Source organism: Oncorhynchus clarkii, chromosome 18, assembly GCF_045791955.1.
Source record: "Oncorhynchus clarkii lewisi isolate Uvic-CL-2024 chromosome 18, UVic_Ocla_1.0, whole genome shotgun sequence".
NCBI classification, from domain to species: Eukaryota; Metazoa; Chordata; class Actinopteri; order Salmoniformes; family Salmonidae; genus Oncorhynchus; species Oncorhynchus clarkii.
This window is the reverse complement of record NC_092164.1, coordinates 26,194,220-26,308,597: the sequence shown is the minus strand read 5'-3', so window position 1 is coordinate 26,308,597 and position 114,378 is coordinate 26,194,220. Positions and strand designations below refer to the sequence as shown.

Sequence of the window (114,378 nt, the reverse complement as noted above, 5' to 3'; positions counted from 1 at the left end):
ATGTGGGAAATGGTTGGTGGGGATCGAAACAATAATCATGTCATATCATTTAGCATTTTGTGATGTCAGTAGGGATGGTATGGCAAGATAACTATATCTTTAAGAGCTTTCACAATATAGATATCATATTTGCATCTAAATGTTGTAAAACGTATATGATTAAATATGAAACTAGTTGTGAAAAGTTAGAAATAGGATTTTAGCCTTCCAAATGAGTATTGCTTTCTTGCAAAACTTGTGGCAGTTAGTGTTCACAACTGAATGAGGTCAGAGTTCGTGTCCACATGATGGAACGCCCCTTTTTCCAGAGTGCATAAAAGGAGCTGACTGAGCTGAAATGTCACAAAATGGTTAGAAACTCTCAACACGAGTGAAGAAGAAAATCTCTAGAGACCAAAACATGCCGGGTTGCTGCCGGTGTGTAAAGTGGTCCTAGCTGTACCCTGAATAATCAACCATTGAGACCAGAAAATGGTAAGACCGTCACACTCTCGATGAGTGAAAGTGAAGACTGGACATTCACAGTCTGCAGCTGTATATGTAAAATAGTCTAGGAAACTCGACTGAAGACGAAAGAAGAACATTTCCCTATGATCACCATTGTGGTACGTCTGAAGGATCCATCCATTCTAACGGACACTCAGAGACAAAAAAGGCTACTACTACCACCAAGGACATTGTGACCTTGCTATTAGTTGAACTCTTGGGCTGTGAAAGCAATTGGTATATTGACTAGAAACAGTAATTCTGATAAATATTCTAAACTAGCCCCAGGAGCATAATAGCCGTCCTCTCACTTCTTTCACAAAGTATTACCCTTAAACATGAGTAGCACACAGCATGACAAGATGTCTAAGAAATTAAATCGCTGACTAAGAACAATGCAGAATAAATGGCTGTAGCCTACTGTGGAAAATCAACTAACTTTTTCAAAATAAATGAAGAAATTAGCCATTAGCTAAATTCATGTTTACCATTAGCAAAATGTATGTCTATCTCACACTGGGATAATGAGCAGCGAGAGAATAAGAAAATGGCAGCCACATTTTCACACCAGTAGCTCGGTATCCATCAGATTTCCATGCGAATGTTATAAATTCCGCATTAAGAAAAGATGCACATTTTCCCCACCAGTGGTGTGTTTCCACCAAACTCATTTCTTTTAAGTTCAATGTGTTTTCATCACATTTTCAACTCTACTGTCGGTTTTGTCACAAAACTGTTATTATTAGCAAGTGTGCCTACTCTGGTGTTGACAGTGCACTTTAGCCAACAGCTCTCAGATACAGTGCGGGTAAACTGTGCGTGTAGGCTAGTCTACATGATGAGATTATTATGGATGAGACAGGGAGGATATTTTTATTTGTCAAACGGCAGTCAAACATCCATCATCATGTACCAGAATAAGAACCTCTATATTTATTGGAAAGCAGTATTAACCTGTTCACAGTTCTTCAGGCACCCTGTAATTTATTTCATCTAGCCTAATAACCTGCATGGTTTCCTGAGTCAGTGGGAGGACCACACACACCACTTCCTCGTGTGAATCCAAGTTAACTTCGATATGATGGTTCTTAAATCAATATTTGTGTATTTCCACCACCATTTCTCTCATAATTAATTTTACAGACACAAAAAAAGATCCCACGATGTTGAACAAACAAATGATCTGTCGGCATTTATCACATTTTTCAGAAACTATCTGTTTTCATTTCATCATTAGGGTAATGTATGATTCCACTATATGCACAGTGTTATTGGAGTAGTTACACTGTGTGTGCCTCTGCATGATTAGCTCACAACTGAGAAACACTCAGGCCACTGGGCACAGAAATCAGCTCAATGTCTATACTATTCCAACGTTTATTTAATTGAAATGGCGTGGAAACAACGTTGATTCAACGAGTGTTTGCACAGTGGGCGGGGCTCTTCATCCTATACCTTCCTGATAATAGTACTCCACACAATCAATCACAAAATCATTGAAGTACCTGTATGGTAACAAGAAATGGAGCTAACTCTGCAAATAGCACTGCTAGGTGATTTTAAAAGTCATTGTCAATATAATAATACTTCTAGCACAAATGTTACAATCTGTAGAAACTATGAGAATAGAAAGATTCAGAACATTTGTGAAACATCACAGTACAGTTGGAAAATATATGGCAAATATAACTGAAAAATGGATAGTGTTAAAAGATAGATTTGAGGGTTTGAGTGGAGGTGAAGGGTGGGACTAAAAACAACAAGATAACTAATGTAAAATAGAATGTGTCCGTAAAATGTATACAGGCTCAGAACATTTGTGAAACAGCACAGTTAAAAATACATGGCAAATAGATGGATGGTGGATGGTCTTCAGAGATAGACGGGAGGGGTTGAGGGTAGCTAAAGGATGGGATTCAAAGCAAACAAAATATAACTATTGTAAAATATATTGTGTCCGTAAAATATTTATAGTAAGCTGGAAGTAGAAGTGTTGTTGTCCATTAGTTTACTCCAATTAGGGGAGGGGTGGTAGGGTTAGGGAAAACAATAAAGGAAAATATATAAGATCATTTATTTTAAATATTAATAATATACATATATACGGTGCATTTGGAAAGTATTCAGACCTCTTGACTTTCTACATTTTGTTACGTTACAGCCTTATTCTAAAATGTATTAAATACAATGTAAAACAGAAATGCCTTATTTACATACAGTACCAGTCATAAGTGCGGACACACCTACTCATTCAAGGGTTTTTCTTTATTTTTTACATTGTAGAATAATAGTGAAGACATCAAAACTATGAAATAACACATATGGAATCATGTATAACCAAAGAAGTGTCAAACAAATTAAAATATATGTTATATTTGAGATTCTTCAATGTTGCCACCCTTTGCCTTGATGACAGCTTTGCACACTCTTGGAATTCTCACAACCACCTTCATGAGGTGAGTCACCTGTCATGTATTTCAATTAACAGGTGTGCCTTTCTAAAAGTTTGTTTGTGGAATTTCTTTCCTTCTTAATGCGTTTGAGCCAATCGGTTGTGTTGTGACAAGGTAGTGGTGGTATACAGACGATAGCCCTATTTGGTAAAGACTAAGTCCATATTATGGCAAGAACAGCTCAGATAAGCAAAGAGAAACGACAGTTCATCATTACTTTAAGACATGAAGGTCAGTCAATCTGGAAAATGTAAAGAATTTTCTTCAAGTGCAGTCGCAAAAACCATCAAGCGCTATGATGAAACTGGCTCTCATGATGCCCACCACAGGAAAGGAAGACGCAGAGTTACCTCTGCTGGAAAAGTTGGAGTTAACTGCACCTCAGATTGCAGCCCAAATTAAGTAACAGACATCTCAACATCAACTGTTCAGAGGAAACTGCATGAATAAGGCCTTCATGGTCGAATTACTGCAAATAAACCATTAATTAAGGACACCAATAATAAGAGACTTGCTTGGGCCAAGAAACTCGAGCAATAGACTTTAGACCGGTGGAAATCTGTCCTTTGGTCTGATGAGTCCAAATTTGAGATTTTTGGTTCCAACCGCCATGTCTTTGTGAGACGTAGGTGGACGGATGATCTCCGCAAGCATGGTTCAAACTGTGAAGCATGGAGGAGGTGGTGTGATGGTGTGGGGGTGCTTTGCTGGTGACACTGTCAGTGATTTGTTTAGAATTCAAGGCACACTTAACCAGCATGTCTACCACAGCATTCTGCAGCGATACGCCATCCCATCTGGTTTGTGATTAGAAGGAGTATCATTTGTTTTTCAACAAGTCAATGACCCAACACACGCTGTGTAAGGGCTATTTGAACAAGAAGGAGAGTGATGAAGTACTGCATCAGATGACCCCCACAATCACCCAACCTCAAACCAATTGAGATGGTTTGGAATGAGTTGGACCGCAGAGTGGAGGAAAAGCAGCCAACAAGTGCTCAGCATATGTGGGAACTCCTTCAACACTGTTGGAATATCATTCCAGGTGAAGCTGATTGAGAGAATGCTAAGAGTGTGCAAAGCTGTCAAAGGCAATGGGTGGCTACTTTGAAGAATCTCAAATATAAAATATATTTTGATTTGTTTAACACTTTTTTGGTTACTACATTATTCCATGTGTTATTTCATAGTTTATGTTTTCACTATTATTCTACAATGTAGAAAATAGTAAAAAAAAAAAAAAAAAAAAAAATATATATATATATATATATATATATATATATATATATATATATATATATATACATACATATTCATTCAGTGGGGAGAACAAGTATTTGATACACTGCCGATTTTGCAGGTTTTCCTACTTACAAAGCATGTTTTTATCATAGGTACACTTCAACTGTGAGAGACGGAATCTAAAACAAAAAAACAGATGATTTTTAAGTAATTAATTAGCATTTTATTGCATGACATATGTATTTGATACATCAGAAAAGCAGAACTTAATATTTGGTACAGAAACCTTTGTTTGCAATTACAGAGATCATACGTTTCCTGTAGTTCTTGACCAGGTTTGCACACACTGCAGCAGGGATTTTGGCCCACTCCTCCATACAGACCTTCCTCAGATCCTTCAGGTTTCGGTGCTGTCGCTGGGCAATACGGACTTTCAGCTCCCTCCAAAGATTTTCTATTGGGTTCAGGTCTGGAGACTGGCTAGGCCACTCCAGGACCTTGAGATGCTTCTTACGGAGCCACTCCTTAGTTGCCCTGGCTGTGTGTTTCGGGTCATTGTCATGCTGGAAGACCCAGCCACGACCCATCTTCAATGCTCTTACTGAGGGAAGGAGGTTGTTGGCCAAGATCTCGCGATACATGGCCCCATACATCCTCCCCTCAATACGGTGCAGTCGTCCTGTCCCCTTTGCAGAAAAGCATCCCAAAGAATGATGTTTCCACCTCCATACTTCACGGTTGGCATGGTGTTCTTGGGGTTGTACTCATCCTTCTTCTTCCTCCAAACACGGCGAGTGGAGTTTAGACAAAAAGCTCTATCAGACCACATGACTTTCTCCCATTCCTCCTCTGGATCATCCAGATGGTCATTGGCAAACTTCAGACGGGCCTGGACATGCGCTGGCTTGAGCAGGGTGACCTTGCGTGCGCTGCAGGATTTTAATCCATGACGGCGTAGTGTGTTACTAATGGTTTTCTTTGAAACTGTGGTCGCAGCTCTCTTCAGGTCATTGACCAGGTCCTGCCGTGTAGTTCTGGGCTGATCCCTTACCTTCCTCATGATCATTGATGCCCCACAAGGTGAGATCTTGCATGGAGTCCCAGACAGAGGGTGATTGACCTTCATCTTGAACTTCTTCCATTTTCTAAATATTGCGCCAACAGTTGTTTCCTTCTCACCAAGCTGCTTGCCTATTGTCCTGTAGCCCATCCCAGCCTTGTGCAGGTCTACAATTTTATCCCTGATGTCCTTACACAGCTGGATAGGTTGGAGTCTGTTTGATTGAGTGTGTGGACAGGTGTCTTTTATACAGGTAACGAGTTCAAACAGATGCAGTTAATACAGGTAATGAGTGGAGAACAGGAGGGCTCCTTAAAGAAAAACTAACAGGTCTGTGAGAGCCGGAATTCTTACTGGTTGGTAGGTGATCTAATACTTATGTCATGCGATAAAATGCAAATTAATAACTTAAAAATCATACAATGTTATTTTCTGGATTTTTGTTTTAGATCCCGTCTCTCACAGTTGGAGTGTACTTATGATAAAAATTACAGACCTCTACATGCTGTGCAAATTCTCCCACATAAAAAGATGAGAGGCTTGTAATTTTCATCATACTTTTGTTATTGACCAAATACTTATTTTCCACCATAATTTGCAAATAAATTCATAAAAAAATCCTACAATGTGATTTTCTGGATTTTTTTTCCTCATTTTGTCTGTCATAGTTGAAGTGTACCTATGATGACAATTACAGGCCTCTCATCTTTTTAAGTGGGAGAACTTGCACAATTGGTGGCTGACTAAATACTATTTTGCCCCACTGTATATGGGGGATTGGAAATGATGCAGACAATTACAATGATGGAAGCTACAATCTATCTGCTATAAAAAAAAAAGCTGATATAAAAATGGGGCAAATTGTAATGAACTTGAACATTGCATCAAGATAACTGTTCTTAGTCAGTACAAGTTAATTGTTATGGTTATCCCTTTTCTCTGTCCGTCCAAACGAAAGGCATATGATGAAAGGGGAAAAATGACATGGCTGATTTACAGTATGTGCGTCGACAGACGGTTCAGTAAACGGTGAGTACAGAATTCCTGTGCTGTGGCACATTCAGTAGCAAATTAGTAACTGCACTTACTAATACTTAGTCCTCATTGAGCCACATTACTTGCAACAAAGCACAAATTGGGATTCTGTTAAAACTCCACACACAATATAGGAATAACCTGTGTTGATCTCAGCTGTTCCAATCTAGCACTGCATGGTCTATTAGACCATTCACACACAGCAGGTATTAAAATACATGTTACACAATAGTTTGTCTTATGATGTGCTAAAGCTATAGGGAATAGGGTGCAACTTGGAACACAACCATAGAATCCCAAGAAACTGCCAGACTTTTTAATGATAAGATCATCCTGGAACCTCTACCTCTCTGATCATACTGTGTGCAATAATGAGAGGAATATGTGGCATTATTTTCCATTTATAACAATGCAGATACAAAGTGAAACAATGACACAAAGGGAGTGTGAAAAGACGACTGTACATTTTTTGGGGGGGATATAATGACAAGAATGTGAATAATGGCGGTGGAGACCGATGGGGCACACAGTGGCCCAACATCTATACACTCTGATCCCAATCATCTGAGAGGCATTGTTGTTGGAACAAATAGTGCAGTAACGCATCGAGGGAACATTGAGGAAAACACTATTTTGGGGAAACTGAGCTCAATTGAAGACAGTAATGTCTCTGATAAGTGACAACACACACACACACACACACACACACACACACACAGAAATAATGAGCAATAATCTTCAGTAGCATACACCCCTTATCTGTAGTTATTTGCCTGTAGTGTTTCATTGTGAAATGTGGGAGTGTTGTTTGACTCCCGTGTCGTGCTGTGCAAGCATGTGGGCAACACAGAGATAGTGAGAAGATGTGCTGTTGGCCATTGATCTAATACTCTTTGAGTTAACATGACATTTAGTGAAACAAACTCCCTCCCAAATGGCACCCTATTCCATATATAGTGCACTACTTTTAACTAGAGCCCTATGGGTCCTGGTCAAAAGTAGTGCACTTTAATTTGGGATGCAGACATGGTTCATTTAAGCAATAAGGCCCGAGGTGTGGTATATGGTCAATATACCACGGTTAAGGGCTGTTCTTAGGCACGACGCAAAGTGGTATGCGGTCTGATATACCACGGCGTCAGCCAATCAGCATTCAGTGCTTGAACCACCCAGTTTATAATTTTCATTAATCCCTCTCATCTGTCGTGGAAATTTCCTCTATTTACCAAATCATGGGAGCAAACCACACACACAACTCAGAGTTAGTTATAAAAGTCTATCTTTAATTATATGAGCTCTATCACAACCCTGTGACTCTCAGATCGATTCAGTGTCTAACCATGAATTCTCTGAGAGCCCCTTCCACATTGTAAATGAGGTCCTTTATAGTAAAGACGCACACACAGGATAAGACAGCATAGACATAATAAATCATTCAGCTTTGTCTCCTTACTCAAACCCCAGAACCATAAACCAACCCTCCATATCAACAGGCATATATCAAATTGTCATTTAGATACAACCCACTCAAAATACAACCTCTTGGACAAACTCACGGAGAGGAGAGTGATTCCAGACACTGCCATCTCCGATGGGAAAACTAGGGAGTGAACTGGCACACACACAGTGGAGCAAAAGACATGTCTACACATGATGATACTTTGACCTCTCCCCTCTCTCCGGCCCATGCAACTTAGTTTTGACATAGAACAGATAACTGCAACCTCACCACAGAATTACACAAAAATACCATTCTGATGAGAAGTAACTTACACACATTTTATGAATATTAAACATCTTACAAATGTTACCAACAAATTCTGATTATCCCACGACACATCTCAGAGTGAGAAATATTAAGAATCACACATTTTGTTCTTCACAATTTTGTATAATATATATGAATGAATTAAGCATTAGAGGCTAAAATACATCTAGTACCCAGAATTTGTTTAAATGTACAGTCTCTGGCTGCACTGATTCAGGGTGACTAATCCTGAAGAACAGTGATGTGATGTTATCAATGGTAGAAAGTACTGGTTGTACTGGTTCAATCAAGGGAACTTGGATCTATTCTTTAGAATTTCTGGGTTTATCCAACAATGCCATCCCTTGGCAAGTATAAGATAGCTGAAGGGCTAAGCATCACATTAAAAGCTCTGAGGGACCATTCTTAAAGACCATACATTCACATCATATTTTATTACAGAGTTTAAAGCATTTTTCTCTATTAACTCTCAATCAACAGATAACCCCTCGCTCCTTTGGGAGACCTGTAAAGCGTATGCCAGGGGTCTGATTATGTCGTACACAGCTACTAAGAGACGGAAAAAGCGTGAAAAACAAAAAATGTTAGAGGGTGAATTAGGAACTAAAGAGAAGGACTACATTAAAACTCCCACTCCTGCCCTATTAAAGGAAATATCAGTCATTAGATCAACGTTAGACTCTCTTCTAACACAGGACGCTAAAAAGAAAACGAGATTTGTCAGGCAAAAGCTATATGAACATGGCGATAAGCCAGGAAAGTACCTCGCATACCTAGCTAAAAAGAGAGCTGACTCTCAGTCAATTGCTGCTATTACTGATTCTGGTGGTAATCATTTATATGAAAATAAATTGATAAGTGACTCATTTAAGAAGTTTTATACAAACCTTTATGCCTCAGAACTGCCAAAGGATGCACCCAAAATAATGGAGAACTTCTTTTGAGCTCCCTACTATCTCCGAAGAACAGAGGTCTCTCCTTAACGCCCCTATTACCAAGGAAGAGATAATGTTCGCAATTAAGAATCTGCAAAATGGTAAGGCCCTAGGACCAGACGGGTTTTGTAGTGAGTTCTATAAAGAGTTCCATGGCCTGATCCTTGAGCCATTGCGTGATATGTTTAACCACTCATTTTCAAATGACCAGCTCCCTCAAACGCTGAGAGAAGCCAACATTTCACTTATTCTCAAAAAGGGAAAATGTCCAGAGTCTTGTTCCTCGTACAGACCAATTTCCCTTCTGAATGTGGATAGAAAATTGCTTTCTAAAATTCTAGCCACAAGATTAGAGGACTCACTGCCACTAATTGTAAAATCAGACCAAACTGGCTTCATTAAGGGCCGTAAGTCATGCAACAATGTCAGGCGGCTTCTTAATGTAATTCAAGCCTACCAACAAAGTGTTATGGATGGTCTTGTGCTCTCCCTAGATGCTGAGAAAGCATTTGATCGTGTGGAGTGGTCTTACCTATTATTTGCTCTAAATAAATTTGGTCTAGGGGACAACTTTATAAAATGGGTGAAAGTTTTATACGATGATCCTCAGGCTGCTGTCCTTACTAATGGGCTAAGGTCAAATAGCTTCTCTATACACAGGTACCAGACAGGGCTGTCCTTTATCCCCTCTCCTCTTTGCACTTGTTATGGAACCACTGGCCGAGAACATCAGGGTAACGCCTGCTATACAGGGGCTGCTCATTGGTGATGTTCACCATAAAATAAGTTTGTATGCTGATGATGTCCTGATATTCATCTCTAGTCCCGAGACTTCAATTACATCTTATTAATATTATTGAATTATTCAGCAAATTCTCAGGTTACAAGATTAACCTAACTAAGTCAGAGGCTATGCCACTTGGTAGCCTACACTCTGTACCTAATACTTCTCCCCCCTTCCCTTTTAAATGGTCTCCCTCAGGTTTCATGTATCTGGGTATATTTGTAACTCCTAAATTCCAGCAAATGTACAAAGCCAATTTTGTTCCCTTGTTTGATACAATAAGACAGGATCTGGAGCGCTGGAACTCTCTCCCAATTTCTTGGTAGGGGTAGAATATCCCTCTTGAAAATGAACATTTTACCTAGACTACTTTACCCAATCCAAATGATCCCAGTATTATTCTCCAATAAGGTAATAAAGGATGTAAATGGATGGCTATGTTCCTTTATATGGAGTAAACGCAAGCCAAGACTTAAGATGGCAATATTGCAGCTGCCAAGTTCTATGGGCGGCTTGGACCTGCCCAATATCAGGTTCTATCAATGGTGCCTTTGTACCTTTGTTATATTTCTGACTGGATCACAAATGATGACTCCTCTATTTGGTTAGACATTGAGATTTCTCTTTCAAAATACCCCTTACAGGAACTTTTATTTTTCAGAAGTTTCAAGTCTGTAGAAGATCACTGCAATAATCCCGTTACACTTTACACACTCAACGTATGGAGGTCAGTTCAACGCTTCCTGGGAAGGTCCAAACTAACCTCTGCTCTTACCCCAATTCTTAACAACCCAGATTTCAGTCCAGGATTGCTGGATGCTGGCTTTAACTTTTGGCTTAATAAGGGCATACGCAGGCTAAATGACTTATTTGCTGATAAGATTTTATTGTCATTTGAGCAGATGGTCAAGAAATATCGACTCCCAAAGCAGGACTTTTTCCGCTTCCTACAAGTAAGACATTATATTCTGAAGAGCACCACCTTAATTGGTAACCCTGATGTGTCGGTCATTGAAATAATGCTTTTTTTCCCCACAAAGGAAAATGTCTGTAAGTCTGTTTTATGATACTTTAAGATCCCTTTCTGCTGTCAACACACAGAGGGTGAAACAAGTGTGGGAGAAAGAATTGTCTGTTACTATTGACGAAGAGATGTGGGAGGACATTTGGAGATATGCAAAAACAATATCTATATGTAATCGTACTAGAGCAATCCAATTAAGAATAATACACAGATTGCATATATCCCCAAATCGCAGACATGCTTTTAGCCCCACTTCCTCTTCCCTCAGTGTCTTAAATGCAAAACTGATACAGGCACCCTAACACATTGTTTATGGTCATGTACCAAAATACAAAGATACTGGTCTGGTGTTCTGCAAGAAATTGAAAAGATCCTAGGGGTTGATCTAGAATTGGACCCAGTTTCTTTACTGTTGGGTCTCCCTAGTAGGCATGTTACTTCTGTGGGTAAAAGGAGGCTTTACAACATCCTTACCTTCGCAGCGAGGAAAAACATCCTTTTACAGTGGATTAGTGATAAGGTTCCTTCTATTCAAGATTGGCATAAGATACTATTTGAATGGGTGCCTCTGGAATATCTGACATGTACATTGCATTCTAAAACAGACCAGTTCTACAAAGTATGGGAACCTTATCTAAATTACCTAGAACCTGAGGTATCAGCTAATATGCTGCAAGGATTCTCTTAGAATGGCGGGGATCTATGTATTTCAGAACTACACTGTACGTTCCATGTGTGGAACCTAACTTCTTGGTTTAAACTGAGCTTTTTTGTTTAATTTCTGTTTGTAAGTTTGTTTAAAATGTATGTATTGAGAGACGCAATGATGGGGAAATGGTGTGTGTATGTATGTGTGTACGCGTAATACACACACACACACACACACACACACACACACACACACACACACACACACACACACACACACACACACGGGTAAAAAAAGTATTTAGTCAGCCACCAATTGTGCAAGTTCTCCCACTTAAAAAGATGAGAGGCCTGTAATTTTCATCATAGGTACATTTCAACTATGACAGACAAAATGAGAAAAAAAATCCAGAAAATCACATTTTAGGATTTTTAATGAATTTATTTGCAAATTATGGTGGAAAATAAGTATTTGGTAAATAAAAGTTTCTCTCAATATTATATTCTCTCATTCCATTTTGGCCCACACCCATGCAGATCTCCTCTAGAGCAGTGATGTTTTGGGGCTGTTGCTGGGCAACACGGACTTTCAACTCCCTCCAAAGATTTTCTATGGGGTTGAGATCTGGAGACTGGCTAGGCCACTCCAGGACCTTGAAATGCTTCTTACACACACCTTAAACTAAGTTGAAATGTATTTGGTTTTCACAACTCCTGACATTGAATCCTAGTAAAAAATTCCCTGTCTTGGTCAGTTAGGATCACCACTTTATTTTAAGAAAGTGAAATGTCAGAATAATAGAAGGGAAAATGATTTATTTCAGTTTTATTTCTTTCATCACATTCCCAGTTGGTCAGAAGTTTACATACACTCAATTAGTATTTGGTAGCATTGCCTTTAAAATTGTTTAACTTGGGTCAAACATTTCAGGTAGCCTTCCAGAAGCTTCCCACAATAAGTTGGGTGAATTTTGTCCCATTCCTCCTGACAGAGCATGTGTAACTGAGTCAGGTTTGCAGGCCTCCTTGCTCGCACACCCTTTTTCAGTTCTGCCCACAAAGTTTCTATAGGATTGAGGTCAGGGCTTTGTGATGGCCACTACAATACCTTGACTTTGTTGTCCTTTAGCCATTTTGCCACAAAGTTGGAAGTATGCTTGGGTTTCATTGTCCATTTGGAAAACCCATTTGCGACCAAGCTTTAACTGATGTCTTGAGATGTTGCTTCAATATATCCACATAATTTTCCTACTTCATGATACCATCTATTTTGTGAAGTGCACCAGACCCTCCTGCAGCAAAGCACCCCCACAACATGAGGCTGCCACCCCCGTACTTCATGGTTGGGATGGTGTTCTTCAGCTTGCAAGCCTCCCCCGTTTTCCTCCAAACACAACGATGGTCATTATGACCAAAAAGTTATTTTTTTGTTTCATCAGACCAGAGGACATTTCTCAAAAAAGTACAAACTTTGTCCCAATGTGCAGTTGCAAACAGTAGTCTGACTTTTTATATGGCGGTTTTGAAGCAGTGGCTTCTTCCTTGCTGAGTAGCCTTTCAGGTTATGTCGATATAGGACTCATTTTACTGTGGATATAGATACTTTTGTACCTGTTTCCTCCAGCATCTTCACAAGGTCCTTTGCTGTTGTTCTGGGATTGATTTGCACTTTTTGCACCATAGTACGTTAATCTCCAGGAGACAGAACGCGTCTCCTTCCTGAGACGCGGTATGGCGGCTGCGTGGTCCCATGGTGTTTATACTTGCATACTATTGTTTATACAGATGAACGTGGTACCTTCAGGCGTTTGGAAATTGCTCCCAAGGATGAACCAGACGTGTGGAGGTTTAAATGTTTTTTTTCTGAGGTCTTGGCTGATCTCTTTAGATTTTCCCATGATATCAAGCAAAGTATGAAGGTAGGCCTTGAAATACAGCCACACGTACACCTCCAATTGACTCAAATGATGTCAATTAGCCTATCAGAAGCTTCTAAAACCATGACATCTTTCTGGAATTTTCCACGCTGTTAAGTACAGTGGGGAGAACAAGTATTTGATAACCTGCAAAATCGGCAGTGTTTCCTACTTACAAAGCATGTAGAGGTCTGTAATTTTTTATCATAGGTACACTTCAACTGTGAGAGACGGAATCTAAAACAAAAATCCAGAAAATCACATTGTATGATTTTTAAGTAATTCATTAGCATTAGGCTAAATAATCTGTCTGTAAACAATTGTTGGAAAGATTACTTGTTTCATGCACAAAGTAGATGTCCTAACCAACTTGCCAAAACTATAGCGTGTTAACAAGAAATTTGTGGAGGGTTGAAAAACGAGTTTTAATGACTCCACCCTAAGTGTATGTAAACTTCCGACTTCAACTGCTTGCATGCATCTAAAAACAAAATGTTGAGTTTGCCCCACCAAAATGTACATGCTAAAATCAACACTGGTAGACACAAATTGACAACCACTAAAACTACCATTATACATGTGAGATAAGACCAACACATTTCCACTATACAGATCTACAACATTCAAACAAGCCATTACTCTCGGACATACAGGGTTATTTATCCCTTTCTCTCACTATCTAAAATCCAATGAATGTGCTTACCTTGGTGTTGTCTTTTGGTATTTTGTGTACCAGTGTCTGTGAAGTTTAAAATACATTTCTACTTCATACAAGGTCTGAGGGTGACATATGGGCCAAACCAATATCTAGCAGTGCATCATCACCACTTTGTCATCACCACCACTTTGTCAACATCACTTTGTGGTTCTAAACTACCTTGACTGCATTGTTAGCGATTGCTACCATATGAAACCAGTAATTATATCCCCAACCTGTGCTTCCCTTCATCTAAAACATATTGCTAGTGTCAGGTTAGTGCATGACATTACCTTAGATTTTTATTTTGTTTGGGAGGGAAGCAACTGGTGAGCTGGAGTTAGCTTCAGACAAAAGAAAGGTTGCCTCCTCCTCCTAACATAATTGAAGCAAGAAGCAATGAAAAAAGTCTGAGTTAGTGGAAGTCCTAAATATCCCAGTCACTTTTTCCTAAATAATGTTTTAACACTCATCGGCAGTGTAGAGACTTATCTTTCTGTACACAGTTATTATACAATTGAACGGATGCCCGAGAGCTTACTTCAGCACAACAGTTGACTATTTTGTGGGGAATTTGTACATCCAACAGATATTTTGTAGACTTACTCTTTGGGGTTGGTGTTCTCGAGCAACATGGCACATCACCACTTTTCAATGCTGGCATGTCGGTTTAATAAAGGAGGTGAAAAAAGTGGATTGCCATTGACAGATGACAAAAATGAATATTTTTCAGTATTATGTGAAGACATTTCATTTCTGGGTGATAGTTATTTCCGCTATTTCAGCTGGGAGAAGTCGAACTGGACACCCATTGCCATGTCACGACTTCCGCCGAAGTCGGATCCTCTCCTTGTTCGGGCGGCGTTCGGCGATCGACGTCACCGGCTTTCTAGCCATCGCCGCTCCATTTTCATATATCTATTTGTCTTGTCTTGTTCCATACACACCTGGTTTTCATTTCCCCAATCAATCTAATTGTATTTAACCCTCTGTTTCCCATCATGTTTTGTGTGTAATTGTTTCATGTTATGGTGGTGTTTTATTACGCGCATTACTTTTGTTATGTTCAGTGTTTTGAGCGCGTTTGATTTATGTAGCGCTATCGTTTTTGGAACTAAAATAAATGTGCGCCTGTTTACATCACTCTACTCTCCTGCACCTGACTTCGCCTCTAATACACCCGTTGACATGCCATTTACAATGTGTACTGAAAAAATAATATGATGCTAAACAATTGTGCTACATCAAAATAAGGACACAATAAAACTATTGGTCTTACCATCAGCATAAATACTCCCAATGGTTCTCCTGTTGGGGAAGGCCCTAATTTAAAGAGGACAAAAATATTCCACACAAAGAAACATCAACACTTTGTGGACAGCGTGAGTTATTATGCAGTAATGTTTGAAACAATGTGAAGGCTGGTAAAAAAAAAAAAAACGTACAACGTCAAGTCCACCGGATGATGCACGCTGTGCATGTCGTTAGCTACTCATTACGTTTATAGCTTTCAAATAGGCATTCTCCTCTACCCTGCAACTCTTCCCCGTGTCCTTGGGGTACAAGATATTTGTTTTCTGTCAATATCCCTGGTAAAATAATGGTTAATAAACAGTATTTATCATGACAGACCCCATAAAATAATATTTCGTATTTTCCCGAATTCAGTTTTCTCAGATTTATTTTTCCGGGTATGGGATTTATTTTTATTTTTTACTCTCAATATTACAATTATTCACAGAAAAACAAACAAAAAATTGTTCTGAGTCCATATTTAGATTTTTACATTTAGAATTGTGAGTGTAATTCCTCTTTAATTGCCTTCTAGCAAGAGAGAAATGACGGTCGGCTACATCCAGCAAGAAGAGAAGGCGGGGGAACATTGAAGGAGCACATCGGAGAAGGAAGGCGGAGAGAGCTCTTGTTTGAAATTGAGAAGAGTCGCGGTAGCTTTTGATAAAGAATAACATCAAGACGAGGCAGCTGCATTATAAACTGAATGCACTGTTGAGCGCTACATCCCGAGGGGTTCGTGCTGATTGTACGGAGATAGTGACAGCCGTTTAAATGGCATCCATTGAGAAAGCAAGAACACGATATATGTCAGGAGAAGTGCAGTATTATCATAAATATACGTATACTTGGAATATAGAGGAGGAATGGAGGGGAAAAGAGAGGCAGAGGAGGTCTAAGACAGAGAGGGAGGAAGATGGTGAGCTTGAGCCCATTAAAAATGGTGGGAAAATGGTTTGTTAAAGAAGAATGGTAGAAGGTGTAAGCAGAATGAGCTGAAGACAGGAGGAGAAGTGGAAGTGAATGAGGGCGAAGTATCCGAAGTGGTAGGGGTGGTGAAGTTCTCGGGTCAATTGGGTCTAATCTCTGGCAGATGAATACACGGGCTCCTTTATATAATTGACATCTCATTATTTATTTTTTACATATTTTCTCATTGTTCCTGTGACCAAAAAATACAATTAACATTCAATTAATTTATTTAAGTGTCCTGTGTAGTATTTTAGTATTTTGATACTTTGTGCAAGGCAATTGATAAGCATGAACAACTTTGTGGATGGAGCCTCCCGAGTGGCGCAGCGGTCTAAGACACTGCATCGCAGTGCAAACTGCGTTGCTACAGATGCTGGTTTGAGAACCGTGCCGATCGCGATCAGGAGACCCATGAGACAACCCACAATTGCCCCAGCGTCCGAGTTAGGGGAGGGTTTGGCCTGCCGGGATATCCTTCTCCCATCGCTCTGTAGTGACACCCGTGGCGGGCCAGGCGCATGCACGTTCACCAGGAGGTGTATGATGTTTCCTCCGAAAACATTTTTTTTTTTTTTGTGGATGTGTATAATTTGTATGTATAAATTGTATAATAGTAATGTTTAAAATGACTAAATTGGGTAATTTTGTATAAATGTATTTCAATTTGCAGTGGGCCGCTTCTGGGGGGATTCTGGTAAGATGACGGCAAAGTCAGCTGAATTCCGATAGACAGAAATGACCCGATGTACTTGGGACGATTCTGGGCAGTTTTGATTCTGAGCCGAGTCTGACACTCGATTCTGGGGCGATTCAATCAGTTCGGGTCCCCCGGAAGAGGACCGTTTCTGGGCCGATTCCTCATTGCTAGCTGGGGAGCTACAATCCAGCACAAGTGACCTAGGTGCCTTCTAGGACGCCTGGGAGGAGCTGCTTCCTCACAGGCTGATGTTTAAGCAGCTCCACCCATTCTTCCCCATCAGCCAATCAAATTCAAACAGCAAACATGCCATTGAGAAAGAACAACTATTTTCCACTGTAGTGACCTTCACAGCTAGCTAACGTTAGCACATCAAAAAAAGGTAAGCACATTGCATCAAAAAACACAAAAATAAATAAATGGCAAGACTATTTTCATATTATACTGGCTAACCTTCTAAAACACTGAAATGGCAAGACTATTACCAAATTACACCGGTTGACATTTACAGTGCATTCGGAAAGTTTATGGACCCTTTGACTTTTTCCACATTTTGTACGTCACAGCCTTATTCTAAAATGGATTAAATTGCTTTTTTTCCTCACCAATCTACACACAATACCCCGTAATGACAGAGCAAAAACAGGTTTAGAGAATTTTTTGCAAATGCATTCAAAATAAATAATGGAAATATCACATTTACATAAGTATTCAGACTTTTTTCTCAGTACTTTGTTGAAGCACCTTTGACAGTGATTACTGCCTCAAGTCTTCTTGGGTATGATGCTGCAAGCTTGGCACACCTGTATTTGGGGAGTTTCTCCCATTCTTCTCTGCATATCCTCTCAAGCTTTGCGAGGTCGGATGGCGAGCGTTGCTGCACAGCTATTTTCAGGTCTCTCCAGAGATGTTTGATTGGGTTCAAGTCTGGGCTTTGGCTGGGCCACTCAAGGACATTCAGAGACTTGTCACAAAGCCATTCCTGCATTGTCTTGGCTGTGTGCTTAGGGTCTTTGTCCTGTTGGAAGGTGAACCTTCGCCCGGTCTGAGGTTCTGAGCGCTCCGGAGCAGGTTTTCATCAAGGATCTCTCTGTACCTTGCTCCGTTCATCTTTCCCTTGATCCTGACTAGTCTCCCAGTTCCTGCTGCTGAAAAACATCCCCACATGATGCTGCCACCACCGTAGGGGTGGTGCCAGGTTTCCTCCAGACTGTCACACCCTGATCTGTGGTCCTAATAGAAACCAGGACAAAACACCCCATAAACTTCCTCCCTGCACTATGTAGCCATAGAAAATATCCAGATTTCACCAAGCGGTCACATCGTACTTAAACTAAAACAAAGTGAGGCATTCTGGCGGTACTGCTTAGACACTGTGGATCCAAAGACGCTAAACAATGATATTTCACTGTCCTCGTTTCTATAGTGTTGTTGCATATATTTTTTTGGTCTCTGTGTCTCCTGATTCACACCCAAATATCACATACTGCATATATATTTTGACATGGCTTAATGATAGGCTAAATAGGGTGTCTCGCTTATTTGTGCTATAATTTGCCATTTACCTTTGAAACATATTATCATTATATTTGTTTACATTGTTGTCTCTCAATGGGCCACTAGGCTATAAATAGGATCTAAGTGCAATGATCAGGTCACTCTGAGGAAGACAGCTTGACATCAAAACGTCAGTCACTTCACATCCTGTACAAGTGATTCATTTTTGCTCACTTTAATCCATCTCTGCCTTTTTATTTGATTTTGCTTGGCCAGTCAGTTAAGAACAAATTGTTATTTACAATGACGGCCTACCCCGGCCCAACCCTAACGGCGCTGGGTCAATTGTGCGCCGCCCTATCACGGGTACAGTACAGTTCCGCTTACACCATCTCAGTTCACTGCAGCAATTGTATACAAATACTGGGCTTAGGAATTAGAACCAGCTAAAAAAAGGAATAACTTTTAGTGTATTTATGATTATTTTAATTCCATACTGTACATTGTTATCATAGATTCAATCACCAAATAATGACCAACTAAATTATTAAAATATCTTTCTGTGTCTCTCTTTTTTCTTCTGTTTGTCTTTCTCTTTCCAGGAGAGGCTCGGGAACTGTCCGCGAGTGTTGGGAGGCTGGCAGCCAGCATGGTTGATTTGAAGAAAATTCATGTGGTGGACACGGCGGCCTCCAAAGGGGCTTATGCAAACTCGTTGAATTTAAGTAAGTCTTTTTAAGGAGAAGAAAAACAACTAAAATGTAATTCACATCATGTGGTAGTTCTACTCGATTTCCTAAGGTGCCAACCATCACACATTTACAACAAGCGCTTGCGCACACACACACTTAGCACTGTGCAGGACTGAAGTCTCACTGGGATACTGTATGGGTAAACAGGTAAACAAATTTTGCACAAAATCCTGTTGAGTATATACAGGTTTTCTGCCACTTTGAGTTGCTTCAAGTACAGCTAAGTCCCATACTGTTGGAGTGTTTCTTACAATTGAACAACTATTGCAGACGTACAGCTCTGTAAACCTGGGTGTAAACCTTGCCTGGCATGTTTTTTTTTAATGTAATGCATTGACGATTATACATTATACATCTACAAAAGTAGACACAATCACAAAGATCCCAAGCTGTGTCACAGCCGGCCGTGACCTGGAGACCCATGAGGCAGCGCACAATTGGCCCAGCATCGTCCGGGTTAGGAGAGAGTTTGGCCGGCCGGGATTTCCTTGTCCCATCGTGCTCTAGTGACTCCTTGTTGTGAGCCCGGTGCCTACAAGCTGACTTCAGTCACCAGCTGGATGGTGTTTCCTCCGACACCTTGGTGCGGCTGGCTTCCGGATTAAGCGAGCAGTGTGTCAAGAAACAGTGCGGCTTGGCAGGGTTGTGTTTTGGAGGACTCATGGCTCTCAACCTTTGACCTCTCCCGAGCCTGTAGGGGAGTTGGAGCGATGGGACAAGACTGTAACTACCAGTTGGATATCACAAAATTGGGGAGAAAAAGGGGTAAAAATACACAAAAAATCTATTTAAAACGCCAGCTCAGGACCTCTACATCCGGCTTCTTCACCTGCAGGATCCTCTGTAACCAGCTGATGAAACTGTGGGTTTGCACAACCAAAGAATTTCTGAACATACTTTCAGAAACCATCTCAGGGAAGCTCATCTGCGTGCTCGTCGTCGTCACCAGGGTCTTGACCTGACTGCAGTTCGCCGTCGTAACTGACTTCAGTGGGAAAATGCCCACCTTCGATGGCCACTGGCACGCTGGAGAAGTGTGCTCTCAAGAATAAATCCCGGTTTCAACTGTCCTGGGCAGATGGCAGACAGCGTGTATGGTGTTGTGTGGGCTAGTGGTTTGCTGATGTCTACGTTGTGAACAGAGGGCTCCATGTTGGCGGGGTTATGGTATGGGAGGCATCATATCAAATTGTATTTGTCACATGCGCCGAATACAACCGTGAAATGCTTATCATTGACCAACAATGCTGTTGTAAGAAAATATACAGTTGGAGTCGGAAGTTTACATACACTTAGGTTGTAGTCATTAAAACTCGCTTTTCAACCACTCCACAAATTTCTTGTTCACAAACTATAGTTTTGGCAATTCGGTTAGGACATCTACTTTGTGCATGACACAAGTAATGTTTTCCAACAATTGTTTACAGACAGATTATTTCACTTATAATTCACTGTATCACAATTCCAGTGGGTCAGAAGTTTGCATACACTAAGTTGACTGTGGCTTTAAACAGCTTGGAAAATTCCAGAAAATTATGTAATGGCTTTAGAAGCTTCTGATACGCTAATTTACATCATTTGAGTCAATTGGAGGTGTACCTGTGGATGTATTTCAAGGCCTACCTTCAAATTCAGTGCCTCTTTGCTTGACATCATGGAAACATCAAAAGAAATCAGCCAAGACCTCAGAAAAGTCTGGTTCATCCTTGGGAGCAATTTCCAAATGTCTTAAGGTACCACGTTCATCTGTACAAACAATAGTACACAAGTATAAACACCATGGGACCACGCAGCCGTCATATTGCTCAGGTAGGAGACGCGCTCTCTCTCCTAGAGATGGACCTACTTTGGTGCGAAAAGTGGAAATCAATCCCAGAACAACAGCAAAGGACCTTGTCAAGATGCTGGAGGAAACCGGTACAAAAGTATCTATATCCACAGTAAAACGAGTCCTATATTGACATAACCTAAAAGGCCGTTCAGCAAGGAAGAAGCCACTGCTCCAAAACCGCCATAAAAAAAGCCAGACTACGGTTTGCAACTGCACATGGGGACAAAGATCGTACTTTTTTGAGAAATGTCCTCTGGTCTGATGAAACAAAAATAGAACTGTTTGGCCATAATGACCATCGCTATATTTGGAAGATAAAGGGGGAGGCTTGCAAGCCAAAGAACACCATCCCAACCATGAAGCATGGAGGTGGCAGCATCATGTTGTGAGGGTGCTTTGCTGCAGAAGATACTGGTGCACTTCACAAAATAGATGGCATCATGAGGTAGGAAAATTCAACTTCAGCAAAACGAAGGAGCTTCAGGAGACAGCAGAGAGAGCACGCCCCCACCCACATCGACAGGCCACAGTGGAATGGTCCATCTATGTAGACGGTTTGATGAAGAAGGTGCAAGTGCGCCTCTTCAAATTCAGGAGGTTGAAGAAATTTGTCTTGGCCCTTAAGAGCCACATGAACTTCTACAAAGAACTGAGAGCATCCTATCGGGCTCTCCAGAGGGTGGGGAGGTCACCCCAACACATCACCTGGGGCACACTGCCTGCCTCAAGGACATCTACAGCACCGTGTCACAGGATGGCCAAGAAAATGAATCAAGGGCCTCAGCCACCTGAGACACGACCTGTTCAAGTGGTATGGCCTAATATATACTGTTGCTATGGTTACACCCCTTGGGACTTTTCCAGAACATGGGTGTTCCTTTCAGAGGAGCTAGCAGGATGACATGTCTGGTTATTTTTTGTAAAGTGCTATGGACTGTTGCTATGGTTCTACATGCATGTACCTGTCTTAGTCGAGAACAAGCCTGTATTTTAGAACTATTAGTGTGGCTCTACAGTTTCCATGCCCTAATATGAAACCAAACTAAAATTAGTGAAAGACAATAAGATAATGGTGGCTAAATGCCAGAAGGGATGAGTCATTAAGAGGAGTTACTGTGTGTGAAGGAGGAACATTTTATAAAAGGTATGTGCCAAGACTGGAAAGTTAGTTGTTTTCATGAACCAGCTCTGCTTTTATTATGTCGTAATAAAAGTATATTTGAACTCACAGGCTCCGGTATTTATGAAATATTATTGACTGAATAATTCCACAAATTCTATTAACGTTTCAACTTTATTTATCTAGCCTATAGTTTATCATGACTTTGGCTTCATAGACTTGATTAAATAATCAACTTTGCTTACCATAATGCACTGAAAACGTATTTGGTATTGGTATTTTTGTGGACATTACTGTAGTATTTACTTGTTTTTTTTTTGGGGGGGGGGTGTAATACTGTATTTCCTGTTGTATTCTACAGTATACTACAACATTCTATAGTAAGTTCTACACATGATCGAGGGATACTATTGTGTAGTATAGTTTTGTACAGTATACTAAAGTAAACTGTAATATTTTTTAATATGGGTGTAAGGTGCATCCCTCTCGTTTCTAAAACGAAGCCTGTGCTGCTAAGGATTTGTTGGAAAGGGAAATAGCCTCCTCCAGTAGAGATATGTCCAACATTAATGGAGTTCATTGTACAGTAAACTCACAATTCACAACACACATGCCAGTGGTTAATTTGCCTTTTAATCATATGATTTACTTAGAGACCCTTGTCAAACATTACCCTCTGTGAAAACTAGAGGTAGGCAACAGATTTAGTGTTAACACTATGCTCAAGTAGTTTGAGCCAATCAGATGGTGGTCAGAATTGGAAGAAGTGGTGACAGGCCTTCGGAAGCAGCGTCAGCATGGAACCCATCTGCCATCTGGTGCCCATGCCTAGCAAGTCCTACCTGGCGCCAAACCTCTGTCACCTGGTGCCCCAATCCTACCTGGTCCCCGGGTTATCCACGTAACAGATGGAGCCCCTTTCCACCACTCTGGCATGATCAATGGACCCAGAGGCAAATACCATTGCCCACCACCCAGAGTACCCATGTGGCTTCCCATGCCCCTGCCCAAGCCAGAGCCCAACTCCACCCTGGGCTTCTGTCCTGCCTTCTGTGGCTGATCATGGACCAGCAGCTCCATCGTTTGGATATGCTGGTTCTGTTGACTCTGCTGATCCAAGCAGCAGCAGCAGAAGAAGCAGCAGTATGAGCAGCAGCAACACAGCAACAGCAGGAGCAGCAGAAACAGTAGTAAGAGCAGCAATAGCAGATGAATCAGTAGGCTGCTAACAGCTTTCCTTCCTCCACTGTCCAACTGCCCCATACTGGGCTCATCAATACATACCTGGCTAACTAGCAAGAAGATAATCTAATCTGATCTAATTATTAGACCAGTGGGGTATTAATGCATATGGTTAACCCCAAGCTTTAGCCATCTATATATAGCCACTATGCTTCATCAGTTTTATACACTGTAGGTGATCAATCTTTTTGCTAAAATAACACACCTGTCTGATAATATGGGCCATGTAGGCTTACTTTTTAATAATATGTTATTGGGATCATTTTAGGGGGTGGGAGGGGCATAGCATTTTAAAATGCCAATAACTGGCCATGTACAAAGTGTTATGCTTATTTTTCTTAAATGCTGTAAAATCCAATCATGGATATGGGAAAATCCACTCTGCAAATGGCCTGTGGTGCACTTCACCTGCTCTTTGTAAAAGCATGAATCTATTCTGCTGGCAGCTGAGTTGGATGGTAGAGACAGCCAGTGTTAGTGATGGTGTTGTCCTCAGCTCTTGGTCACTGGACGACTGCTAGCTTTGTGTCACCTTATGATGGGCCTAAAGGCATTCAAACTGTGGTTACATATTTTATATTGTATACACTAATGGGGTCGAATAGACGAGGGACCGGGGTGTGGTGGTAGGCCTAACTATTTTACAATTAATTTGTGTTAGATGTTGATCCACCATTGCCAAAAAAATGCTCTTCAAAACTCTCTGAACAATTCACTCCGGAGTACTGTAGGGAAATAAATGTAATCCCATCATTCAATCACTTTTGTATATTCAATGGAAACCAAATGATAATTTGTTTTATTGTTTATAAGAATCAGTATTTATGGGATCTACAAGCAATTCAGAAATCAACTCAGGTCCAAACCTGGCTTTAAATTAACATTAAATACTGCATTTTATTGGTGCGAGGTTGGCCATCACGTCTGTGCTTTTCTGGGAAGGACGGGAGGAGTAGCAGCATGCTTAATCTCGTTTGTGTCAGGATTCAGCACAAGTTTCATGAGGAGACGGACAAACAAATAACAGGATGTGCTCAGAGGTGTTCAGATTCCTTCACCTCCACACCCAACCTTCATGGGGCTAAGGGTGGGGAGCTAAAGCATGCTGGGAATCTGTATTTTCCAGACAGTAAAGCACCTTGCTAAAACTACAGAGGGACGTTGGGCTGGCCCAGTCAGAGATACTGAAGCAGAAAAGGTGAATATTTGATAGGTGGAGAGCACTTCTTTAGGGTGGGCTGCTGTGGCAGGAAGTGGGGTGCATGTTGGAGGAAGTGGTACCGCTGAAACAGGAAAGTTCTGGAGCATGTGGCTGAGGTTAACCACAAAGCTGTGCGGAGGAGACCGACAGGGGGCCTCGAGCTGGGGTGCAGGGAGCGTTTGGTGCTAGAGAGATACACCCTCTGGTATTTACCATTCAGTCCTGCTGTCTGTCACCCCCCTCTCACTGGAAGGATGCATTCACTGGGAGTCAAATGCAACAATTCCATTAAAAATGTTGTTCTGTGTCACAATCATCATAATTAATATTTTAACTTACGTCTAAAAAGTCTATTCAGTTATATCCCCCCCACCCTCCTGCTGAGTTTTAACTTATTTTTGAAGGAGGGTGGCTGCACAGGGTTTGTCTGTGCGGGGACCGCAACAACCGCTCAGACACCGAGCGTTGACAGTAGAGGGACCGTAACGTGACTGCCATAAAGAGTTCTAGTTTTCCTTTTTGCCCTCCATTTTGCCGTAAGTAGAGCCGGTTTTGTTCACCTCAGATACACTGATCAGGCGGCGCACTGCTATGGAGGCTGTGGAGTGAGGAGACAGAGAGAGATTTGTCAATAACAGTAGAAAGAAAGAAGACAACAAAAAAACAATACAAATAAACAAAGTGCAGATACAGGAGTAGGTAATCACATATACATACTATACAGGGCTCAACACTGCGACCAAAACACTCACATTTCAGTCATCATGCGCTGTTTGAATTAACATTTCTAAAGTATTTCCCAAAAAACTTCCCCAATTAAAATGTTGACTGCAAAGATATTCTGGAAAACAGATTTTACGAAAAGATAAAACAGATTTTAATAGGGCCCTACAACTGTAGAGTGACACTGTTCAAAATTGTTAACAATAGCACCTTTTTAGAGATTGCGCAAAGGATCGATTTTTTTCCCCCTCAACAAACAATCAATGTGAATATGATAGTCAAGTTAAAACCCCCTTAGGCCTGTAAGTATAACATTTTTCTTTTAAACTTATTTTTTGATGAAAAATTGAATTTGGTCTTACTGCTATTAGCCCTTATTAACGTATTGAATAACATATTCATACATGGCACAACAGACAGTCCAAAAATACATCAAAAGGAGATATGTTTAGAAGTGCCTGTCCAATATCTAAGAGACAAATTATAATAATTTTTACCTGTATTTAACCCCTTTTTTGGGCACTAAAGTACTTCCATATATTTTCCCATTCATTTTTTATTTCTTTTTACTCGTATCGGTCTGTCTACCTTCAGACAAGGCTTGTGGGATCCTGTATGTTTGTGAGAGTTATCTTTCCATAGAGGGGTCATATTAGTTTGTGCCTCAAACCGTTCCGACACTACAAAAGTTTTCGTGAGAAGACTGATTTTCAGGATGTCTCCTGGTCTGACAAACCCAGCTGTAGTTCTGCCACCTTCCACCCCAAATGCAGAAGGCCGACATTAGAGGATGCGGTGGATTGAGCAGCCCACGCAAAAACAACATAACTATCTTAAGGAGAGAGGGAATTTTTTTATGCTCATTTTATTTCCGCAGGGGCGCCTACATGATTTAAAAGATGGCTAGTCATTATCAGCCTTGTTCTGTATGGAATGCAAAACCACAGGTCAAGTCATTAACTGGCGCTCGGTTGCGAAAAAATTGGTGCGACCAAATCTTGTGCTGGTGCCATCAACTGAAAAAGTCCCACCAGTGGAAAAAGGCAGTATAGAGCAATGCTTTATAAAACTATACATTTAGAGCAGAATAATTAAATATTTATTTATTTAACCTTAATTTAACTAGGCAAGTCAGGTAAGAACAAATTCTTATTTACAATGACGGCCTTCCCCCGGCCAAACCCGGGCCAATTGTGCGCCGCCCTATGAGTCTCCTAATCACGGCCGGATGTTATACAGCCTGGATTCGAACCAGGGACTGTAGTGGCGCCTCTTGCACTGGGATGCAGTGCCTTCGACCACTGCGCCACTCGAGAGCCCTAGTCCTGGACTAAAATGCATGCTTAATGGAGAATCTCTATTGAAATAGCTTTTTAGTCTAGGACTAGGCTTATTCTGTGTTCGGGAAACCAGCCAAAATGAGATTATATAGTATAGGCAGGTCCTAACAGCATAAGAACTTGGAAAAAGCAGTAGGCTTAGCAGGCTAAATGGGTGGCATCCTCACCGATAATGCAGAAGATCAAGAAGACGACGATAAGGAGGGGAGAGCCGCTGACAAACACCCCACAGGCGAAGTTGAGGAGGGGGGTAAGAAGCAGGGTGGCCCAGAAGAGGAAGTTGAGCAGCGTCCACAGCCGACGGGGGGGCTTGATAGCGGGACCGGGGAAACTGCCCTCCTTCTCGTAGTGCTCCTGCAGTGCATCCTACAGAAAGAGAAAGGAAGAAAGAGAGAACGTTGTCAATATTTAATTAGTGGAGAGAGTCATTGACTTATGGCTAGAAAGGGTAAAGAAATGGGAGGGAAAGCTGAGTTTCCGGCACCTTCCGCTGGTAGAGCTTGTGAAGCCAGGTTGCACACTCCTTCTCGTCCTCTGGGATTTCCTCCACTGGGTACCGTCTATACAGGAAGGAGGGGAACTCAATTCAGTACAACGCTACTAAAGGGCAGCAAGTCTGGTCATACAGTAAGTCAGCAGGTCAAAGGACCCATAGGTCTCATTCAGGACCAGTGACCTGCCTTTGTCTGTGGGAGAGGGACAGGTGCCACCTACGTGATATTCATATCTGCCATGTACTTCTTTCCACTGACGATTCCCAGCAGTGTTGGGACCTTCTTGTCTCTGAAATTTAGTGTCACGTCGTACACAGCAGATACTGAGAAAGGAAAGAGTGCGACCATGAGTGTGATGCAGCAAATGTGTGTGTGCGCGTGCTTGTGTGTGCTTGTGTCCCACCTGTGCCTTTGAGACAGCTCAGTGTTGTGGTGAAGCCTTTGGTTCTGGGCAGTAGATGGTATTTGAGTTTTGGTAGACCTTTACTCTCTGCTACCTCCATACTGATCTCATGCTTCTTCGGTGTGAAACGGGTGCCTTCACAGTACAATAGGAACTGAAGAAAGAGAGAGAGAGACAAGTCGACACACACGCACAACCACTGTTGCGGTCTTTGGAGGTGACCCTGTTGATGTCTTTGGAGCGGTAAACACTTAACACACTAAGCTCATGACCTTGTAATCCCTACGTGTCCCACTGGAAACAGCAGAAGGTAGGAACGCCAACAGAGGTGAACTACCTCAGACACACCCTGATGTGCATTTCTGGCAACACTGTCCACAGTAACACGTACACATGCACAAACAACATACACACAGAATCTCAGTTGTATTTATTTGATTCATCCCCTTAAACCCGCTCTTCCCTTGCATTTTCCCCCATGAGAGTTTGTCAGATTGCTGGCTTAAATTGTGTGCACGTACCCGCCAACGAATCTGGGGCGTGTTAATTCGGGCACTCAGTGGAAAACATTATTCAACGGTAAACAGAAATGTGCATTTTTCATCTGTTTGATGCTTAATGAACACACCCCAGGGTACAACTCCATACAGACACACGCTGATGGTCAAAGGGAGATTGGCAAACGTCATTGTGTTTCGGTTTGTCGTCTTACTCACCCACATAAACTCAGGGTAATCCTTCAGCTGGGTCAGGCCTTTGAACACGGTATCTCTGTCCTCCTCCCACTTCCTCTTACAGAATACAATCTCCAGGAAGTACCATGTCCAGCCAATCAGAGGCACCTTCAGCAGTTCGTACTTGGCCAAGACCTTTGAAGCCTGAGAAGACGAAACGACTTTGTTCAGCCAACCTACCAAACATTATATTTTCATAAACAGTAGATATAGGCAGCTAAACTCATTCCCCCTCTATCACACACACATACTCACTCCAAGCACGCCGTAGCGTTCACACATGGTCCAGCCGCAGAGGAAGTCGATCTCGTAGTTGTGGTTGAGGATGATGATGACGTGCTCCTTGCCAAATTTGTCCACCGTGGCCTGGTCTGTGAATATGGTGCATTCTGTACTTGACCACCACTCCAGCAGCATCACCAGCTCTACAGGACAGAGAGGGCCAGCAGAGAGTTAACAACGAACCAGTGTAACTCTGTCACAATGAACCACCCAGTCGCAAAATGGTGTCAATTTTGTCGCCCCACACCAGACGCGATCAGGAAAGGCAGGTTGAAATATCAAAACCAACAATATTAATTTGGTGAGTTGTCGATAAGCAAACATTTATGGTAATTTAGCTAGCTAGCTAATTTGTCCTGGGATATAAACATTGGGTTGTTATTTTACCTGAAATGCACAAGGTTCTCCACAGACAATTAATCCACAGACAAAAGGGTAAAACGAGTTTGTTTCTAGTAATCTCTCCTCCTTCAGGTTTCTTCTTCTTCTGACTTCATATGGTGGTTGGCAACCAACTTTATGGCGCATTACCACCACCAACTGGACTGGATTGTGAACCTCAGTTCGTCTTTCAATCACCCACGTGGGTATATGCTCCTAAAAACCAATGAGGAGATGGGAGAGGTGGGACTTGCAGCACGTCAAGTGTCACAAATAGAACCAAGTTCCATTTTAGCACCTGGCTACGCAGATGTGCGTGGGCAGTGTGGGTGCAATGACAATAACGTGGATATTTATTTTGCAACGCAATTGCACACAATGGGAGCGGTCTGGTCAGCATGTAACCAATCGCAACGAACCGTTGCAATGAACTACATTACACTAGTCTCAATTCCTGTAAAAATCAGAGTGTAAACTCAGTCAACAACAACAGTGCAACCACCACACACACACACACTCCAAGCATGCCGTGGTCCAGCCAGAGTACTACCTGTCTGCTCATGATTAGTAAGTACACCATCAACGACTAACCAAATTATTTTGGTTCTCTGATTATTAAACAATAAACTGACCGAAGTTGGATCAATTACTCAAATTCCATTTGTTTTTTTTGTGAGCTCAAAGCGCGTTTTTCTAGAGAGAAATCCTATCAAGCACGAAAGAGAGTCTAAGTTTTCAATAGACAAATATTCAACCTAGTTCAGTGCAGAAAACGTGGTAAATAACTATAATGACCAAAATCCATTGCGGCCATTGTTCACCGGCCACCCCACACAGACTGCATGAGAGGAATGCACACAACACAGCAACTAGAGGGATAGAGGGAAACACCAAAACCAGTACACCATGTTTATTTATTTAACTTGTCAAGTCAGTTAAGAACAAATTTAAGACTGGGGACAACAGCCAGAATGTGCTGCTCGTTGCTGAGCCTACCCCCCCCCCCCCCCCCAGACACACAAACAAATACACACACACACGACTCAAGACTATGAGTGTGACTCACGGCTCCAGAGGGAGTAGGAGAGGCGGGTGTTGATCTTCCTGTAGAGTTGCTTGTTGATGGGCCATAGGGCGCAGGTGCAGAGCTGGATGAAGTTGATGATGAGGCCGCTGACCACAAACACAAAGCCAACGAGCAGCTGGAGGATGAACAGGCTCTTGATGTACGCTATCAGCCCCATGGCCAGGGCTGTCTGGGGGCTAGCAGGGCTACCAACACACTACGGCCGACCTGGGGGAGAACACCATAAAGAAACGATGCATTTCCATTTAATTCTGTGGAAAATGTCACCAGGTAGCACCGGTTCTCCATATGATGTTGAGAAATAGTGCATTGTGGGTAGTTATTAAGATATCCAAAATAAGTTAATAGATATGTAAAAAATAAAAAGCACTTTGATCGTGACTACAGTAACTACGTTACTAAGTATTTGACGACACTGTTGTTACTTCTGTGAGTAAAAATGAATGTTTCCTACCCTTTAAAAGAGGATGTTTATGAATATGATTAGGGCAAGGAGTTTCCCCTGACTAACTGATCTGACCAGGAATAAGTCTGAGCCTTATTGGCTATGACGAGGATTCCTAGTCAGGTCACACGGTCAGGGAAAACTCCTGACCCCTTCGATGAGGCTGGGTTAATAGTGGAGGAGTGATCATTTTCTGAAATTCCAGTGCAACTTACCACGGTGGAATCCCTTCACAAGCCCCGTTTGCACGGCCCGTCAGCCAACACCACAGACCTGTGGGACAGAGAAGAACCCCATTACAAACTATTCACAATCTGTTTTTTTTATTTATTTAACTAGTTAAGTCAGTTAAGAACAAATTCTTGTTTACAATGACGGCCTACCAGGGAACAGTGGGTTAACTGCCTTGTTCAGGGGCAGAACGACAGATTAACTTGTCAGCTCGGGGATCCGATCCAGTAACCTTTCGGTTACTGGCCCAATGCTCTAACCACTAGGCTACCTGCCGCCCCAGTTTAAAGGGGAAGATCTGAACAAACTCTTTCCCAAAACAGAATCTAACTTGCAACAAGAAAATAAAAAACTGCAAACAACATACAACTGTTGTTGTTAATTATTCAGAGTTAATTATTCAGAGAACTGTGACAAAAAAGAAAAGAAAGAGCAGGTTAATTCTGAGGAGTTTAGCAGACAACCAGTTATAGTGCCTTGCGAAAGTATTCGGCCCCCTTGAACTTTGCAACCTTTGCCACATTTCAGGCTTCAAACATAAAGATATAGAACTGTATTTTTTTGTGATGAATCAACAACAAGTGGGACACATTCATGAAGTGGAACGACATTTATTGGATATTTCAAACTTTTTTAACAAATCAAAAACTGAAAAATTGGGCGTGCAAAATTATTCAGCCCCCTTAAGTTAATACTTTGTAGCGCCACCTTTTGCTGCGATTACAGCTGTAAGTCGCTTGGGGTATGTCTCTATCAGTTTTGCACATCGAGAGACTGAAATTTTTTCCCATTCCTCCTTGCAAAACAGCTCGAGCTCAGTGATGTTGGATGGAGAGCATTTGTGAACAGCAGTTTTCAGTTCTTTCCACAGATTCTCAATTGGATTCAGGTCTGGACCTTGACTTGGCCATTCTAACACCTGGATATGTTTATTTTTGAACAATTCCATTGTAGATTTTGCTTTATGTTTTGGATCATTGTCTTGTTGGAAGACAAATCTCCGTCCCAGTCTCAGGTCTTTTGCAGACTCCATCAGGTTTTCTTCCAGAATGGTCCTGTATTTGGCTCCATCCATCTTCCCATCAATTTTAACCATCTTCCCTGTCCCTGCTGAAGAAAAGCAGGCCCAAACCATGATGCTGCCACCACCATGTTTGACAGTGGGGATGGTGTGTTCAGCTGTGTTGCTTTTACGCCAAACATAACGTTTTGCATTGTTGCCAAAAAGTTCAATTTTGGTTTCATCTGACCAGAGCACCTTCTTCCACATGTTTGGTGTGTCTCCCAGGTGGCTTGTGGCAAACTTTAAACGACACTTTTTATGGATATCTTTAAGAAATGGCTTTCTTCTTGCCACTCTTCAATAAAGGCCAGATTTGTGCAATATACGACTGATTGTTGTCCTATGGACAGAGTCTCCCACCTCAGCTGTAGATCTCTGCAGTTCATCCAGAGTGATCATGGGCCTCTTGGCTGCATCTCTGATCAGTCTTCTCCTTGTATGAGCTGAAAGTTTAGAGGGACGGCCAGGTCTTGGTAGATTTGCAGTGGTCTGATACTCCTTCCATTTCAATATTATCGCTTGCACAGTGCTCCTTGGGATGTTTAAAGCTTGGGAAATCTTTTTGTATCCAAATCCGGCTTTAAACTTCTTCACAACAGTATCTCGGACCTGCCTGGTGTGTTCCTTGTTCTTCATGATGCTCTCTGCGCTTTTAACGGACCTCTGAGACTATCACAGTGCAGGTGCATTTATACGGAGACTTGATTACACACAGGTGGATTGTATTTATCATCATTAGTCATTTAGGTCAACATTGGATCATTCAGAGATCCTCACTGAACTTCTGGAGAGAGTTTGCTGCACTGAAAGTAAAGGGGCTGAATAATTTTGCACGCCCAATTTTTCAGTTTTTGATTTGTTAAAAAAGTTTGAAATATCCAATAAATGTTGTTCCACTTCATGAATGTGTCCGACTTGTTGTTGATTCATCACAAAAAAATACAGTTTTATATCTTTATGTTTGAAGCCTGAAATGTGGCAAAAGGTCGCAAAGTTCAAGGGGGCCGAATACTTTCGCAAGGCACTGTAGTTCCTGTGATTCATTTCCATTTATATTTCCCCAATATAAAATAGGAAACTATCAGGCTAAAAACACAGCTTGCCCACAAAAATAAACTCCCTTCCAGCTAAATGGCGTTGCACATAACCTCCCTCTCACTGACATGTACATGTCCGCATACCTACACACACACGCCCTTTCACTTCCTTGGAACAAGGCCAGCAACTTGCTTACTCACTCCCTTTCTCACTCTCTTTTTTCACACAGACACCCACACCAGGTGTCCAACTCCTAAACTAGCCCAATTCAATGTTTTGACAACTTTTTTCTCTCAACGTCACAGCATAAACTTGCCTTGCTGCAGCATAGCTGCGATCCCCAAAAGTAGCGTTTTCGCCCCTTCTCCCGACGCACACCCTCTCCCCTGGCTTCTGTGCCTGTCAATCTATCAATCAAATATATTTTACATAGCCCTTTTTACATCAGCAGTTTGACAAAGTGTTAACTGCTTGTACACTCTTGCTGTGACCTCTGTCGCAGATATTTACTTCCAGAATTGAATGGGAAAAGTCGCCAAATGCTATCAAAACTCTCCAAGGCAGCCTGATAAGTAGCTGCATTTGTTGCTAGGGTCTTTTAACAGTAACAGTCTCTGGAGCAGTATCAAAACTTGCTAAATATAGCAACAGTGTCTCTAAATTGGCAACAATGGCCCCATTCAGCATCTCTGGGATTCTGATATTTCCTCTCTGCTAACTCTAGACCCCACACACACCCTCAAACAGCAGGCCTCAAGAATAAAACAGACTACTTTCCAAAGCTATACTTAACCCATCCTAAAACACTGATAACTACACAGTGGCCTAATACCAGAATGAGCATTAAGTCAGTCACACTATTTTTTGTCAAATCACATCCTAGAAACAAAGAGTCAAATCAATGGCTGTGTGTGTACTACAGGCCTGTAGTACCAACTACACAGGAGGTCCCACCCACAGAGCGTGGACTTGAGTGACCTCAAGCATCTGATCAGGGGTCCAGCTGTGTGGTCCCTCCAGCCCTGTGGTCCCTCAGTACCAACTGAACCAATTTCAATCAAAATTGGCACCAATGCTTATTGTTAGAAATGTAGAACATGCTGAGTATTTCAGCATCTACACAAATGTGAGAGTATATATATGGAACCTACTGAATTGTTTAAATCACTATGACTTTGACCTTTTGTCAATATTCCAGCAGCCCAAAAGGCATTTTCTGAGATGTATGTATCTCAGCATCTACTCAAGTAATTTGAACATATAGGGCTGTGGGAACTGAGGGAACAGGGGGCTGAGGGAACAAAGGGCTGTGGGAACTGAGGGAACATCGTTGCTGTGGGAACATAGGGATGTGGGAACTGAGGGAACATAGGGATGTGGGAACTGAGGGAACATAGCGCTGTGGGAACATAGGGCTGAGGGAACATAGGGCTGTGGGAACTGAGGCAACATAGGGCTGTGGGATCTGAGGCAACATAGGGCTGTGGGGACTGAGAGAACAGAGGGCTGTGGGAACAGGGGGCTGTGGGAACATAGGGCTGAGGGAACATAGGGCTGTGGGAACTGAGGCAACATAGGGCTGTGGGAACTGAGGCAACATAGGGCTGTGGGAACATAGGGCTGTGGGAACATAGGGCTGAGGATCTGAGGCAACATAGGGCTGTGGGAACTGAGGCAACATAGGGCTGTGGGAACTGAGGCAACATAGGGCTGTGGGAACTGAGGAAACATAGGGCTGTGGGAACTGAGGACTGAGAGAACAGAGGGCTGAGGGAACATAGGGCTGTGGGATCTGAGGCAACACAGGGCTGTGGGAACTGAGGCAACATAGGGCTGAGGGAACATAGGGAACCTAGGGCTGTGGGAACTGAGGCAACATAGGGATGTGGGAACTGAGGACTGAGAGAACATAGGGCTGAGGGAACATAGGGCTGAGGGAACATAGGGAACCTAGGGCTGTGGGAGCTGAGGGAACATAGGGCTGTGGGAACATAGGGCTGTGGGAACTGAGGGAGGATATAGCTATGGGAACTGAGGGAACATAGGGCTGAGAGAACATTAACTTGGTCCCGCTGAACAAACACTCACCATCCTCTGTGTGTGTGTAACGGAGTTGGATTCATAACCTCACTACTTAGCGTGGGTGGAGACATTTCAAGCTATTGAACTGCTAGGTTTTCTATAGTTGGCTAAGACACGGTCAAGAGGACAGTAGTGGTGCCGTGACCCGGATCTGCAGCTGCACTCTGCTCAACGACTGGGGTCACTGTGGAATGAGTTTAGAGGTGCGAGTGTAAACAAGTTGGTTTTGTAACCTCATTCCCCGGCTTGAAACGTCTCCACCTGTGCTATCGTACTGCTATCTTTTCAACAGTGTAGCCAACAGTGTAGTCAAGTGCAGGTCACTTGTGTTTGAAAAGCAGAGGATCCGAGATCACGGGTGGGTAAGGACGTGTGAGGAAGGAAGCTATACTGTTGAGCAAGCACAGTGACGCATGTGCATATTTTCTGTGGGCTGACTATGATTTCCCAATACACTTTCTTAATACTTCAAGATTCTGTTCTAATTTCACTGCCCTGAGGAGTTGTGATGGATGCCATAAAGTCAAGGCATAACAGGGTGTGGTGTATGTCTGTAGGACCCATGTTTTAAATGGCCCATTAAACTAAGGCCGTTTCCTGCAGATAGCACTGAAGAGGACCAGAAAACGACATTATCCGAAGCTCAAGAATCAAGCAGACATCCACAAGGGTGACATTCTCTACGGATACTGATCTTTGGCATAGGCTATCAAACTTCAGGTTTGTCCCACATTGACATCAGGTTGCAATGCCTTGGACTGCTTCCTTCACCAAACAACCACGGCAGTCAAACGTCAAAGCTGCAGCCGGCAAAGTCAACTATGCAAACATACATATAATACAAGCAGTTGCTACAGTGTCTGGCATCTGCAAGCAGATAATAGCATGCATGCTTAAAATGCAGTTGATCTCCATTGAAACTACCGGTATAGCCTCTCTCTCTCTCTACAGTAGGAGCATCAGTTCACAGTCAAACAGGTGTTTCTGGGTTTTAACACAGTATTACTAGTAAAATAAAATAAAAATTCTCCATCGTCTCAACGAGGTCAATAATCATTAATAACATCCAAATAACATCCCACTCACGCCAATAACCCCTGGGAAAGGAGCAGAAATACCACTAACCTTGTTCTGGAAGAGAGAGCAAGTAGTTTTGTCAAAGTGTGAAGTCCTAGCTTTGCCCACAGTCAGGAACAGAGTGAGAATTACAAGTAGTGGGAAAGAGAGCGCGAGAAACACCAGCGCTCCTCAGTAAACATGAGTTAACTTTGGAGTCTTGCCTAGGAGACAAATGACATCTCACAAGGCCATCCATTAGCAGAGTGGGAAACTTGTCCCCACACAGAAGAAAAAGGGAGAGAGAGACAAAAGAAGAGAGGGAGTGAGAGAGAGGGAGACGCTCCCCCTAGCCTGCCTAACAAAGCGCTGCCTGGTGGAGTGGGTGTGTTTGGGGGGAGAGGGAGGGGAGGGTCTGCAATCACCTGATCCCCTCAGACGAATGGCTGGCCGTCAATACTGGGCCAACGAACCGGGTGTGAGACACACACACACAAGGAGGTTAAAAAAGTTCAGCCATAATTTCCCCCCCAGGAACAAGGGGGTGGGGGAGACTGTGTCCTGCCTTCTCCTCCCCTCCACACACACACTATTCTAATTACCATTAACCATTAATCAAAACAGGAACATTCTACATTTGGCTAGAAATTCAAAAGGAAATTATCCTAACAGAGAAAAATTTCCTCCTGTGTGCTACCTATATCCCCCCACTAGAATCCCCATATTTTAATGAAGACAGCTTCTCCATCCTGGAGGGGGAAATCAATCATTTCCAGGCCCAGGGACATGTACTAGTCTATGGCGACCTAAATGCCAGAACCGGACAAGAACCTGACACCCTCAGCACACAGGGGGACAAACACCTGCCTGGAGGTGACAGCATTCCCTCCCACATATGCCGCCCTAGGAACAACTATGACAACATAATCAACAAAAACGGGTCACAACTCCTGCAGCTCTGTCGCACGCTGGGTATGTACATAGTCAATGGTAGGCTTCGAGGGGACTCCTATGGTAGGTACACCTATAGCTCATCTCTTGGCAGTAGTACTGTAGACTACTTTATCACTGACCTCAACCCAGAGTCTATCAGAGCGTTCACAGTCAGCCCACTGACAACCCTATCAGACCACAGCAAAATCACAGTCTACTTAAACAGAGCAATACTCAATCATGAGGCATCAAAGCCAAAGGAACTGAGTAACATTAAGAAATGCTATAGATGGAAGGAATGCAGTTTGGAAACCTACCAAAAAACAATTAGGCAACAACAAATTCAATCCCTTTTAGACAATTTCCTGGGTAAAACGTTCCACTGTAATAGTGAAGGTGTAAACTTGGCAGTAGAAAATCTTAACAGTATATTTGACCTCTCAGCTTCCCTATCAAATCTAAAAATCTCAAATAGAAAACCGAAGAAAATTAACAACAATGACAAATGGTTTGATGAAGAATGCAAAAATCTAAGAAAGAAATTGAGAAACCTGTCCAACCAAAAACATAGAGACCCGGAAAACCTGAGTCTACACCTTCACTATGGTGAATCACTAAAACAATACAGAAATACACTACGGAAAAAGAAGGAACAGCATGTCAGAAATCAGCTCAATGTAATTGAATAATCCATAGACTCTAACCACTTCTGGGAAAATTGGAAAACACTAAACAAACAACAACACGAAGAATTATCTATCCAAAATGGAGATGTATGGGTAAACCACTTCTCCAATCTTTTTGGCTCTATAACAAAGAATAAAGAGCAAAAACAAATACATGATCAAATACAGATCTTAGAATCAACTATTAAAGACTACCAGAACCCACTGGATTCTCCAATTACATTGAATGAGTTACAGGACAAAATAAAAACCCTCCAACCCAAAAAGGCCTGTGGTGTTGATGGTATCCTCAATGAAATGATCAAATATACAGACAACAAATTCCAATTGGCTATACTAAAACTCTTTAACATCATCCTTAGCTCTGGCATCTTCCCCAATATTTGGAACCAAGGACTGATCACCCCAATCCACAAAAGTGGAGACAAATTTGACCCCAATAACTACCGTGGAATATGCGTCAACAGTAACCTTGGGAAAATCCTCTGCATTATCATTAACAGCAGACTCGTACACTTCCTCAATGAAAACAATGTACTGAGCAAATGTCAAATTGGCTTTTTACCAAATTACCGTACAACAGACCATGTATTCACCCTGCACACCCTAATTGACCACCAAACAAACCAAAACAAAGGCAAAGTCTTCTCATGCTTTGTTGAATTCAAAAAAGCCTTCGACTCAATTTGGCATGAGGGTCTGCTATACAAACTGATGGAAAGTGGTGTTGGGGGTAAAACATTCGACATTATAAAATCCATGTACACAAACAACAAGTGTGCGGTTAAAATTGGCAAAAAACACACACATTTCTTCACACAGGGTCGTGGGGTTAGACAAGGATGCAGCTTAAGCCCCACCCTCTTCAACATATATATCAACGAATTGGCGCGGGCACTAGAAAAGTCTGCAGCACCCGGCCTCACCCTACTAGAATCCGAAGTCAAATGTCTGCTGTTTGCTGATGATCTGGTGCTTCTGTCACCAACCCAGGAGGGCCTACAGCAGCACCTAGATCTTATGCACAGATTCTGTCAGACCTGGGCCCTGACAGTAAATCTCAGTAAGACCAAAATAATGGTGTTCCATAAAAGGTCCAGTCACCAGGACCACAAATACAAATTCCATCTAAACACTGTTGCCCTAGAGCACACAAAACACTATACATACCTTGGCCTAAACATCAGCGCCACAGGTAACTTCCACAAAGCTGTGAACGGTCTGAGAGACAAGGCAAGAAGAGCATTCTATGCCATCAAAAGGAACATAAATTTCAACATACCAATTAGGATTTGGCTAAAAATACTTGAATCAGTCATAGAGCCCATTGCCCTTTATGGTTGTGAGGTCTGGGGTCTGCTCACCAACCAGGACTTCACAAAATGGGACAAACACCAAATTGAGACTCTGCACGCAGAATTCTGCAAAAATATCCTCTGTGTACAACGTAGAACACCAAATAATGCATGCAGAGCAGAATTAGGCCGATACCCACTAATGATCAAAATCCAGAAAAGAGACGTTAAATTCTATAACCACCTAAAAGGAAGCGATTCCCAAACCTTCCACAACAAAGCCATCGCCTACAGAGAGATGAACCTGGAGAAGAGTCCCCTAAGCAAGCTGGTCCTAGGGCTCTGTTCACAAACACACCCTACAGAGCCCCAGGACAGCAGCACAATTAGACCCAACCAAATCATGAGAAAACAAAAAGATAATTACTGGACACATTGGAAAGAATTAACAAAAAAGCAGAGCAAACTAGAAGGCTATTTGGCCCTACACAGAGAGTACACAGCGGCAGAATACCTGACCACTGTGACTGACCCAAAATTAAGGAAAGCTTTGACTATGTACAGACTCAGTGAGCATAGCCTTGCTATTGAGAAAGGCCGCCGTAGGCAGACATGGCTCTAAAGAGAAGACAGGCTATGTGCTCACTGCCCACAAAATGAGGTGGAAACTGAGCTGCACTTCCTAACCTCCTGCCCAATGTATGACCATATTAGAGAGACATATTTCCCTCAGATTACACAGATCCACAAAGAATTCGAAAACAAATCCAATTTTGAAAAACTCCCATATCTACTGGGTGAAATTCCACAGTGTGCCATCACAGCAGCAAGATTTGTGACCTGTTGCCACGAGAAAAGGGCAACCAGTGAAGAACACACACCATTGTAAATACAACCCATATCTATGCTTATTTATTTTATCTTGTGTCCTTTACCATTTGTACATTGTTAAAACACTGTATATATATATATAATATGACATTTGTAATGTCTTTATTGTTTTGAAACTTCTGTATGTGTGATGTTTACTGTTCATTTTTATTGTTGATTTCACTTTATATATTCACTTTATATATTATCTACCTCACTTGCTTTGGCAATGTTAACACGTTTCCCATGCCAATAAAGCCCTTGAATTGAATTGAAATAGAACACGTGTTAAAAAAAAAAACATTAAAAAAAAAAGAAGTCTATACCCAGGCCTAGAGATTTTTTTGGGATGTTCAGATGTCTCTCAACTCATATCTTGCTTTCTATGGGCATGGTGCTTGTATAGGCTGCTTGTCTATTAGTTTGAAACCAACTGGTGTGTCTGTGTTATTTGATGATAATTTACCCAAACATTTCCTAAGTCGTCCACTGTTCCTCAACTAGGGGGCCTCAGACAGTTTTCAATAGATAAAACTACAAATTGAAAATAACAGCAGTAAGGCTAAAACATCTCACATTTAGTATTTATGTATGCATTGACAGTTATAAAAATAACATTTCAAAATGTGATTTCTGGTGGAGGGGGTCCCCATATATTTGTTTAACTTCTTGATTCTACTTGAGACGCATATGTCTCAACTAGGCACCTGGAAATGCAAATGCGCTACGCTAAATGCTAAATGTACTCGTTAAAACTCAAACCTTGATCAAAATTCACAAGCAGGGTATTGAATTAAAGCTACACTCGTTGTGAACCTAGCCAACAAGTGAGATTTTTAAAATGCTTTTCGGCGAAAGCATGAGAAGCTATTATCTGATAGCATGCAACACCTCAAAATGCCTGAATGCGACGTAAACAAAGACTTTGCTTATCCGGCGCTGCACAAAACGCAGAAATAAAATATAAAACATTCATTACCTTTGACGAGCTTCTTTCTTGGCACTCCTATATGCCCCATAAACATCACTATTGGGTCTTTTTTTCGTTTAAATCGGTCCATATATACCCAAAATAGCTTTCTATGGAAGCTGTGTCATTCAGAAAAAAACATTGTTTTTAAACGCTGCGTCATTTTTTAAAATTAAAAAAGTCGACGATAAACTTTCACAAAACACTTCGAAATCCTTTTGTAATCCAACTTTAGGTATTAGTAAACGTTTATAATCTATCAAAATGATTACAGGGCGATGTATATTCAATAGCTCCTCGTCTGCAAATCAATGGCTGCCAATGTCCACATTCAAAGCATCCTGGTGGAGACCGGAAGAAACGGAATCCAGATAGTTGGATTTTCCAACAAAAAATTCAATTGAAAATGAAAAGGAATTTGTATGAATTGCATGCAGGTCGATATTAAATTTTGTCCCCTTTTAACAACCCATGAAAGTGACTTATGGAAATTATTTTTAGCTTTCAGAGAGCAGTTTTTCTTGCGTTTTTCAATGAAACACACGATCTGTTATAGTCACAGCCGTGATTTAACCAGTTTTAGAAACTTCAGAGTGTTTTCTATCCACACATACTAATCATATGCATATACTATATTCCTGGCATGAGTAGCAGGACGCTGAAAAGTTGCGCGATTTTTAACAGAATGTTCGAAAAAGGAAGGGGTAGACTTAAGAGGTTTTAAGCATTTGAGTGAGTCTTGAAACAGGAAAGATGTACAACCCCTGTCCTAGCCTACAAGGCATGCAAAGGATTTCAATTGCCATTGATTATGTACTAGGTTAAAGCCATTTAGCAGGCTACCAAGTATGCAAGGGTACACACACACACACAAGGCCTGATTGGACGTGGGACGTGGCAGAGATTAGCAATAGCCACTCAGGGCTAAACTGATTAACAGGGAGAAACAGCCTGGCCTCCATTGGCCTTCCAAAGGCCAAAACAGGCTAAACTTGGCCAAGATGTCCAGCAGCAGAAGGACCCGAGCCACTCCAGAACAAATAACAAGACAAACCCAAAGAAATCAACTTAATTTAAAGTGCTTCAGAGACAACAACCAACCAAGCCCAGTCTACACTCTCCCAAATAAACAGTGTCAGGTAGTTCAAGAGATTTTAGATTATAGTTTGTGTTTGCACACAGCCTCACGCAGTTGGAGTCACTGTGGAACCGGGACCAGTCATGTCTATAAAGTTCTTATAAAGTTCTGACGCGGTCCTCGACTGCTCCCTCAACAGGACTTACCAGTAGGTATAGTAGGCGATCGCCAGCACCACCAGTGCCCCACAGAGCCCTGTAAAGAGCATCACGGCCCCTTGGTTCAGCATCTTCGCCCCCCTCCTTGATTACCTTCCCCCCCAGGAGAAATTTCAAAAAAGATCACGGAAAAAAAGAGATAAAAATCTCCACAGCGTTTTAAGAGGAGGACAAAGGGGAGTCAGTGTCCACGGTGCCGGAGACTCATGCTAATGTTAATCCCCATAGGAGACAAGATAAATTATGATGATGACAGCATGAACACTAAGTCCCAAGGAAAAGAGGAGGATGAGGAGGGAGCGTCCATCGGCGCAACAGGAAAGCAACTCAGGTGAGAAACGAAAGAGCTAGTCGGCGACGGCTTCGTACCAGATCGCCGCGAGACGAGAACAAAAACCAAGACACACTGTTTTAAAAGTGTTAAAACAAACAGAACACAGAAGGAGCCTCTCCTTTGTACACAGAGAATAATGAGAGATGCTCTAATCTCTAACAAAGCTCTAATCCGGTCCAGAACAGATTAGCACTGATTAGTGCTCTTGCAGCAGCACCCTGGATAAGTCACCTCTCATTTCCATCCATCTGTATGGGGGGTTGGGTGGAGAAGTTCAGCTGCTGTGATGGGTCCAGCCATGACGAAAGGCCTGGGTCGCATTCATTAGTCACCAAATGGAAGAAAACAGATGGAAACAGGGAGTGCCTGAATTGGACTGATAAGATGCACATTTTAACCTTCCGTTGCTAAACGTTTTAAAACACTTTGTTACAGTGCTTTCACGGAGGTGATCAGGCCCCACACCACTGTCCTATCTTGGACTCAAAACTGGTGGTCCACTTCAGGCTTGCCTTTACCAGCTCGCATTATCGTTCCAGAAGCGGTTTCGCTGATTGTCCCAATACCTAAAAACAACTGGCCAAAAGAAAATAACGATTTACGCCCGAAATAGATCAAAGTTTGTATCAATTTAACCTTGTTTTTTTAAAATTGATTTCTCGCTGATATGAAAGATAAGGTCATTATGGTTTCTGAAACCATACCACAAGCGCTCCGTGTTAATGTTCAGATTGAGCTTCGAGGCTCTTAACAAAACTCCCCCTACAGAAGATGCATTTACTCTTATGTGACTCTTATGTGTAATGTAATGGAACTGAGTCATGGTCAAGGGCTAGTGGTTGACTGACATTAGCTAGTCTAATTCATTCACACATGGGAGCGTATTATAAACATAAATACTTGTTGGTTAATTCCACATGCATATTTAAACTGACTTTAGTTAGCAAAATAGTTAGTTAGCTAACACAGTCCAATTTTCATGTGAATGACAGCTTCAACTGAAAGTCACAGCTAGCTAGGCTAACCTCTGCTAGCTATCTAGTTTCCCTCTAACGTCAACTCGAACTTGGTCATTACCATAATATGTGAATGGAGTTGAGCCTATTATTTCAATTATTTCAAGGCTATAGCCTACAAATAAATCAATTGTGAAGCATTTGCGAGTGCGACACACTAAGCCCCCATTAACATCGATGGGGCTGTAGTGGAGCCGGTCGAGAGTTTTAAGTTCCTTGGTGTCCACATCACCAACAAACTATCATGGTCCAGACATACCAAGACAGTCGTGAAGAGGGCACGGTAACACCTTTTCCCCCTCAGGAGACTGAAAACATTTGGAATGAGTCCCCAGATCCTCAAAAAGTTCTATAGCTGCACCATCGAGAGCATCTTGACCGGTTGCATCACCGCCTGGTATGGCAACTACTCGGCATCTGATCATAAGGCGCTACAGAGAGTAGTGTGTACAGCCCAGTACATTACTGGGGCCAAGCTTCCTGCCATCCAGGACCTATATAATAGGCAGTGTCAGAGGTAGTACCTAAAAAAAATGTCAGAGACTCCAGTCACCAAGTCATAGACTGTTTTCTCTGCTACCACATGGCAAGCAGTACCAGAGCGCCAAGTCTACGACCAAAAGTCTCCTTAACAGCTTCTACCCACAAGCCATAAGACTGCTGAACAATTAATCAAATGTCTACCGGACTATTTACATTGACACCCCCCTCCATTTGTTTTGTACACTGCTGCTACTCTGTGTTTATTATCTATGCATAGTCACTTCATCACTACCTACCTACATGTACAAATTACCTTGACTAACCTGCACATTGACTCAGTATTGGGACCCCCTATATATAGCCATGTTATTGTATTGTGTTATTTTTTACTTTTGTTTATTTGGTAAATATTTTCTTAACTCTTCAGGGGGTTAACTGCCTTACTCAGAGGCAGAACGACAGATTTTTACCTTGTCAGCTCGGGGATTCGATCCAGCAACCTTTCGGTTACTGGCCCAACACTAACCACTAGGCTATTTTATATTATGTAAGAACTATGGTGCAACACTAATAAAAATGATATTATTTTATAACAAATGCACATTCTCCCGCATTGGATAACGGTCACTGTCCGCGGTTCTGAAACATCAGTGATGAATTGAATTGGCGCCTTTTCCTTGACCATGTTGCTATGTGCATAATAGCAAAGTTAACCAGCATTTTGGTGTTGAGAACAATGCGGCGGAGGCAGTAGCGTGTTTAGGAGATGAGAACTGTCTTGTGCAAAACATCACGCCAAGGTAAGCCTACACAAAACAGTCTTTAAGTGTTTCTAAAATCCCTTATGTGGAAAATGAATGGTGGAAAAATGATTGGAACCATTTCCTGTTTGACCACTAGGTTTTATGGGTATTATGACTCATGCTGTGGTACTCTATAGAAGCACACAAGTAGCCTACAATTTTTTTTTATTAAATAAAAATACAAAATTAACAGAAAATCATACAAAAAAACAAATACAAATAATATATATATATATTTTTTAAAGTAGCCTACAAATGCATGATGGGCAGGCACACCGCCAGTGTTATTGCGCAAAATGGTATGCACTATCATCTGGATGTGGTGCACTATCATCTGGATGTGGTGCACTATCATCTGGATGTGGTGCACTATCATCTGGATGTGGTGCACTATCATCTGGATGTGGTGCAACAAAAGAACATTCAGCTTCTACTACCATTTCTGTCAAGCTGTCTACTGCATACAGTTTGATGCATATGTTCAATAAATCCAATGTATGCGCCACACTGGACGTACTACAGCTGCCTCTGCAACGCAATGCTGCAAGGCAAACGCAGCGTTCCATTTGAAATTAATGTACTTCTGCTACCAAAATGCAAAACACTGTCAGTGTGATCGAGGCGTGAGCTCATGAAGTGAACGCTACTGGAGAAGGCCGAAGTTCCAGCCTTGGGGAAACTCGTTCTGCGCTCCAGTCAAGTTCACATACTGTGGTCACAACTCCCAACCCACGAAGGCTGTCTGTGCCAATACATTATGTCTGAGTCCAGACTGTTAAATTAGGTGGCATGTTAGATGGCTACTGCAGTGGTTTCAGCTATCTAGTTAACCAGGGGTGTATTCATTACGAAAACCGTTTACCGTTTAACAACCAAACGGAAACAAACTGAATGAAACGAGGAGGGACCTACCATAATTTGTCCAATAGAAACTCTGGTTTACATTTTCCGTCTGAGTAAACGTTTTGCAACAGAATCGACGTAAAGATGATTTTACACCCCTGCTAACTTGGATAGCATTTTAGCTAGCTAAAGTTACCTGATTTCTGGATCCTGACGACGATTAACGTTACCAAACAGATCCGACGCGTTGGTTTTCAACTCAACACTGAAACAACATTGGTGTCTTTGCACCCCAGAGCCATAGAAGTATTTATTTTTCAACATAAAGGTTTATCTTTGAGCTAACTAACTTCTAGCTAGCTACATCCTTCTGTGAAACATGCAACTTCCTGTCTATCCAACCACAAAATTTGCCCCCTGGAAACAACGCATAACAATAAAGATTATCTATTATATTTTCAAGATAATCGAGTGACCGATCTAACAATGGAAATACATGTCCTCGAAGATGGAAGGCATGCGGGAGGTGGCGAGATCAGGTGGGACCATTCTACCCAATGAGAGGCCAGATACGCGTGTGCACAACGGTCACAACTCGATAGTCACAACTCGCATATAACGTTGTTGTTTATTTCTGCCGAAATGCTACGCGCACCCATAAGCCTCACGTAGCAAATTCATTGTTTTTGTTGTTGACCAAATTCGACTCTCATCGACCTCGTTGGCAGAGAGTAAACACTCTCGCTCTGCCTCTTCCTCTCTGATAACAAGCCAGAATTCTCATTATGTCCCCTTTCTCTCCCAACACCTGTGACTGAATTGTAATGCAGGTAGATGTCCCTGTGCCTCTTTTCATCCTGAATATGTTAGGGGTTATTCCTACTGTACCTTGAACTTGTGAATTCCTTCAGATCATACATACTTTTAGCCAGTTCAGTCAAGGGTGACCACAGAGTTATGTCATTTTATGGGTTTCCATGGCAACACTTTCAGATTTTAAATGTTCTCCACAAGCTGTTTATGCGTTTTGTGTCTTATAATAACTGAGGTATACACTCATGAAACATTTATAATCATTAATTGACAGCCCCATGCAGTGAGAGGGGATGCAGCTTTCGGCAGAGTGTATTGATGACCCTCCAGAAAGTAGGTGTATAAACAATGCTTGACTTGGGCAGGACCTCACCGGAGCTAAGGAGCTCACCTGCCTGAGCTCATGTTCCTCTTATATAATATTAGCTCAAAAGTGTTGTGGAGCTCCTGCACATAAATATAAACAGTACCGGCACCCAAAATGAGTACCGGCACCTATTTAAGCCCAAGTCAAGCACTGGCTATAGGTATCCTCTTAGGTATTCTAACTCTGTGCAAACTGGTATACCTGTGTTCAGTTGAGTATAGGTAGACAGCATATGTGAGTATGATCATTCATTGACCATGCCATACAGATGTACGGAATACGGTTTTTGGCAAGCACCCTACCAGTGTCATGTTCATGAATTCAATGAAATTGTCAACCTTTGTTTGTCTGCTGTATTGGAGGAAACTAATATACATATTAGTTGCTTGTAGCAAAGTGTCCCCTGATAGGCATGCATTGACTTACGTACATGACAAGCATCGTATGGGATATGTTACCAGGAAAGATAGTTACCCGACATTGCAGGTAGATATTGAATGTACAAAATTCAAACACGTGTCTATTTCAAATATATATATTTTTGAATGTAATTTTTATATGCCACATTTTTTACGTACTTTCAGTTTCAGCCAATTATGGACTTCCATGACCAGCCCCTTCCTTTGGCTGTCACGACTTCCGACGAAGTCGGCTCCTCTCCTTGTTCGGGCGGCGTTCGGCGATCGACGTCACAGGCTTTCTAGCCATCGCCGCTCCATTTCTCATATATCCATTTGTTTTGTCTTGTTTCATACACACCTGGTTTTCATTCCATAATCACACTGCGTGTATTTAGTCCTCTGTTCCCCTCCATGTCTTTGTGTGTAATTGTTTATTGTTAAGTGGATATTTGTCAGGCGCTGCACTTTTGTTATGTACCGTGTTTTTGGCACTAGTATGTTTTATGTGCTGTCATTGTTGACCGGTATTAAAGTGTGCCTGTTTACTATAATCCGCTCTCCTGCACTTGACTTCGCCTCCCATATACACGCCTAACATTGGCAGTGTGTTGATACTAATTTACTTACAGAAAAAAAGCAGGTGGATATAATATAATCATTACTTTATTTTTTATTGCATCATAACATACATATTATATATTATAAATGTGGATTTGTACACTACAATCTTCATTGTAACATGTTATAAAATATTCAGGCTCAAAAAACGAAGCACTAAAAACTTTACCAAACAGTTAATACATTTCATTGTTTGCCCATTGAGAAAAGAAAATGTAAAAAGAAAATCTTCAACATAAGAACAAAAAGAAGAGCCAAGCATAGACTGGTCACTGTTAAAACCACTAAGGGACAGATACAGTTACAAAGGCAGGGGGTAGTAGGGGGCACTCAGTTACGCTTAATGCTTTGTTCGTAACCAAGTGAGAAGTGGTAATTTACCACATACAACTGGGAAAAATCCACTTGAACGGGCCTCCAACTGGTAATTACTTGTGGGAAACTCATTCACCATCCTGAGCTCCCCTTTCTCCTACATGCTGACATCATCTACTAAGGACATAACCTCAAAACTGCATTTCCGGCAGTTAAATGCAACAAACATTATTTATAAAAAATCTATTAATATAGTTTTTGAACACTATAATTTGTTTACAAGTGTGACAGCTGTACTTTTAGTTTATGGTTTTCGCAGCTTGTTGGCCATTAGTCAATCAGCGTTTCTCGACGAGTTCAAAGCAGGTAATTGCAACCAACTAGTATTTACGACTTCACAACTTGTAAATTCCCACCTCCCACTTGGTTCCGAATGCTGCATTAGTCAAAGATCTCCCTTTCTGTACTGACATCATGGTTAATGTTCTAGTGTTGCCTACTGTTTCTTGTATACATATGGCAAGAGTACATGTTATGATACTTTGCCAAGGGACTATTTTAGGAGAGAGTCAACACTACAGCAAACACAGTGGTCCAAACAAAGAAACATGTAGGGGTGGGCATTTTTTCTCACTTTTTCTAAGACCTAAGACACAAAATGTTGCACACCATGTCAACAATCATCCTTAACCTAATTTTTTTCATCACTACTGCAATCGAGCCACGTGCTATTGGCTGAATATTAGGGAAGAAGAGATTCCGGAATGTCCCATCTGATTCAAGGCAGTGCCCTCAAATATGTTTCAGAAATTGGCCATATCTTTAGCACAGATTCATGATCCACAGTACATACATATTCCACTGTCCACGACATATTTATACATATACTATATATATATATATATGTATAAATAACATATATTTTGTAATCCACTGTAAACTATCCCACTACGTTTCCCCCAGGGAATGTGCTAAAACATTGCTGCAACAACAGTCAATATGTTCAAACTGTTTCCATAGTTTCCCACAGAATACTGGGAGAGCTGAAGATTTGGTTATGACCAGACTCCATTTTGCAGGCAACCCACAACATATATATCTTGCCAGAAGACACAGACAGCCTCGACCATCCAACTCCCCAAAGCTCCTACTCAAAGTACACACTCGGACAACTCAATGGCAGTTTTAGGTGCTTCCGTTTTGGAGTTCAATGCCCACATACAGTATTTGGGTTCAAAAGCTGGCACAGCCAACAAACCTCACCACCACTGACTTAGTCAGCAGCTGGGCTATTCCTACGAGAGCACCGGAAAGGCTAGTTTCTGGATGATAAGTCATTGCTTCTCTTCTTCTTCTTTTTTTTTTTACTAGTTTCCCCCCACCCCACCCCACCCCATGCCCTCCCATAAAACCCCCAAACCCCATTACAGGAAATATACACTTACATACATGTACATACTCTCACACACACACGCAAACACACAAATGTACAGTAACGCACAGTTGGAACATATATTAAACAGTTCACTGGTTTCATGAAAAGCTGAGGAGTAAGTACATGTCAGTCAGAGCAGAACTAACCCCTGATTGGTCCTGCACACGGACACCCCCCCTGTCTGATGAGAAATGGTTGGTTCCTCAACTTTGAGTCCCTGTAACAGAGCATCTCCAGAAAGATCAAATCGGCTTTCTCCACATTGTTAATTTTTCAGAACAGAGGGTAAGATATGGAGAATTCCCTACAAAGCAGGGGCAGACAGAAAACTTACAGCAAGTTGGCTAAATAACAGGATTCATATTAACTTTATTGCAATTTCATGTCTGTATCAGGAAACAGCCAGTTCGGCACTCTCTAACATAATTTGATTTCACAAGTTTGGCACAGACAGAGAAACCATATCAATATTATATCTGCCCAAGATATGTAAATATAAAAATACACAAAAAAGTATCACGTATAAAACGAACAGTGTAGATTATCCTTGCTAGACCTTACATCCAATTCAGACCAAAATAAAAGACATACGCATGGTAATTCCAATAACATTGAAATTTGAACACACAAGGATCATATATCAACAAATGTTGAAATGATAGATCTCCAGCATTTCACACATTGTAAATAACAAACAACAAACAACACAAAAACATACAACCACAAAGTTAGTGACGTGCTTACAATGATCATACACTGATCATGATCTAAGCACCAAACATGGACAATTGATTTAAGAATCAACATACCCAAAACCATTGTCCTGTTGTGACGTATGAGGTAAAACGTGTCTAAACCACCACTCCTCCACTGAAATAAGTGCCTCAGGTTCTATCCTATCCCTGATCAGTATTCTGCCCTCAGCTGTGCATGTATTTCACAAGGCTTGATTGATTGACAGATTGTTGGTTGGTTGATTTTTGCAGGCCAGATATTAGAGTTCGACCGATTAATCGGCATGGCCGATTAATTAAGGTCGATTTCCAGTTTTCATAACAATCGGTAATCGTCATTTTTGGACACCGTTTATGGCCGATTACATTGCACGTCACGAGGAGACTTCGTGGCAGGCTGACCACCTGTTACGCGAGTGCAGCAAGGAGCCAAGGTAAGTTGCTAGCTAGCATTAAACTTATCTTATAAAAAAACAATCAATCTTAACATAATCACTAGTTAACTACACATGGTTGATGATATTACTAGTTTAACCAGCTTGTCCTGCATTGCAAATAATCAATGCGGTGCCTGTTAATTTATCATCGAATCACAGCCTACTTCGCCAAACGGGTGATGATTTAACAAGCAAATTCGCGAAAAAAGCACTGTCGTTGCACCAATGTACCTAACCATAAACATCAATGCCTTTCTTAAAATCAATACACAAGAATATTTTTTTAAACCTGCATACTTAGTTTAAAGAAATTCATGTTAGCAGGCAATATTAACAAGGGAAATTGGGTCACTTCTCTTGCGTTCAGTGCAAGCAGAGTCAGGGTATATGCAGCAGTTTGGGCCGCCTGGCTTGTTGCAAACTGTGTGAAGACCATTTCTTCCTAACAAATACCGTAATTAATTTTCCAGAATTTTACATAATTATGACATAACATTGAAGATTGTGCAATGTCACAGCAATATTTAGATTTATGGATCCCACCCATTCGATAAAATATAGAATGGTTCCGTATTTCACTGAAAGAATAAATGTTTTGTTTTCGAAATGATAGTTTCTGGATTTGACCATATTAATGACATAAGGCTCATATTTCTGTGTGTTTATTATATTATAATTAAGTCTATGATTTTTGATAGAGCAGTCTGACTGAGCGGTGGTAGGCAGAAGCAGGCTCGTAAGCATTTATTCAAACAGCACTTTCCTGCGTTTTCCAGCAGCTCTTCGCAATGCTTGAATCACAGCGCTGTTTATGACTTCAAGCCTATCAAGTCCCGAGATTAGGCTGGCAATACTATAGTGCCTATAAGAACATCCAATAGTCAAAGGTATATGAAATACAAATAGCCCTATAATTCCTATAACAACTACAACCTAAAACTTCTTAACTGCGAATATTGAAGACTCATGTTAAAAGGAACCACCAGCTTTCATATGTTCTCATGTTCTGAGCAAGGAACTTAAACGTTAGCTTTTTTACATGACACATATTGCACTTTTACTTTCTTCTCTAACACTGTGTTTTTGCATTATTTAAACCAAACTGAACATGTTTCATTATTTATTTGAGACTAAATAGATTTTTATTTATGTATTATATTAAGTTAAAATAAAAGTGTTCATTCATTATTGTTGTAATTGTCCTTATTACAAATATATATATAAAAATTGGCCGATTAATCGGTATCGGCTTTTTTTGGTCCTCCAATAATCGGTATTGGCGTTGAAAAATCATAATCGATCAACCTCTACCAGATATAACCTCGGCCTTAGCTAGCCTGGGCCACCACATTGCCACCGTAGTTAGCTAGTGCTGCAACTCCAATAGGCCTAAGCCTTGTGATGCCTGGCCTTGGAATAGTCTAGGCCTGGGCTGGGCTGTGAAGCTGTGTGTGCAGGACAAACCAAGAGGTTAGGCGAGCTCATAGAGGGAGTGGGAGAGATGAAGAGAGACCGAGAGAGACCAGGTTGTCAAAGAGAGGTGCGCGAGGTGCAGTAGCCCCCACCCTAGTCCCTCCTCTGCTCACCCCCCAGTCTGTCCATCCATACCCTGCTAAGTCTCCTCATATGGAAATGTTGTGCTCTGTAAGAGATTTCTAAGGCAATGTCACATTACAGATAAAAATGTACAACACCTATACATTGTGCGGTTGTGGAGCGGGTGGAGGGGTGGGTGGTGGAGGGGGATGGGATGTGGGGGCTCTATAGGGTTAGGACAGTAGCCTCCATCACGATGGCGGGGTCCTCGATGTCCGCTTTGCTCTGAACCATTCTCAGCTCCAGTTGAGGTGGGCTGGGTTTTCGGCCAGGCCCTGCTAACTCTGAAAGAGAGAAAAAGAGAGAAAGATGGAGGGGGGAAAAGAGGAGAGAGAGAATCACCCAGAGAAAGAGAAAAACAAAGACAGAAGGAGCAAAGGAACGCTCAAGAATCTTTAACACGAGCACATGTACACACAAACACTTCTTAGAGTGCGTAAAATGATGCTTGATTGTCTTACCGTGAGCATAGGAGATGGTCCTCTTGATAACGTGATGCATGACTGAGAAAGTCTTCTCACATGCAGTCTAACAGAGAGAGAGAGAAAGACAGAGACTTGTTTGTCAAAGCAATATTGAAACTTTCAAAGGAAATTAAGCCGCCATCCTGATCCTTCTTTTACAATTGCAGTTTTAAAATCCTAGGACTGAGCACCCCGTCAGTGGTCCAGACAACTTTTGTTACCTTGAGAATTGTTCGGGGAAGTTCGAATGGTGGGAACGTAGCTGACTGATTGATATCACTATTATTCTAAGTATGATGCAGACAGTATCAGTGGTGAGATTTAGCTGTAAGAGAGAGAGAGCTATAAAACTTAGACGGTGCCCCTCCAATCTATTCTATTGATTGCTTCTGTGACAGCAGGGACAGCGCCACGGAGGGCCATTACTATCACACTCCGGGGTGAAGTTTCCCCTAGATCTCGGATCATCTTCCCCTTCCCCAATCTTCACCATTAGTGGGGGAAATGCAAAACTGACTCAAGATCAGCATGTAGGGCAGTGGTCCCCAACCGGTCGATCGCGATTGGTCCATCTCCAAGCCATTCCTACTCAATCACCAAAACATTTCTGTAAAAAAAATGAATAATAAAGCCTTGCGTTCCTCTTTAAAAAAAATGGTTTTATGCTGTGGAGGCAAAGGATTCCTAACTAGAGTCCTTATAAAAATCAATGTAAAAAAAAAAAGAGTTCACGTTAAAATCTGAACAGTAGGTGCACTTGATTCAGCAGCCCTAGTGCCAGGAAGGCAAAGTGTTAACATTTTAAACGATTTCATGTGTCTGAAGGTAGAACACCGCCTACCCGGCAGGCCCAGAGAGCAGATCAAGTGCACCTAAAGGTCTACCGCTAGCCAATCACATAGCTCAGATCATCGTGTCTAGTTTCCTTTGACCATATGTTGTAAAAAGAAGCCTCAAACGCACAGCAAAGTTGGTAATGTGAGATTTCAAAACGTTTAAAACCCCGACTAGAGAGAGACTCAACGAATAGAGCAAAGTGCTGATGTTTTTATGAGTAAGTTCCTGTTTAAGTTGTTATTCAGCACTGTCAACACTTTGTTCAACAGTTTTATAAGTCATACAATGTGCGTTCTCCCTACTTCCACTCACACTACAACCAGCACTGCAGCTGCAATGAATGAGTATAGCAAAGTGTTTCGATAAGTTTGCATAGTTATTATTAGTGGCTTGTGTCTTTTTTAATATCAAAGAATATTTCACTTCTCTGGTCATTGGAGTAACAACATGAATTGGTGCATAAAGCAGACATAATGCAGTGCGACTTAAGTTTCGCCATCAGCTGGAAGACTGTGTCCCCTTTTCCGAGCTGAGGGAGAGAGAGAGAGAGGGATGGTGAGTCGGATAAGAGGCAGCCTCAACGCTGCTCCCTCCCCTCAGATTGATCATCAGACGCAGGCCATCAGTCTAGTAAAAAAAAAGAAGCTAATTATTATGCTCACTCAGCTATGCCTCACAAGGAATATAACAAATGATCTATTACCAGTCTGATCATATACCAAACTGTCACGCCCTTGATCTGTTTCACCTGTCCTTGTTGATTGTCTCCACCCATCTCCAGGTGTCGCCCGTTTCACCATTACGCCCTGTGTATTTATACCGGTGTTTTCTGTCTGTCTGTTGCCAGTTCATCTTGTTTTGTCAAGCTTACCAGCGTTAGTCCTGTCAGCGCCTGTCTTTTCCCAGCTTCTCTTTTTCTCTTCTTCCTGGTTTTTGACCCTCGTCTGTCCTGACCCTGTAACCGCCCGCCTGATCATTCTGCCCGTCCCTGAGCCTGCCTGCCGTCATGTACCTTTGCTCCTACTCTGGATTATCGACCCCTGCCTGCCTTGACCTGTCGTTTCCCTGCCCCTGTGGTTACATTAAACATTGTTACTTCACACAGTCTGCACTTGGGTCTTACCTTCGTACCAATATGCAGTGATACTATATTGGGCCTATAACCTATTGAACAAACCTCATTGCTACAGAACTGTTTTTAATTGGTTAATGTTGCATAGGCCTAATGTTTTTTTAAGTCGTGTTTAAAAAAAAAAAATCTGAGCAGTAGATCTCGACTTGCATTTTGACTCAGAAATGGTTAGTGACCAATGATCTATGGGCAACTTCACCTCAGTCTTTGGTGCCAAATCAGTCCTCTAGGTTTTATAACTGGCTTTAGTGTACACTGCAGACCTTGAGGTCGTTGGGGTAGTGGTGAGTCCAGGCCAGCAGCATCGCAGCAAACAGGTCCCCTGTCCCCACAAACACAGCGTCCACCTTGGGGATCTCCATACGGACCCTCTGGGTGGACTTGGTACCATCAGGCATCACTGGAGATGCAAGAAGAGGAAATGTTACACCAATGACCAATGATTCACAGATGGGATATAAAACCATGACAGTTACATCAATTACTAATGGTCATTGTTAGTTTGCCCACTCTTGACCACACACACTTACACGTCCTCTGGCTGCCCAGGGACACAAGGAAGCGGTCACCCAGACGCGAGGGCAGGTCAGAGCTGGTGATGACCACCGTGTCAGGACCCATCTTATGGAGCAGGTCCATCACCTGGGAAAAGAGGCAGCAGCCAGGGGAAAAGGGTCAAAGGTCAACTACCTGCTACATCTAATGGTGCCACGTCCCTATTCAAATACTTAAAAAATGCACCCTTCTGTGTAGAGCCATGGTTGAGCTGGTAACACCCAGCACATATTCATGCCTCCCCAGCAGAGACAGGGCTTCAATCCCCGTCTCCACCCTTCTTGGGAATACAGATATGCATCTGTTGGTCACAGATACCTTTAAAAAAAAAAGTAGGGGCATGGATCAGAAAACCAGTCAGTATTGGCGGGAATTGGAACACGCTGTCGTACACATAGATCCAGATCATCCCAAACATGCTCAAAGGGTGACATGTCTGGTGAGTATGCAGGCCATGGAAGAACTGGGAAATGTTCAGCTTCCAGGAGTTGTGTACAGATCCTTGCGACATGGGACTGTGTATTATCATGCTGAAACATGAGGTGATGGTGGCAGATGAACGGCACGACAATGGCACGTCACAGTATATCTGTGCATTGAAATTACCATCAATAAAATGCAATTGTGTTCGATGTCCAAAGCTTATGCCTGCCCATACCATAACCCCACCGCCACCATGGGGCACTCTGTTCACAATGTTGACATCAGCAAACTGCTCGCCCACACAACGGCATATACACTGTCTGCTTTCTGCCCGGTACAGATGAAACCGGGATTCATCCATGAAAAGTACTCCTATCCAGCATGCCAGCGACTATCGTAGGTGCGCATTTGCCCACTGAAGTCAGTTACGACGCCGAACTGCAGTCAGGTCAACACCATGGTGAGGATGACGAGGACACAGATGAGCTTCCCTGAGAAGGTTTCTGACAGTTTCTCTTCGGTTGTGCAAACCCAGTTTCATCAGCTGTCCCGGGGGCTGGTCTCAGACGATCCCGCAGGTGAAGAAGCTGGATGTGGAGGTCCTGGACTGGTGTGATTACACGTGGTCTGCGGTTGTGAGGCCGGTTGGACAAAGTGCCAAATTCTCTAAAACAACGTTGGAGGCGGCTTATGGTAGAGAAATGAACATTCAAATATCTGGCAACATCTCTAGTCGACATTCCTGCAGCCAGCATGCTAATTGCACACTCCCTCAAAACTTGAGACATTATTTTTTTTAAATACACCATTTATTTTTGCCTTGAGGAAATCACAACTGTCATGGAAGGCTTGGTGAAAACAATGGTGTGGATGCCATCTGCTTGTTTACATGTCAGTGAATACCTCCAGGAAGGAAGAATCCATTTTATTGGTGTTTAAACATGGCCCATGGATTATGTACAAGGTTTGACATGATTTGATGACAACTTTGCAACATAATATATCTGTTGCATGTTCTATGGCATCTAAGACTCACCTCCACTGCATCTTTCTCTGTGCTAATGTTCTTCCCTGTCAGGAGCCTGGAGGACAAACATGTGCACATTAATAAGGTCACACACACACACACACACACAAACACGCCCACGGTAATTTAACCTTGACACCAGAGGAGGCTGGTGGGGGGAGCTTTAGGAGGACGGGTACATTGTAATTGCTGGAATGGAATAAATGGAACAAACACATCTGTTCCATTCATAACATTCCAGTCATTAGAATGAGCCCGTACTCCTATATCTCCCCCCACCAGCCTCTTCTGCTTGACACTAACACCACATTCATTGTAAACAGCAACCAACAAACAGTCTAAGGAAGAGTCTGTTTAGTGTTCTTCTATAGTGTTCTAGTGCCATAGTGAGAGACAGTGAGCAACATTTACGCCATCATCTCCAAGTTAAACGAGTGAGACTATCATTAGGCTGTGGAAACACTTCAGACACAACGGACAGTATATTATTATTCATCTGTAATTCCATGGGTATCCACCAGAGGGACCCTGTGCACCACTAGAACTGGGATTGCAGTGACGAGCGAGAGGTGATTCAGAAGTAGGGTTGAAAGGAGGGAGGGTAGAAGCAGTGGAGCAGACACACACAAACCGACACAGCACACACAAACCGACACAGCACACACAAACCAACACAGCACACACAAACCAACACAGGAACAATGATGGAAGAATACAGACAAAAACACAAGCAAACAAACACAGAGAGGAGTGACTGGGTATCAAGAACCATCAACTCAGTGTAGCAACCACCTTACTGACATGCTACACACCATACATAGGCCTTTAGTGTATCTGTATATCATTTGATGGGATATTGAGTAAAATGACATCAATGTAGTTGATTAGGATGTGGGTGAGGCTTCGTGATACTGATAGTAACAGATACGACACAGTCCCTGGGGTGCTTTAACGCTCCGTGTCTCTCTCTCTCTCTCTCTCACACACACACACACACACACACACACACACACATACAAACACACACACACACACACACACACACACACACACACACACACACACACACACACACACACACACACACACACACACACACACACACACACACACAATCGCACGCACGCACGCACACACACACACACACACACACACACACACACAGCAGGAGCAGCCTTATAGGTTCACTATTACTCACTCTGCTTCAAACTGATTGGGTGTGATGATGTCGGCCACTGGCACTACCTTGTTCTTGTAGACCGGGTGCAGGTTCTCAGGAACGTACTGGAGACAGGAAGAAACACATCAGTACCGGTGAGCAGGTACACACACTCGCGCACACACACACAGGGTGCATCTCAATCACCTGAAGTGGCTGCCTCTCCTCATCAGCCCTTATCTACACCGAGCTGAAATTGCTGCCTAGCTCAGATCAGAGCAGACGAAGGAAAGGGGACAAGGAAAGGGGACGAGGAAAGGAAGCAACTTTAGACTACTGAGATGCTTAGCAAGGAAAGGATGGATGCATTGAGCCAATCTAAATGATGAGCACATCTTGTCCAAACAAACAAGTATACACACCATTTTTCTCAATGTCACTATATACATCAACAAACAGTATGCATGTAGGCCCTTGTGCTCTCTCTACCTATCAAACACACACACAAACTCTAGTGTACGCACACACACACACACACACACACACACTGTAACACGTACGCACTATGAGTCACAATCGAGCAAATTATTCCGCATTATTCTCTCCGTACAAACAGCGAGGGCATACAGCGAGGCTCATGTTAATTTCATCTGTCACTGTGAAATGAGATGTGGTCTAACCTTCCCCAATCCACCCTCTGCAATACTCACACGTCACACACACACCCACACCTTGATGCAACAATGACATAATGTCAACTGATCCCTGATGCTCGGCCCATAAAGGTAAAGAAGAGATTCCAGTAAGTGGGGGGGGGGGGGGGGGGGTGAGAGAGGGAGAAAGACAGGGACAGGAAGAGACAGACAGAGAAAGGACAAAGGACAGCAGAAAGTGAAAGTGGGTCTCTAAGGCCACGGCCACATTGTGACTTTGTGTCTGAAAAACTTGCCAGTGGTTTTTCTTTTTTCTTTATTTTTTGTTGTTGAATTTTGACCCCTTTTTCTCCCCAATTTCGTGGTATCCAATTGTTTAGTAGCTACTATCTTGTCTCATCGCTACAACTCCCGTACGGGTGCCAGTGGTTTTTCAACGGACAATGGAGATCATTATCCATCAAAAAAATTTCAACATGCCCTTTTACCTATGCAGCTCATCCAAAAAGAGTTGTCTTGAACAGACAACTGATGAGTGCATATAAGATTTCCGTTTATGTGTCTCAGTGTGGCTGCGGTCTTAGGCTTAACTCATTGGTTCAGGTAAAGCTGAAGGTCAGCGTTGCCCCATTGAATGAGATTGAGCAGGAGTAGTGACATCACTTAATAGTACCATCTGATCCCTCATTAAAGGCACAGTACTCTCTGGTGACCTGGATTGTGTAGGATACATTCCTACCACTGTCAGTGTGGGTTCAAATCCGACCCACTGTCTATGATGAACTCTTCCAATGAACTCTTCCCCACTATTCTCTTTTCATGATCTTTTCTGCTCTGTTCAATAAAAGGTACAAAATACAGGCAGCGTAACACAAAAGTACTCACCATGGAGCCATGGTCCCCCAGCACCGGGTCACACACTGAAAAGGCAAACGAGAACACACTCAATCCCTAACACAGATCTCTCAAGTTTAACACAGACATTACAGATGTTTTTGTATCGAAGTTAAGCTGACCCAAGACGTCTTCTGACTAGGTTCATCATCAGCTAATTACATCAAACACCTGGGTCGTATTCACTAGACACCACACAGAAGAGAACGGGACGAAATGGGGATGGACCACAAGAACAAAGAAATTCTCGTTTTCATTTTCCGTTGCAAAATGTTTTGCTGTGTTGTACACTAATGAATACGACACTGCCCTCAGAACAGACTGTAAACATGCGCTTACAGCCGTTTTATTCATCCTGCTCCTACATGTTGTTCAGCTAATTTACATGGAAATGCATGGGCGTTATTAAATTATGTCAACTTTAATCTTAGTTTGCAGCTTAATTGACAATTATTTACTTGGGACTCGCTGATACAGATACAACGGTCCTGTCAGCACTTTTCCTAAATGCAATAAGGGCTTTAGGCGTCCGCATACTTAGGTTCAGAATTAAAAAAATAGGCAGAATTAATCTAAAATAGAGGGCATTCAGAAAGTATTCAGACCCTTTCCCTTTTTCCACATTTTGTTATGTTATAGACTTATTCTAAAATGTATTCAATAAAAAAAATCCTCATCAATCTACACACAATACCCCATAATGATGAAGCAATTTTCTTTGGTAATTTATTGAAAAATATATTTAAAATAAATCTTATTTACATAAGTATTCAGACACCTTTGCTATGAGACTTGAAATTGAGTTCAGGTGCATCCTGTTTCATCTTTGAGATGTTTCTACAACTTGATTGGAGTTCACCTGTGGTAAATTCAATTGATTGGACATGATTTGGGATGGCACACACCTGTCGATATAAGGTCCCACAGTTGACAGTGTATGTCAGAAAAAAAACAAAGCCTTGAGGTAGAAGGAATTGTCCGTAGAGCTCCGAGACAGGATTGTGTCAAGGCACAGATCTGGGGAAGTGTACCAAAACATTTATGCAGCATTGAAGGTCTGCAAGAACACAGTGGCCTCCATCATTCTTAAATGGAAGAAGTTTGGAAGACTTAATAGAGATGGCCTCCCAGCCAGACTGAGCAATCGGGGGAGAAGGGCCTTGGTCAGGTAGGTGACCAAGAACCCAATGGTTCCTCTGTGGAGATGGGAGAACCTTCCAGAAGGACAACCATCTCTACAGCACTCCACCAATCAGGCCTTTTTGGTAGAGTGGCCAGACGGAAACCACTCCTCAGTAAAAGGCACATGACAGCCTGCTTGGAGTTTGCCAAAAGGCACTTAAATGACTCTCAAACCATGAGATGAAACCAATATTAATCTATTTTGCCTGAATGCCAAGCGTTACGTTTGGAGGAAACCTGGCACCATCCCTACGGTGAAGCATGGTGGTGGCAGCATCATGCTGTGGGGATGTTTTTCAGCGGCAGGGACTGGGAGACTAGTCAGGATCAAAGGAAAGATAAATGGAGCAAAATACAGAGAGATCCTTCATAAGGATCTGCAGAGAAGAATAGAAGACACTCCCCAAATACAGGTGTACCAGGCTTATAGCATCATACCCAATAAAACTGTAGGCTGTAATGGCTGCAAAAGGTGTTTCAACAAAGTACTGAGTAAAGTGTCTGAATACAGTTGAAGTCGGAAGTTTACATACACCTTAACCAAATACATTTAAACTCAGTTTTTCACAACTCCTGACATTTAATCCTAGTAAAAATTCCCTGTCTTAGGTCAGTTAGGGAAACCACTTTATTTTAAGAATGTGAAATATCAGAATAATAGTAGAGACAATTATTTATTTCAGCTTTTATTTCTTTCATCACATTCCCAGTGGGTCAGAAGTTAGTATCAATTAGTATTTGGTAGCATTGCCTTTAAATTGTTTAACTTGGGTCAAACGTTTCAGGTAGCCTTCCAACAGCTTCCCACAATAAGTTGGGTGAATTTTGGCCCATTCATCTTGACAGAGCTGGTGTAACTGAATCAGGTTTGTAGGTCTCCTTGCTCACACACGCTTTTTCCGTTCTGCCCACAAAGTTTCTATGGGATTTGAGGTCAGGGCTTTGTGATGGCCACTCCAATACCTTGACTTGTTAAGGACTGCTGTCCTTAAGCCATTTTGCCACAACTTTGGAAGTATGCTTGGGGTCATTGTCCATTTGGACAAACCATTTGCGACCAAGCTTTAACTTCCACATCATTTTCCTTCTCATGAAAAGAAGCAGCGGCTTGGTTGGTTGTGTATCGGAGGACGCATGACTTTCAACCTTCGTCTCTCCCGAGCCCGTACGGGAGTTGTAGCAATGAGACAAGATAGTAGCTACTACAACAATTGGATACTACGAAATTGGGGAGAAAAAGGGGTAAAAATTCAAAAAAATTCAAAAATACAAATAAAAAAAAAAGTATGATCTTTTGTCCCCATGTGCAGTTGCAAACCGTAGTCTGGCTTTTCTGTGGCGGTTTTGGAGCAGTGGCTTCTTCATTGCTGAGCGGCCTTTCAGGTTATGACGATATAGGACTCATTTTACTGTGGATATAGATACTTTTGTACCTGTTTCCTCCAGCATCTTCACAAGGTCCTTTGCTGTTGTTCTGAAATTGATTTGGACTTTTCTCACCAAAGTACGTTCATCTCTAGGAGACAGAATGCGTCTCCTTCCTGAGCGGTATGACGGCTGCGTGGTCCCATGGTGTTTATATTTGCATACTATTGTTTGTACAGATAAACGTGGTACATTCAGGCATTTGGAAATTTCTCCATAGGATGAACCAGACTTGTGGAGGACTACAATTTTTTTCTGAGGTCTTGGCTGATTTCTTTTGATTTTCCCATGATGTCAAGCAAAGAGGTACTGAGCTTGAAGGTAGGCCTTGAAATACATCCACAGGTACACCTCCAATTGACTCAAATGATGTCAATTAGCCTATTAGAAGCTTCTAAAGCCATGACATCATTTTCTGGAATTTTCGAAGCTGTTTAAAGCCACAGTCAACTTAATGTATTAAACTTCTGACCCACTGGAATTGTGATACAGTGAATTATAAGTGAAATAATCTGTCTGTAAACAATTGTAGAAAAAATTACTTGTGTCATGCATAAAGTAGATGTCCTAACCGACTTGCCAAAACTATAGTTTGTTAACAAGAAATTTGTGGAGTGGATGAAAAACAAGTTTTAATGACTCCAACCTAAGTGTATGTAAACTTCCTACTTCCTACTTCAACCTACTAACCCCAGTTTTTGCAGGGGGTTAGTCTTAATCACGCAATTTTACATGTGACTAAGATGTTTGGTGCAGTATTTCTCATGTGAAAAAATGTGCATGAAAACTAGTCGTCACTTGTCGACTGACAACACTTCATGTTCTCACTCCTACTAGGAGTAGTACTGTTGACCAATCACTGACAAAGGGGGCTAGACTTCGCCTACCGAACTTCGGCTTGCTTCAGGAAAAAAAATTGTGTGCACAAACAGCCCAAAAAGAACCTGCTGAAGACCAAAACAAACAAAATGTTGTCATAATATATGCATGACCTGTTTCAACTGGGAAGCATACGGCAAGCTATATTCTACATCAAGCTTGTCATTACCCTGAAACCCGGATGAAGGCAGCTTAGCTGTCGAATAACAGCTGTCAGCTGCTCTGACATCAGCTGTCAGAGCAGCTTACCGATCATTGCACCTGTACATAGCCCATCTGTAAATAGCCCACCCAACTGCCTCATCCCCATATTGTTTTTGTTTTTTTGCTCCTTTGCACCCCAGTATCTCTACTGGCACATTCATCTTCTGTACATCTATCACTGCAGTGTTTAATTGCTAAATTGTATTTTTTCCCCCACTATGGCCTATTTATTGCCTTACCTCCCTAATCTTACTACATTTGCACACACTGTACATAGATTTTTCTATTGTGTTATTGACTGTATGTTTGTTTATCCCATGTGTATCTCTGTGTTGTTTTTGTCGCACTGCTTTGCTCTATCTTGGCCAGGTCGCAGTTGTAAATGAGAACTTGTTCTCAACTGGCCTACCTGGTTAAATAAAGGTGAAATAAAAAATAAAATGTCAAATCTATTAAATGTATTGCTTCGGAGCCATGAGAGTGTGAGGATTTTCTTTTCTTTGTGTCCTTACCCTTCTGCCAACCCAAACCTGAAGAGGATGATACAATAGCTAGGGCCAGGAGTTTTTCCAGACCAGTTCTCCCTGGTCAGGTGGTCAGGAAAAACTCTTGGCCCTAACAATAACCCATACAGGCATCTTGAACTTGTGATCAGCAGTGGTCGAACACCACCCTGTTGATTTGAACAGATGTGCAAGACACACACACATAGGGGTGACAGCGAGGGATACACACCATACACAAGGTTAGGATTGGCCCTCTTCAGCTCTTGTACGATGTCCACAACCATCTCCAGAAAGGAAGTGTCTCGAGTGTACCCTGAAGGGAGAATATGATTCAGGGTCAAAACCAACTCCTCAATGTCTCAATAAAGTTTTATACCGTTCACTGCAGACAAAACCAACCCCTCACCCAGGGCTCTAATGAGAGGGTCAGGGATCATGGTGTGACAGTGAGTGTGTCAGTGCTTTCTCAGAGTGGACACAATTAATGCTTCTTCATGGACCATGTCACGCCTGAGATTCTCATTGTATTTGCATAGAGGCAGGTGGAGTCTTTTCTGCAGTGCTTGTGTGCATGAGAGCAGGACCTGCTGTCGCTGCAGTGCTGGCTGTACGTACAATAGGTAGGAGATAAGGGCCAGAAGAGAGGATGACAGAGAGGGAGAAGATTCAATGGAAATGCTGATGTAAGGCTTGTTTGTGTGGGTGCCTCACTTTTGTGCTCGGCCACCAGGCTCTCAGTGAGGGAAAGCCCATGTCCTCATGGCCAATTTAAACACACAGGGGCTAACTGTCTCAACACCAATTCCCTTCCTAGTCCCAAACCCTAGATTTTTGCCAATCTGAAGGGTCTGGATAGGTATGAGTGTAAATAAGGTCACACTGCTTGCTTAGCGACTAATGCTTCCTCCTAACTTGGCTCATACCGAGGGCTCGAACACAGGACCTCTGGCTTGCAAACATACATGACCGCCCTCCTGACGCTTGCTATTTGGCAGCGCAAGTGGGGACACTTCAGACTAAGGTGTGACTTTCACACATCTCTATGCACTACATGAGCAGTGTACTAGTTGAGCTTCCACCATATTTCTTACATTTTACCGATCTGTTAATTACAAAGATTTAGGGCCACGGGAAGAGTTGGGAATAGGGAGCAAATTGGCACGGCTAGATTCTAACTCAAACTACACTCATTCAGTTTATCCACTTATTGGATGATATACGCAGTGTACTTCATGCCATGTATGTGACCGCAGATACATCTGTAAGTCCCATTTGTGTTTCTTACAGACAAAGTTTCAACTGACAAATGCTGTCTGTCTCACACGCCAATAGTCTTGGTCACTCCTAAGAGTCTATTTAAGGTGAACCTTTTAATTGTTGGTGATATACAGTACGTAGCCTATGTTTTTAGCTGTGCTCTCCTCTTAAGTCTCAACTACTCTAGTGTGTCCGTAACAATGACTTCCAAATGTCTAGCAGTCTGTCTTAATAAAAGAGCTGACCAACCAATAGTCTGGTAACTAGAATGTAGCTGTTCCAACACATTCCAGTTTAGCTACATTTCACACCTTGACAGATTCACAAGGACTCGGGAAAGAATAAAACCATGACCTTCACTCTCTCCTCTCCTCTGCTTGTCTGCTCCCTCTTTCTCTCTCCCTCTCAAGGTGATAGGAGAGGAGACGTAATCCATCAGGGAGTGCCAGCGTTTCTGTTCCGTCCCTCTCTCTCTGGGCCAGGGCTAGCAGAGCACGACGGCTACCACAGAACAGTGGCTGTGGGCGAACATCTGACAGCCTGACTGACATCAGGTTCTGCAAACCCTGCAGCCGACACCATCTCTGTCTAGGTGACCTCATGAGGCTCATATCCATCTACTGCTTCCTGTGTTCTCCCTGGAAAGCTACAGGGGGAGCTGAGGACTGACGAGAACAACATCTGTCTGAAGAGAATGTACGCCTTGACCAGAAGCAGGCACTCTCTGAAGCTATTAGCTAGCTGCTCTCTGTAAAATGTTTATTCAGCTAGCTAACTGTTATCTCCTTTTTTTTCTAGTTTCTTTTTTGACTGTATACTGCAATTCCGCTTTTAGCAGTGAACGTGTACAAGGCAGTCTAACCAATCATAAATAAAGACTTGATGTAAACTAACAACCATCCCCAGTCTGCTAGCACTGCTACCGCTAGCCTTCACTTCTTTCTGTGTGTGCGTCTCACCTGTGAGAACATAGTCGTAGTGGTGGACGTTGTTGAGCTTGATCCCCTCGTAGAGGACGTGTAGCTCGTCAGCGGTCAGCACCTGGCCTTTCCAGTGGGAGTAGCCTAGGACAGAGGTCAGGGGTTAGAGGTGAGGGGTCAGGGAGACAACATGACAATTTCCACAACAGAGTGACAACACTTCCTCTGTAATGGATTTAACAATGGTGAAAGCTCCCTCCACCAATGCTTTTCAATCTATGACGGGGATTGAGCCAGTGCAACTTTGGGGAATCGGGACACAATCAGACCAACTGACAGTTCACAACATAGGTATCTTCATTCATTTCTATGGTTTAAATGATGAAAACTACAGTTGATGTTTCTTCTACACAGAGGAGGCCTAGAGAAGCCCCCAGCCACAGTGAGATGGTGCCGCAGGAATTGTGATGTCACACTTCAGGTGAGTCACCCAGCATATCACATGGTGTGGTGCTGGTTGCCTAGTAACAGGCCAGAAGAAAGCCTGAGGGGCTGAGAGCAATAAAGAGTTGCTGCTGCTCGTGTGTGTGTGTGTGTGTGTGTGTGTGTGTGTGTGTGTGTGTGTGTGTGTGTGTGTGAGGAGAGGAGAGGAGAGGAGAGGAAGGGCTGGCTCTATTCGTCATACTTTTCTGTTGTCGCAATTGCATAACTCGCTGCTGGGAAGAGCATTTTCAGCTCGTCACAATCCAAGACACACACACATACACAAACACACACACACGTTTTCTTCAGCACGTGCAGAGTGAAGAAGAGACAGAGATAGACACTGCGTATCCTTCCCCACTGGGAAGATAACCGCCACTGCGTTTTGAGCTGAATCTACCCATCAGGCCCTGCTTCTCTTTGCCCCCTAAAGCTAACACAGAGAGACACTTACACAGACACACACATTAAAAACACTGTTCTTTAAAATCTTGCAAGAATACTATTGGGCAAGGGAAAAGACAAAATGTTACATCCCAAATGGTACCCATTCCCAATATAGTGCACTACTTTTGACCAGAGCCCTTTTGCCACTATAGGAAATAGGGTGCCATTTGGTACACAATCAGAAATAAAACTGCAGTGGCAGGGGCACACCGTGCACCACTCCCTAGCATTCTTCTTGCCAATGTCCAGTCTCTTGACAACAAGGTTGATGAAATCCGAGCAAGGGTAGCATTCCAGAGGGACATCAGAGACTGTAACGTTCTTTGCTTCACGGAAACGTGGCTCACTGGAGAGACGCTATCCGAGGCGGTGCAGCCAACGGGTTTCTCCACGCATCGCGCAGACAGAAACAAACATCTTTCTGGTAAGAAGAGGGGCGGGGGCGTATGCCTTATGGCTAACGTGACATGGTGTGATGAAAGAAACATACAGGAACTCAAATCCTTCTGTTCACCTGATTTAGAATTCCTCACAATCAAATGTAGACCGCATTATCTACCAAGAGAATTCTCTTCGATTATAATCACAGCCGTATATATCCCCCCCCCAAGCAGACACATCGATGGCTCTGAATGAACTTTATTTGACTCTTTGCAAACTGGAAACCATTTATCCGGAGGCTGCATTCATTGTAGCTGGGGATTTTAACAAGGCTAATCTGAAAACAAGACTCCCTAAATTTTATCAGCATATCGACTGCGCAACCAGGGGTGGAAAGACCTTGGATCATTGTTACTCTAACTTCCGCGACGCATATAAGGCCCTGCCCCGCCCCCCTTTCGGAAAAGCTGACCACGACTCCATTTTGTTGATCCCTGCCTACAGACAGAAACTAAAACAAGAGGCTCCCACGCTGAGGTCTGTCCAACGCTGGTCCAACCAAGCTGACTCCACACTCCAAGACTGCTTCCATCACGTGGACTGGGACATGTTTCGTATTGCGTCAGACAACAACATTGACAAATACGCTGATTCGGTGTGCGAGTTCATTAGAACGTGCGTTGAAGATGTCGTTCCCATAGCAACGATTAAAACATTCCCTAACCAGAAACCGTGGATTGATGGCAGCATTCGCGTGAAACTTAAAGCGCGAACCACTGCTTTTAATCAGGGCAAGGTGTCTGGTAACATGACCGAATACAAACAGTGCAGCTATTCCCTCCGCAGGGCTATCAAACAAGCTAAGCGTCAGTACAGAGACAAAGTAGAATCTCAATTCAACGGCTCAGACACAAGAGGCATGTGGCAGGGTCTACAGTCAATCACGGATTACAGGAAGAAATCCAGCCCAGTCACGGACCAGGATGTCCTGCTCCCAGGCAGACTAAATAACTTTTTTGCCCGCTTTGAAGACAATACAGTGCCACTGACACGGCCTGCAACGAAAACATGCGGTCTCTCCTTCACTGCAGCCGAGGTGAGTAAGACATTTAAACGTGTTAACCCTCGCAAGGCTGCAGGCCCAGACGGCATCCCCAGCCGCGCCCTCAGAGCATGCGCAGACCAGCTGGCCGGTGTGTTTACGGACATATTCAATCAATCCCTATACCAGTCTGCTGTTCCCACATGCTTCAAGAGGGCCACCATTGTTCCTGTTCCCAAGAAAGCTAAGGTAACTGAGCTAAATGACTACCGCCCGTAGCACTCACTTCCGTCATCATGAAGTGCTTTGAGAGACTAGTCAAGGACCATATCACCTCCACCCTACCTGACACCCTAGACCCACTCCAATTTGCTTACCGCCCAAATAGGTCCACAGACGATGCAATCTCAACCACACTGCACACTGCCCTAACCCATCTGAACAAGAGGAATACCTATGTGAGAATGCTGTTCATTGACTACAGCTCAGCATTCAACACCATAGTACCCTCCAAGCTCGTCATCAAGCTCGAGACCCTGGGTCTCGACCCCGCCCTGTGCAACTGGGTACTGGACTTCCTGACGGGCCGCCCCCAGGTGGTGAGGGTAGGCAACAACATCTCCTCCCCGCTGATCCTCAACACTGGGGCCCCACAAGGGTGCGTTCTGAGCCCTCTGCTGTACTCCCTGTTCACCCACGACTGCGTGGCCACGCACGCCTCCAACTCAATCATCAAGTTTGCGGACGACACAACAGTGGTAGGCTTGATTACCAACAACGACGAGACGGCCTACAGGGAGGAGGTGAGGGCCCTCGGAGTGTGGTGTCAGGAAAATAACCTCACACTCAACGTCAACAAAACTAAGGAGATGATTGTGGACTTCAGGAAACAGCAGAGGGAACACCCCCCTATCCACATCGATGGAACAGTAGTGGAGAAGGTAGCAAGTTTTAAGTTCCTCGGCATACACGTCACAGACAAACTGAATTGGTCCACTCACACAGACAGCATTGTGAAGAAGGCGCAGCAGCGCCTCTTCAACCTCAGGAGGCTGAAGAAATTCGGCTTGTCACCAAAAGCACTCACAAACTTCTACAGATGCACAATCGAGAGCATCCTGGCGGGCTGTATCACCGCCTGGTACGGCAACTGCTCCGCCCTCAACCGTAAGGCTCTCCAGAGGGTAGTGAGGTCTGCACAACGCATCACCGGGGGCAAACTACCTGCCCTCCAGGACACCTACACCACCCGATGTCACAGGAAGGCCATAAAGATCATCAAGGACATCAACCACCCGAGCCACTGCCTGTTCACCCCGCTATCATCCAGAAGGCGAGGTCAGTACAGGTGCATCAAAGCTGGGACCGAGAGACTGAAAAACAGCTTCTATCTCAAGGCCATCAGACTGTTAAACAGCCACCACTAACATTGAGTAGCTGCTGCCAACACACTGACACTGACTCAACTCCAGCCACTTTAATAATGGGAATTGATGGGAAATGATGTAAATATATCACTAGCCACTTTAAACAATGCTACCTTATATAATGTTACTTACCCTACATTATTCATCTCATATGCATACGTATATACTGTACTCTATATCATCGACGGTATCCTTATGTAATACATGTATCACTAGCCACTTTAACTATGCCACTTTGTTTACATACTCATCTCATATGTATATACTGTACTCAATACCATCTACTGTATCTTGCCTATGCTGCTCTGTACCATCACTCATTCATATATCCTTATGTACATATTCTTTATCCCCTTACACTGTGTACAAGACAGAAGTTTTGGAATTGTTAGTTAGATTACTTGTTGGTTATTACTGCATTGTCGGAACTTGAAGCACAAGCATTTCGCTACACTCGCATTAACATCTGCTAACCATGTGTATGTGACAAATAAAATTTTATTTTATTTGATTTGATTTGAAGAGGTGGCATTCTCTCATCCTTAGCCAAAACGAAACTGCTTATAAAGGATAAGTCTGAGCCAAGTCTTTTCAAAAACTAGTTTCCATTAACCCAGTGCAGGGACATAAGAATGGCAGCTAACAACAAAAATAACCAGAGGAATGAGTCTGATTTAGGTGGCAACACCTTTTAAGGCATTCACAGATGGATAATTCATGAGCGACGTGTATGGGGTCTTTTAATTATTATGCACTTTTTGGGCATCATGTCCCAAAGAATCTGTATTTTTGAATTTATTTGTATCTTTATTTCGACAGAGAGTCATGCTGAGACCAAGGTCTCTTTTACAGATGAGCCTTGTATCAAATACACATCAATACACATTAACATAAACCAATACACAAAAAGCAAATGAAATCATAGAAAACAAACACATTCTTCAGTAAAAAGGTTCTTAATTAGCCGTTTGAATTGCCCTAGAGGCACCAACTCTTTTTTTCCCCCTCAGTGCATTCAAAATAACTTAAAACCTGAACATAATAACAAACTTAAGCTTAAATCACTCAGAGCACGTGGTCAAACTCATTCCACGGAGGGCCGAGTGTCTGCGGGTTTTCACTCTGCTCTAGTACTTGATTGATGAATTAAGGTCACTGATTAGTAAGGAAACCCCATCACCTGGTTGTCTAAGTCTTCCCCTGAGGTATCATGTAAACTTCAGGACTTAAAGCGGATTTAAACACGGTTGATTTGTACTGCTGGACTGTATGCAGTTGGTTAGGTGTGAACTCTGTATCAAAGCAAATGGGGGACGTTTACCCAATTACCCACAAGCTGTGGGAGCGTAGGGAGGCTGAGAGGACACAGGGAGCTGTGTGACAAGTGGACAGAGAGGGCTATGGGACTAGCATATAGCATGGTGAGGACTGAGGGGCCAGGGATTAGCTTGGGCCCCAAGCCCAGAGAGGAGAGCTCTAATAGGGGTGACGATAGCAGGACAGTGCCTCCCCTCGTTGAACAGTACAGACCCATCTAGATAAATGTTTACCGTTATTTAACCAGGAAAGATCTTTGAGGTTAAAACCTCTTTCGCAAGGGCGACCTGGATCATTCAAGCGGATGAGGTCAGCACAGCCAAGTTGGCTCTTTGACACGGTTGTGCTCTCCAGGACATCTGCCCATGAATGAACACTTAGCAAGAACACACCAGCGGGCAAACGAGGCTGGCTGATTCATATGTTGACTGACGCAGTGCAATAGATAGGGTCATTCCCCAAACCTACGTCAGATACGCAGTTTAATTTTCCCTCTGCTCCCTTTTAATCTCCCTCACAATCACTCACTTTTTCTCCCTCTTGCACACGCTGCTCATCAGGGTGAGGCAGGGATCCGTGGTTTTCCAGACGGAGCAATACATGAAGTGAGACGGAAACTGAGAGGAGCCTGACAGTGGTGTGATCTCAATTAGCACTCATTCACATGTTCCTTTCACAGACACACACGGACGTGCGCACACACAAACACACTGGTGTCTACCATGTCATTCACCTTCAGCTCGAAGACCAACAGCCCCCTCCCATCCTAGGCTATAACAGTATCCACAACAACAAAACGTTTGGCACAATTGTTACACAATAGCACTAGTGGCATCCATTGCATTCTGCTGTCACTATTGACATCACAACAGAGCTGGAGTTTCCTCTGTGGTGGATGTGATGGCTCATTGGGCCGCCGGCAGGTGACTCGTGCGGCAGTGAGGCGTGAACAGGCAGCGAAGTGATTGGGCTGTGATTGGCGGTGCCTGGAGGTTACGTCCAAAATGACGCCCTATTCCCTACATAGTGCACTACTTTTGACCAGCCCTGGTCAAAAGTAGCACACTATATAGGGAATAGGGGTCCATGGTTTGGGACACAGCCTGACAGTCTTCATAGAATCCCTGGATATCTGAGCGAGATTACTGTGAGTCTGACTGACTTCAAAACGGGGCTCCTGTAACAAGGGTGGTTCAGAGAACCTTGCTCGCATGTTGATTAGTAACCTTTCCTGAGACTAAGCCGGCTAACACAATCTTGTGACATACAAGAGACCCAGGTTCAAACTACAGTTGGTCACATTGGTGGTGTAACCTGGATGGGTTCATGTGAGGCGCAGGAGGAAGTCAAAGAGGAGTAAAGTGTAAAGGAGGTGGGTCATGTAAGCTTGCATCATGAGTAACCTTGTCTGAGACCTGATGATTTGTGTAGGCTTAGTGGGCTAACACAGTTTTGTAGGGCACAGAAGACCCAGGTTTGAACCCTGCTGGGAACACTTCTCAATGGAGGATACAAGACACACCAGTGGCACTGAAGATGGCCACAAACTTGCTATTCTATTTAGTAACGTCAAAGGCCTATTAAGCAGGGCAGGTGTGTGTGTGTGTGTGTGTGTGTGTGTGTGTGTGTGTGTGTTTTGTGTGTGTGTAAGAGTGAGAGAGTCAATAAGTGCAGTAGCCTATATTGTAGTGCGGCTCAAAAGCGGCCCATTTTTATTTATTTCACCTTTATTTAACCAGGTAGGCAAGTTGAGAACAAGTTCTCATTTACAATTGCGACCTGGCCAAGATAAAGCAAAGCAGTTCGACATATACAACGACACAGAGTTACACATGGAGTAAAACAAACATACAGTCAACAATACAGTATAAACAAGTCTATATACGATGTGAGCAAATGAGGTGAGATAAGGGAGGTAAAGGCAAAAAAAGGCCATGGTGGCAAAGTAAATACAATATAGCAAGTAAAACACTGGAATGGTAGATTTGCAGTGGAAGAATGTGCAAAGTAGAAATAAAAATAATGGGGTGCTAAATAAATAAATAAAATAAATACAGTAGGGAAAGAGGTAGTTGTTTGGGCAAAATGATAGGTGGGCTATGTACAGGTGCAGTAATCTGTGAGCTGCTCTGACAGTTGGTGCTTAAAGCTAGTGAGGGAGATAAGTGTTTCCAGTTTCAGAGATTTTTGTAGTTCGTTCCAGTCATTGGCAGCAGAGAACTGGAAGGAGAGGCGGCCAAATAATTGGTTTTGGGGGTGACCAGAGAGATATACCTGCTGGAGCGCGTGCTACAGGTGGGTGATGCTATGGTGACCAGCGAGCTGAGATAAGGGGGGACTTTACCTAGCAGGGTCTTGTAGATGTCATGGAGCCAGTGGGTTTGGCGACGAGTATGAAGCGAGGGCCAGCCAACAAGAGCGTACAGGTCGCAATGGTGGGTATATATGGGGCTTTGGTGACAAAACGGATTGCACTGATGGACTGCATCCAATTTGTTGAGTAGGGTATTGGAGGCTATTTTGTAAATGACATCGCCAAAGTCAAGGATTGGTAGGATGGTCAGTTTTACAAGGGTATGTTTGGCAGCATGAGTGAAGGATGCGTTGTTGCGAAATAGGAAGCCAATTCTAGATTTAACTTTGGATTGGAGATGTTTGATATGGGTCTGGAAGGAGAGTTTACAGTCTAACCAGACACCTAAGTAGTTGTAGTTGTCCACGTATTCTAAGTCAGAGCCGTCCAGAGTAGTGATGTTGGACAGGCGGGCAGGTGCAGGTAGCGATCGGTTAAAGAGCATGCATTTAGTTTTACTTGTATTTAAGAGCAATTGGAGGCCACGGAAGGAGAGTTGTATGGCATTGAAGCTTGCCTGGAGGGTTGTTAACACAGTGACCAAAGAAGGGCCAGAAGTATACAGAATGGTGTCGTCTGCGTAGAGGTGGATCAGAGACTCACCAGCAGCAAGAGCGACCTCATTGATGTATACAGAGAAGAGAGTCGGTCCAAGAATTGAACCCTGTGGCACCCCCATAGAGACTGCCAGACAGCAGACCCTCCGATTTGACACACTGAACTCTATCAGAGTAGTCAAGTAGTTGGTGAACCAGGCGAGGCAATCATTTGAGAAACCAAGGCTGTCGAGTCTGCCGATGAGGATGTGGTGATTGACAGAGTCGAAAGCCTTGGCCAGATCAATGAATACGGCTGCACAGTAATGTTTCTTATCGATGGCGGTTAAGATATCATTTAGGACCTTGAGCGTGGCTGAGGTGCACCCATGACCAGCTCTGAAACCAGATTGCATAGCAGAGAAGGTATGGTGAGATTCGAAATGGTCGGTAATCTGTTTGATGACTTGGCTTTCGAAGACCTTAGAAAGGCATGGTAGGATAGATATAGGTCTGTAGCAGTTTGGGTCAAGAGTGTCCCCCCCTTTGAAGAGGGGGATGACCGCAGCTGCTTTCCAATCTTTGGGAATCTCAGACACCACGAAAGAGAGGTTGAACAGGCTAGTAATAGGGGTGGCAACAATTTCGGCAGATAATTTTAGAAAGAAAGGGTCCAGATTGTCTAGCCAGGCTGATTTGTAGGGGTCCAGTTTTTGCAGCTCTTTCAGAACATCATCTGAACGGATTTGGGAGAAGGAGAAATGGGGAAGGCTTGGGCGAGTTGCTGTGGGGGGTGCAGTGCTGTTGACCGGGGTAGGAGTAGCCAGGTGGAAAGCATGGCCAGCCGTAGAAAAATGCTTATTGAAATTCTCAATTATGGTGGATTTATCAGTGGTGACAGTGTTTCCTATCTTCAGTGCAGTGGGCAGCTGGGAGGAGGTGTTCTTATTCTCCATGGACTTTACAGTGTCCCAGAACTTTTTTGAGTTAGTGTTGCAGGAAGCAAATTTCTGCTTGAAAAAGCTAGCCTTAGCTTTTCTAACTGCCTGTGTATAATGGTTTCTAGCTTCCCTGAACAGCTGCATATCACGGGGGCTGTTCGATGCTAATGCAGAACGCCATAGGATGTTTTTGTGTTGGTTAAGGGCAGTCAGGTCTGGGGAGAACCAAGGGCTATATCTGTTCCTGGTTCTAAATTTCTTGAATGGGGCGTGTTTATTTAAGATGGTTATGAAGGCATTTAAAAAAATATCCAGGCATCCTCTACTGACGGGATGAGATCAATATCCTTCCAGGATACCCCGGCCAGGTCGATTAGAAAGGCCTGCTCGCTGAAGTGTTTCAGGGAGCGTTTGACAGTGATGAGTGGAGGTCGTTTGACCGCTGACCCATTACGGATGCAGGCAATGAGGCAGTGATCGCTGAGATCTTGGTTGAAGACAGCAGAGGTGTATTTAGAGGGCAAATTGGTTAGGATGATATCTATGAGGGTGCCCATGTTTAAGGCTTTGGGGAGGTACCTGGTAGGTTCATTGATCATTTGTGTGAGATTGAGGGCATCAAGTTTAGATTGTAGAATGGCTGGGGTGTTAAGCATGTTCCAGTTTAGGTCGCCTAGCAGCACAAGCTCTGAAGATAGATGGGGGGCAATCAGTTCACATATGGTGTCCAGAACACAGCTGGGGACAGAGGGTGGTCTATAGCAGGCGGCAACGGTGAGAGACTTGTTTTTAGAGAGGTGGATTTTTAAAAGTAGAAGTTCAAATTGTTTAGGTACAGACCTGGATAGTAGGACAGAACTCTGCAGGCTATCTTTGCAGTAGATTGCAACACCACCCCCTTTGGCAGTTCTATCTTGTCTGAAAATGTTGTAGTTTGGGATTAAAATGTCAGAATTTTTGGTGGTCTTCCAGAGAGTAAAAGGAGGTTTCTGGGGGCGATAAAATAGCATCAAGGTATAATGTACAGACAAAGGTATGGTAGGATGTGAATACAGTGGAGGTAAACCTAGGTATTGAGTGATGAAAAGAGAAATATTGTCTCTAGAAACATCATTGAAACCAGGAGATGTCATTGCATGTGTGGGTGGTGGAACTAATAGGTTGGATAAGGTATAGTGAGCAGGACTAGAGGCTCTACAGTGAAATAAGCCAATAAACACTAACCAGAACAGCAATGGACAAGGCATATTGACATTAAGGAGAGGCATGCTTAGTCGAGTGATCAAAAGGGTCCAGTGAGTAGAGAGGTTGTTTGGGGGTCACGGCGATTTAGACAGCTAGCCAGGCCATCGGTAGCAAGTTAGCATAGGATGGAGGTCTGTTAGTAGATTAGTGGGGTTCCGTGTGGTAGAGGGGATTAATCCAAATCACACAACAACAAAAAAAACAATAGATATAGTTATAGAGGCCCAAGAAGAAAAAAAATTGGAATTCAAAATCAAATCAATTTTTATTGGTCATATATACAGTGCACATGGTTAGTAGATGTTAATGCGAGTGTAGCGAAATTCTTGTGCTTCTAGTTCCGACAGTGCAGTAATATCTAACAAGTAATCTAACAATTCCCCAACAACTACCTAAGACACACAAATCTAAAGGGGTGAATGAGAATATGTACATATAAGTAAATGAATGAGCGATGGCCGAGCGGCATAGGCAAGGTGCAGTAGATGGTTTAAAATACAGTATATACAGTGCCTTGCGAAAGTATTCGGCCCCCTTGAACTTTGCGACCTTTTGCCACATTTCAGGCTTCAAACATAAAGATATAAAACTGTATTTTTTTGTGAAGAATCAACAACAAGTGGGACACAATCATGAAGTGGAACGACATTTATTGGATATTTCAAACTTTTTTAACAAATCAAAAACTGAAAAATTGGGCATGCAAAATTATTCAGCCCCTTTACTTTCAGTGCAGCAAACTCTCTCCAGAAGTTCAGTGAGGATCTCTGAAAGATCCAATGTTCACCTAAATGACTAATGATGATAAATACAATCCACCTGTGTGTAATCAAGTCTCCGTATAAAAGCACCTGCACTGTGATAGTCTCAGAGGTCCGTCAAAAGCGCAGAGAGCATCATGAAGAACAAGGAACACACCAGGCAGGTCCGAGATACTGTTGTGAAGAAGTTTAAAGCCGGATTTGGATACAAAAAGATTTCCCAAGCTTTAAACATCCCAAGGAGCACTGTACAAGCAATAATATTGAAATGGAAGGAGTATCAGACCACTGCAAATCTACCAAGACCTGGCCGTCCCTCTAAACTTTCAGCTCATACAAGGAGAAGACTGATCAGAGATGCAGCCAAGAGGCCCATGATCACTCTGGATGAACTGCAGAGATCTACAGCTGAGGTGGGAGACTCTGTCCATAGGACAACAATCTTTATTGCACAAATCTGGCCTTTATGGAAGAGTGGCAAGAAGAAAGCCATTTCTTAAAGATATCCATAAAAAGTGTTGTTTAAAGTTTGCCACAAGCCACCTGGGAGACACACCAAACATGTGGAAGAAGGTGCTCTGGTCAGATGAAACCAAAATTGAACTTTTTGGCAACAATGCAAAACGTTATGTTTGGCGTAAAAGCAACACAGCTCATCACCCTGAACACACCATGCCCACTGTCAAACATGGTGGTGGCAGCATCATGGTTTGGGCCTGCTTTTCTTCAGCAGGGACAGGGAAGATGGTTAAAATTGATGGGAAGATGGATGGAGCCAAATACAGGACCATTCTGGAAGAAAACCTGATGGAGTCTGCAAAAGACCTGAGACTGGGACAGAGATTTGTCTTCCAACAAGACAATGATCCAAAACATAAAGCAAAATCTACAATGGAATGTTTCAAAAATAAACATATCCAGGTGTTAGAATGGCCAAGTCAAAGTCCAGACCTGAATCCAATCGAGAATCTGTGGAAAGAACTGAAAACTGCTGTTCACAAATGCTCTCCATCCAACCTCACTGAGCTCGAGCTGTTTTGCAAGGAGGAATGGGAAAAAAATTCAGTCTCTCGATGTGCAAAACTGATAGAGACATACCCCAAGCGACTTACAGCTGTAATCGTAGCAAAAGGTGGCGCTACAAAGTATTAACTTAAGGGGGCTGAATAATTTTGCACGCCCAATTTTTCAGTTTTTGATTTGTTAAAAAAGTTTGAAATATCCAATAAATGTCGTTCCACTTCATGATTGTGTCCCACTTATTGTTGATTCTTCACAAAAAATACAGTTTTATATCTTTATGTTTGAAGCCTGAAATGTGGCAAAAGGTCGCAAAGTTCAAGGGGGCCGAATACTTTCGCAAGGCACTGTACATGTGATATGAGTAATGTAGATATGTAAACATTATGAAAGTGGCATTATTTAAAGTGCCATTGTTTAAAGTGACTTGTGATCCGTTTATTAAAGTGTCCAGTCTGTCCCAGCTTTGATGCACATGTACTGACCTCGCCTTCTGGATGATAGCGGTGTGAACAGGTAGTGGCTCGGGTGGTTGATGTCCTTGATGATCTTTTTGTCCTTCCTGTGACATTGGGTGCTGTAGGTGTCCTGGAGGGCAGGTAGTTTGCCACCAGTGATGCATTGTACAGACCGCACCACCCTCTGGAGCGCCTTGCGGTTGAGGGCGGTGCAGTTGCCATACCAGGCTGTAATACAGCTCGACAGGATGCTCTCAATTGTGCATCTGTAAAAGTTTGTCAGGGTTTTGGGTGACAAGCCAAATTTCTTCAGCCTCCTGAGGTTGAAGAGGCGCTGTTGAACCTTCTTCACCACACTGTCTGTTTGGGTGGACCATTTCAGTCTGTCTGTGATGTGTACGCCCAGGAACTTAAAACTTTTCACCTTCTCCACTGCTGTCCCTTCGATGTGGATAGGGGTGTGCTCCCTCTGCTGTTTCCGGAAGTCCACGATCATCTCCTTTGTTTTGTTGACGTTGAGTGAGAGGTTGTTTTCCTGACACCACACTCCGAGTGCCCTCACCTCCTCCCTGTAGTCTGTCTCGTCGTTATTGGTGATCAAGCCCACTACTGTTGTGTCGTCTGCAAACTTGATGATTGAGTTGGAGGTGTGCATGGCCCCGCAGTCGTGGCTGAACAGGGAGTACAGGAGAGGGCTGAGCACACACCCTTGTGGGGCCCCTGTGTTGAGGGTCAGCGAAGTGGAGATGTTGTTTCCTACCTACACCACCTGGGTGCGGCCCTGTAGAAAGTCCAGGACCCAGTTGCACAGGGCGGGGTTGAGACCCAGGGCCTCCAGCTTGATGATGAGCTTGGGTGGTACTATGGTGTTGAATGCTGAGCTGTAGTCAATGAACAGCATTCTTACATAGGTATTATTTTTGTCCAGAGGGGGTAGTGCAGTGTGCACTGTGATAGCGAGAGCGTCATCTGTTGACCTGTTGGGGCACTATGCAAACTGAAGTGGGTCTAGTGTGGCCGGTAAGGTGGCGGTGACATGATCTTTGACTAGCCTCTCAAAGCACTTCATCATGACAGAAGTGAGTGCTATGGGGCGGTAGTCATTTAGTTCAGTTATCTTTGCTTTCTTGGGTACAGGAACCATCTTGAAGCTTGTGACGACAACAGACCAGGATTGGGAGCGGTAAACACACCAGCCAGCTGGTCTGCGCATGCTCTGAGGACGCAGCTAGGGATGCCGTCTGGGCCAGCAGCCTTACGAGGGTTAACAAGTTTAAATGTTTTTCTCACGTTGGCCACGGAAAAGGAGACGCAGTCTTTGTTAAAGAGCCGTGATGATGGCACTGTATTATCCTCAAAGCGGGCAAAGAACGTGTTTAGTTTGTCTGGAAGCGTGACGTCAGTGTCCGTGACATGGCTGTTTTTGTTTTTGTAGATTTCCTGTAGACCCTCCCACATACGTCTCGTGTCTGAGCCATTGTGACTCCACCTTGTCCCCGTACCGGCATTTCACTTGTTTGATTGCCTTGCGGAGGGAATAACTACACTGTTCATTTTCAGACATATTTCCAGACCTCTTTCCATGGTTAAATGTGGTGGATTGCGCTTTCAGTTTTGCGCAAATGCCACCATCCAGCCACAGTTTCTGGTTAGGGTAGGTTTTAATAGTCACAGTGGGTACAACATCTCCAATGCACTTCTTTATAAATGCACTCACGAGTCAGCGTATAGATCAACGTTGGTCTTCTGAGGCTGACCGGAACATATTTCAGTCCGCGTGATCAAAACAATCATGAAGTGTGGCTTCCGATTGGTCAGACCAGCGTTGAATGGTTCTCGTCACTGGTACATCCTGTTTGAGTTTCTGCCTATAAGACAGAACGAGCAAGATGGAGTCGTGGTCGGATTTGCCGAAGGGAGGGCGGGGAGGGCTTTGTATGCATCGCGGAAGTTAGAGTAGCAGTGGTCGAGAGTATTAGCCCTGCGTGTCGTGCAATCAATATGCTGATAGAATTTAGGTAGCCTTGTTCTCAAATTTGCTTTGTTAAAATCCCCAGCTACAATGAATGCAGCCTCCGGATACATAGTTTCCAGTTTACATAGAGTCCAGTGAAGTTCCTTGAGGGCCGTCTTGGTGTTCGCTTGAGGGGGAATGTACACAGCTGTGACTATAACTGACAGGAATTCTCTTGGTAGGTAAGATTTCAGTGTATTTCCTGAATTGACTAAAATGTAAATAGAATTAACCCCAACCCTGCTGTACATTATAAGTACCTGTATGATTGGAGAATTGTACCGAGTTGATTGAATCCACCTCAAACCCCAGCACCTGTGGAAGAGACAGACAGAGCATTAATCAAAGCATCGTGGTGAAGATGAACAATGTGGAATCGTATCAAATGCCATTCCATTTGATCCGTTCCAGCCATTATTATGAGCCGTCCTCCCCTCAGCAGCCTCCACTGGTGGGTAGGTTAATTACTTTAGGCCCCTCAAACTCAACTCTGGCCCTCGAAACCAGTTCCACTGCTTTTTTTCCATTGTTCCCCTCTAATCAAGGACTGATTTAGACCTGGGACACCAGGTGGTTGCAATTCATTATCAGGTTGAATAAAAAAACAGCAGGCTCCGGAGCTCGTAGGGTAAGAGTTGAACACTACTGATCTAGGCTATACAGAGGGCCAGATTTAGAGATTTGGTGGTCCATTTAAAAATGCCATTGAACCAGCCCCCAAAAAAGGGAAATTTCCCCCCCATACATTTGTATTATTCCACAACTAAAAATACATTTTTCGTAGTGTTTAATGCATGCAATTCTGAAATGTATTGTACCTATAAAGCTGTTGAGTCAGTGACTAACAGTGAGGATCCCCTGGGCTATTGGGGCCCATTTAATTTGTCTAAGTCCACATCATATGGTGGAAATAGTCCACAAAGCTAGTACAGCCCTACACGTTTTAAATGACCAGCCATTTTACTTATATTTGGACTAGCAGTTTCAGCTACCTGTACAATAGGGTTCCTAGTCTTCAACTAAAATGACATAATGTAACTGGTGGAAAGCCTCATGTTTACACTGACTCCTGCACTGTATTGAGTAGGCTATCCCATGTTTTTTTTGGTTGTTAGACATAACTTGACCTTTCTATAAATAGAAGGCAACGGTTTTGACTTAGAGTACCCACACTAATAGATTTTACTTACATGACTTCACTTGCAACAGATTGATATAACCAGTTTTGAGCCCCGCATTTAGCCTATAACCTGTTTTAGAAAAATGTCATCATCTAATATTTTAAGAGCTTTCAATGTCTGCTTATTTGCCCTCTTTATATATAGTACGGTTCTGACTTGGTGTCAGAAAGCAAAAAAGAGACCATGTTTGTATGCGGCTTTATTAACTCAATAATACTTTTTTACATTGTCTGCAAACTGATATGTGACATGTATGCAAAATGTTACATGGTCTCTTTTTTGCTTTCTTGAGTAAGGCAGCTCCAAAATGCCTAGTTCAGTGCTTTCTGTGTTGGTGGGGCAGCCAGAGGAAAATACAGAGCGTAGGGGTTGGTAATGTTTTCTAGTTGCGCCGTGATTGGCTCAGTGTTCTGTCACTCATTTGGGACCCTACGTCACCGCAAAATCTAAGGGGAGAGCTTGAAAATTCAAGCCCCTTGGGTGCTGCCATAGATTTACATTAGAAGTGTCCATTCAAGAAGGCTCAAGGTCATTGGACACAGAAAAAATTATGTTAAATCACGTTATACAGTACCAGTCAAAAGGACACACCTACTCATTACAGTTTTTTAAAAGTTTTTTTTACTATTTTATACATTGTAGAATAATAGTGAAGACATCCAAATGATGAAATAACACATATGGAATCATGTAGTAACCAAATCAAAATATATTTGATATTCTTCAAAGTAGCCACCCTTTGCCTTGATGACAGCTTTGCACACTCTTGGAATTCTCACAACCACCTTCACGAGGTCGTCACCTGGAATGCATTTCAATTAACAGGTGTGCCTTGCTAAAAGTTTGTTTGTGGAATTTCTTTCCTTCTTAATGCGTTTGAGCAAATCAGTTGTGTTGTGACAAGGTAGGGCAGGTATACAGAAGACAGCCCTATTTAGTAAAAGACCAAGTCCATTATGGCAAGAACAGCTCAAATAAGCAAAGAGAAACAACAGTCCATCATTACTTTAAGACATGAAGGTCAGTCAATCCGGAACATTTCAAGAAATTTGATGGTTTCTTCAAGTGCAGTCGCAAAAACCATCAAGAGCTATGATGAAACTGGCTCTCATGAGAACCGCAACAGGAAAGGAAGACCCAGAGTTAACTCTGCTGCAGAGGATAAGTTCATTCGAGTTAACTGCACCTCAGATTGCAGCCCAAATAAATGCTTCACAGAGTACAAGTAACAGACACATCTCAACATCAACTGTTTAGAGGTGAAAGCGTGAATCAGGCCATCGTGATCAAATTGCTGGAAAGAAACCACAACTAAAGGACACCAATAATAAGAAGAGACTTACTTGGGCCAAGAAACATGAGCAATGGACATTAGACCAGTGGAAATCTGTCTTTGGTCTGATGAGTCCAAATTTGAGATTTTTGGTCTTTGTGAGACACAGAGTAAATGATTATCTCCGCATGTGTGGTTCCCATTGTGAAGATTGGAAGAGGAGGTGTGATGGTGTGGGGGTGCTTTGCTGGTGACACTGTATAGTGATTTATTTAGAATTCAAGGCACATTTAACCAGCATGGCTACCACAGCATTCTGCAGCGATACGCCATCCCATCTATCATTTGTTTTTCAACAGGACAATGACCCAGCACACCTCCAGGCTGTGTAAGGGCTATTTGATCAAGGAGAGTGATGGAGTGCTGCATCAGAAGACCTGACCACAATCACCCGACCTCAACCCAATAGAGATGGTTTGGGATGTGTTGGACCACAGAGTGAAGGAAAAGCAGCCAACAAGTGCTCAGCATATGTGGGAACTCCTTCAAGACTGTTGGAAAAGCACTTCAAGTGAAGCTGGTTGAGAAAATGGCAAGAGTGTGCAAAGCTGTCATCAAGACAAAGGGTGGTTACTTTGAAGAATCTAAAATATATGTTTTTAACACTTGTTTAATTGCTACATGATTCCATGTGTTATTTCATAGTTTTGATGTCTTCACTATTATTCTACAATGTAAAACATAGTCAAAATACCTTGAATGAGTAGGTGTGTCCAAACTTTTGACTGCATCTACCGTAGCTTTGATAGGACTGATCATTTCAACATCATACTTTGAGGCTATGTGGACAAAATCTTAGCTAGCAAGCTAGACAAGCAGTCATAATCATGAATCAAGTGGACAATCTACTGGAAAATTATTTTTAATCCTTGTCATTATGAAGAGAAATTATAGATAAAACGTATCGGTGCTCATCGGCCATTGGACATAAACATTATACAACAAGTTGGAAATCGCATATTCAACAATGAGTGGTTTGGAAGGAATCAGTGGCTAACTGAAAGTGTTGCAAAACAATCACCAACCTACTATTCAGTGGAGAGGATATGTGGTCCAAGTCTGGGTTTAAGGGTCTATTTTCCAAGCTTAAAAGGATAAACATTCACATGCAACACCATGGGCCAGAAAAGGTTTATTACATTGGCCGTGCTGTCAATCCAGCCTGACTTCTGCCACATTCAAAACAACTTGATACTCGGAACTGGGAAATCTCAGACTTCAGTGAGTTCAAGACAACTGGGAACTCAGAAAAAAACGAGCTCTGACCGGGAAAATACGTTTTGAACAGTCATCTAACTCGGAATTCCAAGTCGGGAACTCTGGCCTCTTTCTAGAGCTGCAACCTGAAGATCACTGACGTCATGATTCAACCTTGTTTTTTGGGTTCCCAGTTGTCTTGAAAACACCATAAATCCAGAGAATGGCAGACTTTGATCACAAAGTTTGATGACAAAATTTGCCCACAAGAAGAATGGCCGTGCCACCTTCCTGTTCAACTGATTACAGCACAAAAAGGTGAGACGAAAAATGTATTGCATGCTGCTGAATAAATTATGTAATATGCCAGCGAGATATGTATACTGTAGCTAAGAAAGTAATACTAAGTGTATGTTGTGTAGTAAACTGTTAGTAGCCCATGTGCCTCTCCCTAATAATTTGGTACCTTCCCCCCCATAACTTAGCCTACTGTTCTGATTTGGTGGTGCACATGTAGCCTATAGCCTGTTTTAGAGAAATGTCATCATTGAATATTGAAAGAACTTTCATTGTCTGCTTATTTTCCCCCTTTTATTCATCCTATGGTTCTGACTTGGTGTACAGGGAGAATAGTGTAAGAACGGCCCATGCCCTGAATTCTGTCGCTGCACATTTCAAAAGTGCTGAACAAATAATTATATTGACTACGTCTGTCTAGACTCGCTCAATAATGTCTTAATCGAAATTACGGATTGCCTCTTATCCGCTTCTTGTCCCCTTATGCCATAGTTTGTACATCTCAATTGTCAGTAGAAGCCACATTTGTTTAAGCAAGTCAGCCATATCGGCTACGGGCAGTAAATGAGGCTAAATTAACTGTTAAGCTGCCAGACAAGGCTTCACTTATGTAGCCAGGTGTAGCGGTGGTAATGATTCACTCCATGGTGCTGAAAAGAAGGCTCTGCCCTTGGGACAGCTTTATGTAGGCCCTAACAGTCCATCATAGTACAATTAATGTATTGTTTAGTGTTGTGTAATGGCTTTGCTCGCATGCATCTGCCCCACCAAGATTTACATGCTAAAATCGCCACTTGATATAACCAATTGAAACAGGAGGTAAATCATTTTTGTGAATTATTTTTGGCCTAAGGGTTTAATCAAGATAATTATATTAAAAGCTCCTGTCTCCTCTTTAGTGACGTCAGTCAGAGGAATATACGCTAAATACGTCAGTCATTCATGCAGAAGCTCTCTGCTGTCTTTCTTGACTGATAGAATAGCAGAAACATCGGATTCCCAGCTAATTGAGGACAGCAGAAACTGAGGATTCCCAGCTAATTGAAACGCCTTTACGGTCATCATCTATGACGGACCTGTACATTTGGATGACAAACAACGCTGTTCAGGGAAATAATGACCACCATGGTACCCAAATCACAGCAGTGTCTAATGTGATGAGGAGGATGAGAAAATTGACAAGATTGCATTGCTGCAAGAGTAAAATCCGAATGAGTAAAATCCGTCACGAATGTCACACGCGTCCTTACTACAGTGTTGTGCATAATCCGACAGGCATGAACATGGAATGAATATTCTCGCAATTTATCACTGCTGATAACAATATGTCTAATGATTAACATATGATAACATGTAAAATACACCATCATCTCTATGTATTTGGAGTGTTCAGGAATTGTCATCACCATTGGGAGCGCCAAAAGGGTATTTGCCATGTGACCTTTTGCTACCTGCACGCGCGCACAATTGCGTTACATTAGCTCATCAAAACATTGAATCAGAATATAATAGATACCTACCTGTAACGGAAATGATGCCGATTTATTGCCAACATATCCCCTGACAACATGACTCTGAATTGACAATACTCTGCATTCCATTTCGTGCATAAAGTTAGAATAAAACACGCTACACAATCCGCGCAAAACAAACGCAGGTTTTGTGTTCAGGGCTGCACGTAAAGCAGCGATCCCGAGTCCACAATCCAAGGTGTTTTCAGTGAGGGTAAAATCAGAATCCAGCCACAAAACTGAAGGACATAGAACCCACACAGAAACGCTCATTGACGAGACACATCATTATTCTTCAGGCATTCGTGACGGGCACCTAAATCCACTGACATCACAAGCGCAACAATGAAACGGACGTGACAGCAATATTGTGAAATAGAAACAAGTGTGTTGCCTCTATAACAACAAAAATAACCAGAGGAATGAGTCTGATTTACCACCCGTAGCCCTTTACGATGTTATCGGTGGATTTCAAGGGCAGGTGTTGTGCGCACACACGAAACATGGGGCTAATACGAATGAAATGAATACAAATGTTGTAGGTGGAGCCCAACATTTGGAGCCAGGGATTTTGTTACTATAGAATTATTAATAGAAGCAATGAACCCTGTCTAAAAGGACTGTAATGGGAGCAAGCAGAGCGAGGATATTAGACATTTCTTTGGAACAAGAGGCAGTGTGGGAATCTGGTTTGGGTCCTTCATTATGTTACACGTTATGGGCATTGCTATCTGGGGTCATTGGGACGTCCCTACACCATAGCCTCGGGAAGAAGGGGTGCTGCAGCATCTATGACAGACCTGATTAAAACAAATAACAAAGTAGTGCACTGGTCCTTTACTGGTCCTGTACAGTTATGCGCAAAGACCTAAAACATGCCCATATCAAATTAAATATGTTTCTTGATCAAATAACATGGAAAACAACCACTTTTTGTGCAGTACTAATTTACCATACTTACAAACCACTTAATGTAAATGTACATTACTGTATTGTACATAGGCTGGTCATCTATGTTTGTACCTGTAGACTTTCCATCACCATCAAGAAAAACGATGCACAATACAGTAATTGAGTACATTGAGACATCATGTGGTTTATGATGATGTGATAAGATGATGATGCTCATTTGGTAGAGCATGGTGCTTACAATGCTAGGGTTGTGGGTTCAATTCCCAAGGGGGGCCAGAAAGAAAATGTATACACTAACTGCTGTAAGTTCCTCTGGATAAGAGCATTTAGTAAAAGGAATGAATAGACCATTTAAGTTTTCACATAGAAATATGTTGCATTTGCAAAGTATTTCAAGAAACTGGAAAATGTATATCAAGCAAGTATTATTAGATTAACTGTTTTGTACAGATAATTATGAGACTCAAGTTACAAATGCTGGTAAACACTCAAATACATTTAGACAAAAAAAATTCACAGTGCACTGGACCTTTACTAGTCCTGTGTTAGCTGACTTCTGTAGCGCAATTCTTTTTTGCAGCATGCCCACCCACAGACTACTTACCGCAGCTATGCCCTAGCCTAACCCTTAATCCTAATCTTAACCCCTAACCTTAACCATAACCCTTACCTAACCCTAACCTTAACCCTTACCATAACCATTGTACATTTCAACTTCAATGGGGTAGGGTCGTCCCAAGAATCCTGTATAACACAAATCTATACTTTATTGGCCATTTACATGGAAAGGCATTTCGTGATGTCAGCATGCAAATACACAAACACAACACAATATATTACATGCAGCACGGAAAACTGGAAAGTTAGTAGCAAGTCACACATTTAGGCTACATTTTCACATATTCAAAGTCTCTGCGGCTTACTGTCTGACAGGCTTACTGTCTGACCTTGTATTGGGCCTGCATCATCCTATGTCCCACTGTTCAGCAGCCTGGTGGCTGATGGAATGAAACTTGCCTCCTTCCTGTTCTTGCTGAACAGTGGGACCCTCTTGGAGGGCAGCAGCTCAAAACATTGGGATTGTGTGTGGGGTCCTCTATGATGTGTGCTTGGCCTTGTCCCTTGTCGGTTTATCATAGAGGCCCTGACACCCCCTGCACTGCAGCCTGCAGAGCTTGGACCCCAGGTTATCTTTGTCACATTGTGAACATCCTCTATCAGAAATAATAGGGGAGCTGGGGAATGGTGCTAATGTATAGGCTCTCTGAATGGTCACGCATACAAAATGATGTGAACATGGACTAGAGGGATTCAATGGAAGATGTATGGATATGAATGTACAGTAGGATATTGAGAATGTGACACTGACTGGGAAGGTAACAGTATAACCCCATCACTGGGAGATAATGGGACCTGTAGCAGCCTTCAGGTAATACACATACATACAGACACACATACACACATAAGCAATAGAGCCCACTGAATCAAGCCAAGCCAGACTCGTGTTGATACTTAAAGAGAGGGAAAATATTTCCTGTCAATTAGACTTGAAATAATGGACAATTTTAACCGTGGGAATATCGAGCAGCAAATTATTTAGAGCACTAACCCAGTCTACAGAGAGGAAGGTCAACAAGTTGACCAAGTCAAGACGAGGGTTATTTTTCAATTTGTCACTCGCAATTCCTCGGATCGTACTCCTCGCCGCTTTCTCGACCATATTGGAGGACAAGGTCCAAGGTCTCTCAAACCTTTTCCAATTCGTTTTGAGGAGGCAAGGCGAGGCAAGGCGAGAAGATGTGAGCAGACTGCTGCTTGCTTAGCCGTACCTCTTTTAAATTTCAGGCTAAGGAGCAAGCGTCACAAATCCCCATCTGCTACACACTCACCCCCCAAACTGACTCCATAGCGACCCCAACTATCGTGCTAACCAATCACCATTATAATAGACATCATTATAATGGATGCATTTAAGCCGGATGGTTGTGGTTATTTGAGGTGTTCATTCTAACTGTGCGTGCTGTTCGGTTCGGGCTGCTGAGTCACACAGTCTTTATCTGCACAGTCGTGACTGAGAGTAGAGATCTGAGAGGAGGAGGAAGAGGAGGGGATTAAAAGGGGAGCCTAACTTTGGCTTCGTGATATCACTGTACCCAAAACTGTGAAATTGAATCATAGCTACCAAGCTACCCAACACTGATTTAGCTTCTTCCTAGCTTTTAATTAGCTGTCTTCATGGGCGATTGGGTTACTCTGTATGAACATGGTTCCCATAGTTTAACTGTAGTCTGGCTGTGTCACAGGCTATGTGGACAATTCTACGTCCAGGTATCTTTCTCAATGAATCTTTCCTCGATTCCTTGTCTCCTTCTTCAAAATCCATTGGAGGAGGGATCATGGACGTTCTCCCTCAATACAGTTGAGAAGGAAGCTAGGAGATAGGATTCAAATGATCACATTGGAAAGACACATTTAGATATAGCCCATTGAGAACCTTTAGCTGTAGGGTTGAACAAAGAATAAGGTTCTGACATCTGCTGGTAAGATATTGCCATTACATCATTGTCCTCATTTATGAATGCCCTCTCCTTATTCCTACACGTGTATGGCGAGTTGTTGAAAGAGAAAGACCATTCACATACACATGGCCAGTGGCGACCTGCCATTCAGGGCAGAGCATGTTATTTTGGCATTAAAACGTGTTACATATCAGTTTGCAAACAATATTTGTAAAAATGTATTGAGTTGATAAAGCTGCATACAAACATGGTCTCTTTTTTGCTTTCTTGAGTAAGGCAGCTCCAAAATGCAGTTGTTTCAGCCTAGCTCAGTGCTTTCTGTGCTGAATTGGCTAATTTATCCCCCTCCTCTCCCCTGTAACTATTCTCCAGGTCGTTGCTGTAAATGAGAATGTGCTCTCAGTCAATTTACCTGGTAAAATAAGGGTAAAATAAATAAATACAATTAAATAGAGGGGTATCCAGCGGATAATACAGAGCATAGGGGTTGGTAAGGTTCTCTAGTTGCGCCGTGATTGGCTCAGTGTTCTGGCTCAGTGGCTCAGTGGTCACCGCAAAATCTACAGGGAGAGCTAGAAAGCTCAAGCCCCCTTGGGTGCTGCCATAGATTTACATTAGAAGTGCCCATCCAAGAAGGCTGAAGGTCATTGGCCACTGATAAAATGACGTCAAATCACGTTAAATCTCCCGGAGCTTTGATTGGACTGTTCATGTCAACATCATACATTCAAAACCTTAGCTAGCAAGCATTCATCACCATGAATCATGTCAACAATCTACTGGCAAATCCTTCTCAATCCTTGTCATATGAAGATAAATTATACTGTAGATAAAATGTATCTGTGGTCATTGGCCATAAACATTACACAACAAGGTGGAAATCACAAATTGAACAATGAGTGATTTGGAAGGAATCTGGCTAACTGCTAGCGTTGCAAAGCAATCACTATTTTTCTTCCCCTGCTATTCGTTTGAGAGGATATGTGGTCCAAGTCTTGGTTTAAGGATTTAAAACATCTGTCTGAAAGGGTTTGTTTTCCAAGCTAAAAAGGATAAACATTCATTTTGTAACACCATGGACCAGAAAAGGTTGAATACATTGGCCATGCTGTCAATCCAGCAAGACTTCTGCCTCGTTCAAAACAACTAGAAACTCGGAACTGGGAAATCAGACTTCAGTGAGTTCAAGACAACTGGGAACTCAGAAGAAAACGAGCTCCAACTGGGAAAATACGTTTTCAGCATCCAACTCGAAGTTCCAAGTCGGGAACTCGGGCCTCTTTCTAGAGCTCCGACCTGAATATCACTGAAGTCATGATTCAAACAGTTGTCTTGAAAGCACCATAAATCCAGAGAATGCCAGATGACAAAGTTTGATGACAAACAAGAAGGACCGCTGCGCCACCCTCCTGTTCAAGTGAGCACAGCACAACAGTGAGTCCAAAAATGTATTGTATGCTGCTGCATAAATTATGTAATATGTCAGGGAGATACAGTGCATTCAGAAAGTATTGAGACCCCTTGACTTTTTCCACATTTTGTTACGTTACAGCCTTATTCTAAAATGGATTATATCGTTTTTTTCCCTCATCAATCTACACACAATACCCCATAATGACAAAGCAAAAGCAGGTTTTTAGAAATTTTTGTAAAATGTTTTGTTTTTAAAGTATTCAGACCCTTTACACAGTACTTTGTTGAAGCACCTTTGGCATCGAGTACAGCCTTGAGTCTTATTGGGTACACCTGTATTTAGGGAGTTTCTCCCATTCTTCTCTGCAGATCCTCTCGAGCTCTGTCAGGTCGGATGGGGAGCGTCGCTGCACAGCTATTTTCAGGTCTCTCCAGAGATGTTCGATCGAGTTCAAGTTCGGGCTCTGGCTGGGCCACTCAAGGACATTCAGAGACTTGTCCTGAAGCCACTGCTGCTTGTCCTGAAGCCTTGGAAGGTGAACCTTCACCCCAGTCTGAGGTCCTGAGCACTCTGGAGCAGGTTTTCATCAAGGATCTCTCTACACATTGCTCTGTTCATCTTTCCCTGGATCCTGACTAGTCTCCCAGTACCTGTCTCTGAACAATATCCCCACAGCATGATGCTGCCAGCACCATGCTTCACCGTGGGGATGGTGCCAGGTTTCCTCCAGACGTGACGCTTGGCAATCAGTCCAAAAGAGTTTTGTTTCTCATGGTCTGAGAGTACTTTAAGTGCCTTTTGGTAAACTCCAAGTGGGCTGTCATTTGCCTTTTACTGGGGAGTCGCTGCAGATATTGTTGTCCTTCTGGAAGGTTCTCTCATCTCCACAGAGGAACTTTGGAGTTCTGTCAGAGTGACCATCGGGTTCTTGGTCACCTCCCTAAAATTTCTAAAAACCTGTTTTCACTTTGTCATCATGGGGTATTGTGTGTAGATTGATGAGAATATTTAAATCCATTTTAGAATAAGGCTGTAATGTAACAACATTTGGAAAAAGTCAAGGGGTCTGAATGCTTTCTGAATGTACTGTGTGCTTACTGCAGCTAAGAAAGTAATACTAAGTGTATGTTGTGTAGTAAGCTGTTAGTAGCCCATGTGTCTCACCATAATAATTTGGTCCCTTTCCCCCTCATATCTTAGCCCACTGTTCTGACTTGGGGGTGCACATGTAGCCTATAGCCTGTTTTATGGAAATGTCATCATCAAATATTGTAAGAGCTTCCATTGTCTGCTTAAATGCCCCCTTATATCCATCCTATGGTTCTGACTTGGTGTACAGGGAGAATACTGTAAGAACGGCCCATGTTCTGAATTCTGTCGCTGTACAATTCAAAAGTGCTGAACAAATAATTATTTTGACTAGACCCGTCTTAGCTCGCTCATTAATGTCTTAATCGAAATTACGGATTGCCTCTTATCTGCTCATCGTTCCCTTATACCATCGTTTGTACATCTCAATTGTCAGTAAAAAACACATTCGTTTAAGCAAGTCAGCCATATTAGCTATGTTTTTTTAAAAGATAGTAAATGAATGAACTGTTTCGCTGCCAGATAAGGCTCCGCTGATAGCCAGGTGTAGCAGTGGTAAGGCTTCAGTCTATGGTGCTGAAAAGAAGGCTCTGCTGTTAGGACTGCTTTATGTAGGCCCTAACAGTTTGTGGGCACCGTTTGTCACCGTTATAGTGCAATTAATGTATTGTTTAATGTGTTGTGTTGTGTAGTGGCTTTGCTGGCATGTTTTTATGTTGCCCCACCAAGATTTATATGCTAAAATCGCCACTGCACATGGCCATACACCCGCACACTTATAGACACCGAAGCACCACCCAAGAAAACAAGACACAGGAAGCAGAGAAAAAGGGTCAAACACTAAAGGGTTCTCCAGTAACCTCACCAGCTAATGACCTGTGATGTAATGGATCTCATTGTCCCTCCACTCCTTGGTGACACAGTACTGCTATTGGTGGCGTTAGATCACGAGAGGCTCTGCTCACTACACAATTACTAGCGTATAGTATTTTATTTTAGTCATACACTTAGACTCCGATAAGTACGCATCAAAGATCTTGACTGTTGACAATAGAGAATCCTTCCTCATATACAGTGTGCGCCAATGATCAGTCGCGTACTGTGCAATTCAAATGAGGGAGCATTCCACAGATGCATGGCCTCCTTACATCCATCTCTGTTAGCCTGTACACCTGAGTGACCACATCATATGGAACAGCCAGTAAGCAGGCTTATGACCTTTCACCTTACAACCCCAGACCCCCACCGCCCTCCCTAATTCCCCCAACACCTGTAGCAGCATAGTGACCTGAGTGTCTTCCCTGAAAACTCCACTGTAAAATGATGCTATCAGGTTCTCCATTGGTGGTGGTCGGTCAATTGGTCAGTCACTCAGCTAGGCAGTAGCATTATATCCTCGATGTTTGTCAGTGCAGTCCTTACTCTCCCATCGCTCCACTGTGGTCATCTTACTACCATGGGGCCAAGATGATTAGCTGGGGAGGAGATATGGCCATGCCTAATAGTGACAAGACTGCTGCTGATGGATCAGCCGAAGACTGGAAGGTGTGTAGCCAGACTGACCTCCCGAGGTCTGCGTGTTTTAACATCAACGCTGTTCAGATGAATGAACAACTGACAAGGAAGACTCATCCTCATCACTTTTTCTTTCTTTCTCTTTCTCATTTTCCCTTTTTCTCTCTCCCACCATCCATCTTCTCTCTCGCGCGCCCTCCCCCCATTTCTCTCTGTCTCTCTCTCTCTCGTACACACTCCATACAGGTGTCTGGGGCAGAGGGAACGGACCCAGTCCGTATTGTGGTTGAGTCAATCCTGGAGATCCCCACCACCTTCAAAGTCAGCTCCCTCAGCAGCCAGACCAGCGGCTCCTTCTCTCAGGACCTCCAGGACCCCCATGTACCCACCGCTCCGCCCCAGGAGCCGCCTGCCCCCATCCCAAAGAGCCAGGGCCTGCTCACCCTACCCAGCTACCTCCCTTCCATGCGCTTCCTCAAGGTCTGGCACGGTATGGAAGCCCCAGAGGACACAAAACAACCAAAAATATGTCACTTTCCCAATTCTGCCTGTCTGTCAGTCCTACTGACATAGTTATTTAGGGCTTTATTCAATATTCAATATTCAATCTGTATCGCTGAGGCATTACAGATTGAGCGATAGAAATGCAAAGGTCATTTCTGATTGAGCTGGCATACAGTATGCAAGGTTTACTGTGAATGTAGTCCCCACCAATGGAGGAACATTGCCTTTAAATTTCAACTGGACTTTAGTGCTGAACTTCCGTGATACGTATTGAACAGAGCCCTTCGAGTAACTGCTCTTCACCTCAAATCTGAAGGAGCACAGCAGGTTCATTGGCTAAGTCCTTTCCTCCAGGTCTGGTTGAGCCTATCTGCCTGCCGAACTATGCGGAGAGATTTGAGGAGGGGATGTTGTGCTGGATCTCTGGGTGGGGCGCCACAGTGGACGGAGGTGAATGGGCTCAAATTCAACACCTGAATAGATGCGCAAGCATGCACGTGTGTGTGTCTGTCTGTCTTTTCAGGGGAGACCAGTGTGTCCATGCATTCTGCCCAGGTCCCTGTGCTCTCCAGCAGGGACTGCAGTGGACTGAAAGTGTACCAGGGTGCCATCTCCCCTTGGATGGTCTGTGCAGGCTACCTAGAGGGGGGCAAAGACTCTTGCCAGGTATCTTTCAGAAGTGGACCTCAGAGTTCCATGCACCATTTGTCTAAAGGACAAAGTGCAGACAAAAAGCACACAGTGAAGACAAACGGTTAAAAGAAGGGGGTGGGCACTGTGTGTTGGCGATCACGAAATGGTGGTGATTCAGCAAGTAGAATCGTCAGAAAATTAACAGAAAATGACGACCGATTTCCTGTTCAAAGGCGCTAGGACGGTCACCCGCTGCTTTTAACCGTTCGTTAGCACAGTGTGTTTTGTGTTTGTGGAGTAAAATGCACTGCCGCTAATCCTGGTGTGTTTGGCGCCCAGGGGGATAGTGGAGGCCCTCTGGCCTGTGAGGACTCATCAATGTGGAAGCTGGCGGGGGCCACTAGCTGAGGCTATAGCTGTGCTGAGAGGAACAATTCTGCTGTGTACACTCTCATTCCCCACGCTCTGACCTGGATCCACCAGCAGATGAATTCTACTGTTGATATGGTGCACTCGTGAACTCTATTGGTGGCAGACAGTACTGCAAAAGTATTACGGCTGCTATGCAAAGGAGAGAGATAAATGGTTTAAATGGACAGTTCACCCCGAAATCATAGTTTGTCAGATGTTTTCAGACATCCAAATTAATTTAGGCCTGGATTTACTAAGAGTTTTCACCAGTTGCAGAATGAACTGTTCCTTTAAGAGTGAATAAGTCTTAAAGTTTGAGACAGCCAGTGGAAATCAATCGCTGGAAAACCTTTTTTAGTTTATTAGTCAGCGATGAATGATTGATATATACAAATCTGTTAGTCTATTTAACATCCAAATGAATATACTCCCATTCTATGATATCTTCCCACAGAAAGAAGAGGCACTGAGCCCTTGATCCCCAAAGGATACAGTAGCTGACATGGAGTACTTTACTCAGAGACACTATTTATTTGTTCTTAAGCACCACAGTGAACGGACACAATCTGAGGCTGAGCCATAGCTCTATTTTAAAGTCAGAAAAACAAGATGGAGGGAAATGGTGAACGACAAATGGAAGACTGGGGAGATGAACTAGGGCCAGGATTCAATTCGGACTGCGGAGGATCGGCATTGTAGCAAGGTTGACATGAAGAGGTCATTTCCGATTGAGCAGACATCTGCAGCGTTTACTTTGAATGCGATCTCCATGACCGCGGTAACGTCGCCTGTAAGTGGGGCATAGCCAAAAAGGGTGATCAGATTGAATCCGGGCCTAAGCTTGGTCTCATTAGTATGTCGACATCTTTCATCTCTACACACAAACGGTGCATGTAGACAAATGGAATAGCTGTAACATGTACTTTGTATAGTATACTTTGATATGTCATTACATAGCAGATGTGTTCGCAGAGAAATATGAAAAATACCATAAAAATATGTATTTTTAGGAAAAAGCTTTTTCAAATGATTCCTTTTTGATGTTGCATTCATAAGCATGTGTGAATTTCTTGTTTCAGACATCTTTGCACAACTATCAATACATCCTCCAACAAATCCTCTGTTCGATATCCTCCCCTGAAATACCGCGTCTACAATCTGAAACAAAAAAAACAAAGATGAGGGATATCCTTCTTGAACATTTTATTATTAGAGAAATCCAACAGACCTTGAAAAGCAGGTCAGCCATATTGGACATTCAATGTTCATACATAAATATTCTTTAAAAAAAGATCTAAAAATAAAAACACTAAGCAAAAAAGCTAAATGAAAATAAACAGCCTTCATTCCAAACATTTTACATTTTACATATAAAAATAGCATATTTTTTTCTCTGTTTCTAGTAGGACCTTAAAGGCCTAGTGTGGATAGTCTTGGACACTGATGAGTGTTGAGTAATATTGTCAAACACAGGCATGCACGAGGGTGTGACATCACATCCCGCTGTAGTGGTATGTCACTCCAATCCGGCCATGTCACTCCAATCCGGCCATGTCAGCCCCCTCCTCCTCTTCTTCCTCCTCACTCTCGCCCTCCTCCTCCTCGCTGTGTCCTCCCATCATCACCTGCTGCATGGCCAGTGTTGCACCGTCTGATGTCAGCGTCTGCAGCTCGTCTACACTCATGCCCATCGTCACCATGGTAACTGAGGGCACAGGGGAAAAAGATCAAGCTTCCGCCACATCCACTAACCAGTACGTAATTGGACAGTGTATAGTCAATCCGAGTTGACCGGGGTTATTGTGGTAATGGAGACGGCTGGTATGTTAAGGACAAGATCAAGTCATATCAAGGTGTGAAAGCCACAGCATGACATTCCCCTCAGCCTGTAATAGGGACTGGGGATTTTTTTTTTTAAAGTCATGTCTGCAACTCTGACATGTTCCTACTGGGATTTCTTACTTTAACAGGAGCATATCAGACTTGCAGACTTTAATATTTGTTTTTCTGGGCATTTACCGTCATCGTCCATGGCCACCTCTTGCCCTACACCGGCCGAGGCAATGTTGTTGGCCATGGGCCAGAAACGCTGGGTGGGCCGGCTCTGGGGAGTCCTCTTCCTGCTCTTGGGCGTGTCCGACGCACTGCTGTCCATCATGGGCTGGAGGATCCGCCTCCTAGCATTAATGAACCTGGAGAGGGAGAGACGAACAGGGGCTAAGCCAATCATCCAAGGCCACAATTCTGCGCTTGGGTTAAGGGTGTGTGTGAAAGATTGACTCACCAGTTGTTGACCTGCAGCAGGGTCAGGTTGGTCTGTATGGCGAGCTGTTTCTTCTCGTCCTCTGTGGGATAGGGATGCTGAGAGAGAGAGAGAGATGCAAAGAGACATGGGTAAAGAATACAAACAATCATTTACAGCAAATTATTGTTTGTGTTTAGCTCCCTATTAAGCCCAGTAGGTACTGGGAGAGACTGTGGATGGATGATGTAAGACTAAAGGTCAATTTGTATGGGAACAGCACAGGATGATGATTAAGTAAAGTCACTTCTATGTGAATTAGAGTTCGGAGCAGCCTGGCCACTAGTCGGATACCTTTTTACCCAATTCCTCTGTTACTTGACCTGCTATCATGCAACATTTGTGGGCACCACGGGGACCATTAATCACAGCGGTATAAAATGCTAGTAGGCCATGTGGGGAGAAAATCTGAGGTATCAGGAGGTTGGGCTTTCGTCCCAAACCCGGATGCATTTAGATTCAACATTAGGATGCACAGAGGCTTGAGTGCCAGTATTAGCAATTCAGGAGCAAGCAGAGAGGAACAAGCTGTAGTGAAGACGCTTCATCCTACAAAGGGCTAGGATTATCTAACATCTGGCTGTTAGTTAACCGTCTCTTACATGCGCGCACAAACACACCCGCGCAGGCACACACTGACACCCACACACGCACAAACACACAGGGAACAAAGGGTCTCTGTGAGCTACCAGTCTTGTTAGCTTCCGCCAGTGGGCCTGTGAGCTGTCCACTGATTAACCTCTGATTAGCATTTAGCCAGCCGACCATGGGCCAGTCATATGAGGGCCTAACACATCAGTCTCTGTCAACGCAGCCGCTCCGAGCCATCATGGGACGAGCCATCGTGACGGGGGCCATCATTCTCTCTCAAATGTATGCACGTGCACACTCACATGCACACAAGCATGCACAGACACCCTTGGAATAACCTAGCAAAGATTTACTCTGAGTTACAATACATTTAGTTATAGTTATTCTAATCTTCGGAATGGTTGGTACGAGGTGCAAGGTATTCTAGTTTCAATTTACACCTTGAGGTGTTTTTACTCACCCCTATGTGCTGGAAGAGCCAGGTGCGCATGATGTTGGTGGCTGATTTGGGCAGGACGCCTCTCTTGTTGCTTTTGGGTGAGCTGTCCTCCTGGGTGAAGAAACTGCTCAGGTCCTGATTGAGCTGCAACTGGAGCTGTACACACACACAGTCAATTCAGAGAACAGCCTGTAGTTCGTGTGACTGTGAGCGTACGTCTGTCTGTGTGTGGCGTATTCCTCACCTGTGTGTTGTTGATGCGTATTGTCTGGGGTGAGATAGCTTGTCCAACCACTTGTCCCTGAGGAGTGACTACTGTGATGGGCTGGTACACTGTACCACCTGCTCAAAACACACACACACAAATAAACAAGTTATGACACGTTTTTGGTAACACCTTGATCCAAGGACCCTCAGCACCTCACTATAATTTTTTTAAATGTTTTTATTTCACCTTTATTTAACCATGTAGGCCAGTTGAGAACAAGTTCTCATTTACAACTGCGACTTGGCCAAGATAAAGCAAAGCAGTGAAACAAAAACAACAACACAGAGTTACACATGGGATAAACAAACGTACAGTCAATAACACAATAGAAAATCTGTATATAGTGTGCAAATGAAGTAAGGAGGTAAGGCAATAAATAGGTCATAGTGGCGAAGTAATTACAATTTAGTAATTAACACTGGAGTGATAGATGTGCAAGTATAAATACTGGTGTGCAAAAGAGCAGAAAAACAAATAAAAACAAATATGGGGATGAGGTAGGTAGTTGGTTGGGCTATTTACAGATGGGCTGTGTACAGCTGCAGTGATCGGTAAGCTGCTCTGACAGATGATGCTTGAAGTTAGTGAGGGAGATATAAGTCTCCAACTTCAGTGATTTATGCAATTCGTTCCAGTCATTGGCAGCAGAGAACTATAAGGAAAGGCGGCCAAAGGAGGTGTTGGCTTTGGGGATGACCAGTGAAATATACCTGCTGGAGCGTGTGCGACGGGTGGGTGTTGCTATGGTGACCAGTGAGCTGAGACAAGGGCGGAGCTTTACCTAGCAAAGACCTATAGATGACCTGGAGCCAGTGGGTTTGGCGACGAATATGTAGCAAGGACCAGCCAACGAGAGCATACAGGTCGCAGTGGTGGGTAGGATATGGGGCTTTAGTGACAAAACAGATAGACTGCATCCAATTTGCTGAGTAGAGTGTTGGAGACTATTTTGTAAATGACATCGCCGAAGGATAGGTAGGATATCCAGTTTTACGAGGGTATGTTTGGCAGCATTGGCTTTGTTACGAAATAGGAAGCCAAATCTAGATTTAACTTTGGATTGGAGATGCTTAATGTGAAACTGGAAGGAGAGTTTACAATCTAACCAGATACCTAGGTATTTATAGTTGTCCACATACAGTGGGGCAAAAAAGTATTTAGTCAGCCACCAATTGTGCAAGTTCTCCCACTTAAAAAGATGAGAGGCCTGTAATTTTAATCATAGGTACACTTCAACTATGACAGACAAAACGAGAGAAAAAAAATCCAGAAAATCACACTGTAGGATTTTTAATACATTTATTTGCAAATGATGGTGGAAAATAAGTATTTGGTCAATAACAAAAGTTTCTCAATACTTTGTTATATACTCTTTGTTGGCAATGACAGAGGTCAAACGTTTTCTGTAAGTCTTCACAAGGTTTTCACACACTGTTGCTGGTATTTTGGCCCATTCCTCCATGCAGATCTCCTCTAGAGCAGTGATGTTTTGGGGCTGTTAATGGACAACATGGACTTTCAACTCCCTCCAAAGATTTTCTATGGGGTTGAGATCTGGAGACTGGCTAGGCCACTCCAGGACCTTGAAATGCTTCTTACGAAGCCACTCCTTCGTTGCCCGGGCGGTGTGTTTGGGATCATTGTCATGCTGAAAGACCCAGCCACGTTTCATCTTCAATGCCCTTGCTGATGGAAGAAGGTTTTCACTCATAAATCTCACGATACATGGCCCCATTCATTCTTTCCTTTACACGGATCAGTCGTCCTGGTCCCTTTGCAGAAAAACAGCCCCAAAGCATGATGTTTCCACCCCCATGCTTCACAGTAGGTATGGTGTTATTTGGAAGCAACTCAGCATTGTCCTCCAAACACGACAAGTTTTTACCAAAAAGTTATATTTTGGTTTCATCTGACCATATGACATTCTCCCAATCTTCTTCTGGATCATCCAAATGCTCTCTAGCAAACTTCAGACGGGCCTGGACATGTACTGGCTTAAGCAGGGGGACACGTCTGGCACTGCAGGATTTGAGTCCCTGGCGGCGTAGTGTGTTACTGATGGTAGGCTTTGTTACTTTGGTCCCAGCTCTCTGCAGGTAATTCACTAGGTCCCCCCGTGTGGTTCTGGGATTTTTGCTCACCGTTCTTGTGATCATTTTGACCCCACGGGGTGAGATCTTGCGTGGAGCCCCAGATCAAGGGACATTATCAGTGGTCTTGTATGTCTTCCATTTCCTAATAATTGCTCCCACAGTTGATTTCTTCAAACCAAGCTGCTTACCTATTGCAGATTCAGTCTTCCCAGCCTGGTGCAGGTCTACAATTTTGTTTATGGTGTCCTTTGACAGCTCTTTGGTCTTGGCCATAGTGGAGTTTCGAGTGTGACTGTTTGAGGTTGTGGACAGGTGTCTTTTATACTGATAACAAGTTCAAACAGGTGCCATTAATACAGGTAACGAGTGGAGGATAGAGGAGCCTCTTAAAGAAGAAGTTACAGGTCTGTGAGAGCCAGAAATCTTGCTTGTTTGTAGGTGACCAAATACTTATTTGCCCCACTGTATTCTAAATCAGAATCGTCCAGAGTAGTGATGCTAGGTGGGCAGGCATGTGCGGGCAACGATCGGTTGAAGAGCATGAATTTAGTTTTACTAGCGTTTAAGAGCAGTTGGAGGCCACGGAAGGAGTATTGTATGGCATTGAAGCACATTTGGAGGTTTGTTAACACAGTGTCCAAAGAAGGGCCAGATGTATACAGAATGGTGTCGTATGCGTAGAAGTGGATCAAATATTCACCCGCAGCTAGAGTGACATCATTGATCTATACAGAGAAAAGAGTCAGCCCGAGAATTGAACCCTGTGGCACCCCCATAGAGACTGCCAGAGGTCCGGACAACAGGTCCTCCAATTTGACACACTGAACTCTATCAGAGAAGTAGTTGGTGAACCAGGCGATGCAGTCATTAGTGAAACCAAGGCTGTTGAGTCTGCCGATAAGAATGCGGTGATTGACAGAGTCGAAAGCCTTGGCCAGGTCGATGAAGACGGCTGCACAGTACTGTTTTTTTATCGATGGTAGTTATGAAATCGTTTAGGACCTTGAGCGTGGCTGAGGTGCACCCGTGAGCAGCTCGGAAACCGGATTGCATAGCGGAGAAGGTACGGTGGGATTCGAGATGGTCGATGATCGGTTTGTTCAATTGGCTTTCGAAGACTTTAGATTGGCAGGGCAGAATGGATATAGGTCTGTAACAGTTTGGGTCTAGAGTGTCTCCCCCTTCGAAGAGGGGGATGACCGCGGACGCCTTCCAATCTTTAGGAATCTCAGACGATATGAAAGAGAGGTTGAACAGACTAGTAATAGGGGTTGCGACAATGGCGGCGGATAATTTTAGGAAGAGAGGGTCCAGAAAGTCTAGCCCAGCTGATTTGTAGGGATCCACATTTTGCAGCTCTTTCAGGACATCAGCTGTCTTGATTTGGGTGAAGGAGAAGCGGGGGGGGGCTTGGGCCAGCAGCTGCGGGGGGTGCAGAGCTGTTGGCCGGGGTTCGGTAGCCAGGGGGAAAGCGTGGCCAGCCGTAGAGAAATGCTTATTGAAATTGTCGATTATCGTGGATTTATTGGTGGTGACAATGTTTCCTAACCTAAGTGCAGTGGGCAGCTGAGAAGAGGTGCTCTTATTCTCCATGGACTTTACAGTGTCCCAAAACTTTTGGGAGTTAGTGCTGCAGGATGCAAATTTCTGTTTGAAAAAGCTAGACTTTGCTTTTCTAACTGACTGTGCATATTGGTTCCTGACTTCCCTGAAAAGTTACATATCACGGGGACTATTCCGAGGTAGTGCAGTGCGCCACAGGATGTTTTTGTGCTGGTCAAGGGCAGTCAAGTCTGGAGTGAACCAAGGGCTATATCTGTTCTTAGTTCTAAATTTTTTGGAATGGGGCATGGTAATTTAAGATGGAGAGGAAGGCACTTTTGAAGAACAACCAGGCATCTTCTACTGACGGGATTAGGTCAATATCATTCCAGAATACTCGGGCCAGGTTGATTAGAAAGGCCTGCTCGCTGAAGTGTTTTAGGGAGCGTTTGACAGTGATAAGGGGTGGTCGTTTGACCGCGGACCCATAACGAACGCAGGCAATGAGGCAGTGATGGCTGAGATCCTGGATTGAAAACAGCAGAGGTGTATTTAGAGGGAAAGTTGGTCAGGATGATATCTATGAGGGTGCCCATGTTTACAGATTTGGGGTTGTACCTGGTAGGTTCCATGATAATTTGTGTGCGATTGAGGGCATCTAGCTTAGATTGTAGGACGGCCGGGGTGTTAAGAATATCCCAGTTTAGGTCACCTAACAGTACGAACTCTGAAGATAAATGGGGGGTAATCAATTCACATATGGTTTCCAGGGCACAGCTGGGAGCTGAGGGGGGTCCATAATAAGCGGCAACACTGAGAGACATATTTCTGGAGAGATGGATTTTTAAAAGTAGTAGCTCGAATTGTTTGGGCATAGACCTGGATAATAGGACAGAACTCTGCAGGCTAACTCCGCCCCCTTTAGTAGTTCTAATTTGATGGAAAATGTTGTAATTGGGGATGGAAATTTCTGAATTTTTGGTGGCCATCCTAAGCCAGGGTTGGCGGAGTGTGCTAAAGCAGTGAATAAAGCAAACTTAGGGAGGAGGCTTCTGATGTTAGCATGCATGAACCCAGGGCTTTTCCAGTTACAGAAGTCAACAAATGAGAGCGCTTGGGGACACACAGGGCCTGGGTTAACCTCTACATCACCAGAGGAACAGAGGAGGAGTAGGATAAGGGTAAGGCTAAAGGCTATAAGAACTGGTCGTCTAGTGCGTTCGGAACAGAGAGTAAAAGGAGCAGACTTCTGGGCGTGGTAGGATAGATTCAGGGCATAATGCACAGACAAGGGCGTGGTAGGGTGCGAGTACAGTGGAGGTAAACCTAGGCATTGAGTGAGGATGAGAGAGGCTGCATCTCTGGAAGCGCCAGTTAAACTAGGTGCGGTCTCCGCATGTGTGGGGGGTGGGGCAAGGGAGCTAACCGAAGCATGTAGAGCGGGACTAGGGGCTCCGCAGTAAAACAAAAAAATTAGAGCTACCCTAAACAACAGTATACAAGGCATATTGACATTAGAGGGAGGCATAAAGCAATCACAGGTGTTGATTGCGAGGGCTAAGACAACAACGGGTAAACAGCTAAGACAACAACAACAACTGGTAAATGGCGATGAATGAGGACAGAGAGGGTCACTTAGCTACACACAATTCGAGGCTGAAGCCGACAGATAAACAAAATGAAGTACCGTGTTATAATCAACTTTCAAATTAACTCTGAAAAGAGGCAACATTCACAGATTCAAGGAAACTGACTAAAACAGGGAGGAACTACCTGAACCTGATAACTAAGAAAATAATGTTTTGCTACGGTGTGCCATAATTAATATGACTCAGTATTGCTAGTAGCTGTCTTAACAAGGACACAGTAAGGCCGGAGAGGAGAGGGTACCTGTAGAGGTGGTATGCCACGGAGACATACCTGCTAACACTTGGCCAGCAGAATTGACTGTTGTCAGGGTAACGTTGCCCTGCTGCAGGGCCGAGGCTGACATAACAATGCCTTGAGGGCTGAGGGTTCCTGTCAGTGGGCTGGAGGTCTGGGGGTGAAACACACACAAAATTAGCCTAACTGCATTCACATAAATTTGTGTTCATCTTGTATAATGTATACCTATAATGTGTGAATTGTACTATTATGTGCTTATCATTTAATCCCAATTCAATAGCCAAAGTTCCCTCTGGGAAAGATACAAATAATCTATGAAGGGAAAATGTGTGTGTATAACCGGCGTGTGAGTACCTGAATCTGGACAGGGGAACAGGGGCTGTCAGTTTCTCCCCCACTAAGCAGGGTCTCACTGTTCATCTTGGTGCGCAGGCAGGCGATGTAGCGGCTACAGAAGTCCTTACACAAGTCGCTCACTTTCTCCAGCTCCAGGAGGTGGATACGCAACACCTGGATGGCCTTCACCATCTGGGGTCAGAGGTCAAAGGTCAGGTCATTAGCAGGCCATTATTAGGCATGCTGCCAACCCATAACTCTAACCCTGACCCTAGCCAAGGGTTAAGCTTAACCATTACCAATTACTTCATTCAACATCAGTTTGCTGGTCAGTCATGTCTCTTCAGTTCTTCCCAATAAAGAATGTATTTTTATTTTTATAAAACATTTACTATCACACATACAATATTTCAATTGCTTGATGTTAAGAGATGCAATTCAAGAGTGGTTTGTTAAAGGGCACAACAGCCGTGGAACTTCGTTAACATCGAAAACAGACGTGTAAGAGCTGGGTCATGTTCATTAGGTACCAAAAGGAAGAAAACTGACTAAAATAGGAAAGGACCAACTGGACATATCCAATAAGAAACAAGTATTTTTTTTTTCGTTGCAGAACATTTTCAAACGTTTTCAGTTGCATGCCCAAATGAACAGGACCCTGGTAGTGCAGGGTTCCTCACCAGGTTGTCCACGTCTGGGTCGTCACAGAAGAAGACCTTGCCCTCTTTCTTCTGGCTACGGACAAAGTTCTCAATGTCCACATTGAAGCTGGCAGAGCTGACGCAGTCCGAGCTCTGAGTCGACTGCTCACACTTCTCAAAGAGTAGGGCCAGCAGAGGGAACAGGGGGTGCCTACGATGCACAGGCGAGTGCAAAGGATTAACGCTACAGTAGGCGCAGTTAGTGAAAGCACACAAACACACAGTCATGCACCGATGCTCGCACATCCACACAAGTTTACAGTCATAAAGAGGACATGGGAAGGAAAATGGATTGAGAAAAAAAGTGGAGAACAGAGAGAAAGAGCTCTAATGAGGAGGACGGAGTGGAGGAGTACCATGACTCGCCTACCTGTAGATGGCCTGCTTGTCTGTGTCCATGGGTGTCTGGGGCTGCATGGCAGAGGGGCTGCCTGCTCCCCCCTCGCTCAGACTCTGCTCTGGATCCCCCTCCACATCCGCTCCCACGCGCATCTGCACCAAGACCTTTACCAAGGAAAGAGACAAAGACGGTAAAAAGAAGATTGGGATACAATGCAGAGAAAATAGGAGAGTGGAGGAGAAGGGAGGGGATAGGAGAGTGAAATGCAGTAAAGTTAGGTCAGTGGTTGGTGAATGACTTCCCTCAGGGTGGTAGTGGGGTGAGGAGTACACACACACCAGCCCCAGGGAGAGGAGAGAGAAAGAGACTAGTCTGTCTCTTTCCACTCATAACACTGTCTCAATTCAGCAGCTTACAGAGACTGCATTAGCTATTTATCATTCCCATTGAACCCCGATGAATACACTGTCTTAACTTCTACACTCAGTTAGAAGTTAATCATGATCCATTCTAGCCCTTCCCTGTTTCAACAGTTTCTTCCATTTGGTTTCCAGTGAACCCGACCCCTTCCTACAGTGCCTCAGGTCAGACTCATTCCAACTATGACTAATTTTTCACTAGAACTGACATACATTGTTTTTTAAAGTGGTCCTCTGTAGCGCAGTTGTTAGAGCATAGTGCTTACAACAGCTGGATAATGGGGTTGATTAATAGGACCACCCATATGTAAAATTTTTTAAATGTAATCAAGTAATTTTATACTGAACAAAAATATAAAATGCGACAATTTCAAAGATTTCACTGAGTTACAGTTTATATAAGGAAATCAGTCAATTGAAATAAATTCCTGAGGCCCTAATCTATGATTTTCACATGGCTGGGAATAGAGATATGCATCTGTTGGTCACAGATACCTTTAAAAAAAAGGTAGGGGAGTGGATCAGAAAACCAGTCTGTATCTGGTGTGACCATCTCCTTTCATCAGCTGTCCAGTTGTCTGGTCTCAGATGATCCCGCAGGTGAATATGCCGGATGTGGAGGTCCTGGGCTGGCGTGGTTTCATGTGGTCTGCGGTTGTGAGGCCAGTTAGGCGTACTGCCAAAATGACGTTGGAAGCGGCTTATGGTAGAGAAATTATCATTCAATTCTCTGGCAACAGCTCTGGTGGACATTCCTGTAGTCAGCATGTCAATTGTACACTCCCTCAAAACTTGAGACATCCGTGGCATTGTGTTGTGTAACAAAACGGCACATTTAGAGTGGCTTTTTATTGTCCCCAGCACAAGGTGCACCTGTGTAATGATCATGCTGTTGAATGAAATCATACCTTGAACGCAGAACTCAGTGTGTCAGAGTGAGCAATGAGCTGTCGCCCACTCGTAGCTATGATGTGGGCGTGCCCCAAGGGTCAATACTGGGGCCTCTCCTGTTCAGCCTGTACATTAATGATCTGCCTTCTGTCTGTACTGGGTCTGAAGTTCAAATGTATGCAGATGATACAGTGATATATGTGCATGCAAAGAGCAAACAACAAGCTGCACAAGAACTCACTACTGTAATGGTCCAGGTTACAAAGTGGCTCAGTGACTCGTGTTTGCATCTCAATGTGAAAAAAACTGTTTGCATGTTCTTCACAAAGAGGGCAACAGATGCTACTGAGCCAGATGTCTATGTGTCAGGGGAGAAGCTCCAGGTGGTATCCGATTTTAAGTACCTTGGCATCATACTTGATTCCAACCTCTCTTTTAAAAAGCATGTGAAAAAGGTAATTCAAATAACCAAATTCAACCTAGCTAATTTCCGATTTATACGAAATTGTTTGACTACAGAGGTAGCAAAACTGTACTTCAAATCTATGATACTCCCCCACTTAACATACTGCTTGACTAGTTGGGCCCAAGCTTGCTGTACAACATTAAAACCTATTCAGTCTGTCTACAAACAGGCTCTCAAAGTGCTTGATAGGAAGCCCAATAGCCATCATCATTGTCACATCCTAGGAAAAGCATGAGTTCTTGTGCAAATCTTGTGCAATACACCGACGCATGTCTTGTATTCAAGATCCTTAATGGCCTGGCTTCCCCTCCACTCAATATTTTTGTTAAACAGAAAACCCAGACATATGGCAGCAGATCCACAAGGTCTGCCATGAGAGGTGACTGTATAGTTCCCCTAAGGAAAAGCACCGTTAGTAAATCTGCATTCTCTGTGAGAGCTTCCCATGTCTGGAATACACTGCCATCAGACACACATAACTGCACCACATATCACACTTTCACAAAATGCTTGAAGACATGGCTAAAGGTCAATCAGATTTGTGAACATGGTCCCTAGCTGTGTGTTGCCGCTTTCCATGTTGTCTGTTGTCTGTAGCTTGTGAGGTGTGGAAACACTTTGTTACTTTTATGAATTTTGTCTTGCTGCTTTTTGTTTTATGTTGCTCTGTCTGTATGCTACGTCTTGCTTGTCCTATGTTGCTCTGTCTGTATGCTATGTCTTGCTTGTCCTGTGTTGCTATGTCTTGCTTGTTCTATGCTGCTATTGTCTATATTGTAATTGTTTTTAATAACCTGCGCAGGGACTGCGGTTGAAAATTTGCCGGCTGGCTAAAACCGGCACTTTTACTGAAACGTTGATTAATGTGCACTGTCCCTGTAAAAATAAAAAATAAACTCAAACTCAAACTCAATCAGCTTCTTGATATGCCACAACTGTCAGGTGGATGGATTATCTTAGCAAAAGAGAAATGCTCACCAACAGGGCTGTAAACAAATGAGTGCACACAATGAGAGAAATAAGCTTTTTGTGCGTATGGAAAATGTCTGGGATCTTTTATTTCAGCTCATGACACTTTATATTTTTGTTCAGTATAGATAAAAGTGTATGCTAAATAGCATATATTATATTAAAATGACATGCATGATGACAAATTTTGCCTCTCTCCTACTTGCACACTGTAGATGTGTGGCTGTTACAGAAAGGCAATGTGCTAAAAAACACTTGGGTGTATTTTAGAGGATTAATAGACCTTTAAAGTGTGTAATATTCATTTTCACAGCAGCTCATTGTATTGGGAATTCAGGACAGTAACACCCTTCTTCAGGCAGTTATTAATTTACTTGTGGAATTGTGGTCACAAGTTGGGGTATATACAGTTGAAGTCGGAAGTTTACATACACCATAGCCAAATACATTTAAACTCAGTTTTTCACAATTGCTGACATTTAATCCTAGTAAAAATGCCCTGTCTTAGGTCAGTTAGGGTCACCACTTTATTTAAGAATGTGAAATGTCAGAATAATAGTAGAGAGTGATTTATTTCAGCTTTTATTTATTTCATCACATTCCCAGTGGGTCAAAAGTTTACATACACTCAATTAGTATTTGGTAGCATTGCCTTTAAATTGTTTCACTTGGGTCAAACGTGTCGGGTAGCCTTCCACAAGCTTCCCACAATAAGTTGGGTGAATTTTGGCCCATTCCTCCTGACAGAGCTGGTGTAACTGAGTCAGGTTTCTAGGCCTCCTTGCTCGCACACGCTTTTTCCGTTCTGACCACAAATGATCTATAGGATTGAGGTCAGGGCTTTGTAATGCCCACTCCAATACCTTGACTTTGTTGTTATGCTTGGGGTCATTATCCATTTGGAAGACTCATTTACGACCAAGCTTTAACTTCCTGACTGATGTTTTGAGATGTTGCACCCCCGTGCTTCACAGTTGGGATGGTGTTCTTCGGCTTGCAAGCCTCCCCGTTTTTCCGCCAAACATAACGATGGTCATGATGGCCAAACAGTTCTATTTTTGTTTCATCAGACCAGAGGACATTCCTCCAAAAAGTACAATCTTTGTCCCCATGTGCAGTTGCAAACCGTAGTCTGGCTTTTTGGAGCAGCGGCTTCTTTGTTGCCGAGTGGCCTTTCAGGTTGTCGATATAGGACTCATTTTACTGTGAATATAGATACTTTTGTACCCGTTTCATCCAGCATCTTCACAAGGTCCTTTGCTGTTGTTCTGGGATTGATTTGCACTTTTCACACCAAAGTTCGTTCATCTCTAGAAGACAGAACACGTCTCCTGAGCGGTATGACGGCTGTGTGGTCCCATGGTGTTTGTACAGATGAACGTGATACCTTCAGGCATTTGGAAATTGCTCCAATTTTTTTTCTGAGGTCTTGGCTGATTTCTATTGATTTTCCCATGATGTCAAGCAAAGAGGCACTGAGTTTGAAGGTAGGCCTTGAAATACATCCACAGTTGCACCTCCAATTGACTTAAATTATGTCAATTAACCTAACAGAAGCTTCTAATGCCATGACATCATTTTATGGAATTTTCCAAGCTGTTTAAAGGCACAGTCAACTTAGTGTATGTAAACCTCTGACCCACTGGAATTGTGATACAGTGAATTTCAAGTTAAATAATCTGTCTGTAAACAATTGTTGAAAAAATTACTTGTGTCATGCACAAAGTAGATGTCCTAACCGACTTGTCAAAACTATAGTTTGAAATTTGTGGAGTGGTTGAAAAACGAGTTTTAATGACTCCAACCTAATGTGTATGTAAACTTCTGACTTCAACTGTATATCACACAGCTCATTCATTGGAATATGGCCACCCACTTTGTCATATGTTCAAACTTCACTCCTCCTCATCTTCAATCTCTTACCTCATCCACCTCCGGGTACTCATCTAGAGATGCCGAATGGGCTTCCATCATGGTCGCTGCCAATGATGCCAATACTCGGGCATTCCAGTCCAAGACCTGTGCCTACCAGTCCTACAGAGACACATGCATTAGACATGGGGTTTAGATTAGGTTTTTGTTGTTGTCATAGATTAGATATAACCATTGCATGATACATACATAGCCAATGAAGAACGTAGGGTCAGGGCACTATGTCAACACAGGGCCTTGCATTCTGGGGTATGAGGATTCATGTTTTTTGGGGTGTAAATGCTTGGTCACTGTATGCGTGTATCAGAATGGAATGCAGACAGTGCAGTTATCAATTCCCGCGGGCGCAGCGTGGGAGGTATGTTGTACAGTCAGTAGCCCTAACTTCCGGGCACATATTTTGATTAAATAATTCAACGCAGAAATTGTGCATCTACAGTTCGTAATGTTCACCAAGCATCATCCTAAACTGTGACACTAGGCCCATGAATCTCTCCTTAGCAAGCCGTATTCATGTGGAAAAATAAATATGGAATAAATCAAATGTGTTTCTAATAACAAACAAACGTGCATACAATTTCGTGTCAATTTGATTACCGATTTATCCTACCCTCGCTGTCTAAATATCGTATAGCGGCTCAGGCTACATGTATCATATAATATGGGTGCTTTCAAATGTTGAACAAATAAAAAACTGTCAACAGCACACATCCCATCGACGTTGCGGTCATCGATAGGTATCTCTCCTAATAACATTCGAATGTCCAGTAGTCTGTAGATTAGTCAATACACGCCCGGCCTTCTCATTCACCCTTTCCAATGCGCCTTTTCCAAATAAGCGGACATCTTTTTTTCTCTCGTCACAACAGCTTGCCTTCATGTGTGATCAGTCTTTTGGCTCACTGTTCATTCTGCAAAGTGCACATTGGCTCATTCCATTGCGAGCCATTGCATTCGAGCATGTAGCGTCGATTGTTAGATTGATGGGCGACGAAAAAAAGAGGAATTTGAGTGACAGCTTACCTTAGTGCCAATCTTCGTCAAAGTGACAAGGGGCTGCTGCAATCCGGGCCCGCAGTTTTCGTGTGTCGTCACTACGTATAGGCTCGCAGACTATTTTCTCTCATTAATATTCAACATGTGGGAGGAGAAGCAATTCTGAACATGCCTTGTCCCGCCCCTGGAGGCCGATACCCTGCCCCTTATGCTTAAATTATGATGACAAATTATTTATATTACATCAAATGTATACACATTTAAAATGGTATGTAATGGACTAGGCCTACAAACTAGAAAAACATTCAGAATTGAAAAGTTATCCCTAATAATTGACATCATGCGTTTTATATTTCTGATGCAATGACTACTTTATAAACAAAGAAGTGAATGAGACTACCCATACTAAAACATATAATTTATAAAAAATTGTTATTTGTCAGATTTAACAGACAAAAGAGAGTGACAGAGTGAAGATAATTTTGAGGACCAATCATCTAACTTGGAAGAGAAAAAAAGTGACACAGTACAATGTGAAATCTATGCTCCTAAATTAAGATGTACATTCTGGATCTAAAGTGCATCACAGAGGATCAAAGGATAGTAGAACATGTGCCTAGACTGACCTGACTTTTTAAATGTAATTTAAACTTACAACCAAGTCTTAACAAACAAAACAAAGGACTGATACTTATGAACACACAATTGACTCATCAGGGATCTTGAAAATCGGGGAAGTCAGTGAGGTCACCGCCACCATACAACCGCTGTAGTTTGGCCATCTCCTCAGACAGTGCTTTCTCATACATAGGGCCTGCATCAATCAAGCCCCCAGAGGCTCTGATATGAGGAATATCAGGGGTTGGAAGATGGAAAGCCTAAAACATGGTGAGACATGAGGAATCAAAGAGACGGTGTAGAAAATCTACACCCCCTTTCAAAATTGTAAACTTTTTTTGCCTTATAGCCTGAAATGAAAATGGCTTGAAATAGTTTATTATTCCATTGATCGATACATCCTACCCCACAGCTTCCAAGTGAAATAAATATTCAGATTTTTATTAATTTATTTTTATCAATAAATAGCTTGGTTGGATAAGTGTCCACCCCCTTGTAATATCAAGCCTAAATTAGCTCAGGTGTAACCAATCACCTTCAAAATCAAACACCAAGTTAATTGGCCTCCATCTGTGTTCAATTGTAGTGATTAACATGATTTCAGGACACATTCAGCAGTTCCTGTAGGTTCCCTCTGCTGAGTAGTGAATTGCAAAGCAAACACTCAACCATGAGCACGAAGGAGCTTTCAAAAGAACTCTGGGACAAAGTAGTGGAAAGGCACAGATCAAGGGATGGGTATACAAATATTTCAAAGGCCTTTAATATCCCCTGGAGCATGCTCAAGACGATTATTAAGAAGTGGAAGTTGTAAGGCATCAAAGACCCTGCTTAGATTAGGCTGTCCCCAGTGGTGTAAAGTACTTAAGTAAGAATACTTTAAAGTACTACTTAAGTCGTTATTTGGTGTATCTGTACTTTACTAGTTATATTTGACAACTTTAATTTTACTTCACTACATTCCTAAAGAAAATAATGTACTTTTTACTCCATACATTTTCCCTGGCACCTGAAAGTACTCGTTAAAAATGGTGCAATTCATGCACTTATTAAAAGAACTTCCCTGGTCATCCCTACTGCCTCTGATCTGGCTGACTCACTAAACACAAATGCTTCATTTGTAAGTGTTGGAGTGCGCCCCTGGCTATCTGTATATTAAAAAAAACAAGAAGATGGTGCTGTCTGCTTTTCTTAATATAGTGCATTTGAAATCGTTTTACTTTTGATACTTTAGTATATTGTACCAACTATTTACTTTTGATACTGAAGTATACTTAAAACCAAATACTTTTACTCAAGTAGAATTTTACTTGGTGACTTTCACTTTTACTTGTCATTTTTTATTAAGGTATCTTCACTTTTACTCAATAATGACAATTGGGTACTTTTCCATCTATAGCCGTCCCGCCAGACTGGATGACAAAGCAAGTAGGACACTGATCAGACAGCTACCAAAAGTCCATTAGCAACTTTGAAAGAGCTACACGCTTTTACAGCCAAGACTGGTCAAAGTGTGCATGTGACAACTACAGTGCACTTGGAAAGTATTCAACCCCTTGACTTTTTAGACATTTTGTTATGTTACAGCCTTATTCTAAAATGGATTAAATAAATATTTTTCCTCATCAATCTACTCACAATACCCCATAATGACAAAGTGAAACAGGTTTATAGAAATGTTTGCAAATGTATTAAAGATAAAAAACAAATACCTTACCTTATTTACATACGTATTCAGACCCTTTGCAAGAATTGAGCTCAGGTGCATCCTGTTTCTATTGATTATCATTGAGATATTTCTACATATGATTGGAGTCCACCTGTGGTAAATTCAATTGATTGGACATGATTTGGAAAGGCTCACACCTGTGGTCCCACAGTTGACAGTGCATGTCAGAGCAAAAATCAAGCCATGAGGTTGAAGGAATTGTCCGTAGAGCTCTGAGACAGGATTGTGTTGAGGCACAGATCTGGGGAAAGGTATCAAAAATGTCTACAGCATTGAAGGTCCCCAAGAACACGACAGGTAGCCTAGTGGTTAGAGTGTTGGGCCAGTAACCGAAAGATTTCTAGATTGAATCCCCGAGCTGACAAGGTAAAAATCTGTCATTCTGCCCCAAAACAAGGCAGTTAACTGTTCCTAGGCCGTCATTGTAAATAAGAATTTGTTCTTAACTGACTTGCCTAGTTAAATAAAATACAAATATATATTTTTAAATAAATGTGCACATTTATCTAAAATCCTGTTTTTGCTTTGTCATTATGGGGTATTGTGTGTAGGTTGATGAGGGGGGAAAAACGATTTAATCCATTTTAGAATAAGGCTGTAACGTAACAAAATGTGGAAAAAGCGAAGTGGTCTGAATACTTTCCGAATGCCCTGTATGTCCCAAGATCTCCACAAATCTGGCATGTATGGTAGGGTGGCAAGAAGGAAGCCCACCTTGAATCCCATTTGAAGTATGGGGGAATAAACACTTGGGAGACTGTAGCCATGTGGCAAAACGTTTTAGGGTCTGATAAAAACAAAAATTAAACTTTTCGGCCTAATGTAAAGTGTTACATTTGGCACAAACCCAACATGGCACATCCCCAAAGAACACCATCCTTAATTAGAAGCTTGGTGGCAGCATCATATTATGGGGATTTTTCTCATTGTCAGGGACTTATCAGGATAGAAGGGAAAATTTATGGAGCAATGTACAGAAAAGTCCTTGAGGAAAACCTGCTGCACTCTATAAGAAAGATGAAACTGAGATGGGATTTCACCTTTCAGCATGACAATGACTCGAAGCACACATCCAAAGTTACTTCACTTCATTGACAACAGCTCTGCACTGCCCTGCAAGAAATATGAATGCCCTGACTTCTGC

At 42.9% G+C, this 114,378-nt stretch overlaps 3 protein-coding genes across 11 annotated transcripts; all 3 read right to left on the bottom strand.

Annotated features, from left to right (window-relative positions):
• Positions 1–22,821: 22,821 nt before the first annotated feature.
• LOC139373273 (1-acyl-sn-glycerol-3-phosphate acyltransferase gamma-like) lies at positions 22,822–46,069 on the bottom strand. 3 transcript variants are annotated; one of them, XM_071113600.1, is made up of 10 exons: positions 45,738–46,069; positions 30,758–30,815; positions 30,077–30,304; positions 28,603–28,772; positions 28,330–28,491; positions 27,614–27,767; positions 27,431–27,533; positions 27,201–27,276; positions 26,884–27,082; positions 22,822–25,251 (listed from the first exon to the last, which is right to left on the bottom strand). In XM_071113600.1, the coding sequence occupies exons 3-10, from the start codon at positions 30,252–30,254 to the stop codon at positions 25,160–25,162; spliced, it is 1,134 nt and encodes a 377-aa protein (XP_070969701.1). In that variant the 5' UTR covers positions 30,255–30,304; positions 30,758–30,815; positions 45,738–46,069; the 3' UTR covers positions 22,822–25,159. The 3 variants fall into 3 exon arrangements, with proteins under 3 accessions (XP_070969701.1, XP_070969703.1, XP_070969702.1); XM_071113602.1 differs by lacking the exon at positions 45,738–46,069 and adding an exon at positions 42,051–42,142; XM_071113601.1 differs by lacking the exon at positions 45,738–46,069 and adding an exon at positions 36,082–36,395.
• A 3,775-nt stretch (positions 46,070–49,844) lies between these two features.
• LOC139372545 (pyridoxal kinase-like) lies at positions 49,845–85,991 on the bottom strand. The gene is made up of 11 exons (XM_071112282.1): positions 85,728–85,991; positions 80,460–80,514; positions 65,814–65,918; positions 63,827–63,910; positions 59,393–59,427; positions 57,894–57,979; positions 56,705–56,750; positions 55,221–55,332; positions 54,954–55,090; positions 52,719–52,785; positions 49,845–52,541 (listed from the first exon to the last, which is right to left on the bottom strand). The coding sequence occupies exons 1-11, from the start codon at positions 85,989–85,991 to the stop codon at positions 52,423–52,425; spliced, it is 1,110 nt and encodes a 369-aa protein (XP_070968383.1). The 3' UTR covers positions 49,845–52,422.
• A 9,912-nt stretch (positions 85,992–95,903) lies between these two features.
• On the bottom strand, positions 95,904–110,983 carry LOC139373272 (homeobox protein PKNOX1-like). Of its 7 annotated transcripts, none has more exons than XM_071113595.1 (11): positions 110,915–110,983; positions 109,883–109,993; positions 105,245–105,378; positions 104,854–105,025; positions 104,192–104,365; positions 103,841–103,988; positions 98,292–98,389; positions 98,069–98,203; positions 97,000–97,076; positions 96,735–96,907; positions 95,904–96,420 (listed from the first exon to the last, which is right to left on the bottom strand). In XM_071113595.1, exons 2-11 carry the CDS (start codon positions 109,931–109,933, stop codon positions 96,251–96,253), a joined length of 1,332 nt encoding a protein of 443 aa, XP_070969696.1. In that variant the 5' UTR covers positions 109,934–109,993; positions 110,915–110,983; the 3' UTR covers positions 95,904–96,250. The 7 variants fall into 7 exon arrangements, with proteins under 7 accessions (XP_070969696.1, XP_070969693.1, XP_070969695.1 ...); XM_071113592.1 differs by having other exon boundaries at positions 104,854–105,058; positions 110,915–110,969; XM_071113594.1 differs by having other exon boundaries at positions 103,871–103,988; positions 104,854–105,058; positions 110,915–110,969.
• Between the last annotated feature and the right edge of the window lie 3,395 nt (positions 110,984–114,378).

Excerpts from the sequence above, each read along its gene's own strand:
- LOC139373272 (XM_071113592.1), bottom strand. The coding sequence starts at position 109,933 with ATGATGGAAGCCCATTCGGCATCTCTAGATGAGTACCCGGAGGTGGAT. Across the intron at positions 103,989-104,191 it reads GTTCCCCTGTCCAGATTCAG|ACCTCCAGCCCACTGACAGG; the intron begins GTACTCACACGC and ends TTTCACCCCCAG. Across the intron at positions 97,077-98,068 it reads GGCTCTTCCAGCACATAGGG|CATCCCTATCCCACAGAGGA; the intron begins GTGAGTAAAAAC and ends TCTCTCTCTCAG.
- LOC139372545 (XM_071112282.1), bottom strand. The coding sequence starts at position 85,991 with ATGAGCGTTTCTGTGTGGGTTCTATGTCCTTCAGTTTTGTGGCTGGAT. Across the intron at positions 65,919-80,459 it reads ACAATTCTCCAATCATACAG|GCTACTCCCACTGGAAAGGC; the intron begins GTACTTATAATG and ends CCTCTGTCCTAG. Across the intron at positions 52,786-54,953 it reads ACTACCCCAACGACCTCAAG|ACTGCATGTGAGAAGACTTT; the intron begins GTCTGCAGTGTA and ends TCTCTCTGTTAG.
- LOC139373273 (XM_071113600.1), bottom strand. The coding sequence starts at position 30,254 with ATGGGGCTGATAGCGTACATCAAGAGCCTGTTCATCCTCCAGCTGCTC. Across the intron at positions 27,534-27,613 it reads GAGCTGTCTCAAAGGCACAG|TATCTGCTGTGTACGACGTG; the intron begins GTGGGACACAAG and ends TTCCTTTCTCAG. Across the intron at positions 27,277-27,430 it reads ATGGCAGATATGAATATCAC|ACGGTACCCAGTGGAGGAAA; the intron begins GTAGGTGGCACC and ends CTTCCTGTATAG.